The sequence below is a fragment of the Daphnia pulex genome, chromosome 4 (assembly GCF_021134715.1).
Source record: "Daphnia pulex isolate KAP4 chromosome 4, ASM2113471v1".
In the NCBI taxonomy this organism is placed as follows: Eukaryota; Metazoa; Arthropoda; class Branchiopoda; order Diplostraca; family Daphniidae; genus Daphnia; species Daphnia pulex.
Genome location: NC_060020.1, coordinates 6859303 through 6972930, shown reverse-complemented (window position 1 = coordinate 6972930; position 113628 = coordinate 6859303). Strand labels below are relative to the sequence as shown.

General features: G+C 41.4%; 13 protein-coding genes, 2 long non-coding RNA genes and 1 pseudogene across 19 annotated transcripts; 10 read left to right on the top strand and 6 right to left on the bottom strand.

Annotated features, from left to right (window-relative positions):
• Positions 1–1459: 1459 nt before the first annotated feature.
• LOC124192153 lies at positions 1460–6433 on the top strand. Its single transcript, XM_046585331.1, has 13 exons — positions 1460–1749; positions 2805–2878; positions 2947–3330; positions 3402–3569; positions 3635–3866; positions 3942–4025; positions 4106–4239; positions 5092–5228; positions 5303–5457; positions 5526–5604; positions 5674–5836; positions 5913–6165; positions 6237–6433. The coding sequence occupies exons 2-13, from the start codon at positions 2825–2827 to the stop codon at positions 6407–6409; spliced, it is 2016 nt and encodes a 671-aa protein (XP_046441287.1). The 5' UTR covers positions 1460–1749; positions 2805–2824; the 3' UTR covers positions 6410–6433.
• A 1680-nt stretch (positions 6434–8113) lies between these two features.
• LOC124192878 (prolyl endopeptidase-like) lies at positions 8114–11819 on the top strand. Its single transcript, XM_046586409.1, has 13 exons — positions 8114–8485; positions 8597–8820; positions 8882–9069; positions 9136–9361; positions 9432–9597; positions 9671–9871; positions 9949–10251; positions 10321–10389; positions 10471–10550; positions 10614–10826; positions 10905–11160; positions 11266–11334; positions 11473–11819. The coding sequence occupies exons 1-13, from the start codon at positions 8207–8209 to the stop codon at positions 11536–11538; spliced, it is 2340 nt and encodes a 779-aa protein (XP_046442365.1). The 5' UTR covers positions 8114–8206; the 3' UTR covers positions 11539–11819.
• A 3951-nt stretch (positions 11820–15770) lies between these two features.
• Positions 15771–33207, bottom strand: LOC124192877 (exostosin-1-like). 5 transcript variants are annotated; one of them, XM_046586407.1, is made up of 13 exons: positions 33149–33207; positions 32954–33090; positions 28725–28852; positions 27455–28278; positions 26842–27381; positions 19114–19207; positions 18815–18922; positions 17711–17830; positions 17235–17552; positions 16937–17061; positions 16650–16806; positions 16204–16457; positions 15771–16037 (listed from the first exon to the last, which is right to left on the bottom strand). In XM_046586407.1, the coding sequence occupies exons 4-13, from the start codon at positions 27811–27813 to the stop codon at positions 15857–15859; spliced, it is 2256 nt and encodes a 751-aa protein (XP_046442363.1). In that variant the 5' UTR covers positions 27814–28278; positions 28725–28852; positions 32954–33090; positions 33149–33207; the 3' UTR covers positions 15771–15856. The 5 variants fall into 5 exon arrangements, with proteins under 5 accessions (XP_046442363.1, XP_046442359.1, XP_046442364.1 ...); XM_046586403.1 differs by having other exon boundaries at positions 15771–16040; positions 33149–33200; XM_046586408.1 differs by lacking the exon at positions 28725–28852.
• A 51-nt stretch (positions 33208–33258) lies between these two features.
• Positions 33259–35305, bottom strand: LOC124192879 (cell growth-regulating nucleolar protein-like). The gene is made up of 4 exons (XM_046586410.1): positions 34940–35305; positions 34289–34870; positions 33918–34226; positions 33259–33859 (listed from the first exon to the last, which is right to left on the bottom strand). Exons 1-4 carry the CDS (start codon positions 35159–35161, stop codon positions 33320–33322), a joined length of 1653 nt encoding a protein of 550 aa, XP_046442366.1. The 5' UTR covers positions 35162–35305; the 3' UTR covers positions 33259–33319.
• Positions 35306–35485: 180 nt separating this feature from the next.
• On the bottom strand, positions 35486–37581 carry LOC124192880 (protein abrupt-like). Its single transcript, XM_046586411.1, has 6 exons — positions 37263–37581; positions 37024–37202; positions 36421–36961; positions 36178–36345; positions 35973–36114; positions 35486–35908 (listed from the first exon to the last, which is right to left on the bottom strand). Exons 2-6 carry the CDS (start codon positions 37186–37188, stop codon positions 35713–35715), a joined length of 1212 nt encoding a protein of 403 aa, XP_046442367.1. The 5' UTR covers positions 37189–37202; positions 37263–37581; the 3' UTR covers positions 35486–35712.
• A 1468-nt stretch (positions 37582–39049) lies between these two features.
• LOC124191950 lies at positions 39050–55321 on the top strand. The gene is made up of 7 exons (XM_046585007.1): positions 39050–39662; positions 43499–43630; positions 47338–47464; positions 53519–54413; positions 54504–54715; positions 54775–54904; positions 54960–55321. The coding sequence occupies exons 4-7, from the start codon at positions 53567–53569 to the stop codon at positions 55121–55123; spliced, it is 1353 nt and encodes a 450-aa protein (XP_046440963.1). The 5' UTR covers positions 39050–39662; positions 43499–43630; positions 47338–47464; positions 53519–53566; the 3' UTR covers positions 55124–55321.
• On the bottom strand, positions 47753–48438 carry LOC124191951 (complement C1q tumor necrosis factor-related protein 3-like). Its single transcript, XM_046585008.1, has 2 exons — positions 48279–48438; positions 47753–48221 (listed from the first exon to the last, which is right to left on the bottom strand). Exons 1-2 carry the CDS (start codon positions 48397–48399, stop codon positions 47788–47790), a joined length of 555 nt encoding a protein of 184 aa, XP_046440964.1. The 5' UTR covers positions 48400–48438; the 3' UTR covers positions 47753–47787.
• A 6-nt stretch (positions 55322–55327) lies between the features above and the next one.
• Positions 55328–61482, top strand: LOC124192542 (lysine-specific demethylase 3B-like). Its single transcript, XM_046585899.1, is given in 13 exon segments — positions 55328–55952; positions 56091–56597; positions 56734–56865; positions 56918–57408; positions 57487–57674; positions 57759–58143; positions 58243–58491; positions 58558–59358; positions 59429–59668; positions 59738–60032; positions 60124–60263; positions 60344–60520; positions 60605–61482. Coding segments are annotated over 13 exon segments (4239 nt in total). The 3' UTR covers positions 60614–61482.
• A 490-nt stretch (positions 61483–61972) lies between these two features.
• Positions 61973–62863, top strand: LOC124191952. The gene is made up of 3 exons (XR_006873518.1): positions 61973–62089; positions 62179–62363; positions 62434–62863. It is a non-coding gene; the product is annotated as an uncharacterized LOC124191952 (long non-coding RNA).
• A 3263-nt stretch (positions 62864–66126) lies between these two features.
• On the bottom strand, positions 66127–68361 carry LOC124191995. Its single transcript, XR_006873539.1, has 4 exons — positions 68185–68361; positions 67896–68119; positions 67432–67828; positions 66127–66660 (listed from the first exon to the last, which is right to left on the bottom strand). It is a non-coding gene; the product is annotated as an uncharacterized LOC124191995 (long non-coding RNA).
• A 4019-nt stretch (positions 68362–72380) lies between these two features.
• LOC124192541 lies at positions 72381–75013 on the top strand. The gene is made up of 6 exons (XM_046585898.1): positions 72381–72511; positions 72584–72735; positions 73104–73136; positions 73209–73294; positions 73380–74178; positions 74242–75013. Exons 1-5 carry the CDS (start codon positions 72381–72383, stop codon positions 74166–74168), a joined length of 1191 nt encoding a protein of 396 aa, XP_046441854.1. The 3' UTR covers positions 74169–74178; positions 74242–75013.
• Positions 75014–75704: 691 nt separating this feature from the next.
• Positions 75705–77071, bottom strand: LOC124192115 (annotated as a pseudogene).
• Positions 77072–81735: 4664 nt separating this feature from the next.
• LOC124192540 (neuroligin-4, X-linked-like) lies at positions 81736–83696 on the top strand. Its single transcript, XM_046585897.1, is given in 9 exon segments — positions 81736–81955; positions 82052–82242; positions 82319–82592; positions 82658–82670; positions 82672–82747; positions 82808–82949; positions 83015–83133; positions 83225–83348; positions 83417–83696. Coding segments are annotated over 7 exon segments (1008 nt in total). The 3' UTR covers positions 83107–83133; positions 83225–83348; positions 83417–83696.
• A 961-nt stretch (positions 83697–84657) lies between these two features.
• On the top strand, positions 84658–87533 carry LOC124192358 (acetylcholinesterase-like). The gene is made up of 5 exons (XM_046585591.1): positions 84658–84961; positions 85069–86190; positions 86257–86864; positions 86950–87125; positions 87235–87533. Exons 1-5 carry the CDS (start codon positions 84857–84859, stop codon positions 87279–87281), a joined length of 2058 nt encoding a protein of 685 aa, XP_046441547.1. The 5' UTR covers positions 84658–84856; the 3' UTR covers positions 87282–87533.
• Positions 87534–88035: 502 nt separating this feature from the next.
• On the top strand, positions 88036–91029 carry LOC124192061 (acetylcholinesterase-like). Its single transcript, XM_046585204.1, has 14 exons — positions 88036–88194; positions 88257–88354; positions 88440–88506; positions 88571–88635; positions 88702–88788; positions 88861–88945; positions 89013–89204; positions 89279–89469; positions 89543–89816; positions 89933–90048; positions 90120–90261; positions 90340–90457; positions 90536–90659; positions 90736–91029. The coding sequence occupies exons 1-14, from the start codon at positions 88080–88082 to the stop codon at positions 90850–90852; spliced, it is 1791 nt and encodes a 596-aa protein (XP_046441160.1). The 5' UTR covers positions 88036–88079; the 3' UTR covers positions 90853–91029.
• A 555-nt stretch (positions 91030–91584) lies between these two features.
• LOC124192060 (liver carboxylesterase 1-like) lies at positions 91585–94457 on the top strand. Its single transcript, XM_046585203.1, has 14 exons — positions 91585–91746; positions 91814–91911; positions 91976–92043; positions 92107–92167; positions 92228–92314; positions 92388–92472; positions 92542–92733; positions 92804–92994; positions 93062–93335; positions 93402–93517; positions 93588–93729; positions 93800–93917; positions 93992–94115; positions 94184–94457. Exons 1-14 carry the CDS (start codon positions 91632–91634, stop codon positions 94301–94303), a joined length of 1791 nt encoding a protein of 596 aa, XP_046441159.1. The 5' UTR covers positions 91585–91631; the 3' UTR covers positions 94304–94457.
• The last annotated feature ends 19171 nt before the right edge of the window (positions 94458–113628 follow it).

Genomic DNA, 113628 nt, shown 5'->3' with positions numbered 1-113628 from the left:
GTTGTTATTTGGACAGTGTGGGAAAAAGTTCGAATATCAACACACAATTTCCGCATTTATATTCGTAAAGTTTTCCAATGAATTTGCAGTTCACATTTTCGAATATAGGAAAGAGTGGAATATTCCAAGGGTAAGTATACATCGTCGGAGGAAATACTCAACCGTAGAGTCGAGGGGCAATTCTTGCATCATATACCTTTCTGTTTCTATTATAGACGCCTAGGAAAGTTGTTGCGACAATAGACAATAACTAATGTCTTCCCTTAGATTCGACTTTCGTTTTTTGGGGTGGGACGTGGAGCCCAACGGCCCAACTGACCCTTTCCATTATGCAGAGTAGAAAAACAAAAATATTGGGGCTCTTTTGAAATTCGTTTCGGTTTAAAAATCTCTTTTCTATTCGATTACATCCTGAGTGTCTCCGTGTTTCAAAGAATAGTTTATAACAAACTGCTGGGCCCGCGGTCGTCTAATATCTGAGGTGGTTATATCGTGATGAGAGTTTCCCTCTCATGTCTGCAGTTCTTTCACTCCCGGAGACAGAAAAATCCCAGACAAACGATTGTTTTGCTATGATGCTTCATCATCTTATTTTCTTTTTGGGAGAAGAGACAATACACTGATTTCCGACGGCCTTGGCCGGCACCGCATAACCTGTTGCGGTGGCGGCCAGAATAAAGAAGAAAAAGAGGAGATTATCAACTGGTCTTGAAAAATCGATCGATTGCCGCCGCGTGACAAATTCGTGTGAAATTGCAAAACATTTAGTTACTCGCACGGTCCAGCACTACACCCTTCCCGCAGGACCAAATTAATATCGCAATCAATTTTTAATTAATGTTTTAGTTGATTGTCAACTATACCTACCGGAATTTAAATTCAGAATTTTTTTGGATGGAGTCATTAACAGCAAGACTGTGAACTTTGATGATAGAGCTATTCTTTTGATGAAATAAACAAGGTTCATTGAATTCGAGCCTGCGGTCTAGAAGATACACCTTATACTATGCGTAAAGAATGCGTATTGTACATAGTACACCCTTGAGAAAAAGATATGTCATCTAATCCTAACAGCGCGAGTTCTACACATCCGGGAAATAAACAAACAACATGTCACCACCAAAAAATTCGATTCGATATACTTATAGGTGATCTCACTGATCCCCCCCTTGAACATGTTCCTGGAAAAATTTTAAGCCCCTGTTTGGCGTATTCATCAAGCAACGGTCTTGTCCTATGTTGGCTAAAATACCGCAATTCAAAAATATAGCTCGGCAAAATAATTTTAAAGTCCGGGATAAGAAAGATGAGATCATTTTGCATCGAGATGGAATGGCTGTCATTGGCTGGTCAAACTGACTTGATGTTAAAGAAGGTGGCAGCTGATGGAGAGAGGGAGGTTTTATGGGGCGGAGTCGCTCCAGGTAGAACATCGTTTCCCGTGAAATAACACGACGGCCGGGTTGAACCAGCGGCGGGGGCGAGCGGGCGCGCGCTCACGACATCCTTATAAAAGCTGGAGCAGAGCGGCTGAAAAATTTACTTTCGAGTGCGACTCAGTTGTGGCGAGAAAGTGAACAGACTCTTCCTCAATCTCAAGAGTTGCCAGTGTATCATTACTTAAATCCAACAACAGTGAAACTTCTACCAGACCATCGAGATCATCTCCAGTTGTTTCTTGTCGTCCTCCCATCGACAAGATAAACCTTAAGGATCAGTATCGACCGCAAATTTCCACAACCATCCAACGTAAGTTGAAATTTTCAAACGCATCGCAGGATGTATTTCCCTAGATTTTCCGAGGTCCGCAGCTCGTTTGTAGGAATATTATTTGTAAATTCATATTTAAATTCATTGCCGTATCTTCGTGGATTAAAATTGGATTTCAGTTAATTTTTTTATAATAATCCTAAAAGAGTTCATTTCCAAAGATAAAAGTGTATTTTTAGTTGACCTTTACCTTTGCGGTCTCCGGTCTCCCTCCTGAATGAAAACGAAACGCAAAGAGCGGATGCAAAGACCAGCAAAGACCGAGAGTGATTTCGTATACCCGGGAACCCTTTTCCCCCTTTCCCCCTTATTCATACGGACCAACGGACGTATGCGTGTTTGTATTTCCTGAAATCGCCAAATGGGGCCAGTTACGACCTAAGTCACTAGCCAACAGGTTAATAACAGGCTACCGGTGGACAATAGAGGGCGAGACATAGAAAGTGGTAGAAATGGATTGAAAGTTGACATGGGAAAAGTGAAAACAGGAGACCCCCGTCAACTTTTGGAGAAAAGGTCAAGAAAGACCTCCCATTTTCTTGTACAAAGACATTTCTATAATGAGATATATGATCTACGAGTTAAAAAGCAACACAGACAAGAACAGGAAGTTGCTGACGTCACTTATCTACAAACAGTAATAAAAGACAAAATCGTGTAATACCTCAAACTCCTCCTTCCTTTTTACTTTTGAAATTCATTGTCAAAAGAATTCTTCTTTACCGGACTTTATACATCTTTTCTCTTCGACAAGCCTTTGGGGGGTTTTAGCTTCATCCTCAAATTTAAAAAAATAAAAAAAATGTCTGATCTCCTTCTCTGTGCTGACCGTGAATAAAAATGCTCAGCGTGTCCAGCGCGTTACACCGTATAAATATAATACATAGACTTTATGCGATCGAAGAACAATAACAGGACAGTGATAAGCAGTTTTCCTACATTGCCATCGCGTTCGTTTCATCCTTTATTTTTATTTTATTTTAAAAATTCTTAAATAACTAAATTTTTTAGCAATTGACATTGACATTTTGCAGAAGTCGACGGTGGAAGGAAGATGGGCGCCATCGACAAGAAATGCATCTGGATATCACTGCTTTTCATCTTAATGGTAAAGTGAACTCATTTCACGTCTTTGATAGATATAGCGGTCGTCTAACGTTCATTTTCCGTATAAAGCCAGCGATTTTGGCATTAGAATTGGACGACAAATCCGTTCAGGAGGTCCATCCAATCTATATCGGCCAAGAAGACGCCATCAGACCACGGTTCATCATTACAGCCCGTGCGTTAGAAGAACCCATCGATCTGATTGAACACGAAACTGAAAGCGAACAAGATGCGACGGAACAGGCGACCGATGAAACCAATGAGACGGGAGAAACCGAAGAAGCGGTGACAGATGAGCGATTCCATAGCACCGAAAGCGGATTATTCACTTCAACATCGGCTCCTTCGTACTCAACCGAAATGGCCTCTACCGTTCCTAGTACCGAACAGAACATCGTAGCTCGGATTGGTGAAGCTGCCGACACTTCAGCTATTCTAATTGACACATCTTCGGTAAGGGATCTATAATTCGTTTCTACCATTCAGTTTTTAATCATATCGAGATTTTTTTTTCCCATTTAAAGTCTATTCACGAAGAAGTAATCAAGGAAGATGATGATCTAAACACTTCGTCGACCAACTTAGACGTCCATCACCGGAGAACAGACCCTGATGATGAAGGAGACCATCAGGTGCTATACGCTAAACTCAAGCATCCCATCAGACCTTCGCTAGGCAATTTTCCTGATCACGTATGTTTTGTTTTTTAGCTCAGAATAAATCTCTATTAGCATAAAGACAATTTTGTTTTGTGAAGACGGAAACATCGGTTGGCTCTATTTTCGGACGGCCATACAACGCTAGACCCTTCGGACTACCACCACGGCCCACTACAACCGATCAGGGTATCGGTCTCTTCCCAAGTTTTCCGCAACGACCAGTTCCTAATCCAGATGGTGAAATACCGTCTCCCGATCACTGGAACAAACCCAACCGATGGGAAAAAGAAAAAGCGGCCAATCAACGTTTCAACATGACTCGAGTTCTAAGTATATAGCAGCATTTTAACTTTATCCTTTTTTAATATTAGCTAGCTGACTTATTTTTATTAATTTCTTTGAAAGATATTGAAGCTGAGTGTCAGAATGACTACATGAAGATCAAACTGCGTTTTAACGGATCCTTCAGCGGCATCATCTACTCCACCGGTATTTTCACTTGAAAGAACATTTTTTTTTAAATATTTTACATCTTTCATGAACATTTATTTTCTCCGAAATAAAACTAGGGTTTGCTTACGATCCACTCTGCGTCTACGTCAACGGGACCGGTCGTGATTACTACGAATTCTACATCCAACTGAACCGTTGCGGTACACTGGGTGGCAACACGCACAATCTGGACAGCCGCAAACAACCGACGGTAAGCTTTTGAATTAAGTGGATTGGAACGACTGGGCCGATCAGTTCTCTGCTTCGACGTGGAAACAACAGGGTTGTCGTACACTCGTTGGGTGATATGTGCTGGTGTAGAATCTTTGGACGGTTTAGTCAAGTTCGAGTGCATAGAAAATGAGCAAAGAAAGAACGGAGAAAGAAAAAGGGAAAGAAACTTTTGACAAAAAGGGTAAGTTTTGCATTGAAGGGCAACTTGGCGTGACGCAATGTCAGAGCCTCTGCATGCATAGTCTCTTTACAGTATCGATAGGACAATAGATGGCAAGACTTGGGGGTTGTTGGCCGGCGAGGGACCGTTACGGGGGCGCACGCGGGCAGATCGCGGGAGAGAGATGACGGGCAGGATTGACAACAAGCCCCGAGTCCGATAAGCTAGTAGAGGCAGTGAGTTTAAGAACCTTGCGCTGGCTGCGTGACTCGATTTTTTTTTTTTTTTTTACTTTTTATTTTTTATTTTCTCTCTCTCTCTCGCTCCGCTTTATTTTGTCGTCACTATTCAACATTCAATGCCGACCGTGTATACATGATACGGTCCCTTTGTGTGATTCATTTCCCTCTCCGTCAAGCCTTTCTGCTGATATTGAATCGGCGATAGATAGAAAAGGAAATCATCCCAGGGTTGTCACCGCAGAAAAACAATTTGGTTAAATAAAACCCGAGAGTGTCATTGCTCCGAGCCTCCGATACCAAAGTTCACCAAGACAGCACAGACCCGGCAAATTCAAACCCGACCATCCTTGAAATTGGACTGACAGCGTTTCTAATTCGACTCTTGATTTCCTTCACTTTTCTCTAATTGTCGTATTGAAACAATTAGAAAAATTTCATGTGGAACACGCTGAGCATCCAGTATAGTGCGCTCATCGAGGAAGAATGGGACGAGCATTACAAGATGACTTGCGAATATGGCTACGATTACTGGAAAACGGTCACTTTTCCTTTTTTAGACGTGGGGTGAGTCGTTGTTTCGCTTTAATTCAATTGAAATATTGGCCATTTGAGAAGTGAACGATTTTTTTTCCCGACAGGGTGGCAACCGGTAATCCGATGACGTTCACGCTCACCCCGCCAGAAGCCCACATGGAAATCCGTTCCGGCTACGGTACAACAGGTGCACGAGTCACTGGACCGGTTCGCGTTGGTGATCCATTGACATTGGTCGTCTACATGCGTAGCCAATTTGGTAGGCTACTATGATGACATTTAATAATCTATAGAATAGGATTTATGGAACAACAATTGTCGCATTAGATGGATTTGATGTCATCGTTAGCAACTGCTTCGCTCACAACGGTGCTACTAAAAAGATCCAATTAATTGATGAGAACGGGTAAGATTTTTCGTACAAATTAATAAGCAAATGAACGACGACATAACAAACAATCGATTTAAATTATAGGTGTCCAATCAACGAAAAGCTCATAAGTCGATTCCGGGGGACATGGACGGATGCGGGACTATACGAAACTCAAGTCTTCGCCTACATGAAAGCTTTCCGGTTCACTGGAAGTCCAGCTCTGTACCTTGAGTGCGACATTCGAATGTGTCACGGACACTGCCCGGTAACATTCCAACGCTCTCTCGACTTCACGATTTCGTTTTTTCTTTATATCCTCACTTGTAATATCAATAATGCAGACTCAACCGTGCTACTGGAGGAACAGTCGCGAGCTAACAAAGCGTGACACGAATTCTGTCGCAAGAAGCGCTAAAGCCAACACGACCCTGTCCGAAAATCTCAGCTTGTTCCAGGCCCTGCAAGTCATCGCTGATGATGAGACGGCAGCTGATGAGTTATCCAATGATTTCACGGCTGATCAAAAGACGAGTCAGAGTGGATCTGATTCAGATCACATTTGCCTCAAACCTGTCGCCATCGGAGCTCTTGTTGGTAATGTTATCAAAACACTTGAGACGTTTTCATGGGTGCAAACAATTTTTATGATTCGAATAATGTTGCAGGTTTATCTGTCTTGATCTGCACGATCTTGAGTATCGTCTTGTGCATTCTGTGCGTGCGTTTGCGTCACCGCTCGCAGTCGGAAAGCTCCCTCTATCACCAGCACTACGGACCACCTCCATCTGTCGACAGTCAGTTTGGCAGCCACAAACATCGATCATCCAATTTTCAGTAGCTTCAAATCACATCAGCCCAACAAGGCATCAACCAACAAAAAAACAGCCATTTACATGATCCGCTTTTAAAAAAATTTGAACAATTTGACGCTTCTTTTTTGTTTTCGTTCGCGCGCGTTTTTTTAAACCCTTTTTTTTAAATAAGCGGATGGGTTAAATTGAACATAACGAACCGGTAATTTGTTAATTCGTGTGGGCTTTTTTTGGATTTCGTTTTCCAATGCGGTTTCTTGATTATAACGCGTTGATGGTAACAACTTTCTATAAAGGTTTAGTGGAGGGGAAAAGATCAGAAATAATCACATTGAATGAATGTTGGTGGGCGTCGCTATCATTTTTACATTTCTTGCATATTCTATATAACAAAATTTTGTTTTCAAGTATTTTAATTCATTCGCCTTGATGCATTGTCGTGATGACGATCAGCTGCGTGCAAATACACTGTGACTAACGTAAAAAAGATGGATTTTTTTGTCGAGTCATCTTTCTCATTTTATTATTGACAACGGACAGGTAGAAGCCGATCAAAAGTGCTTTCAAGTTCGTCGTAGGCACGGGTGCTCACGATGGACTCGAATGCCTTTTCATAAAAATTCTTTTGATCACTCTCCACCCCCCTACTGTTTTTCCTTCTGGTTCCAACTTATCTAATATCTGGATATAATATACCCTCCCAAGCCACCGAAGGGCGGCACGTCTTTCATTAGTTGGGGTGAACGGTGGCAAAAAAAGGTAATGTTTTCCCGAGAAATCGTACCGAATCAAAAGCCAAGGACAGGATGCTAAAACTCTGGAAAACAAAATTGTACAAAAGAATTAAGGAGAAATATTTGTGAGCTCTTTCGTTGTAAGCGTAATGTCATAATGCAGAGATGACTTTCGTCGGACATTTGCTTGAATATTAATCAGTTATTTTTAAGGGGATTCAACATCGGATAGGTGGCCACACAGATTTAAAATTCGGAAGAGTCGGTTGGTAACTTGAAAATTTCGTCAACCGAAGCGTCGTACGTAGAACAACGGTTTATTATTGCCCATACAATATGTTTGTTCGTTGTCAATGTTTGTCGTGACAAGGGAGACATGAAATCCAAATGGTCAATGAGAAATAAACCAACAGGACTTTTTAACATGAACGTGAATTCAACTTCCTGCATCCGTTGTTGCAATTGTTAAAGATTTTATAACTGTTATGCGACATAATCTTTCAATCTTGTTATTTTCGTCCTTTTCCTTACAGACACTGACGTCTGATCTAAACAACATAAGTAACTGTCAATGTCTCACAATATCGCAATTAAAAAAAACGATCAGTTCAGCCATTCTGGAAATAAATTATCTGGCTTTCGTTAAAATTTGAAAATGTTTGAAAGGCGTTAAAGTTACACCACGTAAGTAATTTAAACTCTGATATTTTATTCAAACATATGGAATAAGTTGTGTGAAAGCCCATAGAATGGTACTATCTATCCGTGCAAGAAATAATTGTTGAAGTTTCATCCAGACCACGAATTTTGCGTTTTTAAATTACATATATATTCAAGTATCTTTTGTGACCTTTTCAAAAATATACGAGTTCATTTTTTATAGCAAACTCCTAAAAGTAATATACTTCACGAAAAATCGAAAAAGAAATTACCGCGCGCCAATTCACTTTCTGACAGATGGATACACGATGCCAGATTTCAACAAACCGCCGTCAAAGGCTTTATACCAAAATAAGTGAAATACTATTTTTAGCTTACATCAAAAGTAGATAAATTTGTAGAGAATAAAGATTGGTTTCTTGTATAATTATGATAAATATTAGATTACTGTGGAGATCTATTTGTGGAGTCCCAGTAAGGCACTCTTTATCAACAGCACACAGCAGTCGATCTCTCTTTCTCTTCGTTCGAAATCGAAATCGCTTTCCTCGGCATCAAACAGATATCAATAGCCGCTTGGTCTTATTTCCTTCTGATTTCAAATCCAGATTAAGTGTTACTCAAATTCGTTTTTCAAGCACCATGTCGTCGTTTACGTATCCAATTGCTAAACGCACAGATTTTTCTGAAAACTTGCACGGAATTGCGGTAAAACGACCAAAAAGCTTATTCTTTCGATAGATGTCAGCTGGAATCTGTTTATTTGTTATTGTTCACTTACTCTAAGATGTCAATGTCTAATTTGAAATTTTTTACAAGGTTGAAGATCCCTACCGCTGGCTTGAAGACCCAGACTCTGCTGAAACACAGGAATTTGTTCGTCTTCAGAATGAGCTCACAACACCCTATATTCAGGGGAGTCCAGCTTTGTCCAGTATCAAAACAAGACTGACAGAGCTGTGGAATTTTCCCAAATATTCTTGCCCAACAAAAAAGGGGAATCATTACTTCTTTTATAAAAACTCTGGCCTCCAAAACCACAGGTAAGAATAATAGATGTAATTGACACATATTCAAAAATCTAATTCTTTATGAATTTGGTAGTGTTCTGTTTGTGCAAGACTCTTTAGAGTCGGAACCCAGGATCTTTTTGGATCCCAATACCTTATCAGATGATGGAACTGTATCTCTTTCAATGAAAAAATTTTCAGAAGATGGTGAAATCTTTGCGTATGGTCTTAGTCAGAGTGGCTCAGACTGGAACTCCATTCATTTCAAATGTGTCAAAACTGGTAAAACATTTTGTGACTTGTTATTGGTTCTCAATTCTAAAAGATATGTTGGCAAAACTTCCACAGGTGAAGATTTTCCTGAAGTTCTTGAAAAGATAAAATTTTCTTCAATATCATGGACCCATGATCACAAAGGAGTGTTCTACTCATGCTATCCTGAACAACAAGGAAAGACTGATGGTTCAGAAACCACATCTAATGAAAACCACAAGTTATTTTATCATCGGATTGGAACGCAACAAAGTGAAGATATTCTTGTTGTAGAATTTCCGGAAGAACCCAAATGGCGAATGTAAATTATATTTGCTTTTGTTTAATTTAGCTGAAATGTGATTTTAAAAGTGAAAGATATTACTTTGCAGTCAAGGAGGAGTTACCGACTGTGGACGTTATTTAATAGTAACAACCGGACGAGACTGCCAATACAACAACGTCTACTTTTGTGATCTCACTGCCTTGCCAAATCAAGCAATCAGCGGGAAACTCGAACTGACCACCGTAGTTGACAAGATGGAAGCGGATTACGAAGTATTATAGCCTCAAATATTTTTTTTATTCTTTTTGGGAACTACTTTATCGCATTTATTGTATATTTCTTTAGTATGTAACTAATACCGGTTCAGTGGTGGTTTTCCGTACCAACAAGGATGCCCCCAACTATCGATTGATTCAAATTGACTTCAATCAACCGGAACGTGAGCAATGGAAAACTCTGCTGGAAGCTGATCCCTCAGACGTTTTAGATTGGGTCGCTTGCATAAACAAAGATAAACTCATCGTCTGCTATATGCACGATGTCAAGGTTCGAAATGAGTATTGATCAATGAATTGAATTTTTGTTATTATCGTTTCTCTTTGATTGTCATTATTACGTTTCAGAATATTTTGCAATTGCGCGATTTGCAAAGTGGTAAACTATTGAAAACGTATGCTCTTGAAATGGGTACCGTGCGTGAGTTCTCTGGAAAAAACACTTCGTCCGAATTTTTCTTCCAATTTGGTTCGTTTTTAACTCCTGGCATCATTTATCGATGTGATATCGGAGAATCGGTGGAAGCCGAGCCAACCGTTTTCCGCCAAATTGAACTTAACGGATTCGATCCATCTCTTTTTGAGACTCAGCAAGTTTTTTATCCGTCCAAAGACGGCACACGCATCCCAATGTTCATCGTCAAGAAAAAGGTTATCGATTTTTGGTTTTGTTTTGTCTCGTTATCACGTATTAATTAAATTTGTCTCCCCCTTTTCCAGACTGTCGTCTTGGATGGGACTAATCCTTGTCTTATGTATGGATATGGCGGGTTCAACATCAGTCTTGAAGTACGTAAATAATAAATAAGGCAGAAACTCGCTTATTGATAACTGTATTAATGATAACCCTTTCGATGTTTCGTTGAATAGCCAGCCTTCAGTGTGACCCGAATCGTGTTCATGCAACATTTCAACGGCGTGTTCGCTGTTCCCAACATACGTGGAGGAGGGTGGGTTTATTTTTGTAATTTGTTTTTCCAAATTGGGGTTAAATTCATCTAAACAATTTACAGAGAGTATGGTGAAGCGTGGCACGATGGTGGGCGTCTATTCAACAAACAGAACTCATTTGATGACTTCCATTCGGCCGCTGAATATCTAATCGCCAATGGCTACACTTCCAGCTCAAAGTTAGCTATACAAGGTGCATCTAATGGTGGTTTGTTGATAGGAGCTTGCGTCAACCAACGTCCTGAGCTGTACGCCGCTGGCATTGCCCACGTCGGGTAACAAAGACTCATTATTCCAACTCACGAAACTTAATCCTATTTCTGGCTCTCGTTAATTTCTTCTTGTGCGTCCAGTGTAATGGACATGCTGCGGTTCCACAAGTTTACCGTGGGTTATTGTTGGGTGTCCGACTACGGCAGTCCCGAAGAGAAGGCGGCATTTGAGAATTTGTTGAAATTCTCACCGCTACATAACTTGAAAGTACCTGAAACTGGCCAATACCCGGCGATGCTGTTGCTCACGGCCGATCACGACGACCGTGTCGTGCCGTTGCACTCGCTTAAATATATGGCCCAGATGCATCACACGTTCAGGGACTGTCCAAAACAGGTACGGGGGTTCTTTCAAATGAGGTCTAACCACAATTTTACTAAACAAAGAAAAATAAAAAAATATTTGTTGTTTCTTCCATATGCCAATGTGATTGCCACACAGACCAACCCGCTCATGATACGCATCGAAACTAAAGCCGGTCATGGTGCCAACAAACCCACCTCGAAAATCGTAAGAACCTCCTTAAAAGGAGACGCAATTTCATTTCATTTGATTTCACGTTTTCTTTTTCTGCATAAGATAACAAGAACCTGATGCCGTTTGCTTTTTTTTTTTCTTCTTCCCTTACTTCTTTTTTCACTTGGACAGATTGACGAACACAGTGAGGTCTTTGCGTTTTTGGCTCGTGCCCTGAATCTGGAATTCCAATCGTGAAAATGCGAAGGCTGCAATCAATCCAACTCGTCGAACTCTCTCCTGTTAGGATCATCGACAGAAACGAACTTGGTTAGTTAAGTAGTAATTAATGAAACTAGAAAACACAACCACACAAAATTAAAATTCTTAATCCGTGCAATGTACAACAAACATTATCATTTTTTTTTTCTCTATCCCACACCATGATTCTAATTGGGGTCTTAACTCTAGACTCATAAGGTTTCAATAGCCGAAACGATTACTAAAGTGTCGATCAATACAGAAAATAATGCGCCTTATGTAATACCCTACTATTTAGATATGTTGGAGCATAAGATAAGTTTAAATTAAACGAAAACAAAAAAACCTGTAAGCATGTCGTATATTTACAATGTCACGTATCTGTTGAAGCGAGAGAAAAAGGAGGTTTCTCCCCAGGTGGTGACATCTTTCTCAGAAGGGGAAGCTTAGCAGATGTCTCGTCAATGCCGAAGCACATAATCTTCCATGTATAGAGAGGAACAGGTGAGAAAAGCCATTGTAGTCGTCGTGTCGTGTTTTTATGCTCTTGATTTCACATAGCCGGGAGAAGATAAACTTGAATTATTTGATGGCAATACAACAGAGCGAATAAAGATGGAAAAAAGATAAGGAATTAAACGGAGTAGAAATTCCACGGAGAACTCTCCGCGGAGAGAGATTTGGAAGAGAAGAAAGAAGGCAAACACGCTCATCCCAGAAATAGTTTCGTTTATTCTTTTTTAAACTTTTTACTTTCTGGTCTGGTCGTCTGTGTTTTTCCAATGTTTCTTATTATTTTTCTTTTCGCTCCATTTCAGCCCCCCGTGTGGCTGTGGCTTCTCGCTAGCTGGTTCTTTTCTCAGAGATTTAACAAGGAGGAAGTTTGGAGGGGAACGAACGAAGGCATGGGGCTGGTGATGACAGCGAAAGGATCCCAATATTATTCTGCCAGCAGAGAGCGGGGGCGGGTTTGCTGGGGCGGTGGGGTCTGCAAAACAGCAGGGGGGTTGATACAACGACGACTGGCCCCACATTACACCGACGAGCAAGTAAAGCTCTGTGCTAGCTGGCCAACAGCACAGTTCCTATTTAACAGCCAAAGTAAACAGGACACGCGAGACCGGGGTTATATTTATAACCCTATGCTCTCTTGCTGTAATAATCGTTTACATGGGCCTCGCTTTTTCTTCCACTCGTTTTTTCGCGTGTTCTCACGAGACTATCGTGCTGATTGGCATCCACAAGTGGCGCTACAACTCACCAAGATCTACTCCTCCCTCTCTCTCTCTCTCTCTCTCTCTCGGTCGCAGTGGGAGGGGGAGAAAGAGAGAACGGTTTTAACCTTATAATAAGCTCGCAATAACAACTCGTTCCGTTCGCCCGTTAATAAGGAAGCTTTGCCTGATTCACAGTTGATTGTAAAAACCCCCAACGTGCATAGCTCGTCAATCACGAGTGGGCCAGCTGGGGTTTACGTGCATAAGGCAGCCATCCGCCCACTCACCCGCAATTCTTTTTATTTTTTCCCAGAAAAATAGCACTAGTACAAAGAAAACGGGCGAAAAATCAGGCTGGCTAATTCCAATTCTTTTTTCTTTTCTTTTCTTTTTTTTCTCGCTTTCCTCTTCTACACACTAAGTTCCTTAACTAGATTATAGAAGATCGAAAAGAGAAGGATTTATTGGCGTGATAGGTGGAACTAGGCTTCGCAGACTCTACACTGGGAGAGGGTATTATCGTGAATTTATAGCAGCTTACTGGGCATAGCAGCTTTCTGTTTGACCTCTGGGCGATAAAGGCGTCGCAGGAATGAATCAATCTTCGTAAAATAAAAAAGGGCGAGGGCCGCTTCATCAATTAGTTGTTAACGACACACCGAATCCAATTAATTTATGTAATAAGAATGGTTTCGTCCGTGACCAATTGGATTTTCTTATCTAATCCCCTGCATCTCATTCAAGAGTCGTGGCGCGACCTCTTTTCCCTTATCTAGATTACTTGATTTCCCAGGGATCTTTAGTGCTGGCCATATCAAAAATTTCCACATTTGTGTTAAGACGTAATAGTGTGGCCGACAGGAAGGGGGCAGGTAATCAACAAGTTATTGCCGACTCTTAAATGATAACGATATATTCACCTCTCTATGTTGATTTCTGTTTCTATACTTTTTAAGCCGCCTCGGGGTTTTGTGTTTAATATACCGTGCAGCGACTCAAAGAAATTCCCCCCGCCGGCACCGTAGTCGACGAAGTTTTCAGGCTTTTTTCTCTCCTGCACGCTTCCCCCTCAATCGATAGGTTTCCGAACGCTGGAAGCGTGAAATCGCCGCGCCCCCCTCAGCTGGCGTGTTCGTTTTCTTATCTCGGGTCAGAGTCGTTTTTCCATCGCCTGCACATTTCACACTGTGGTTCAGGCAGTCACTAGACACCTGGCTGTGAAAAACGGAAAAAATCTCCACCCTTTTTCCTCTAGTGTATCAAGAAAAGCATACAACAAGAGAGGAGGGGGGGAGATATAGTTAGTTAAACCTGGAAAAAGAACAAAAAGGTAATATTATATAAGGCCTGGAACTGTGTTGGAATAGAGACTCTCCCTCCTCCTTGCTTCGTTTGTGAGCAGGAAGAAAGATGGAATGAAGTCGAGGTCATATATTAATGCCGGACCTAATGGAATAACAAACGGGGCGTGTGCTTAAGTCATCCGAAGCCGGGCGCCACGCTCGGCTTATACACAAACACAGAGGCGAGCCGTGGCGAAACGAAAAACACCAAAATAAAGGCAAAAAATAACAGAAAGAAAAAAGATACAAGAGAGAGAGAGAAGAGGAAAGTCTATGAAGTCGAGTGAGTTGATGGATGATAAAAGGGACGGCCCGGCCTAAGATATTATTCATTGACGCATTCGCTTGTGTCTTCGTGTCTAGAAACTTGTGCATCTGTCGTCTTTCTCAAACACTCACTTCACTTTACCTATACATGGAATACAAAAGCGATACACTACAATGCAGTAGGGCACTACAAAACGACTTGCCTTATTAAATTGCGTTGTTCAAAGTTGTTCTCCCAGCTCCTTCAAATGTTGCGCAAGTCGCTTTTCACATATTTCGACGACTTGAGAGGACTTGAGTCGACTTCACATACCGACGCAGCAGACGGACCTCTCTGGAATATCAATTATTGGAGAAAAGGCAATTAGAGTGAAGAATGCACAACAACAAAGGGCGATAGAGTACTGGTACCATAACGTAATATTTCAACGAAAGTTAGTTGCGCGATGGTCGCGGACTCACCACACATCGATTGGATTTCAAAGTTGAGACAGTCAGGGGCAGAAGACAAGGCACAAACTTTATTTTTTGGTTTTTCCTTTTTTTTCTCTCCTTTATTTGTTATTATTATTATTACACGAATATAATCAACATTATATAGTATGTACAAGCACACACGGGAAATCACACATATTAGTCGATGCTGTACACAAACGGAAGTGGAAAAAGGAGGCCGGAAGAAATGGGTAAAAAAGGAAAAAAGTCTACTGCACAGACGGGAGGGAAAAAAATGGCACCTCGGAACTATTTCAGTAAAGTTATATATCAAATTTGAAAAAAAAAAGAAACCTGGGGATCATCTTTTCATTATTAAGGAATTGATTTACATTTTATTGTTGTTTGGGAAGGTGGATGGGAAATCTAGCAGTTGGAAATTCGTGATATGCTATCAATTATTGAAAAAGAAACTGATCAAAATGTTGAAAAATAAGCAGATACACAAACAAAAAATAATTAATCACAGATGGTCCCTTTCAGGTCAAAAGAAAGTGTAAAAACAATCAAGTCGTTACACCTTTTTCCTCCCAATAGAATATATAGCTCTTTTCTCTTTTTTCCTCACTCTTGATTTGCAACAACAAAAATAGTTGATCATGTAATAGGATTGCACTTTTCATGTTTCATTATTCTAATATTAAAAAAAAAAATTATTTAAAAACGAAAATCACAAGATGATGGGAACGACAATATTCCAGCTACCATCCAAACATGATGTCCGATTGTAAATATTCTACTCACAAAAACTTAGGATATGGCACGTTCTTGGCTTGTATGTGTTTCTCTTCCTTTTCCCCTAAACAAACGAGAAGAGAAGAAGGGAGTATAAACGTCTTGAACACCTTTTCCTTTTTCTCTCCTCCGCCAACACGGAAACAGGATCGCGATTTTTTTTTCTTTTTTCTTTCCGGATTGTTGCTCGACATTTATTTTTTCTTATAAAAACAGCAACGGCAGTCGGGAAAATACGGAAGTGATTGCATTGTTTTTCTAGTTGTGAACCGATTCCATTTGACGGTATTTCTTGCGCAAGTTGGAGACGGGGTCCTTGAATAAGACGGGGTCAAAACGAACGGCGGAACGGATGAGCGGCATGTAGCCGAAAAGAGCCACAAAAGTGTTGAGGCACGTCTGGCGCTGGAGAAAGTGATCTGGATCGTTCCACGGCGATCTGCTGTAACCAGTGAAAATCCAATAAAAAAATATGCCTTTGTTCGGGTGTGCGTGGTGCGTCTACAACTACAACTACAACTACATGGGTTCCCAAGGCAAATAAAGCGCGACCCCAATGCACCGGCAACGAGAAAAACCAATTGTTAAGTGAATGCAAGACAGACCTGGCGACGGCGGATAAGTTGCTGTTCTTGTACTGCTTCCTCTGCGACACCTTTATGGGCGGTTGACGGGTCACGTGACTCACGAGGAAATTGATGAGAATGTCCTCGCAGTTGCGCGACTGATCGACCGTTTTGTGCAACAACGGACTCAGCCAATCAGTGTAGAGCGTGTGATAATAGCGATGATAAATGGCCGCTCCAGTCAGCACCATCGAATACTCGTTGGTCCACTTGGACGTGTATCCCCACTGAGCCTAGTCTCAGCAAGCAAAGAAAGAAAAAGAAAAAACACGGTCAAATGCATCCGATAACGGTAGGAGCAGCACACTAGGCGACGGGATATTGGGTTGGAATCGAATCGATTTAAAAATCAGAAACTAAGGGGGGGAGAGAAGGAAAAAGAAAATTGAAGCGAGGGAGGATTCGACAGTGAAAACTCAACTGACTTTGGTATCGTCCCAGTAGTGAGTTCGGGCGGGAAAGCCGACGATCCGCTCTGGAAAGTGACGCCAAACATGAAATGCGAAATCGATTTCATCCGTCGTCAGCGTCGCGTCCTCATCCAGCGAGAAGACGGCGTCTGTTTCGATCAGATCCAGAGGCCTGTTATAAACCATCCAGAAAATATCCAAAGGATTAGAACTTTGTTTGCTATTATTTTTCAAATTAAAAATTGATAAAAAGAAGGAAACGAGGAAACGACAATAAAGGGAAAGAGAAGAAGAGTCCGTACCGGAAACGTTCGCCGATATTCTGCTTCTGCTGCGGTACTACGATGTGGAGCGGGATCCCTCGCGTTAAGGACGGCCAACGAGCCGGGGGAGGTTTCGGAGCATCGCTCGCCCATACGACCACAATCTTAAATAGGCAAGTCATTAAGATGGCGTCAAAAACGGGAGAGAGGAAAAAAGAAAAGAAAAAACAAACAACAAAGCAAAAGGAAAACCATCAGTTATTAAAGCAGTTTCCCAGTTATTCTCTTTAATGGTTTGTTGACGTTTTTCGCTTCATTTTTCGAAATCCATCCTTACCCGGGCCACATGCTGGCTCCTGGAAACGACTCGGAGTAGGTGTAGTAGAGGGCCACTTGAAGTGGCCGGGACCAAGGGGCTTCCCGTCTGGTACTGGGAATAAATGACGGCTGTAAATTGGCTGGCATTCTTGTCCTTTTGGCCGCCGCCGGTGGCCAAGGCCGCACTGGCCGCCGCCGACGAAGACGACGACTGCTGGTTCCAAGGCAAACGAGACGGCGTGTCTGTGTAATCCGGCAGCGTTACCAATCCGCCCGGAAAGCTATTCCACACTCGGCCGTCCCTCCATAAATGCTGCTGTATTCTCTGCCTGACAATCTGCAAAATAAAAATAAAATACGACCCAAAAGTCAAATGATGAATAGGAAATGGACCATGAAAATGCGCTCGTCTGAACTGCCCGACTGGTCGTTACGCGTGCAGTCAACAGGGGTCGAGGTTAGAAGGGCGTGTCTAATGCAAAAGCACTACGCTACCTCGAGGGTGGTGAAGATAATCCGGTCGATGGAAGAGAAGTACATATGCCAGAGAAGTTGAGATTGTTGCCGCAAGGCCATCACTCGTTCGGCTTCGATGGATCTGACAATATCCGGCACCTGGGACCACAAAAACAAACAGACGGACCGCACAACGTCAGCCGTTATTATTATTACAAGTATACTAGTGGCGGGCGCTATGAAATGAACTACACTAGGGTGGGTGTGTGTGTGTGTGTGTCGCTACTGCAATATATTATGCATGTATATTTAAAACGAGGTGGAGACGACGACGGCGGCGACTACTATCGAAAATGGGCTGCTTCAGAGATTTTCGCCATTACGGCCGATGCACCCGTCGCTGCATTCAGGATCAATAGAAACGTTTTCGGTTCTTTGTTCAAAGTGCAGCTTAAATACAATTCCCACTCGGCCGCCAACCCCCCCAGCCCACTCGGCTGTTTAACAATGCGCCACTCTCTTCCCGACCGTTCTCTCCCTTATTCAAAGAAAAAAGTTGTTTCTCCCTTGTAAACGCCCATTTTCACGCTACATTTCGAAACAATTCCTATTCCGATTTTCAAAGTTAAATGCATTGTAAACAACAGCATTACGGTGCGGCGCGAGTAAACTTCGTTTCCAGACTCCCCATCTACACTCCCCGTGCGTTGTGTTTCGCCCGTGATCGATGAAAGAGTCGAGTTTACACAAGATCTTTTCTTCATATTTTTTTCCGGGGATTTTTATCAAAAGGAAAAACAAAAAGTGATTTAGAGAGGGAGGTTTCGGTCGCAGCTTTAACTCGAGCTACTCTCAAAAGGCAGCGAGTGAGAGTGACTGGACTTGACTGACAGCCGGCACTTAAACGCAACACACAGACACCGGCACAGAAAAGAAGAGACGCACGCACACGGCACAAGTGCCCAGATAATTGGGAAGCCCCCGTAGGCTGGGAGCAAGACACGGCTCACACACACACAGAAAGAGAGAACACAAAGCATCATTTGGCGTAGTAGATAACAGCATTGTTCTATTATTTGGTAAGCGAGAGGATCTCTTTCTAAGTCTATTATAACAAAAGCAAAAATCGATATAAAGAATAACCTGGAGGAGAAGCCGTTCATCCGCCCAAATGGCAGACGTTTTCCAGTCAATGATCTCGGAGAAGGGTATCACCCAGTTGTTTGAGAGTAGGACGGGAATACAGCCGGCCTATTTAGATAAAAAACGAGAACGAAAAATAAAATAAGAAAAAAGAAGAAAAGGTTTTTCTGTTTGAGTTTGAAAACAAGAAGAAAAAGAGTACAAGAAAGAGTATGTGTTTTTAGGGGGCTTCTATATGTGTGTTTAGTTGGAGAGTAGTTTGTCTCTTGTTTAAACACAATAAAGTTGGGCAGGCTTACTTGAAGGACTTCGATGAAACGGAAAGAGCCGAGCCGTCGTCCGCGTGGCACCAAGCAAAACGTCGAGTTGTGCAATAAGATTTCATAGTCGTATCTGCGAAGGGAGAAAAACAAAAATAAATATCAATAAGTGTTGCTGTCAAAATAAGCAAAAATCTGCCAGTTTCTCTCCAAATCAAGTTGTAGACACGGGCGACGCAATCGTGAGATTAGAAAAAAAAGAAGAAAATAAATAAATAAATAAATAAAAAGTTTTTGAAAGAATCCAAGCGGAAGAAGAAAATGGAGAGACTTCAAGCGGCAAATGACATGCGGGTCATCTCGTGATCCTCGCATATCTAGAAAATGGGCTCCATCCTTTTTGCTTCCAATCTCTTTTCCTTTACAGCTGGGAAGGTGGAAAGGAGGGTTTTGCTGGGTTGCGGCAAAAGCGGCGGAACGATCACGAGAGCGGGCGGAAATGACACACACACACACTCTTTTTCCAACCTCAAAGCGATTGAAATGTTAGCGATTCGTTTTGATTTCCCTTATTTATTTCGATCTCATAAAACCTACCGCTCCAAAAATCAAATCCGTTCTTTCTTTTGATACCTTTTAAAATTCCTCTCGACAGACAGGCAGAAACATACCGAACGAACATTTCGGCACGTTTCTTTTGTGCTGTGCAACTGTGTGTGTGTGTGTGTGTAGGATGAAGAGGAAAAGTTTCCTTGCTCAATCTCTCCTCTGCCGCCGTGAGGTGATCAAAGTATCAAGAGATCCTCTCTCTCTCTCTTTCTCCACTTTTCTGCCCCCTCACTCGCGACGCAACACTCGACAAGCATCGCATCGCATCCATTCCGATCCCGGCGATTGATACGGGAATCGAGCGAAAAGAAGGAGGGCAAAGAAACGGCGTGGCCGGGCGCACTGCAATCTCGAAGACGGCCCAGATCTATTGAATATATTGTACATCTACATAAAGAGAGGGACGAGACGCTGAAAAACGCTAAAATAAATAAATAAATAAATAAAAATAAGGAAGAAAAAAGAAAAAAGGAGAGCTTGTGCATTTTTATTGACGGCCTGGATCATTCCGTGTCAGTGAAACTCGACTGAGAATCTCTTGGACGCACGATGACGCATGAAAATCCTCGCGATGATTCAAAGGATAAAAAGAAAAGAGAGAGAAACCCCTTTCGATCCAACGCGCCCACCGTAGTGAACTCTACTGGAAATGATACGATTAATATTGGGTAGCGCACCGTATGCGAACACCCTGGAGCAAGTGGAGCACACGCCATCCAGTCCCTACTACTTTTTCTTCTTCTTCCTTTTGCTCTCCTTGTTTGTGTGTCTGTGTGAGCCGAGTTGGAGCAGCAGAGATGTGAGGCCTCCAAGTCAGTCAAGTCACACAGCCCAAAGGATGTTGCCAGGCAACGAGGGGGGTTTTCTTTAGCAACTCCGGTTCCTCGTCGTCGTCGTCGTCTCCATCTCCTTCTCTCTCTCTCTAAGATAATATTGACACGAATGTGAAACGAACGGCACGGCATCATCAAAGCGGATTCCTTCCCTCGTATCTACCAAACAGTTCAGATTGCTTTCTCTCCTTCTCTCCTCCTCCTACCAGCCCAATAATAAATCCCTGGCTTTTTCGTTTCCTCCTTTTTTCTAGCGGCGATCAAGGTAAACAATAGAATATGTGGACGTATATTGCAGAGACCCTCGCCAGTCAGCTCGCGTCACCGTATTATTATGTTTTTTAAAAAGTATATATATAGACTCTAAGAATTCTATACACAGTCAATAGCGGATGGAGGGAGGGGGGAAAGGAGGACCTTTTGGCGTGGGAGGCTTAGTGAGGAGACGGAAAAACTTCTCAGTTCAATTTTTCAGTTGTTCAAACTTTTTTTTATTATTTGACGAGACAGAGAGAGAGAGAAAAAAGTCGCCCCAAACCAATAAGTGGAAGACGGATGGTCAACACACACACGTCACGGGCTATACGTAACAGGACCGAAAAAGTCATTCATCTTTAACTTATTTTTAAAAGAGGGGAAACTTTCAACAGGGAAAGAGGACACGGCTCACCGACTCCAAAAGGGGAAAAAAAAGTTTCCAGGAAAGTCCTTTGGTCTCTTGTTTTTGTATCGGTCGATTACGAAACAAGGGAGCAAAGTAGTAGTGGTAGTAGTCCTCCTACTCGAAAAAGTAACCTACTACTTACAAGTATATAAAAGAGTGAGAGAGAGAAAAACGAGAGAAGTAACAAGCGCGACCCACCCAGCTGTCCGGGTCCATATAGTTCAAGTGTGTCCAGAAAAGGCGCCCGGAAAGAGTGGAAAGACGAGACGGTGAATGTATGTACATATTTGTGAATTATTCTGCCCAATTTCCTTGATGAGTCCTGAGCCAACACAAATGTTGCCGCGACGGCCCCCCTCCTATTCCTTTTGTTGCCCCACTGACAAAGAAGAAGGACGACGTCACGACGAGAAAACACTCCTTCATTAAGTCACACTACTACCATTATTAAAATATTTGTCGCGCTACTAAAAACGATGTTGCCGTTCGTCTCAACGGGCTCTCTCCTTCTGCCACTCGACTTCCATTTCTCTTTCATCTTGAATGATAAAATGAAAATAAAAAACTCTGCAATTCTATTTTGTTGTTGTTAAAAAAAAATGAGTACATTACAAAGACCCGAAGAGTGATGATGATGATGAAGAAAACGACGTAATTACAAACAAACGGACCCAAAAAAGGGAAAAATAAAATAAAAAGTACTTTTGGCTTTTCAACGGAAACTCTGACGATGATTTCCCTTTGCATATGCATATGCGTGATAATGACACCGGAGCTACTACTGACACGAGAGCCCATCATCATCATCATCGACCAGCTGGTGGTGCTGTATGGCATCGAGTAGAGCATCGGTTTGGACGCAGAACAGAAAAAGAAAACCTGGTGGCCAGGACCCAGGAAATCTCGATGTAATCCATCACCTCGCTCTGCAGAGGAGTAACACTCACAAAGAGATGCGCAGCGGATGAAAAATACAAAAAAAAAAAAAAAAGATAGGAAAAAAAAGTGAGATACCATAACCGGCTAATGTGTGTGTCATAGCAGACTCGGTCTTCCTCCGGTCCTACCCCCAGTCTATGACCAGATGTCTAAATATATCAGTAGACGAGACTTATCGCGCGGTGCAGAGCTATCAAACAAGCCAAAGAAATTCCTCATCGCTGGCCAATGGTGATGAAGTTACCGGCGGCAGGCAGCGACGGCGGGCCCAGCCATTTCCGTACACTATCTCAGTATTATTTCCGTATCAGCTGACACACGAGACAAGATATCAAGTTATTCTACATATCAGTTCTCCTCTCCGTCTCATCCGCATTGACCTCCTACGAGCGGTATGCAAATCGTGTTATGATTCAAAGTAAAAAAGAAAAGAAAAAAAAGGCCCCGTGACAATCAATCAGCTGAATGGAAGAACGAACAGGAGAGAAGAAGAAGAAGGGGGGCGTTCGAACTCGATTGAAGAAATGAATTGAATACCAAATGAACTGACTCCTACTCTTGGCCTTTGCTTCCTTCCAACTGATTTTCATTTTTCTCCTTTTGTTTGATTCCTCGAGGTTCTTTTGTTGACCTTTACGGCTGACTTTCTGTTTGACAAGCGCTCCCTGTGTCTTGTCTCTTCTTCCTCGAAACAAAAAATAGAAATAAAAACCTTTTCCTTTTCGACCTCATCATTTGGTGGGGGTTGACGGATCTCTGCCTCATTTACAAACCCCGGGATAGATGCACCATAAACCCGTCCACTTCTGATCCAGACTCTTTCATCATCCCAGTAAATAGAAGGGCAAGAAGGAAGAGACCAGAGATTTTTCTGTGCGTGTCTGCAAAGATGGAGATGGGGAGAAAATAAGAAGAGAAAAACTAGGCCCGGATGAGAGAGAAGGAAAGAAAGAAAAAAAAAAGAAAAACTTTTCCTTCTTCTTCTCTCATTTCTGCTTGCATGCTTCTCCTTCCGGCCGGCTGGAGAGAAAAAGAGAATGAGAGAGCGAGAGTGAGTCTGAAATGCACATCACATATGCGGCGATTGGGTAACTCAATCTCGTCGAGCCAGGGCGAGAGATGTACGTCGGAACAGATCAAAGGCAAGAAATTCATCACTAAACAGACAGAAACACAAGAAATAAAAGAAGAAGAAGCAAAGAGAGAGTGCGCCAAAAAAGAAAGAAATAGGTTCCCTGTCGTCGTATACAACATATCTTATTCAAATACGTCCGCCAAACTGTACTTAACACTAGATAAAACATTCAAAAGTCGATTGTATTACACTTGTCGCCATGCGGGTGTCGTCGTCTAAGGTCAAAATTAATTCTCCAGAGTCTCTTCATGTCGGTGGAGACGAGTCCCTTAATGAATTACGGCAATAAGATCCCAGTCGAATTCCACACGCCGAGTTAAACCTCCCTTATTACCCAGACGAAATGAATGTCACACACGCACGCAGACACAAGACTTTGTGTCGTGGGTGTTTGGGGCAATAATTTGAAGGAGCGACGGGAGCAAGAAGGAAAAACTAGTAAAAGTTGCATTCATCATCTTTTTCTCCCCTTTCAGAGTCTTGTACGTACTTGACGTGACCAAGATGATCTTTTACCCCATGGCCAAAGGGGAATTGAAACCATAAACATCTCACGGGCCATATTCCAATTCGACTTCATAAATTGCGCCGTTGGCTGTCCCCGAACATGGCGCCTTGTCCATTCGAATATTCGGGAGAATGAAAGACGAACGAGGAAAAAGGGGAGAGAGAGAGAGAGAGAGAAAGGCGTGAGATAAGGGATCGGGTGGGTGTGGTCCACCTTTTCCCTTTTTTTTCGATTCATAAGCTCGAAAAATATAGCGTACAAGGATAAAGAGACGGCTTACAATCGTGTCACAGCCATATACAGGCTCATATAAAGGAATATACTTGGAGCTGGAAAAAATGAGAAATAATTTTCTACCGAAAAAAACAAAATTTCCCTTTTTACGGAGTGGTACGGTAATCGGATTGAAGTGGGAGGGGATGATACTTCTACTATAGTATGTGTTGGCCGTCATGTAGGAATTTTTGATGAATTATCACAAAAGCAGAAAAGATGGCCTTAAAAATAAAAAAAGGGAAAAAATTCGGTACCCAGTCGGCTAAACTTGGCATGTTATTGATTTGAAAATTCCAGTGCGCTCCAAAAGAATTGACGTCACCTGTCTGGCAGTAGCTTATTTTTTTCTCTTTTCTTTTTTTCTTTTCATTTTCTCCCTCTGTGCTTGCCTTCAGAGAGAGAGAGAACTTTTAGACAACAGATTTCTAAACTTTGATCGATAGTTGGCTCCCACTTTCCAACACCGGATAGCTCTTTAACGGGACCGATTCAAAGGGCACGCGCTCCATTTGTCACGTACACGTCTACTCTGTATACATTCAACTGACTGCCGACCTACTACCGCACAAACGGCACTGCATATAACACGGTTAAAATGACATCGGGCTCGGTCGATCGACGTCGTTTGTTCTTTCATTACGGACCCGCTCGAGAGTGTCCAGGGGAGAAAGTGCTCGGCTCTGCGAGACTCTCGATTCGAATGAATCCTGACTGGCATCAAGTAGGACGTTTTGGGGCCCTTTGGAAGTCTCGGTTATCGAGTGGATTCGATCCACTCGCTCGACTGTCTCCACAAGTTTCAAGTTGGTTGTGTGTCGGTGGTAAGAAGGGGCCAATGTCCCATTTTGGGGGTCGGTCGGTCTCGTTACATGGAGAAATACAAGATGAAAATTTTAGATTTTTGTAGTCGGTTTGACCGAGGGTGAAAAGTGCGGCGAGGAAGAAAGAACCTCTCCAGGCAAAAAGCGAAGCAACTCTGGGCTGCTTGACACACACACACATACACACAAAAGGGGGAAATGAGCTAGAATGGATAGGACTGCCGTGTCAGCTTTGACTCCAAGCCAAAAAATTGTAAGGGGAGAGAAGAAAAGACGACAGCGATAAGACCCCTTCTTCTTTTCTCTCAACTTTCTTTCCCCACCAACAAAACACAGACCAGAAAGTCTTTTTCTTCTTCCTCATCTACCCTCCCCACTCTCTGCAAACACATAAATGTATATCAATCAGTGACGTTGCCTCATAACCTTCTCTCCCTCCACCGCGCCACACTGTCACGCATTTGCTCCGATCCTCTTTGCTCCACAAATAAGAAACATATATAACACAATTTATACTGGACGTAAAAATAGAGCGAGTACAGATTGTGACGGGGAAATAAAAGCGAGATTTAAAAAATAATAATAATAACAATAATAATAATAAAAGGCTCCTCCGCGAAAAGCTGCTTTAAAAAACGTTTATCCAGCTATAATAGTAATAATATATAGACTACTCTTGCTGCAGGGTCATACTATAGCAGTCGCCGGATTGGGAACACTCTTTGGAAATCATCAAATAGGAGAAATAAACATAAACCTGGCTAGGAGAAGGCTGCTGCAACAGCAGCAGCAGCCGTAGTATTAAGAAGCATTCAACTATGTGATCCAGCTCTCTAGGATTAGAGGGATGAATAGGGCAGAGAGAGAGCAAAATAAAAAAAGAAGGATACGCAGTATTTTCAATTTTGTGGAGCACAAAAAAGAATAATAACAAAAATTGCCATCTTTTTTTCTTCTTCTTCTCTCTTTTGAAATATTTTCTGGGTTTATGAACACACACAAACACATATCGATGAGAAAAGTATGTATCGACCGCCAGAAAGAGAGAGTAAAGAAATTCGGACACACTGCGGGGCGACAGTGCCCTATTTCTAAATAGATCTGGCCGATGCCAGATAAGTCGCCGTCGTCGGTTGGAACAACAACAACAACAGCAACCTCGACAAATGTATAGAAGATTTGTGGAAAATGAAAAAAAGTATGAAAAAGGGATAGTTAAAAGACCTCGCTAGATGCATCGACAAGGATTAAGTGCGTAGATATATATATATATATATTATAGATATCTTTATACGCTTTCGAGGACACAGCTGAAGCAACTCCGGTTCCTTGCCCGGAAGCATCAGCTAGCTCGATCAGATGTATCTAGTGACTACTGCTGCTGCTGACCAATCCAATTACGTTGCATCTAATGCTAGGATGGGAAACACAACATCTTGTTTTTGTTGCAAGCAAAATAACAAGAAATCAATATGAAACCTGAGGAAAGACTGGCTGTCTGCGGACTAGTAAACCTCTTACTCACACACAGATACACACAAGCCAGCAGATGCATGTGCGTAGTCTATCTCTGTATAAGAAGTACAACTCTCGAACACGTTACGACTAGTAGAGTACTTGAGATACCGGTGAAGAGGGCGGTGAAATGAGAATGGGACGCATAAAATGTCTGCATCACCGATAGACGGATGACTAAAGGTCAATTCTTGCCATGTCAACAAGTCGAGACAGAAAGATTCATTTCCTTTGCCTTTACCTTTCCACTCTCAGTGATTGCATAAAAGTCTGGACTCTGGACGAATTAACGAAAACAAAAAAAACGACCCCAGATACAAACCGACCTGAGAGAGAGAGAAACCATTGCCCGGGGCAGTGGCAACGAGTCGACGTAACGGATCAAGGGGGGTGATCAAAGATAAACACACACGCGCGCACACACACACACAGAGAAAGAGAGAAGAAAAAAAAACACCACTACATACCTGTCGTACTCGGCGTTATCCTCTTCGCAACGCTCGTCTTTAAGCTCTTTCCAACTTTTGCCGTGTTTACAGGTGGTCACCATGATGACATCTCGGCTGTTGTGAAGATGATAGAGCGAATTGCGAGTTTCCGAACCAATTCCGTAAACGTAGCGTTTGCCTTTGAAGGCCAGCAGGTAGGACTTTGATGCGGCGGGGATGTTCTCGGCGTAGATGGGTAGGATGTCGCCGCCTCGCTCCAAATGCTCCTTGTGAACCAACGGAAGGGATATGTCGAATGAAGGCCGATAATTCTGCACTGAAATGCTCGCCTTGGCCAGAATGGCCCGGCCAATGTCCATTCCTAGGTCTTCAGTGTAGTCGGGCCAGGTGCCCGAGTAGAAATTGAATATAATATGATTTTGCCCCCCATTCCAGTGAGGCAAACTGTTGAGCTTTGACTGCATCCCTCTGACATAGTCTGATGAGAGGCTGTCTCGGTCCAGTGTGTCCAGACCCAAAATGAACAGGCAAGCCTGACTAGCATCTGTGGTATGATACCTGCGCAAGTCAAACACAGACAAAATATCTCAATGAACATTATGAAATAGATAAGAGTCCATCGAAAAAGTACCTGGATTCAGTTATGACATTCAATATTTTCCTATAAGTTGAGCTCATTGCCACTGTTTCTTCCACAGGGTGAATATAGACTTTGAAACCGCTGACACACTTTGAGAAATCAAAACAAGTTTCCATTCGACACTGCTCTCTGACGGTGTTAGCCTTGGCTTCTTCTTGTCTCTGCTTGGGAGGAAGAGACCAGAACGCTCTGTGTTCCATCAGTTCTTCACTGTCCATGTAGCAATCCAGTGAAGGCCAGTGTCTTCCCCGATCAGGGAAAAGTCCTTTTAACCTGTAGCCTCCGAAATAGCATAATGCTAAGAAGGCACAGGAAAGGAAAAGGAGAATGTAGCGCTGTTTAGCCTGCATTTTCCTTATTCATCAGTCAGTCAGTGGGCTCCAAATACATAATAGGACACGTCGAAAACCTGAGCACCACATAAAAAACCACACACATTCCAACTCCTCCGGCTTTATAAGGCACGTATATATAATAAGGGTTTTCACGTTCGTGAGTCAACGAGTCGAGAGCCGCGTGAGATTCGACACGTCATGGTTCTCGTGCGGGAGTAGACTGAGCTCCAAAGACGTCTGCCCCAGAACTTTGAACGAAGTTATGCTCCCAAATCCCCAAAAAGTCGTAAAATGCTTGGGCTTGGTTGGGAGGAACGTTGTTGGGCTGCGCATCACATAGCAGACGAAGTCACAATGCGTGGACATCTAGCGGACGGATTCTTCATCAGTTGATCGGCACACATCCTCCCTGCCGATTTTTCCAAAATAGTATGTGCTGTGCATAGCTCAGGAGGAAAATGGACGGCGGGACTCGAGTTTCTAAAATTAAAGAAAAGATCTATGCGTGAATGGGTGTCTTCTAGCGAGACAAGCCGCGCACATAACTATACTACACACCATCGACTTCATCTTAAATTTGTTGAAAAGAGACAGCATGACCCTATTACGGCGTACAGACTGGAGCGCAATGGGGCGATAGACGTCCCCTTTCAAACATGAACTCGGAACACAATTTCCGTTGACTGACTGAATGTTTTTAAATATCTCAACACCCTCCTACTCCCTTGTCTCCAGGGGGTTAAAGAACGTAATTGGCATCGGCTCCTGGTGCATAGCTTAACAATTCCTTTTTCCCCTTTTATTTTATTTCTTTTATCATCGAAATTCCCCGACTGGATTTTCCAGATGCTACGAGAACGCTCAAAGGAGAAGAAGAAGAAGAAGAAGAAGAAGGAGATGGCAATTAGAGAGAATTACATAATCACCTCTGCGACCGATGCACGAAGCCATGGAATGATTTCAAGATGAAAGATTTCAAAGGGTCGGCATTATTTTCGGATACAAAGGATTTGGTTTTTATCGGACGCACACTCACGGATCCCATTGAAATTGCCTGTCAAAATGAATCAGATGAAATAATGTCAGACATGAATCAGACAGGAGTAAAAGGGGGACGTGCACGTCATCGGTATTAAACACTCGGCTTGAGCGCCGTCAGACTAATTTGCAATTTCAAAAGAGAAAGAGTCATCGAGTTTGCATTGAAACGATCGAATTATTCCCGGGGTTGCGAATGAAACTAAATTAGTTGCAGGATCAAACGTATTCAGCTGTTGAGACTCAATTTCAGGGCTCAAAGGGACAGGCTCAGAGCTAGAATGCTATAGATATATTGTACAGTGTTTCACACAGCTTGGCTTTCAGTCCGGTGCGTTTCACAGAGGCTGAGAAAGTACTGACAACGTGAGACGTATAATTAACCGACTGCCACTGTCTCTTTCAACAGCCGAACATCATCCAGTCATATCCTCCCGTTGGCACGCGCCAGAAAGCCAGCTGCTCGCTGTTTAGACAAAAAACAAAGGTCCTTTCGTTCTAGTCGTCGCGGTTTTGGTATTAGTGCTGCTCGGTTTATAACGCCCTGCAAGGCAGGAGATGACGTGAGGAGACATCATCTTTCGTCGCCCGTCTCCGTCTCCAATAAGGACATTTGAATACGTGTCAGCTCCATACAGGACCACACGCTGTGTGCGTATGCAGATGATTTCTCTGTCGCAACAAAAGAGAACGGAAACTATTCAAAAGACTGAATTCTAGATCAATCCGGTCTGGCTCGAAATAGAAAAGATTCCAATTTTATGAACCGTGAAAGGAAGGAGGTGAAAAGATAAGAAAACGAATAAAAGAGTCGCCGTTTTCATAACTATTGGTTAACCCAAAGGAAAAAAAATCTAAATCTTCTTTTCACATATGAAAAAAAAAACCTGACGGTTCGGCCTGCCTTCCTATTCATACTTCTTTATATGTCCACAATTCTACACTTGGTGTACGTACAAGGAGCGAACGAGCACGAAAGATAAACTCTGACGCGATACAGTGGGCCTGAAAAGCCCCGTAGTGATGGTGTTGTAACGCCATCTCAGCCTGTTTAGAAAATCTGATAATAAATCAAATATGCAAACAAATCGACGAAATGCAACAAACAACAATGCATCTTAATCCGTCTTCTACCTTCCCCTTTCTCCGCTCCACAGGAATGACGGCGCGTCATTCAAACCCGAAAGCCAAAGAAAAAAAAAGTTCCTATTTGATCCATTCCTTTTCATTCATGTGTGGACGACGTGAATGCTGTCGGTGAAAAACTCTTTGATTGGAAGCAGCGAACGCGCATCGACCAGGAAAAAAAAGTTTAATATTCAAAGACATCTAAGTTTCCCTGCCGTCCTTTTGAAAATGTCTTCCCCCTTTTTCTGATTTCCCTATATAGCAGGTGGTGGGTCACTCAAATGCACTAGAGAGAAACCTCGCCCAAAGACGACGCCGTTCGGCGCCTATCAGCGCAACAAACGCTGGCGTAGGAGGGAGAATAGGAGAGGATGATGGAGCTGCGTCATCGAACCTCGAGATGAGTTTGATGGTGACGGATCGATACAATCTCTAAACAAGAAGACGGGAAGAAAGGGGCGAATAAAAAGTAGAGGACAGCGAGACAGAATACAGAAAGGGTTTTTTTTCCGGCTCATAATGCAGCCTACAGATTGGTCGATGTCAATTCTCCCATGTACAACTCGGCAGATTTTTTTTGTTTTTGTCAAAGCCACAGTTTGTGGATGCCAAAGAAGCAATATTGTATAGTATACAGCAGCAGACAATGTGCTGATAGAACGTGCGTGAAAAGAAGGGAGGTACTGCGCAACGCCCAAGTGGACTGGACCTAGATAATCTGCTGACATCGACGGCAGTTGAGGAAGCAATTTTCGTCCCTCCTAACAGGGTCTAACCTTATAACAGTCTATTCATCGCTCGTGGGAACAAGACGATTAGGCTGATTGGAACGACGCATTAATCGAACATAGTGCTGCTCATCTTATATACTCAGCAGCTTGGATGCTTTCATTAGCATGCTCCCATCAGTTGACCTGGCGACACACATAGCCAATGGGTCGATTTCGATCCAATTATCCACCCAACCCCACCTTGCTAGCACGTGGCAACGATCTACTCTTCAAACGATTTCCGGCCCACAGACTCAAACCATCAAAAAAGAGGAAAATTTTCTAATACTACTTTCCTCGTGTTATCATTCTTTTCACGAACTCGATCTGTCATCCAGCAAGGAAGAGCAGCAGTAGCGAGAAAAGTCTCCAGAGTACGATAAATCAAGAGACACACAACTTCTTTCGCCCTATTAGATCACGGCATATACGGGTTGCTGGTTGCTACTCGGGTGGGTCGTCCTATCGCCTGTCCTGTTAGTCCGTAAAAGATGACCCGCTTCGATACCCTGTTGGGTCTGGTTATACGGACGCGCTCCAGAAAATCGCGTCACTCTCAAACTTCTTGACTCTCTCCTGTGTACGCGTGTCCACCCACCAGTCAGTATATATCCACTGCTGACAAGTACAAATTAGCTACTGCTGCTCCGCAGCAACCTTTGTCAAACTCCCATGTTACCAGCCCAACGTCAACTCGCATCTTTGAGAAGGAGATAGACCATCTATAACGATCGATCATGTATGCTCTTTTCATGCCAGCACCTAACAACAAACAAACAACAGAAAAACTTTTTGGCTGCCCGCTGCCCGCTCGGTTATTCGCCTCTATATAACTTTGTGCGTGTAGAACAGAGATCCCATCATCTCGTCATGGAATAGAAATAAACATAGCGAGACGCGATGATGCGTGGGCATCTCAGCGTCAGTAATCGGTAGCGGCGATCAGGGGAAACACATAAAGGAGGGCCTGTTATGTACAGAAAACTGACAAAAGAAGAGATGCAATCATTTAACGAACACGCGGACGGCCTACAAAAACTGCTATAAAAAAAAGGGTTGGATGAAAAGGAACCTCAGGGAGAAAGACGTCGGTGAAGTCACCAAGGGAGTGGCCAGTCAAACGTCAAATTTGGTCCGTGTGAGCGTTGGTTAAACTCGGCGACGACAGACCCATTTCCTTTGAAAGAATAGAGTGGTGAAAAGAAACGACCTGTTTAATCGTCTCACCCTGACCGTGTTTGCGTTTGGGAGTCACGTGGGACTGTTATTGCGACACGTTAGGGCAAGACCGAGTTGCTGCCGGGGAGAACGACGGTTGACATTAGCTCCCGCCGAAAATGGATTGGTGATCACTCTGAATGTCGCCCTGTCTCTAAATGAATCAATCTTCTTCGTGCTGTGTAGGCAGTAGTCACCAAGTGGCCACGAGTGCGGGGTGAAAGTGATTCATAGGATAATCAAATCCCGAAACCACGATTTTCGGATGACGCATACACGCATTACTGAAAAGCGAAGCTCATTAAATTGTAAAATGCCGCTCCCAATAGACCAGTCCCAGATATATGACCACCGATTACAACATAAAGCATCCCGAGTCCAGCGCTCTTGGAATCAAAAATCCACTTCTATGAATAGATGTCGTTAAACTACCCTAAACTAGTTTTGCGGAAGACTCGTCCGCCCTTTGGGGAGCTTTGCGATTTCACTTGAAACACGGAAAGTTTGCTACTGGACGGAAGTTGACGAAAAAAAGGGACAGAAAAGAAAAAGAGCAAATAGTCGGCGGAAATCTCTTTTCATCTTTATCTCATAAGCAAGTGGGAGTTGAGCGGTTTCGACCATGATCCTCAATGTGGCTAGAGTGGCATGCTCCATGTACCTATCACTCAAGAAAACGGATATAAAAAGAATCCCACAGGGAGAGAAATTGAATCTCTGATCGATAGCGTCCTCACAAGGGAGACTCGATGAACGAGACCGAGAAGATTTTTGGAGGACGCGTTCAGACTTATCGATCGCAAATAAAATGACCTTTTCAAATCTTCGTGTCCCTTTCAGACGTGAAAATGACGAAGTAGATTGAATTCTTAAACCGAACATCAGGAAGATGATGAAAGAAATGTCGCTATGGACAGCAAATCTTTGTTCTCGCATTCTAAATTAAATCTTTTGTGAACTATACGTAAATCTGCGTAGGGGAAAAAGTGATCACCACGTACCAGTAATAAAATTCGATGATCCCGACATTCTCCCATCCGAATAACGAATCAGAAACCACTCGCAGAAAGTTCTGTCCTGCTGACGAATCTTGTTTTCAGTTGAATATCGTGCAGTTTCGAGAAACTAGTTATGTCAGCTGAAATCGATCAAATAAATTTAAACAGATTTTAAGCAGCGATTTATCGTCATTTTACCTGAACGGATCCGGGAGATTAGCCTTAAAGCGTATTTTGCTACTGTCTTTCATCTTCACCTATTAAGTTAAGGGATTCATACTCTTAAAAATGAAATCAAATGTACACTCTTAAGTCTTAACAAGTCAATGACGTTTAATTGATTGTCAATCGCATCACCTGCATGGGAGTTTATGAAACAAGCTTAATTTTGTCTGCATCAATTTGAAATTTTGAATTTTTTGACAATTTCGATTGGCATTTACACCACAAATCCTCAACCGATGCATCACTTCCAGCATTTCCTACGCTTTTCAAATATTCAGCAACAACTTTTTTCTGGAATTTTTTCAACGACATCTCTTTGGCATCTTGTGCAAGTAATATCGTTTTGCCAATCGTTTTCCACTTGATTTTGGTTGGCTGTTGAGCTCCTTCGCAAACAATAGTAGTACCATCTACTGGGTCGCATGATTCGCCATCGCCAGATTTTGTTTCGACTTCTTCCTTCATTCTTTTCATGCCTGTTCCGTTGTCTGCTGGTTTCTCATTTTCAATACCATTTTTCCTTTTAGTTGCTTTTACTTTGTTAGCGGTGTTAGGGGGTTTTTTGTTAGCGAGAATCTTGGCTTTGCTTGCCCGTTGCTCTTCCAAGGCTTTTGAAATGAGGTCCCACAGCTGATCTGCTATTTTGGGGTTTACCTCCAAATCCAGTTTATTTTTCAAGAATTTCTGAAAAAACAAAAACAATGTTATATTTGTTAATAGTAATAACTGAAATAATCTTTACCTGGAATACAGATTTTTGTACCCCATTAAAAATCTTTGGGATTTCACCATTCTGAATTATTCTCTGAAATGCATCACTTGGCAATTCTTCACCATCATCAACTGCTTGTTGTTCAACCAAATTTTTAAACAAAGTTATCCATGCAGAATTCCTTTCATTCTGTATAGGTTTTGCTGTATATCCTTTAGACAAATATTTCTCATCCTTTTCTTTTATCTGTTGCTCTTGCCTGGCTTTTGAAATAAGAATTCGCAATTGTTCATCAATTTTAGGATTAACTTCATAACCAGGGATGTTGTTCAAAAAATTCTAATATTAAAAAGAAGTGGAATGTTATTAGATGAACAATTAATTTTCTAAATGTTAAATACCTCAAACTTTGCTTTTCGAATTTCCTCCCATTTTTTAACACTAGGAATATTTTTGGCATTACTTATTTTCTGAAGGGCACTTGTTAATTCTTCATTAGTATTTGTTTGAACCAGGTTTTTTATTATTGTAGCCCATTCAGTTTGCTTTCCTTGGCTATTGTTCTGAGATTTTGGAAGGATTGCAGGTTCAGCAGGAGCCTTCTTCATGGCAGCAGTAGCTTTTACTGAAGGTTTGACAGCAACAGCTTTTACTGCAGGTTTGACAACAGCGGCTTTTACTGCAGGTTTGACAGCAGAGGCTTTTACTGCAGGTTTGACAGCAGCGGCTTTTACTGCAGGTTTGACAGCAGCGGCTTTAACTGCAGGTTTCACAGCAGCGGCTTTTACTGCAGGTTTGACAGCAGCGGCTTTTACTGCAGGTTTGACAGCAGTGGCTTTTACTACAGTTTCAGCAGGAGTGACAATGTTATCTTTCTTTGATTTGGCTATAATTTTTTCTTTCAGGTCTTTAGAAACCAATTCCCACATTTGCTCATCTCGTACACAATCTCCTTTGTTTTTCATTACGTGTTTCATGAAGTTCTGGAATTATAAAAAGGCACAAAATTAACAAAATATGTTACATAGACTTTTAATAACTGCAACTCTTACCATAAACTTTGGTTTACTGATTTTATTCCATTTGATTGGGATTTCTTCAGCCTGACTTATTCTGTTAAGAGCACTTGTTAATTTTTCATTAGAGTTCTTTTCAATTAAATTTTGAACCATAGCGACCCATTCCTTTCTTTTCCCCTCGTAGGGTTTATACAGGACTTCTTTTTTTGATTGCTTGTCACTTGACACGCACGTCTGTTTTATCACTTTGGTCATTTTCGCATTTCAGAATAGAGAGCGATCACTCCAAAAAATAGAGTTGTTAAACTGGAATTGTTTTCAAATTGAACAACTTACACGTGCAACTCGGATTTCGGAAGACGTGCTTGTAGATAGCAGACTAAATTTCTCAACATTGCCAAATTGCTAAATGAGGGGCAGAGAGCGTCCACTAGTGGGCACCCGCACCGGTGCCCCAGTACCCAGTCCCGCTACCCACTTACGTCATTACGTTTACGTAGAGGTGATACTACTACGACCGCTACGACGGTACACCATAACATTTTTCGATTTAATATTTCGAACTCAAATAGACAAAACTAAATGAAAAGTTTTATTAGAAAGGGTGAGAGAAATACGCGGAATGATTTTACATCGTGAAAACGAGGCGTCACTGGTGACGAGTAAAGAGAGTTGTAATGTAGCTAAAACAAGAAAGGCTTTTGTTCTTAAATTCTGAATTTGAAAAACCCTTCTTAGATAGTAAAAAAAAAGAGATATTGAAAAAATAATATAGAAACTTTCGTATTACAGATTAACGTTCACTTTCACTCCGATTCTGAATGAGGGACAATGAGTGATCCAGCCTCATCTTCTTCTTCCAATTCAACTTTAGCAGTGTCAGGCAAAATGAGAGAACCTTCAGCCATTTCTTGCGCACTTTGCTGTTGACGCTGACGATGTAGTCTCCTGGTTTTTACTAGATATCGAGGCGTAACCAAAACTTCGGATATTCCAGTTGCTCTGTTTTAGGGAATAAGATCGAATTTGTATAATGTTGCAATTCAAATATTAGAATATCGCTTACTTGTCGACTTCTTCTTGGATTATTTGGGAAACGGGCGTAGATTCATTAATGGCTCGGCTGCGACAGTCTGCTACAAGTTTATAATTCTGAACAACATGCATGTCTCCATCGTGATCGTGTTGATTGAGAGCATGAAATTGACCTTCGAAATAGTATATTATTAATAAATCGTAGGACAAGACATGAACTTCTTCTAAATACATACCTTCGTGGCAGACTAATCGACCCGGACATTTTTCCTTGTAACAACATCTGTAATATTGCTTGCCATTAAAGTATCTACGTATTCGATATACGTAGCCTTCTTGAATGTCAGCAATAAGATTTGATCCTCTTCTACGACCTTCTATCGGTTGATATCTACCTTCAACGTCTTTATACACCGGAATCATAAAAACAATGTATTAAATCATTTTTCTAATTAAAGTGTTAATTATATTCATATTACCTGCAACAAACGGAATGTTTTCGTCCGACCTCAAATTTTCGTCGTGTTCTTCCTCCTCAACTTCTACTTCGGCTTCTGCTTCACCTGTTGGGTTTTCATCAGCCTCAACTTCTAACTCTAGGGTAAGGTATGCTGCTTGGATGGCATTAGGAGCGGATGGAGCTTCCATCATATTTTCTGTTCGCGATCTAATACTGGGACGTTGGGCAGATGAATTGTTCACTTCTCTTTTGGACAATTTGTTCATTTTGGGAGGTGTTGATGCGGCAACATCTCCCAAAGTTCTCTTTTGGTTTCCTTTTTGTGCTGTGAGTTTTGGGGGTGCAGATGTTTTCTTTGATGTCTGTGGCTCTTCCTCTCCATAGTTGACAAGTCCTGATATTTTTAATGCTCTTGCAGTCTGAAGAAACTTTTGTAGCTCTGTGTGATCTATATTCACACATCCCTTATAAATGTACTCTACAATCAGTTTCAAGAGAGAGTAGTTCACATTGTTGAGGAAAATAATTGCTTGTTTGTCAAAATGGTCTGCCAGTAACTCCTACGAAGTTTTGATAGTGTAATAATCATTAAATTGTATTATAATTTAAAGGTAGAATTTACCTTAAAGTAAGGACTACAAGCACAAAGAATTAATCTATGTGCCTTAATATGTCTTCCATCAGCAGCTAATGTGCAATCTGTTAGAGTATCATTCTGCCTGAGGCTCGAAAGAGCCTGGACAAGGAAGGCTGATTGATTTTTCCATTCTAAATTACAGGTCATCATCTTTTCAAAATTATCTGGTTAAAAATAAAGATTTTTTATTATGTATTTAAGAGTTGTAATAAATAAGTCATTACGTTTTTAGCACTGGAGAAAATTAGACGGCCTTGAAAAGACTTTTAGACTTTCAGGTTAGAGGACCAAAGAAGTTGTTCGACTTTCTAGGCGTTGTTTAGATCTGATGCTTCTTGAATGATACACGTAAAATTTGTAACTTTAAACACATCAGTCTTAATTGATGAATATTCGGAAGTTGTGAAACACTCGTAGAGACGAAAAGACTTTAAGTTCAGCAGAAAAAGGGAATTGGACGTTTTGGTCACAGATCTAGAAGTCTTAATGGCCGGCTGGAGAGGGCTTTGTGTAGCCCAAACCGCTAGGCACCGCCAGTTGCATCTGTCAAAAAGTAAAATCACAATTCGTTTGTTATTATTGTTTTGCTTGTTTACAAACAAATGTGATCCTTGCTGACAAATGAAATAAAAACAACGAATTGGTTATTTGTGCAATACCCGTATGCAACTAATTTTATAAATAATGTCATCCTAGTAAATCGAAAAATAGACAATTTTTATCCAAATATAACCGTGTATTTGCAATCTTATACCGTAGTGGACTTTTTGCTGGTAACATTGAGGTAGCGTTAGGCTAGGGCTAGCCTACGTCAGATGAAGATACGCATTCTAAATTCTCGGTCGAAATGCAGTCAGTTGATACTTGATTGGCTATAAAAGTTTAGCTGAAAGAAGTAAAGTTTTACCAGATATACCAGATGAATCGATCGTTCCGTGCTGCAAAAATTTTCAGCAAATTCTAAAGCGAAGGATAAACTACAATCTCTTCATTTAGAAAAAAACTTGTTTGCTTATCTGCACATGAGAAATCGTCCGCTTCCTTGGATGAATAGGGATGGGTTTCCTTACCCCAAAAATGTCCTGGAAAAAATGAAAACAAAAATTAAAGTTAGAGCGTATGGAATTAACGCATCCAACAAGCCGACTATACTATACCAGAATTTATACATAGATTATTTGGTAGAATCACCTCCTATAGAAGAATAATCAGGTAATAAACCGATTATTAAGGTAGGAATTACAACTTTTGATAAAAAACTTATTTCTTATGTCACCAATAAAGATTTGTATAAAATACTCCTGAAATAATTTAGACAAAATAGCCGAAGCAAGAGCGGTAAAAATGTCGGAGCTTTAGATGGCTCGGCGGTATGCTAACTAACTGGAAAACTATTGCTTCTAAATCTTTCACGTTTATTTTTAAAAATTTTGTCTCTACAATCTTTCCAATTATCTATAAGAGCATGACCTCTCATAGTTACACAATTAAATTTATCTTCAGCTTATTATCTTCAAGCTTTACCAAATCGCCATAAAGATTTAAAACCACTCTTCATAGTAATCTTTAGCAATTTGTTAAATTTTTTCTTAAATTTTATTAGTTGTTATTCAAATTTCGGAATCTACAAAAAGAATATTATTGCGTTTGGGATGGAAAGTGTTTTTACCTCTGACTTTATTTTGGGTGGGTAGTATTTTTTCTCCAAAACTTATTTCTCGCCCTATAGAGTTATCTGAAGCTGGTAAATAAATATGCTGAAGTAATAAAAGACGGTGATCACGTTATCTCAACCCATAATGTTTCAACAAAATTATTAGAAAAAATAACCGAACAGGAGATTTTTATTTGGCTCGCCCGATAACGTTGTGCTGTTGGATTCTCGAAGAAATCGTGCCCGAGGGAAGGAAAGGGAGGAAAGGAATGAAAAAAAGAGGGGACCAGACTTTCCTTTTCTGGTTGCCATTTTAACGGAGAAAAAACGGAGAGTGCTACCTACACCTATTGCTACCACGATGTATACTACCCCGTGGACGTGGTGCTACTGTGCTAGAGACCGGTCACACTGGTGTCTGCTGCGTCAGTGTGAGCCAGTCTTTTACAGAGAGAGGTCATGTCCAATGTCGCTCTGAAACTCCATTCGAAAATCATTTGTTACTGCGCCACCAAAGTGATTTTGTGTGTCTTGTGAGTGAGTGTAATAGAAGAGCGAGAGTTTGGTGTGTCTGTGTTCTGTAAAAAAAGAGACAAAACAACACACACACGGATTGGATGTTTGTTTCTCTCCATTTTGAAAAGACTTGTGTGTTTCGCGTGCCAGTGTGTTTCCATCTGACCAATGTGTTTGTGATTAGCCAACGACCATCTCAATCGTGAAACTGGATTAAAACTGTGAGCCGGATTATCCTTTTTCTATTAACATCTTCTTTCTTTGCTCACACCACGTGTCTGCTGTGTCTGTGTGTGGCTGGCGAGAAATACTTTTTTTTTTCCACCCCCGGAATCGTGAATTCAAATTCACGAAATTCAACTTGAAATCGTGGATTGGGAGTCGCCGAGGATCGGAAGACTCCACCTGTCCTCCTACCTGCTGTTGGCCCTTGTTTTCTTTAGTCTACCGACATGTAAGTGTTAACAATTTTCATTTTTCATTGGGAATTTTCAACTTTGTCGGGAAGTTTTTAGAAATCGCTGCCCACGTGGGCAGATTTCATACACTAGCGAGGGTAGCCAACATCCCGTGTGAGATATAAAATATTTAGTATGTTTTCTGTACTTTTGTATTCCCGTCCTTACCCACACTCTACTTAATTCACACGCCGGATGTCGACGAGTTAAAGACGCAAGAAAAAAAAGGCCGAAGGGGGAGTACACACTCACACACCCACCCCTTGTGCGTGTGAGAGTAATTTGGAGGGAGAGAAAAAACACCATCTGTTGGCGTATTTTTCCTGTAGGTGGCTTAATTTGACTTTGATCGAAAGTTTGGATGACGTCATCGACCGCATAAAATGTGGGGTTCACCACACGGAGCCTCTTGCGATGATAATCACGCGTGAACAAGCTAGACAAGAAAACAAAAAAGAAATTTCTTTATTTATTTGCTGATGAAATCGTCGATGCGATTGTCAGCTTTCTTCGTGATTGTTTTCCATCACGAGTAATGTTCCCTTTCTCTCCTTTGTTAATGTGTTGGCCAACAAACAATTCGGTCCCGAAATGGGTCAAATCTCGCCCCCTTCAACTTTTTGAAAAACAGGATCCTCCTATCTTTTTTCATTCCCTCACGATTTCAAACGAAAAGGAGGAGGAGGTAAAGATGATGGCTCGGCGGCGTCGATGACGTCCATTTTGTAGACCTGTGGGAGTGTGTGTGTGTGTGTAGCTCCGGTCGTGAATCGAAGGCGTGTAGAGAGAAAATAAGTCGATTGACTTTGTTTGTAATTCAATCAGCGCCGGTCGTTGCGGAGGTGGCCCCTTTTTGTGTGTATCCTCTTATCGTTTTCCTATCAATCAAAAACAAAACTAAACAACCAAAAAATAACGTAGAAAATAACAGGCCTGCCGGTTTCACCTAAAAAATATTTCGGGAAACCAAATCCGCCAAAAAGAAAGAAAAAACTCTTAACCGACTTAAACCCCATTTTTTAAATATTTATTTCAATTTGTTGTTTTGTTCCAACAAGTTTTGGAATTTCCATTTGTAAAAAAAACACACAAAAATGGATCCAATTTGTTGTTGTTGAGGGTAGGAGAAACAACTTCCTGGGGTACAAGTAAATAGCGACCAGTTATGGACGCCGGTCCCGCCATTTTGACGTTGAAATTAGGAGAAAAGAGCATTGAACGGGCTTCCGCCACCTGCCGAGAAAATAGTAATAATAATCAGATCAAAGCAAGTCAGGTGGAAACTCTAGGCAAGTGGGACCGACGATCCCGTACGTACTAACGTTGAGTCAGTCGTTTGTTTTATGTTTTATTTTTTTTTTTTCAGTCTTAGGTAGATGTTGTTGCTGTTGTTGTTGTTGTTGACTTGTCGTTGTAGTTTTGAAGGTTCCAAATTTAGAAGGAGAATGGTAGTTCCACACTTCCACCTGCTATTTTGCGCTGTTTCAAATGGGCGGAACAAACGGACCGGAATTTTGTGCTGCTATGATTATAGTCTGGTCGTATTTTTTTTTTTTTTTTTTTAATTGGGCCGTAAGAATGCTAACCCGACTGGCTTTTCTTATTATCGCATTATTTTCTCTTCTCATCGGGAATCAAATAAGCAGGAAACAATTTGACTTAATCCACTTTGCGCAAATGGATCCTTTTCATTGTTTGATGTTGGGTCATCATACAATGATGTCGACATGTTTTGTCTTTGTGGTGTGTTAACTGTTTTGTTACTGTGTAATAACGTACTGTTTAAAGCTTTAACAAGGTCCCTTCATTAGTGAATACGCAATCGGGGTGCTGATGGTGGTGGTGGTGGGGGGGGGGATTTTCACGGATAAAACCGGCGGAAGCAGGAAATTGGGCTTCTATGTTGTACCTTCAACACTTTACGTCCGGAATGCCCCCCGGAAAAATCTGCTTTCATTTTATTTCTTACTTTGAATTCAAAGTTGAAATCCAACGCTCATTGGCTACGACGTGCTTTACACACTCTGGTACAACATCCCCCACCATGAGTCTTTGTTTCTATTTTGCCCTTTTCTTCATGCGTTTTTACTCCACAAGAGAAGAAAGAGTAAATAGTCTAAAAACCGTGTGTTTGTGTGTGTGGCGGGAGGTGGGATAAACACGGTTCAAGGCCGGCCGTAACACCCACGTGATCAGCTGAGAGGAGCGACTACCACAAAAGGGGTTCCCATTTTGCCCATTGTTTTCCTTTTAGAAGAAAACGAGGTCAAACTTGGTCGATTTTTTTGAAAATTAACTTTTTTAAATGTAAGAATCATTTTTGACATTTCTCATCAGATTTTTTCGATTGCAAAACTTATATCCTGTAATTTTTTTTTTTTGTTCGTTACGGCTCATTTTGTTGGTTTTCACGGGCGTCTAGAGTGTAGAATGAGCTGACTTCTCGAATTTTCTTTTGTGAGCATTTGGTTAGAAAAATGTTATTTATTTTTCCCATTTTCGAGTTCAACGCTCCTGCTCGATGAGCGAAATATTTCTTCTTCTTCTTCTTTCGTACAAGTTCCTGGCTTTTGTTTCTTTTAAAAAAGTCTGAAAGAAGATGGTGGTGGTTTAAGAAGAGGTCGAACACGAGTCGGTCACGAATGTGAAACAACCCGGGAGCGGTTTCATCTTTAAAAAATAAATAAAAATAAAACGGGTTTTTCCCCTCTCGAAAACAACAATAACTTGCGTCCAAAATTTCGGTTGCTAGGCAGTTTGATGACAAGTTTGTTGATTATTTATTTATTTATTTAATCCATCCGCTTTGAATGGCACGTGCTGGAGCAGTTGTCGTCGTCGTCGTTCACCTGCTCTTGACGGTCGTTATATTTTCCTGCTGCTGCTGTGAAAAACATTCAGGCAGCCAAAGTGAAAAAAAAAAGAAACATTTTTTCAAAAAATCCAATCGATCGAATCGCGGCCAAACGGTTTCCCTCACGACCTCACGTGGTGCGCAAACAATAACAACAACAACAAAGCAAGGACGTTGTCTAATAATTATTTCCCCCCTTCTCCCCTTGGAATTCCGAGTATAAAACATCTATATTTTATGTAATGCCAAATGTACAAGTCGATTGAAGTCGGTTTTTGTTTCACGGTGCTCAGCCGAAAGGAACTTGTGAAGGTACTGGCTATTACACAACACGGGGGCATTTTAAAATCGTTTGAACGAGCCCCGGCTTTTTTCTCTCTTTCTTTCAACCCCCCCCCCCCCCCTCTCTCTTCTACCATTTAGAATAGGGGGGCTGGGTGTGGAAGTTTGGACGATTTAGTGGTGGAAACAGTTGTGTTGTTGGAACATTACCCATACTGAAATACATAAATATAAAGTAAATAGAATAAGAGAAAATTGAACTTTTTGGAGCTTAGAGAAACAGATTATTCATTTTTTTTTTTCTTTCTCTCTCTTCCTGTTTTGTTTATTTCGGTCTCGTCTTGTGTAATAGTATTCTCTTGGCACGATCAAGGTTAAACTTATTCGCCCTCCCTGTTTTTTTTCCCCTTGTTGTACAGTCGAAACTATTTGAAACGCGTGGCGTCCGGATGAGAAAATTCCTTGGCTGTTTATACACCCAAAGGAGCCGGTAGAGAAAAAGCTCTCTCCGCGTACGTCGTCCGTGTTGCCATGCTGTTTGCTTGAGTTGTGTGTGTGTCGTCTCTCAACATTCTCTCTCGTGAATCAAATTCAGTGGTATCTCTACACTGTATGAAAGAGGATTCAAGTCGTCACTTTTTTCTCACATCTCGGCCCAAATCTAATTATGGAAATTCTTTCCTTCTTCGTCGACAGAGTGAATCCTGAGCGAGGAATTTTTCTACCCCTTCGGACAGCCGCGTCACAGCAATTGACCGCCATTGGAAAAGTGACGAAAACGACACGACGAGAATCAACCCAGTTTTCCATTGTTTGCCTCCTTTCATGGTGAGTTATGAATATCTATTTTTTTTTTCTAGCGACTGGTATTTCCTGAACGAGTTTTTTTTTTACACCTATCCACGACGTTTTCTTTTTATCAAAAGTCACATTTTTCTTTTTCCTTTATTTTTTATTTGTAAATTCAACTTGCGGTTGATTACTACTAAGCGCACACCTCTTTCCTCCGGAGTTGGCGGCCGTGGTGTGGCCGTGATTGTATCGTGATTGTTTGTCCGTGTCTCGGTGGGTGGGTGGATTTTGCTTTTGTGCTGGTTATTCACTTGTGTGTGTGTGTGTGTTAGAGCCGGTTTTCATTAAAACTGATGTTTCTCTCTTTACACCAATGCCACGCCTAGATGAGCTAGTTTCGTCTGTTTATTGATTTGTTTTTACATGTTGTTCTGAAACCGAAACACGAGTCTGTTTTTGGTGTATCGCATTGCCACCGTTGCGTTTTTTGACTGGCTGGTTGGGTGGCTACTTTAATCTACGGAATCAAATAACGCGCGTAGAAGATGACGGAAGACTTTTCTTTTTTCCCGATTCCCGATTTTCACATGGAAATCGTTAACAGAACGATCACCCAGACGTGTCATTCAGTGGCTGCGGCCTAGGGGGAATTAACGAGCCCAGGGAGTTTGCGTGTTAATTTCCTCTGCCTCTTTTTATTTCCCTGTCACCCCATATCAACTTTGACATTCAAATGAGCCTGCTGCTATTACGATTTCATCATGATGATGAAAAGGAGTCCATTGCCTTTTTTTCTTCGTTAAAAAAATAAGGGAGGAAAGAGGGAGAAGCTGGGACCGGGTCTAGTAGGGGCGCTTGAAAACCTTCTTCTTCCCTGGTTATAAATAAGGTGAAAGAAAAAAAGAGAAAGGGCAAACGAGTCTATCCCGGAGGAGTCGCAGAGCGTAGCAGAAAGAAAAAAAAACGGGCACTCCTTTCTCTCTTTTTTTCGCTTGGAGAATTGTGCAGTGGAAAAGTTGTTTTCTCCAGTCGAGCATTTCTTTTTCGTTCGATTTTCTTATTTCTAGTCATGTCGACAACGTTCACGTCGTTTTCATTCGGCGAGCGTCTAATTGGCACATTCTCTTGATCACGGATCGACTCACTGCGACCAACCGGACCGACCAAAATCGACTAAATTCTTTCGTCTCCTTTTCATTTCATGCGCAGAAAAATATTTCCGCGTCAAATTGCGCTCAAGAGTTTTCTCTAACAAATTGCCGTTTCATGAAAATAAGAAGAAAAAGCAAAACGAGTTATTCGTTATCTTTTAGTAGCTCAGCTGTGTGAGGACGTGCGTGATGCCCATCAATTAGCTCCACGTTAGTTATTTGAAGGGCTTTTGTTATTGCCTCATATATCAAACATCTTCTTCATTTGTTATCTGCCTTCCTTTCTCTGTCTTCCGGTTGTCTCCCGTTTTTCTTTTCTTCATCGCCAATTCCTTCATTAGTGGCCAGAAGGTTTAAATTCTGTTTTTTCATCCGTCATCTTTTCTTTTGTCTGTCTGTTTGTCTGTGTGATGTCGTCGTCATTTTTTTTCTTTTGTTGACCGATGAGGGAGAAATATTATAACGATTACCAACCAACTGCTGATGAAAACCGCTCACGAAAAAAGGAATTAACACAAAAAAAGAATTTAGAATAAAAAAAGTCTAAAGGCACGTGATATTTCCGGTTCCTATCGACACTAATGAAGGAAGAGAAAAAAAAAAGAACTTCTACTTTTTGTCGTCGTCGTGTGCCACTGCTGGCGTGCAAACATTTTCTATCACACAAGTCTTAATAGGCACTGGCCTCCTTCCCATCTCAAGGGCGGCTAAGTTTAATTCTATTTTTTCGTTTAGTTTTTGTTTTTGGAATCTTGAATTCCAGCAGCAGCGCTAGTAGTTCCTTCTTCATTCGCCGTCTTTTGTGTGTCTTTGGTTGCTGGGCTTGTGCGTCGGAAGCCCAGCCACACTTCCGACACTTATATGACGGGCGCAGGCTGAGCCGCCGCCGCCGCCGCTGGCGGTCATGACTCGTATGCATGTCGTCTCCTTTCCATCAACTTGCACACACATCCGGAGCCCGTAGTTAAAAAAAACAAACAAAAAGAATACCAAAAAGGAGACCATGCTTTGATTGTAACCTTGCCCAGTTAATTAAAAATGTCCTTTTAAAAACAAAGAGAAAAGAAAAAGAAAGAAAAACCGCAAGGCATTTTCTCCTTTTTGACTAGCTGGAAATGGCACCACATGTCTCCGGATGGAGGCTGTGGATGAAGGGCGAAAAAGTGGGGAGGTGGGGGGGGGGGAGTGATTCCATCCCGGTTATGTTGACCATGTGTTTGCCACCACTCTTCATCTATGGCTATGTGTAGATAGCAGTTCGCCGACAACGAAGGAAGGCATCAGCGAGGAAGATGAGATGTTTCACACTGCTTCTTCTTATATTCCTGGTTTGTCTTTAGGAGCCCCCCACAAAGTCTTTTGATCTCTTTTCTCTTTTTGGGCTGTTACCATTCACTCACAAACTTGATGGTTCGAAAAAGAAGAAGAAGAGGGGGTGGGGCAAATAGGAGAACGAAATGTCAAGTTTCATGATGTAGTGCGGCTTGAAAGTGCTCGTCGTCCATATATCTAAGAGAAGGGATCGGCAGGATTCCTAGCGAGTTTTTTTTTTCCTTTTTTTCTCCTTGGGAAACGTCGTGGGACTGGTCGCATTCGAACCGATAGACTCATGAAGAAGAGAGGATACGTATTTATACACTGGATGTTTTGTGTTCACATGAAGGAGAAGATTGCTCTTTATGTTTCTCTGTTCTTATTTCATCTCGGATACCCTTTTTTTCTTCCTCTCAGCTGTCTCCCAGTAAATGTCCGCGCACTTTGAAGAGAGCTTAGACTCTCTTTCGTCTCTTCTCTTTTCTTATAACGAATAAGGAAAAAAAAAAGTGATATATAGTATAATACAACATACAAGGAGTGATGATTTGATCCCTAGCCTTAAGCTACTGCCATGTGTGGTGTGGTGTAGTGTGTGTGTGTGTGTGTGTGTATGTATAGATCGGATGCGCCAGATAGATGTTGTTTGTTGACAGGCAGTGCTGCTCTTCAACGTACGACATGGAGAGTAAAAACAACAACAATATAACCCAGAAACAAAAGAGTTTTTTGTTTATCCATCTTCCTTTTTTTCTATCTTGACATATAGAATACACACAGAAAAAAAAAATCTGCTCTAGATCCGTTGTGTGCGACGATATTGAGATGTTGTGTGCGTGCAAAAACTAACCAACTCAACGTGATTATAGTGGAACATATTATCGAACGCGAGGTTATTCTGTGATTCTGTGACCAGAACCCTCTTCAATTGATTTTCCGTTGCCAGCCTAATGAAGACGTGAATTAGTCATCAACTCACAATTTCAAACGTTCTTCCATAGTCCTTGTGGGACATGCTCCATTCCTTTCGTCCATGTAGGATTCATTCCATGTCGGTCATTAGATGTAGTGTAGTTAACGAGTATTAGATGGGCTAAAGTTTTAAATTATGCGCAGGATTGTGCTGTGAATCTGAAATCTGAATGAATTGAGATTTGCTTGAAATTGAATGACAGTTTGTGAAATTTCCCTGATAGTTCATTTTTGTTTAGCAGTTCTATTCCTCTCCACGTTTTTGTTATTTATTTTGCCATTTAACTAATTCTGTGATTTCTCTAGGTATCTCCTATTAGCCTGATATTCGAGCAACCCATCGCAACCGATCTTCCAGTTTCGACACTCGGATGACTTCAGTCGACCAGGTCTACCAGTCGTCTAGTCAACGCGCACCAACTGAGAACTTAAGGTAAGAACAAACACACAGTTTTCTTTCTTCTTTTCGTACTGTGTCTTTTCTCTTTTGTATAATTCCGTTAGATAACAAGCGCGAAAAATCGTTGAGCACATGACGTACGTAGGCCTAAATGTTTTCAAAAATGTTTTCAATTCATTCATTGTTTTATTCAAAATTTGCATTAAAAGTAAATTTTCAGTAAAGAAATTCCCACTCCTTAATGAATTAGCATCGAATGAATTATCTTCCATTTCCTCTTTTATTACCCCAGAAAAAAATTCATTTGCGGTGCGGGTCAGTTGTCAGTCGAAGATGTTTTTGCGCATGTTGGAGGATTACGAAATCGCAAAGTCGGCGAGTTGCTCCTCCAACATTAAGCCAGTGAAATGAGTGTAGTGGTTGCTGTCATCAGCTAAATAGTTTCCCTCAATCTGCACCCAGATTTGATCGCCTTTTTTCAAGTTCAGAACGGACTGGAAGGTCAATGACACAGACGAAGAACCGATGCCCGCGCTTCTCCAGAAGGAATTCCCGTTCAAATAAAATCGTAAATTTGTGTTATACCAAATCCCCGTGATTGAGAAGAAGTAAATTCCCGTTAGCGGGGCCGTGAATTTCCCTGATGTTATGTTCATGGTATTTCCCTCGTTTACCCGCGCGAATTCGAACGGAATTGGACTGTTAATTGTGCGGCTTGTCGTATTTCTCTGGACGTGGAAATAGACGGGCGCTGATTTAATATCGGCGTACCCGATCGTTTTTTGTTTGTCTGTAAATCAAAGGATTAGAGACCAATCAGTAACCAGTAAAAAAGAACAAGTCGTACCGTTTCGATTAGGATAAAAGTCGCAGTAAACCATTTCCATCTTCTTTTTCGATCCTTTTATAGAATAGAATCCGCTTAATTTATATCCCATTCGCTGCAGATCTGAACATGAGGTTGGCATTTTACCAATGTCGACTATTTCACTCGTTCTGTCTGTTGAAATCAAATTCATTCTTTCCCTATTCAAAGCGTGAACGACGAAGGGGCGCAATCACGCGGACAAATTGTGTCCCGCTCCGTTCCTTTTTTTCAATAGCCTTTCCATTCCACTTGAAATTCGTCGTCTCAACTGCAAAAAGAAAACTATTAAATTTATGGATCCTTTTCATTGTTTGATGTTGGGTCATCATACAATGATGTCAACATGTTTTGTCTTTGTGGTGTGTTAACTGTTTTGTTACTGTGTAATAACGTACTGTTTAAAGCTTTAACAAGGTCCCTTCATTAGTGAATACGCAATCGGGGTGCTGATGGTGGTGGTGGTGGTGGGGGGGGGGCGATTTTCACGGATAAAACCGGCGGAAGCAGGAAATGGGGCTTCTATGTTGTACCTTCAACACTTTACGTCCGGAATGCCCCCCGGAAAAATCTGCTTTCATTTTATTTCTTACTTTGAATTCAAAGTTGAAATCCAACGCTCATTGGCTACGACGTGCTTTACACACTGAAAGAGAATTTGATGGATATCACTATTATTATAAACTACTGCGAGCAGTTCCTTGTTTTCTCTGTATCTTATTATTCCGGTCTTGTGTGTGTGTTTGTATCGCCTTGTAAGATCCGATCCGTATATAGGAATATGATGTGTGTCTGTGTGTCGTAAATGTGAGCCTTTAGATCGGATAGAAATCGGATTCGACCACCACCGCTATCAATCGGATTGCATTGGAAATGGGGCGTCTAAGGAAAAGAAGAAGAAGAAGTTGATTTGTATCGCTGGCTAGCCTTACCCAATCTGCGTATAGATGAGGTCGTTGACGCCACGCTCTGCGTATCAACCGACAAAACTCGTAAAAAACTTATTTTCTTTTTTCTCTCTCTGTGTGTGTGAGTGTAATGATTCCCAATTTGATTCGCTTTTTCTTTTTTGGAAAGACATTTTGTCTCGTGTATGCACAAACACATAGCCAAAAAAAGCGTGTTTCACCTTAGCAGACGTCCAGTCGAGTACAGACGTAATAATCTGAAGGGGAAAAAAGAAAAAGATTGGATGATGTTCGTTCCAAAATATTTCCACATCACACAAAACTTTTCTCTTTTTGCCGTGTCCCGGAATGACAAACAGCTCCGTCCAATTTCTTTTTCCGCCTTCGGAACGCCTTTTTCTCTTTGGTGTCTTTCTTGGAAAATATACACAGACAATCAAACGGGCGCCGCCGCGTACCGATCACGCAGCAGCAGCATTCAATGCGAAAAAAGAAAAACAGGAATAAAAAGATAGACCTGAAAAAAAAAAGATGATTTCCCACCATTGTTTTCAATTTTGGAAGGAAACGAGTAGTCATTTTTTTCAGTATTTCTCTTTTTGCCATTGGGCCTCGTCGGTCGATAAAAAAATAAGAGAAACGGAATCAGGAAATCCACTTTACCCTCTTGTTTTTTCTTCCTTTCGTTTTGTTGTTGTCTTCGCGCTCTTCTTCTTGGTGGTTTCCTCGGAAAAACACTGTCTACACAATTTTTTTTTATTTTGTTATAAAGGAGAGACCACACAACAGCCGGAAGTTTGTGTGTACAGTGTGAGGGTTCCACCATCACTTCGGATTTTTTTTTTTTTTTTTTCTTTTTACACCATTTTCTTTTTCTTCTGATTATTCTATTGCGCGCGCCCTTGTTTCTCCACGTCAAATTGTTGTGTAATTATCGCAAGGATGTCGGCTTAGTGAACAGCGTGGGATTCCCAGATTCTTCTTCTTCTTTCTCTTGGGATGCCGCTCCCTTTTTCGTAATTCCGTTTTTCCTGTGCATTTCTTCATTGCACTTTACAGGTTCTTTTCTTTTTTTTTTTCTGTGTTAAGGACAACAATGACGTAAAATGGGGGGGGGACCTTCTTTTTCTTATCAATGATTGAAACATTCTCAATGGAGCAGAATGAATGCCAAAAATGGGGAGAAAAGAAAGGACCTTATTATTTGTCTTCTTCTTTTTGGCTTTGTCGCACTGAAACTTGGAGATTATTGTCCATTACCGATAATTACCCCCGCGACTCTCTTATCTTTTGGCAAAGGTATTTGAGAAGCAGGTCCATCAAAGGTCTTACCAAAATCCTTTTCGACTTTTTTATTTTAGGATTGTAATTTGAATTTGGAAAATTGGAGAAAGAGTGGTGCAGCAGACTTCAAAGAGTTTCTCTATGTACAACAATCGATCCTTGATTTTTCTATTTGTATGTGGGAATCATAAAAAAAGCGATGGGGGAATCACGCTGTCGGTCGGATAGTTCATGCAAAGATGCTAATGTAGTCGAGTTCTTCCAGCTGTTTGGCGGCGGCAAAGATGTCGTTTGACTTAGCTCTTCAAACAAAATGTGGAAAAAAGGCTGAGCCCAACTCTTGTGTTGGAACACAATAACCCCCCACATCTCTTTTTTCTTTGCTTTCTTCTGGTACATCCCCCGCCGTGAGTCTTTGTTTCTATTTTGCCCTTTTCTTCATGCGTTTTTACCCCACAAGAGAAGAAAGAGTAAAAACCTTGTGTGTGTGGGGGGGAGGGGGTGGGTTTTCCATGTTTTGTTGTTTGGAGGATTTTTCCGTTTCTTTTAATAGACGCATTCGACCGTCCACCACCCACAATCCAAAACCCAGTAGCGAGCGTATCCACCGTCCAAAAACTGGGATCGATGGAACCCAGGAAGAAGATAGAGACAGACTCTCTCTCAGTCTCTCTGAACATTTACACACACAAACATTTTATCTGTAAAACGTACTATCAGCCAAATTTTTGTTTAAAAGGGAGAAACACACAGAGGGAAATACTCAGACATTGGGTTGGAAATAACTCTGTAAGGATATACACTATGCATAAGACTGTATAACCACTGCGGGGTGACATAATCATTCCTACCGATCTCCAACCTCTTCTCTCTCTCCATTTTTCCCTTTTTCTTTATGTGTGGCTTTTTCTCTCTACTTCTTTTTTTGTTTTCTTTGCTTGTATGAGATCGGGTTGTGACTTTTTCTTGTTTTATTCAAACGTGTATAATACTCCGCAGTGCGGATGGTCCTGTTTGTATAATGGACAGACCCATCCATCCATTTGGTCCATCTCTATTTTATTTATTTTCCTCTTTTTCTCGGTGCGTGCCTGTATCGTTCGGTGGTGCCGTGTTATTTTATTTATTATTATAGGGTCGGGTCGTGAAGCTTTATTTTTATATGTAGAGAGAACGGACCAACATTCCGATCGTCTTCTTCTCCCTCCTTGATGTGCTGGATACCCTCGGTAACATTTCGCCGGCCCACTCTCTCTCTCTCTCTCTCTCTAAAAAGAAGATATAGTCGACATAGTTAATACTCCGGAATATATATAGAGAGCTGTCGTTGGATCGAATTATCCCGCCAACGTTCGCCTTCACGTTGGCAACGCTCTTCTTCTTTCTTTCTTTTTTAAGCTTTGAACTTTTCTTTTCCCTCTCTCCCCCCTTTTTCTACGTGCAGGGCGACGCTGCCTATTTGACTTGATGCAGCAATTTGATACTTTTTAAACAAACTCTTGTGTCTCTCTTTTGAGTCACGTTTTGAATCTCATTTTATCTTTTAAAAAAGAGAAAAATCAATCAATTTGCATTTGGGCGACTTGTTCGGTTCCCTTTCTCTCTTCACAGGCGGCGTGAAACACGGCAAGTGCACGTCACACGCCAAAACACTTTGTCGTAAGTGGAGAAGGTTTCTGGAGATTTGCGTGCAACTGATTCGACTCCGTTTTTCTCCCCCATTTTAAAACAAAATGGGGATTTACCGAACCGCATTGAAAGAGAGAGAAGGAACACGTAAATCCGGGAGCCGAGAATTCGATTTTTTTTTTGAAGGGGAAGCTTTTTGTTTACCAATTAAGAGATAAATACCGGAGTAGCGATAACATTCCTAATGCTTCTTCCTTTGCCCTCAATAAACTTTTAAAGAAGAAGAAAAAAAAGGAGACCTTCACTTTTGGAAATGTTTAAAATGCGGCGTTTGTTCACGTCCGTCAACGTCCCCCATCTGTTTCCCAGTGTTAGGAACGTCACCAATTGACTTAAGTCAAATTTTGACTTAAGTCATGACTTAAGTCAAATTTTGACGTATACGTCGACTGCGACTGAAATAAAATTTATGCGTGACTTTTACGTTGACGTTTGACGTGAAAAAAATTTGGAATCTTAAAAAAAGTCAAAATAAAAACGTCATCTGGCAATGTTGACGAACAATGCCGTGGATCGGAAGATTTTTTCGTCTGTAATTTTCGTAAAACTTACTCATCCGTGCTTTAAGGCACATTGGATAAAAGACAGAAGGAGCCAAGAAGAAGCCAAAATAAAACTCAGGCAGCTGATCCAGGACTCTACGTGTTCACCAGTTTTGGAAAAAAGCAAAACATCCTTAGCCGAAGAGTTTTTGCTGTTTGATGAAATTCAACCTTCAGGCAGACCGGATGACGAGGTAGACCGATTTTTAAAAGATCGCGACACCTCTATAGGAATGCTTGATAATTATCCACAGATTAAATCTTTGTTTGTAAAATATAATACTGTCATTCCAACTAGCGCTCCAGTAGAGCGTCTTTTTAGCTTAGCAGCATTAATTTTAACAATAAGAAGAAATAAGTTGTCCGATTCAATGTTGGAAATGTTAATATTTCTAAAAATTGCTTTAAACTTGTAAAAACCACCTGTCAAATAGCGTAAAAATACATGACTTATTTTGTGACTTAAGTCATGACGGTGACGTATTTTTTTTTGGCAGTTACGTTGACTTTTTTTTTTTGACTTTTGACGTTAGGTTTTCAAATGACGTATGACGTGCAAATTTTTTCTAAGTCACTGAAAACTCCGTGACGTTCCGAACACTGCTGTTTCCCAATTGGTGTACACAAACTTGATTTTCGTGTGTCTGTGTTTGATAAAAACTTGACGGACTGGGGGCCACCGAATGATTTGTTGACGTCAATTAAGACGAATCTTTTTTTTTATTTATTTTTATTATTTCGGTTGAGGGGGGGAAAACTGTATATTATTATTACCTGGTTCCTTTATTTTTGGTTATAGGTTTATCGTTTATGTTCCCGTAATTGCTGAACGATTTGGCACGTCACTATGGAAGATTACCACGTTGATCGAGCAGATGAGTCGGTGCAGCTCAGTTCTGTGAGGAATCGGGAATCTGAGGAATCGGGAACATCACTTTGCGACCTTGCGTTTATAGAGTCTGATTCTTCTGCTGATGAGTCAGTTGATCCAGCAGATGAGTCTGTTCAGTGTATTTTTGTGAAGAATCGGGAAGTGGATTTAAAAACATCATTTTGCAACCTTGAGTTTCTAGGGTCTGACCCTTTTTCGAACACTACAGCTCTAGATGATTCAGTTGTTAGCTCATCAAACGCTTCTAATGTGGCCGCGTGCAATACCATTTACGTCAGCTGCAACTCATCACGAACCAGTTCGATCGCCACAGTTGAAGTTGAAGAATACAGATATTCCGACACTAAAAAAGGAATCGAATTGGTCGAGTTGCGGTATCCCCCGCTTTTGAATAAGGATTATGTGGATTCTGATACAGATGTTGGCCTGCATGAAGCTGAGTGTAGTTATTCTGACAAAAGAAATTCTTGCAAAAGAAATTCTGTCGAATGGCGTGGAGATTCCATGGACTCTGAACTCTTTAACGAAGAATTAAAATCACGTGAAAATAAGAGTCCTGGACCCAAGCCAATTTACCTCCGGCATTTGCCTCGGTTGCCCATCAAAGCAAAAGAAGAACAACAACGAGAAGAACAACAAAAACAACCAGAAAAAGTGTATTCTAAAGAACTTCAGACATTATTGGATCACTATCCGGGGCTAATAGACGACAGAAAAACAGCTAAGGATTTAGATCGGGAGTTAGTTGAATATTTCAACAGTCTTGGCCCGGATACACCATTGAGAGCAAGATTGAGAGAGGGTAATAAACCAAAATTACCAACTTATTTTGAAAAATTTAATTCTGAGATGTTTTTTTTTCCCCTCTATTTTGGGTGACTCGACACAATAGGTCATGCGAAAAAATCTTGTAATTATCTTCTGCTAGACCCGAGAGACACTCGTAACATACCTTTAAACGAATCCCAGGACGAAAAGAAATTGTTCGAGCGTTTTCTATGCGGTATATTCTACATCGGTAAAGGAACAGATACCAGGCGGAACAAACATCTTCATGAGGCATTTCATAAATTTCGGTCTCTGCCACAGTCACAACCATCACAAGTATAAAGCTCGATGCAAATCTACTTAGAATATTGAATAACATGATTGCTTAAATTTAGGCGAGCAAAAAAGAGGAGCGGATCTTAGACATCTGGAGGAATGGATTCGGAGTTGTTTCAATTCCCGTCTTTCATAACACTTTGGCAGAAGAGGCCCTCTGTCGCGAAGCCGCAATGATAGAAGCGATAGGTAAAAGTTGATTTAATTCATTAAAGATATTTCTATACATTCTCTTCATTTTTAGGTCTTAGCACCATCACGAATATAACGAAGGGAATTTTCTATGGAAGTTGTTGTAAGTTGTGGACGGATTCAAGAAAACAACGCTGGGGAAGCCTTCTGCTTTATAGAGCTTTCCACATCTTTCTCCACGAAGGAGAGAGACAAATCCGTCCAGGTGATTTATAGCAGCCTCTACCCAGTTCTGCAGTACGTACGTACGTACAACAACAAAGAATAAGATTTTCCGAAGTAGTCTCTCGTCTAATAGTTACATGCCTCCACCCTCCGTTCCTCCTTTCTTCCGTCCCTCCGTACTTTTCCTGCAGTACGTACGTACGTACAACAACAACAGTATAAGATTCTCCGAAGTATTCTCCTGTATATAGTTACATGCCTCCACCCTCCGTTTCTCCTTCTCGGTCTCCAGCAGCGGCGGCAGCAGCAGCTGCCGCGGCTGCTCACGTTCCTCCCTATCTTGCTATGAGGTATAGCCCGGCTCCTCAAACGGCACCTGCTCCTTGCACCTCTCCATCGGCCATTCAAAAGAAGACAAGCCCGTCACCGCTTCAGCAGCAGCAGAACATGGGCTCTGGAAGTGCAGCAGCTCTTTATGGTCGGCAAGGACTTGCTGGAGTCCAAGTGGTCGGATCGGCTGGAATCTCTAGTGGAACATCAGTTCAGTGCCGGCCAGACCAAACGATTCCTCTTTCACTCATAACTCCAAGCAAATCAAGTCAACCGGAATCGGCACCTCCCCCGGCGCACACTGCCCGGAATACGGACCGAGATCGTGAGAGAGAGATGCGAGAACGTGGAAGAGATGTTCGGATTTACCCACACAACACCTTTTCACCACTGGCTCATCAACTTCCTCCTCCCCAACCTCTATTGAACACTGGCGCAAGCAATCGAGGTGGCCCTGGGCCGCCTATGCCTCAGCAACAACCACTCGATTTGGGAACTTATAGAGAGGACTCTCCAATTCCGCTGATTTCCTCTGCCCGCCTATCGACTGGTGAAGCCCAATCGAAGAAGACACGGCCGGAACCACAGCAGCAACAACAGCAACAACACCACCATCATCAACAGCAGCAGCAGCAGGCACAACCTCCGCAGCAGATTTCCATGCCGGCTTACCCCAATCTTGGGCCAGTTGATTTCCCTTTAGCGCCATTGATGAGCGTGGCTGCATTAGTTAACGCTGGATACTCTACGAGTGCCACGGCTCAAGTAAAACCACCCAGTAATCCGGCCAGTGCGTTTTCAATGGGCTTGGCAACTCCGCGCCATCCATCAGATACACCACCCCTCTTGATGTCTTCAGTACCTGTAACTTGTAATCCAATCGATCGGCCGGTAGAAATTTCCAGTCGCCCATTGGTTATAAAGAGCGAGCCCGGTGTTGAAGTTACCCCACCACCTGTGGAACAAGATCGAGTCACTGCCGTAAGCCGATCCCCTCCAGTGGTTGCAGCACCTGTCGTCGTCGTCAAACAGGAAGAAGTCAAAGTCAAACAAGAGCCAATTCCGACAACACAATCCAATAACAGCACGTGGAGTAACCCCGGAAGTAGTAGTAATGCCACGTCCAGCAGTAGCAGCAGCGGCGCCAAACCAGCAGTGCACAAGTTAAAGAAGGCTTGGATTCAACGACACACGGGTATGTTTTTTTTTTATTATCTGTCGCGTGTGGGATTTGTTATCTTTTTTGATTTTTTTTTGTTGTTGGTGCGTGTCGTAAAAAAAAACAACGTCAACTGATAAAATGGTTTTATTTGTTTTTTTATAATGCTTAGGTGGTGACGAGGTTGTTGTGAAACCAACTTTCAACAGCGTTGATATAAAACCGGAGCCAGTGGACCGGAGTAGCCCAGGCCCGCTGAAAATGGCCCGGAAAGCAACTTCTTCCGTCAAGAGCGAGATCAACGGTTAGGGTTCGCCGCAAAACGCAACAGATGAGAGCGAGTCTCTGGGATTGAGAGGAGGATCCGGAGCAGGCAAACAGAAGCCACGAGCAACTGCTGCGGCTACCAAAGATAAGCGAGCCAAAACGGTTGCAGCAGCGGCCGCCACCGTATCTGCCACTCCAGCCTCATCGACAGGAGGTAGCAGTTCAGAGGGGGAGGCCTCGGAATCGGAAAACGACGTTAATAACGGCGGAGGAGGTCGCACGAAAAAGGGCGGAGCCGTGGCTGCACTCAAGGAGAGTTGCGGCAAGTCTGGTGCCGGTGGTGCAGGTCGCGGCTCTTTGGCTGGACGGCAGAGAAACAGTGATAGCAGCAGCAGCAGCAAAGAGGGCCAACCAGTCCGCAAAGGCCGGGCAGGAGGAGGAGTTTCAGGATCTACTGGCGCCGCCGTCGCCCCAGGAAATTCATCGCCGTCTGGGCCCAACGCCAAGCCAGGGTCGGCGCAATCCTTTTAACAAACCCCCCGTTCCCGTGCTGAAAAAGAGCGGCGAAAGTTTTCTTCAGGTAAGTCGTACTACATCCGTCCATCCGTCTTGATATGATAACTATCGTCATATCTCGCATTTCTTTTCGTGTTCACAGGATGCTCCCTGTTGGGAAGTCGCGCCCCGTTAGGCCAAGTGCCGCGAATGCCGTCTCACTCCTCATCAACGACGCAGGAACGAACAGCAAAGCAATGCCAACATCTTTTGCCGCTTCTACGCTTTCCGGCGGCTACGATACACCAAGTCGGGCCAGTTGGCCATCGCTGGCTTTTCCGATCCGTTAAAGTATGTTTTGTTTTCCTTTCTTTCTTTCTTCTTTTGTTTTTCAAATCGTTCCGATAAATCAATGTCTTTGGCTTATTTTTCTAGGGATGCATCTGAAGATGACTTGAGACTATGGCTGCCTTAGCCGGAAAAGTCTGTCCAAGAGCTGGATGTTGACATGTCGCTCTTCCTCCTCTCCCACGTTGGCGACCAGTTTTGCTGGATGGTTCAAACGGAAAAAGAAGCAAAGGCCGAGGCGCTGGCAGCTGAGGCGGAGGATGGTGACACAGTTCAACAACAAATAGCCTGGAAACGAGTTGTCCAGGAAGTGCGTGAAATGTGCGACGTATGTGAGACGACTCTCTTCAATTTCCACTGGGCGTGCGGAAAATGCGGCTATGTAGTGTGCATCGATTGCTACAAAACGCGGAAGGCTGCCAAATCCCCATCCAATGGAAGCGGAAGTGGCAACAAGGATGACGAAAAAGAGGTAGGGAATATTTTTACTTTTTTCTTTCTCTCTCTCCTAGTCTTGCTTTATATCAATGAGGATGCCAAAATTCCAAACAATCTTTCATCATTTCCCCAGGAAAAGGATAAAGAGCGTGATCTTCACGGGTGGTTGTTTTGTACTAGTCGATCGGGACACGACCCAGACAAGTTGATGCCGACCCAAATCATAGCAGGCAAGGCTCTGGAGTGCATGGAACGACTGGTGCATTCTTACCGGAAGCAGTGGAATATAGCCGAGTTTTGTGATTGCCCCGAAGGCAAGAAATCTGTCGAAACCACCGAGTCAAACGGCTCTGTCAACAACGGGTCCAATGGCATCTGCAAGGTTTGTCCGTCATTGTCTTTCATGGTGAGGTTCTTTCATACTAATTTTTCATTAATTTCCTTGCAGAGTTTGAACGCCGGATCTTCTAAAACCGACGGAATGTCAAACGGTGACGCCGATGGTAAAGGTGGCGTCGATTCTGAATCTGTGAAACCTGTCAATGGAAATCCAGCTCAGTCGGACTCAAAGAACGGGGGCAACCAAACCGGTTCGTCACTGTTGAACGTGTTGGCTGACGTGGCTTTAACCAAAGAAAAGAAGCCGGGCAAGTCAAAGAACGGGTACGGTGGTGCTGCTGTAAAAGGTGAGGCTGTTGATGGAGCAGCAACAGCAATTGGGTCCGATGGTGAATCCGATTTGCCCAGCGACGAAGAGGAAGGTGGCGAACACTTTTCAACGCTTAGAGAACTGCTCATCCGCCCGGCACCCAAGACCAGCTCTGGCAAGAATTCTGAACAAAACACGGGCCCTGTCGCTAAACGGCAACGCATGGAAACGCTTGAAGATGTCATTTCTTGCGTCATTGAACGAGGAGTCGATCGTGAACCCAGTCCCGAGGCTTCCAACTCCGTAAATGCTGCCGCTGGGTCTTCGCCCAACGCTTCCACTGCCGCCGTTGCTGCCGCTCCAGGCAAATACTCTAATGGGGAGCCTGAAGAGGTTGCAGTTGACGTTGAATTAGTGCACTTTAAGCGTCGTGGAGACGCATTCAAGACGGTACTGAGTCGTGGAATGCTTCCACCTCGCATCATGGTTCTTTCGGAATCATTGAAAGCTCATCCAGACATCCCACATTCGTGGCTCTGTACGGGGAAGTTGCTGAGATTGCATGACCCCGGAAATCCCAACAATTACAAACTCTTCCAGGTGGGTTTGATGGGTTCCGTTTTTCTCTTCGTTTCCAAGTGCTAATCTCTCAATCGTTATATAATAATAGGACTCTTGGAAACGAGGGCAGCCTGTCGTAGTTTCTGGAGTGACCCAGCTTATGGATCAATCCATCTGGCATCCGGATTCCTTTCTCAAAGACTTTGGGGACATCAAGAACGACCTCATTAACTGTATGACAGGCATCACTGTCCCCAATCAACCCATGAGGAAGTTTTGGGAAGGTTTCGAGCGTCTCACAAAGAGACTCAAAGACGAGAAGGGTCAACCGATGCTCCTTAAATTAAAGGTACTTCATTCATGGGAAGAGAAAGTGTGTGATTATATTGATCGCTAATTTGCCTTTTCGTATATGTAGGATTGGCCTCCTGGTGATGATTTCGCCGAGTTGTTGCCAACTCGATTCAGTGACTTGATGAAAGCCCTCCCACTGGCCGAATACACCCATCGCAATGGACGTTTGAATTTGGCTGGCCGATTGCCCGAATGCTTCGTGCGGCCGGATCTCGGCCCCAAAATGTACAATGCTTACGGCTCGGCTTTACTATGCTCCAAAGGGACGACCAATCTTCACCTTGACGTCTCGGACGCGGCCAACGTCATGGTCTATGTTGGATTACCCAAGGAAGCCAACAGCGAAGAGCATATCAAGGGTAATGGTTTTGAAATCCTCTCCTGCATTCTTTCCTTTTGAAAAAAGAAAAACCATTTCATCATTTCTCTTGTCATTGTTTGTCATTGCAGAGGCTTTTAAGGCAGTCGAAGAGTCGGGATGCGATTTCCTTACTCGAACGAGAGTTGAAACCGGTGGGGAAATACCCGGCGCCCTGTGGCACATTTATCAAGCCAGAGATGCGGACCGCATTCGGGATTTCTTGAACAAGGTATTTTTTTCGAGGGGAAAAAAGTTGAATTTGAATTACGGCAGTTTCTTATTCAATTTTCGTTTTTTTGTGCGTCGCAGGTTGCTCTGGAACGAGGAGAACGGCTCGAGCCTCATCACGATCCTATTCACGACCAGAGCTGGTACCTCAACGGAGAACTTAGGAAACGATTGTATAAGGAATATGGAGTGGCTGGCTACGCTATTCTTCAGTGTTTGGGTGACACAGTTTTCATCCCCGCGGGAGCGCCTCATCAGGTACGAATGCCGAGAAATGAAGTGTGTTATCGTACAAAACATTAATTCTTATGTCGATTACTTTTGGGTGCGAAACCTTCACAGTTGTATTAAAGTGGCGGGGGATTTCGTCTCTCCCGAGACGGTGGCTCACTGTTTCCAGCTGACGGCCCAGGAGTTCCGCCACCTCTCTGATTCCCATACCAATCACGAGGATAAGCTTCAGATTAAAAACATCATCTACCACGCGATGAAGGATTCTATAGCGGCGCTAGCCCACGCTAAGAACGTAACATTCGTGGAGCTTTTGAAAATCTATGAATCCTTTGCTACCGGCAGTCCGGCACTGATTCGAACAATTAGTCCCAAACTGTCATCGTGCCCAAATTCAATGTAGTTTATTGATTTGAAAGGAGAGAAAAATAGGCTGCTATTACTATTTTACAGCCGTTATTAAAGTGAGGCTAACTATCGGAAGAGATCTTAACACGGGATATGGGCTGCACAGTGTGCAATCTTGTTACGTTGAAGGTATGTGTGCCTTGGGAGAATGAAATAGAATAGCATTGATCTCAAGTTCGGTGGGACTTCTATCTTATCTTTTTGATTTTTCTTTTTCTTTATCGACTTTTTCCCTCCTTTTGTTTTTGTACATGTAATTCAACAAGATTTTCACGGCTTCGCCGTGATGATATCAAATGTGAAACATTGGAAAACGTTTCCCGTCCTGTTCTTTTTGTCCAGTTCGATCCCACCAAAATTCAACGAGGCAGTTGTAAATATTGTAGATATTTATGCATACTTTGGTCTCGAAGTGGACAGTTTTGATTGTATCTTGGTCTGTGTTCTCAATGAACCTGTGTTTTCTCGACTTTTCTGAATTGTTTTAGATGGATGTGTCATTCATGTTTGTAAAACCCGTGCGGATGGAACAGGCTTGTTGGTTTTGTAATTACAATACAATATCGCTTAAGAACATGGAATTGATACTGTTCCCCATTATTCACATTTGTTTGATACTTGACGCAGTCTTCATGTTCAAATCTTTCTAAATACAAAATATGTCGGACTGTCGGAATGACTGGGGATCTGGGCCGGGTATTTTACTAATCTGGTACTTTCTTGCTTTAATTTTCTTTTTCCCTAAGGGTTTTGGGTCATCGTTTTCTGACCAACGAGCCATCGGGTAAAAAGCGGGTCAGAAAAATATGCCATCCATCACAATCCGATTGTAACAACCCATTTTTTATTATTCAAGATTTACAGGTTGCAAATTGCTTTTCTTATTTTTTGACAGATTATTAATGGGCATTCTATTGCGATCCACCCGTTTAACGTCTCATTTTTTTGACCGACTATTCGTAATCGGCCCATCCGGACATCGTATCAGTCCGGCAATCCTTATCGCTCGCTTGTCGTACTCGTCGATTCCTCGCCATTTCCTCGGTGAGTTTGTTCGATCGATTTCTGCGAGTTGACAACGCAGTCCAAGATAGCTAACCAGTTGTTGTTATGAAATGGATGCTGTTGAAGCTACCAAGAAATTCGTAAGTTCAAAGTGCGATTGGAATATTTTCCAGTAGTTATTCGGTAATATTTGACAGCATTTAAAGATCCTACAATTTCTATTACGGAAGATTTCAAGCCCTTTTCTGTTTTCTCTGTTTAACTTCTCACAGGCTTCAACCAGTGACCCAGTTACTAAAATCGAGCAGGAACTTGTTCTTCAGGCGAAATCAAAGGCTGATTTGGCAGTTAACGAAATGCAGAAAATGGCTATAGAGTCAGGCATCCTGTTTTGAGACTCGCTGGTCTTTCAGGAGCAGCTGCAGTAATATTGGGAGCATATGGTGCACTGCACACGGTATAAAGACTTCCCTTAGTTTAAGTTGTACAATGTTTCAACTTCAATTATTATCCTCTGTTTTTGACAGCTTTCTTGAAAAAGGAAGATGTCACCAATGAATTCAAGCAGGTCTTCGAAACTGCCAACAATAAGTATCATTTTCTACATTCAATTGCTTTATTGGGTGTTCCACTGTGCCGCAGACCTCAACTGGTAATAATATGTTTTTTTCTCTTAATAAGATATTAGATTTATTTGTTAAATAATCTTGTTAAGTTTTTCATATTCTTGGAAAAGTAACTGAATTGAGCACACCAATTATTTATCTTTTTTCGCTTCACAAGACTGGTACCCTCCTGATTCTAGGAACCTTGATTTTTTCTGGCACATGCTACTACTATGCCTTAACTGAAGAACGCTGGATTCTCATGTACACGCCATACGGAGGGTTCTTACTTATTTTTGGTTGGCTTTCTATGGCTCTGTAATAATGCATTACATTATAACTTCTATCATTATATAGTGATGCCACACAAAAACAAATTTTTAAATAGATGTGGTTGGGTGGTATTATACATTTTAAAAACTGTTGTAAGACTGTTTTGGTTATGAATTTATATTGTCATTTATTTTTTCAGCATTTCAGGGTTTCAGGATTTATTTGATGGATTTTTCTGTCAACTAGGAATAATACTATAAGCCCTAGTTTATTATCTATCATAATAGCAAGTGTAAAAAAAATTGGAAACAGTGACCGCGAGTATTTTTTTGCGTTTGCGGAGTTTAACAGGGGTTCCTGAATTCACAAGGTTAAGTGAAAAAATGCAATAATTTGTTTAAAAACACTATTTTACTAGATTCTTGTCAAAACATTTTTCTATTGACAAGAGGACAGGTAACAAGATTTAGAATGGAACGTGATCGAAACGTGATTTTGAATTGTCTGGATTAAATGCGGATCAATTATTATTTGTGGCCTTATCAAAGAGAGTGTCAGTGGTAGACAACCGAGTAACCGACTCTTTTAGTTTCCTGTTTAAGAAACTTTAAATAGAGATTTCATTTTTTTTAAGATCTGGTATTATAACACGTTTTGAACACGAAGTGAACCATGTCGTGCAATAATCATAGAAATTTACTGGGCTTTTAAATATAATTTATTATTACTCTTTTTGTTCAAGAGCACTATGGTTGAACCAAAAGAAGAAATGTAAATGTTCTTCTCTGCTCTCATCGCTTTCACTATCTTAATGCATGTTGATTAATTAACCTTTTTTTTGTTATTTTTCACCTTCATCATCCAAAAAACTGCGACGCTTACACTTATTTTACGTAAAGGTACATTACAACTACAACGTGAGTATATTGTTGTAATGTTGTTACACATGCGTTATTTAGTTTGTCGTGTCCACCAACTCCTGATCTTTAAACTGGGATTTGCACAGGATGTGCACTTGTAAACTTGTAATGTTGTTACGTTCGTTATTCAATGTATCGTTTCCGTCAACTGCTGATTTTGAAACTTGGAGGTTCACCTACCCTATATTTTATAAAAGTCGTAAGTACTGATAAAACCTAGACGACCAGTTGGTAGGTAGGACGTTGACGTCACGACGCCCAGGTCGACCACGGCACCACGCAAGGTGAAGAAAACCTGGTAAAAAAAACTTACAACTTCATTCGTGTTGCTAATAGCAACTCGATCTATTGATAGTTGTTGACAAGCAGTGGCGCAGTATTATTGTAATGTGTTTGAATCTTAGATATGGTTGCAGAGGAATATTTTCAAAAAAAGTCCTTCGAGCGGTTCGAAATGTAAGATTCATTCATTCACCGAAGAAACGAGTCAAATGATAGAAGAAGAAAGTGTCAATTGGTAAAAAGTGAGTTTAAAGCCATAAGCATTATGTTATTCATTTTGATATTGTTGTAGACCCATCCCCAGTAACGTCAACCTGCAGAAGAAAACGCCAGTTTGCATTTAACAATCGAAAGTCACGGAGATTATTACATAAAACGTGCCATGCAGTGGTGTGGAGGTTGGGTGAGAACGAGACGTGTTAGAAAACCATTTGGTATTCATTTTGATATTGGTTTTTGTAGACCCATCCCCAGCAACGTCCAACTGCAGAAGGAAAGGCCAATTTGCATTTTCTTCACGCTCGAAGGTCACGGAGATCATTACGTACTGCGACGGGGTAAAGGTTGGGTGCGAACGGGACGTTTTTCACCATTATAAAGTAGGTACAATTGCCGCAAGGCTCGAGTTGAGAGGTAAGGGTGAGAAAAAGTCGTATTAAAGGAGAGAGAAAAGGCCACATAAATCAGTCGAGTGAGCATCTCCGACGCGGCAACAATTGTAGGCGCATCAATTGTTACCAGCTGCCGTCTTCATCGTGTTATTAGTAATTATGGGTAAATATTATGTGTAATTCGAGTCTAGAATCAATTTTATCTTGTTTTAATTGTTGAAATGATCAGTTGTATTCGAAAATTAATTTTCAATTCGTTTATTGTATAGTTAATGATGGCGTTGTGTTGCTGTCGGGTGTTCATCGTTGATGTTCACCACGAGAGAAAACCTTATTAAAGGAGAGAGAAAAGGTGATAGAAATCCGTAGAGTGAACGTCTCTGACATGGCCACAACTTCATCGTACTAATTGTCACCAACTACCTTCTTCATCTTATCAGTTGGCAATCATGGGTAAATGTTCTGTTAAATGATTTTTGTATCAATTTTAACTAGTTTTTCTTTTTGTTAATATGCCTCGTATTATTGAATAATGTCTAGTAAACTATCCCGTTGTGGTTGTTGTGTCGTTGATGGCTGGGTCGGCGGCTGGTGTACCGATGTCTCCTGCGCATGGCGGATACCAAACCGCAACGCCGCCGCCTTACTGCACGAAAAACATACGCAACAACCGGATACTACACCACCAAGGTCCTAGAGTAGTACACCACGACTTAAGATGTCCTGAACTACTACACCGAAGCCCAAAAAAATAATTCTGCCCCGAATTACACCACCAAGGCAGCGGCCTTTTATACCGAGGCTCCCAGGAACTATACCAAAGAGGCCGCATATTTCCGCATATTTCACGACTCACGCTGCCCTCAGCTGCTATACTGAAGCTCCCAATTACTACTCTACCAAGGCACCTGAGTATTATATAATTACTTACGCTGATCCGACCTGCTACACCGAACATCAGAAGTATTCTACTGCCCCGAGTTACTACACCACTAAGGCACCTGGATATTACATCACAACCTACGCTTCTCCAGTGTACTACAGGGAGGTTCCTAAATACTAGAGCCGAAATTTCTGTCTTGTTTAAATTTCTCGGGCATGTCAAAATAGTAACTTGTCACTTGCAATTATTGTTTATCACTTAAAATGAGGAAATAAATTTTATTAATGGTAACCATCTTCTACGAGTTCTTAACACTTCCAAATCTATTGACATTGTGACGTGTTATAATTTTTGTTGGATATATCTTATTTCATGTCTCAGGCTTTTGCTTTGCATTCGGACATATTCTGATACTTGGACGAATTTCATTTTCAGATAAAGTTAGTAAGTTAATAATTCTGTATCTGCAACATAAATTGGCGTAACCAAGATGTTCATGGCAGAACCTGGCAGAACGTTCGGTTCCTCATAGAAGTTTATTGGAAGAGTCTGGAGCTGATCAGGTACTTGCCTAAATTTTATGTAAAACTTCAAAGTTGTAAGATATGTAAAAGTGTTAAACATAAAAGACACAGCTAACAAAAACTTTAAAGGAATTGCTTTATTGTCCCACCTCCACCCACAATTCCACCACATTTTACAGTCACATAAATACATACATACACTTAAGTTAACCCGTTGGCTGCCACGCCATACAACCTGTAGGTTGTATGGCGCTCTCTACTACTCGCGCCACGTCTGAAGGATCCATGACCAAAGTGGGACTTGCCATTGCTGACAAGTCCGGGGTGACACGGTGACAGGAGAAGATGGAATGCACAACCTCTAGAATCCATCACCGTATCGACAAGGGGTAAGTCCCTATGGTGCATTGCCTAACAGGCGCCTTGCGGCGAATTTTGGGCTGATGCGACTTTCAGACCCCGCGGAAAGTAAACCACGAGACCGAACAGCGCGGCCCGTGCTACAGAGCTAACATGGTGGAACAAAGGCGTGGCAACCAACGGGTTAACTAACACAATACATATTACCAACAACAAATGATGATCCGCGCTGACATTTTTGAAATACCGGCGACCTTTTGGTGTCGGTCTTCTCAACGTCTCCTCTGCATATAAACCTGAAAAACAAAACAATTTCTTATTAAATGACATGGCAATTAAAGTTACACATTGGTACAAGGATCAGATTTTTTGCTCTAAACTTAAACAGCACACTAATATTTGATTAAAATCTGGCTGGCACTATCGAGAAATGTAAGCAGAACAAAGTTGACTTGCTAGATTCATGCAAATTTTCCGGAACTATACCGTAAGTAAGCGATAGCGACTTAACTATTGAGCTCCCGTCAAAATAAGAGAGATATTCGTGATCTCCATGAAATTTGGGGTCGATACGGTGTGATTTAAACGAAATCCAAAATTTGGGCAAAATCGAGAATTTCCCTGCAGGAAAATTCTTGGAACCGGAAGTACGCGTATGTACAAAAAAAAACATGAACTTTACTAAAAATTTGATGAGGATCACGAATATGTGGTTCTTTTGTGCGCAGAGTGAATATTTACTGAACTACTGACTGAAATGAGAAAACCAGAAGTAGAAAATAAAAACACATCATGAAAAATCTAACAAGTGAGCTTTGTTGGTGGAATAGTTATCGTCAGTTTTCAATAAAAAATTTTCACACAACAGCTGCCGATAAATGTTTAAAGAGATTTGAAAGCTGAAAATGATCGAAAAGCTATCTAGCGTTAAAAAGAAACGTTCGTCTTAAGTAACACACTAACACTTTTTTTACGCGCAAGAATTTGGAATTATTACAAAGACAGAGAGTTTAACGCAAATAGATTACTAGTAGATAATCTAAGAAAATAAGTCAATTGTCCGGTACCTGGCCATAATCCCTTGGTGAGCGACTGCAGGTGTGTCACAGCAACTGAAGTGATCCAACTCGCCAGTGAAGCAAGAAAAGTTGACGTGTAGCAGCATAAGAAGCGCTGAAGCAGTGAAGCTGTATGAGCGTACGTCTTGAAGATAAGGATGGAGCAGAACGTTGCTGGAAGTCCCTCTTCTGTCAAAGATAAAATCCAGCATTGACTCAAGGATGTCCATGGGGATCTTGCGTGCTCTGTAAAAAAAAATTGTGTTACATTGATGAAAATATAAAAATTAAAAAAGCATATCAATCTTTATCTTTTCTAAGAAGCACACTTCATGATGAAAACCCGTAATAATTGAATTACAGCTACAAACTGCATTACTCCATCGGTGGGATAAATTTCCTGATGCTAAAGAAAGTGTTATGAAGTATTGCAGTAGCATTAGGTTAGACAGATAGGTGATATTGATGCTTACCTTTATTATATGGGTGATGATTTAGTAAAGGCATTTGACGTAGTTTGGTTGGTGGGGTAACAGTAATGGGAAAATACCTTATTTTGAACATTTTTATTCCACTATATGTGTGCTTCAAACATGAGTTTTAGGCTTTTGACAGCATGAGGATCTAATGGATGGAAAGTGGCTGAGCACTAAAAGTCAAACTTGTTGGGATGACTGACAGCTAATTAGCTGTGCATCTAAAATTTGAAGAAATAAGTTGGTATAATATGAAAATAAGGAAACTAGGTCAAGATGAACCTACATAAGATATGAAGTTCAATTTGGTATTTGAAATCACAGGAATATAAGTATAATTAGTAACAAATTTTTGTTTCGCCCATTTCGTCTCGTTTCATAACATGGGGACGTAAACAACAAGAACGACAGTGGCGACATCTAGTAATGAGTTGTGAATCTTGTGTTAGTTGCACAATCACAGTAGCATGACATTAACCATGGACTACTAAAGCTAGAGGACGGGTCACTTCGTCAAATCCTATGTCGGCTACCATTTTTTTTTTGTTACTTTAATGAATCGAGCTTCAAAAAGAGCTACAGTCTATTAAATTATCCCTATGCGGTAAATATTTAATTTCGGTGATATTTTAATTAGAAATTGACGTAGGTGTTCGTTAGTTGTCGCCGCCTAGCGGTGATTGTTGGTTTACCACTCTATGATTCTCTGGTTTTGTTTTGGTTTGGTTTGATTAGGTGCGTCTGCTATCTGTGATTCTCTGGTGATTCTCTGGATTCTGTTTGTTTCTAAAAACCATAGTTTAGAATTCTTAGCGCTAGGTGGAGACAACCAACGAACACCTCTCCCGTCCCCTCAAAATTTAACCGCAAATATCTTTTAATTTAATATCTTCACAAGAAAGGTGCTTCAAATGGAGACTTAGAATAGCTTTTAAAATCTCTATCGATTGACTCTTCTTAAAAAAATATGATTAAAAATCCACCCGACAAGCTATAACACGGCGGGATAGGACGTGAGTCCCGTCCTCTAGCTTTAGTAGTCCATGGGAGTAGCTTATTCTTATTGCCAAGAGATTCAGTTTGATTTTTTCCTAGAGTCACCAACATCTCCAACATCATTTCATTTCTCTTCATCTCAAACATCTAGAGTTATAGTTGTCAATGTAAGTGTTTTTTTCCAATGCAAGCGTTTTGACTACAAGCTGACACAAAAGTTTTTCATCAACTTCTGTGAGCGTGATTGGCAAGTGCTGGTAACATAGGATAGTGCTTACTGAAATTTCGCCTTATTAAGGAAATGCTGTTGGGCATATGTACTTGTCCCCGCGGTTAGCGACTCGCCGACTACTAGGCGGGGCGTTTCATTTGCGGCTCTCACGACGATGCCCTTTTTGTACTCTTCCATGTTTTGTGTTTTACACGGAATGTTTTTTTATGTCAACTATTATAGAAAATTTTTTTTCGTGCGATTATAACCATTTCCTCTCAATTGTACCTTTTTTATGAAACAAGTGAATCTAACCGTGTGTCACGACTGTGTGTCTGTGTGTGCATTCGTGTGTGTTGTTGTGTGTTCTGTGAAACAGAAAAGAGAGTCTATAGCATAGAGACCATCGTCAGTGACCATACGGATCAAATAACTTTGGTACGTTTATGGGTCACGCGGCTACATCCGCCCAGTGAGTCCGAAAGCAGGAGCAGCAACACCAACGGCTTATACGTCACAACCGTGGCGTTTATGTATGTGTGCCGTGTGTTGGACAGCAGCTGACTCCACTGGAAATCCATATCAAGACTCTCTCTCTCCTTTCCCGTCATTTTTGGTTGAAGGTAAGATCCGCTTTTATAATCACCTGGCTATAGGGCTCTTCGGGATCTGTTTTATTTAGCCGTTTTATCTGGCAAAGCAGCATGGCTCTAGACTTGTTTGAGGGAAGAACGGGGAGAAGAGGGAGAATGGGACGAGTGGGAGGGAGGAGGGCGTACGAAAAAAAAGGGGACCCACGTTTCCTCTTCTCCCCCATTCGTCCCATTCTCCCTCTTCTCCCCGTTCTTCCCTCAAACAAGTCTAGAGCCATGCTGCTTTGCCAGATAAAACGGCTAAATAAAACAGATCCCGAAGAGCCCCATAAGATCTATCGGGACCCACACACACCCAGTCCCAGATGAAAAACTTTCATTGCGTCTCAACCGACAGGAAATTCGATAGCACATTTTTGTTTGTTGCAAGTTTCATAATATTTAAAAGAAAAAAATTGCTGATTGTGTGTGTGTGTGGCCCAATCAACCGTCTATTTTTTGTCAAGTGGCATTTTGTTTGTTTTCGGGTAGAGACCCTGGGCCACAAACGATCGACTCCTGATAACTCTGCAGCCTTGATATCATTTGAAAACCGCCGTTCGTGTCAGCCTGTTTTTGTTGTTTGGGGGTCAGAGTGGGGAAAAGAGTTCCATTTTCTGTTGAATTTTTACTTTGACGTCCACCGATTGCTGGCTGGATCCATCCTGACTCGACCACCTTATTTTGACGTGTCGCTGCATTTCCCTTTGTTTTCCCCCCTTCATTTTTATGTGGAGTCGTACACACGACATGATAGTTTACATTTCGCGTGAAGCTCGGGCCATTGCCGTGAATTAACAACCTGGAAAGTAGAGAATATTGGGTCCCATAGAAAAACCTTAAAAACATTGTCATTTTCCTATTTTCGGGAATTTTTATTTTTATCAATGTGGGAAAAAAGTGAATGGTGACGTCAATTCGTGATTAAACAACAAATAAAGATAAAAGTCACGGAGGTTAGAAGAATTTTCGCTTGGCTGTGACTTTTTTAAAAAGAAGTGTGTGTTGTGTTTCTTACTAATTCGTTTCGTGTACTCGTCGCTCGCGGGATTCCCATTCAAAAGAATTCTCTTGAGAGAAAGGGAGGGCTTGTCTTTTTTGTATTTCACTATCGCAGATTCCTTTTGTGCGCATTTTATCCATTTGTTCAAGCTCGTCTCTCCAATTCAAACCCCTAATGAATCCATCGGGAATTACAGACATTCCGCCGCCGAGGAACGCGGGATGAAAATTAAAAAAAAAATTTCAATCGCAAAACCTACACACGGTGAAAGTTGCGCTAATAACAATAGAAACCGGAGAAAGTCGATGAATTATTTCTTTATCTTTTTCTTTTTTTATCCGTTACGCTGTTTTCGTTTCGCTCTTGATGACATTATTTCTTTTTGGTTACCCGTTTCTTGTTGGTTGTCGCGCTCAGTTTTCCCGTATCGTCCCCTAACCGCCTATCGTGATGACGAACAGTGATGTGGACGACGACGACAGCGACAGATCCCACCTCTCCTACGAGAGCGAAGAGGGGACCAAACTCACGGATCAAAAGAGAGATGGCGACGAAAAATCAAAGAAGAAAGAATGCCTCGCTCAGGTGCAACTACAACGCCATGGCCGTCATGGCCATCAAGAGTAGCACCGAAAAACGCTTGTCTACCTACGCTATCTACGAGTACATTTTGAAGAATTTTCCGCAGTACCAGGACTACAAGCATGGATGGAAAAGAAGCCTCCGCCAAATGTTAAATAAACACAAGTACTTTGTGAAGGTGCCACGCAGAAAGGGCAACAAGGACGATTGCAATTACTGGATACTCAATCAGTTTAGCCCAAAAAAAACCTCCCCTCTGCCTCAGCCACTTAGTGCTTGTTCATTAGTGTTTTCAAACATGTCTGAAAAAATCATGAACTTATTAAGCAAAAATGCTGTGAGAAAAAATGATATAACGCAACCAAATGTTTATGCCAATTTTTTCAGCCAAAAAGAAAAGGCAAAATCAGAAACAAAAAAAGAAGAACCTGTTGCCAAAGATAGAGGAAAATTTTTAGAAATTCTCCGTCAAAACTTGTCATCATCATCTGAAGCGGCTTTGAAATATTGCGGTAAGATGTCATTGGGTCAAGTCAATATAACGAAAAATCTCTAATTATTTCTATTGTTGTTTTAAATCCTAGATAAACGAAAACTACATTTTAAAGATGTTTTAAAGCAAGAGGTGAAGGAAAGAACAAATGCCACTGGTTGTTCGTGCTGCGGGGTGTATGGGAATGTAGCTTTTCATTGCGTGAAAGGGTACAACAACAAGTATACTACATGCAGCGATTTATGGACATCTATATACTCGCTTCTTGCTGAAACACTGAAAGGTTCAGATTCAACGCTGCTACAAAGTGAATCGCTAAAAAGTGTATGTAGTGAAATTCGCTGGCTGGTATCTCCGATTCACGGATTGATGCACATCGCACAATCGATGGTGTTAACACGTCGTTCTCCGTTGTTGGTGCATACTGGACCAAAGTGTGATAGATGTTTGCGCTGCTGTGATAAAATTACTGATGCAGGAAAACAACTTTGTCTTCCATGCTATAAAACCAAATGCTTTCAAAGTAATTTGGCATATGTCCCCCCCCAAATATGTTCTGCCACAAATGACTGAAGACGATCCCAAGAGAAAGCCAGTCACGTGGGCATTTTATTGTGCTAGATCCTCGTGGGGTTGTTACGCTATAGAAGAAGATCACTTCAGAACATTAAAAGAAGCGTTTACAAATAGCGTGAGGTTAGTTACTGGAATTGTTTTCTTTGTTATTTATTAAAACCTACATTAATTTACTTATTCCTTTTTTTGCAGAAATTATGGGCCATTCGGTCAAACAAACCGTGTTGGTTATCCCTTGAAGGTCAAGCATGGTGGGGTATTTGTTGCAACAGCAAGTGCTATATCTATCATTTCATCCAGATTTTTCCGACCACCGAATTCAAAAGACAATTGGTTGCCAATGGGTATTTTGTCGGAAATGTTAATTTTAAAGTACCGTCCGATGGACATAATTGTTTTGATTATGTCTCAACCTGCCTGTTTAACAATTTCACCACAACATTTGGTGAGTTTCTTTTCATGTTTCTACTCTGGCAAATGGAAATAATGTCGAGGTGTAATTTTGTTTCATAACAATTTATTTATTATTTAGAAAACTTTCTTGGAAGACGTATATCGCCGCGGTATTCCTAAAGATTCGTTGTATTTCTTTTACTATGGCTTGGAATCCACGCAGAATTGCACATCACCTAACCATGAGACGGTGGTACTGGCTGCAGACATTCTTGAAGCAATTGAGCAAAACCTAACTCCGTACGGCAAACTTCGTAAGGCCACTTAGCTGTCCTGTACGCCGCTATCAAAGGTAATTTTGAGTATTCCAAAAATACATAAATGTTTTTTTTTCCATATTTCATTCAAAACAATTATTTATTAGGTTGCTCACAACGCTACGGTAGGCCACCACAAGGAAGAACAAGGTTAGTGGGGGGTACAAGACCCAATTCACAGACGATTATACAGGTAATAAACAATTTCTAAGGAATATACTTTATCATTTGATTGATTCATAGTAATTCTTCATGATTTTTTTTTTCATGTATCGCAGGATAACGTGCAAAAATTTTTTTCCAACAAAAAATGTAGCGCTAAAGACTGTGGTACAGATGTTGCAGAAAAATTTGCCTTAGAATGTGGCGACTGTCTGGCGTGGTTTCACGGTGATTGCGTTGCCATGACAACATCTATAGCAGCACAGATGGACTCAAATGCATTGCAATTCATTTGCGATACCTGTTTGCAAGAACGAGAAGAGATGACACCTTGTCAGACTCGATTTGCGTCGCCGCATTCCAATTGGAACGTATTGGACAATGACTCTAACCAACAAAGTAGGGCTATAAGTAGTAAGAAGAAACGAGATGCTTTAAATGATGAGCCCAAAGCCGGTCCAAGTGTCGCAAAGTTCGCCAAAATGTCGCCAAAATTGCAAGAAGGAAAACAAGTAATTGCTTCCTCGCCGAGTTCCAATTGGAGTATTTCTGACAATGACTCTGGACTAGAAAATCTGGCTGTGAGTAGTCACAAGAAAAGACAGACTTTTACCATTGAACCAAAAAATTCCTTTTGTTTGGAAAAGATCATGGAAAAGTACCAAAATAAGCAAGACGGAAAACAACAGATAGCGTCCTCGCCAAGTGCCAATTGGAACATATCAGACAATGACTCTGACTATGAAAAACTGGCTATGAGGAAGCCAATGAAAAGACGATCAAAAACAAATGAGCCAACACCTGGTCCAAGTGTTCAAAAAAACTCAAAAATGTCGCGAATTGAATCAGAAGAAACGCAAAAAAGTTCGTTGAAGAACAATAAGATGCGGCTTCACAGGAAATAGATGACAATTGGTAATCTTGAAGTAATTAATATTGTTATTTATTATTCTTAATTATTTATATTTGCTTGCCTAGTGTAACACAGCTTACCAGGACTCTCATTCAGTGTTTCAGCGAAATTTAAAGAAAATCTGTTCCAGATTCAGGAGTCTGATCTGATGTGAATTTTCCAAAAACAGCCGCGTTAATTCCACTTCAAAAGACCACTACATGCCCACCTCCTCTGTGCCTTCCTTAACAAGGCTTTTTTCATCTCGCCAATTATCAGAAAGAAAGTTCATCCAAGAAGTTCATCCACTTGTCATCCAGTCAACATCCAGGAATTCATCCCCCTAGGTTTAACCGGGAAGTTGCTCTGCCACAATACAAAAAATCAGTTCCATCTGATAGCAGATCCTCTTCTTCAAATGACCAACTAAAAGTTTCCATATCTGTATATGACTTCCACAACTTAATAATTTTTGATTTCGCTCAAACGCAGACATCATCAGAATTGTCTTTTTTCAAGATTGTCTTTTCAACATCGGGCCGTCTATCTATCTTGCTATTTCTACCTCGCCCCACCATAAAGCTAATCAATAAATTATAAATGTCAAGGAAACCGAATGTTATAGTGAGCTATCTAGCACGGTTTTTTTTGTAGGTTTCCATCTTTTTGAAGTTTTAGTCGATCCAAATGGGCGAAAGTAAAGTGACGGGTTATTGAAGCAGTTGGGATATTTTAGCTGTGCGGTAAAGGTGTAGACGGTGACTTTTGAAAAAAGTAACATTTGTATGAATAACTACGGTTTGAAAGGAGTTGGACTAGTTTTTTTTTTACTTAGGGGAGACTGGAGTAAAATGGGACACCGGGTCAAAAGGGACAGTGGGGGGAAAAATAGTAGATGTTAATAAAACTTTAAAAATTTTTAGTATGTTATGTAAATCTGTATAATCTACTTCGGCATGAAATTTTGTTGATTTTTGTCAATAACTGCATGAGTTATTGACAAAACTAAAAAAACGGTTTTTATTTATAAATTTTTGTCTCCGCCATTTTATGTTTATAGAAACAAATAAACGGTAATGGCATGTAAATTTAATATTGAAATGAAGCTGATTCATTTCTTGATCGTTTAAAACAAAAATTAGAATTTTAGACCAATTTGTTTAGACGGTATGAACTTTTAAAAAAAAGAGTCATAATCGGGTTGTTTGGGACAGCCGTTTTTGCCTAAAATGGGACAGTTACGGACCAATCAGCGTACAGCATTTTTAAGAGGCTCGATTTCCTGACCTAGCAACGCAGGATGTCCTACAGCTCCATAAGGGTTTTTGTATATATAAGAAAAAAGGTTCATTAACACAATAATTTAATTGAAACGTTTATAAACTCAAAGAGTCTATGCAGTGGAACACTTTTTCAATTTTTTTCAATTTTATTAATGAATTTTAAGGCGAAAACGGAGGACGTCCCTTACCACCCACCCCAGTGTCCTCACTTACCCCAAAAAATAGGCTCCTCCCATAAATCTGAGTAAACTTTAAAGATCTTTTATGGGGAAATGGTTTATTATAAAATTATAAAAAAAATATGGGGGGTACATTACAATAAAGAATACATAAAAAAAAAATTTAACGAAATTAAAGAATTAGTTGGGGAGATATAGGGGCAAACGAAAACCGTCCCGTTTTACTCCAGTCTCCCCTACCCATCTTGTTTTTCAAACCGTCCTTTTAAACCGTCACCATTTTTATCTACCATAGCCTTTGCATCAGTGGGTGCAGCAAGACTCTTTGAATTTTTACCCATTCAATGCAACTCACAAGAATTTGCAGTTGGGAAAAAAAACAAGAAGGAAGTTAACTGTGAAAAATATTTGGAGTTTAATTTGCTGTTAGCCATGAGAAAGAAAATACACTAGAAATCCAACTTTCCCCAATTTTGTGGCTGTTTTGGGATTAGCAGTGAGAGATTGAACACATACAAGGCACTCATTGATTTTGGTTTGGAGATCACTTAGATCATGAATGAATGAATAACAAAGGACATTTGCAGCACTGCTTACATTGGGGGATTTTATGTCCAAGCCAAAGCTGATGTTCTCAAATTGAATAGGGTTTCCTGGATTCTTGGTCTTCAAGGCCTCTTTCAATGCATCTAGACTTAACTTTTCTAGGATTACATTGCAAATTCCTTCTAATGTCGTTAGATGATCTGGATGTCTTGGAACTTGAAGAAGGTTAGCCAATTCAACAATTGAAATCTTCACTTTCAACTGCATCATAATGTAAAGAATTATCAACAATGATTTAAAAAATATTGAAATAAAAAGCTCTTATTACAATCCAAGTTTTCAAGTGGATTTGATTGCTGAGAAGTTTGTTGCTGAAACTTAGGCCTTGAAGTGTAGCTTTCAGGTTTCTCATTAAACTCAAATTGCACTGCCAGCACAAGAAGCCAGTCTACAATTCCCGGCCTAGATCCATTGGCAAAAGGGCAATCCGGATCCTTCAATTATGGTTCAAAAGCTTGGTTCCACTGTTTAGCAGTTGTATTCCTTAGAGATTCCCTATATCTTCATTCTTGTAGCAGCGTACTTTTTGATCTTCCAGCCAAGCATTAGTGCTCAGAAACTGCTTCTCGTCTAAGAATAAAGAAACAGTTGGCTCAAAAATCTCATATAAATCCAATAACACACTTATAATGTAATACCTGCAGTATTCAAGGTATCGGGATTAGGAAAACCCTATGCTTGTAATTTTTGCTTGAACATTTTTAACGCAATACTTTGAGTGAATAATGGTTCCCACAGATGAGCAAAAGAAGTGTAATGAAAAAAAATAAGTAAAGATATTGTTTGTGTCCTCTCTGGAAAGTCTGAATTAGTAATAAACAGGAGTGGAAGGAACAACCGACAGCGAATGACGAATTGACGAGGGTGTTACTAGAATGCGCGTGCGCGTTGCTCGGACACTAAAATGCGCGGAATTTGTCTTGCGCGCAAAAAACTAAAATGCGCGTCTCAAACGCTGGAATTTTTGTGCGGAAACGCACTAATATGCGCGCATCGCAGGGGGAAAATGCACGCCTAGACACTAAAATGCGCGCTGGTCGAAGAAAATATGCGCGAAACCATACTGAAATGCGCGCAAGACCCAAACTTGCACATATTAATCCAGAGCGCAGCCATCGCTTATGCGCGCAATCAAACAGGAGATTGCACATTTTAAACGTGCGCGCAGCCATACAGAATGCGCGCAAGGCCCAAACTTGCACATATTAATCCAGCGCGCAGCCATAGCATATAGCCTACTAAAATGCGTGATTAGCCAAGAAAATTTTGAGCGTGTGCGCCAATCAAACAGAAAATGCTCGCGAAACCCAAACTTTCCCATTCTGAACGTTGCAGCAGCAAATAATAACGAATACTTGATAGATAATAATAACATGGGAGAAACCAATTCAGAATATGCGTGTCCAAACAGTCACAAGTTTATGTGGTGTAATCATGTTTAGATTTAATCAGAATCGTTAAACACATTTCACGCAGCGCCATTTACTATAATCGTATTAATTATAATCACCAAAAAAAAGGAGATATTACTTCGCACTAAAGAATTCACGAACATTTGAATTCATTGAACCCATGTAAACACTAAGGGCATGAAGAATATCGTAAATATTCAAAAGTAAAATTTAAATTCCTGTTTCAGTTATGAAATTCTATACTAATTAGACACAAGAATAACTTTGGATAGTTACTATGATCAAATAATAATACACAATTTCACCACAAGAAAAAATTCATGCAAGTCGTAGGGGAGACTGGAGTAAAACGGGACGGTTTTCGTTTACCCCCTATATCTCCCCAACTAATTCTTTAATTTCGTTAAAATTTTTTTTTTATGTATTCTTTATTGTAATGTACCCCCCATATTTTTTTTATAATTTTATAATAAACCATTTCTCCATAAAAGACCTTTAAAGTTTACTCAGATTTATGGGAGGAGCCTATTTTTGGGGGTAAGTGAGGACACTGGGGTGGGTGGTAAGGGACGTCCTCCGTTTTCGCCTTAAAATTCATTAATAAAATTGAAAAAAATTGAAAAAGTGTTCCACTGCATAGACTCTTTGAGTTTATAAATGTTTCAATTAAATTATTGTGTTAATGAACCTTTTTTCTTATATATACAAAAACCCTTATATGGAGCTGTAGGACATCCTGCGTTGCTAGGTCAGGAAATCGAGCCTCTTAAAAATGCTGTACGCTGATTGGTCCGTAACTGTCCCATTTTAGGCAAAAACGGCTGTCCCAAACAACCCGATTATGACTCTTTTTTTTAAAAGTTCATACCGTCTAAACAAATTGGTCTAAAATTCTAATTTTTGTTTTAAACGATCAAGTAATGAATCAGCTTCATTTCAATATTAAATTTACATGCCATTACCGTTTATTTGTTTCTATAAACATAAAATGGCGGAGACAAAAATTTATAAATAAAAACCGTTTTTTTAGTTTTGTCAATAACTCATGCAGTTATTGACAAAAAATCAACAAAATGTCATGCCGAAGTAGATTATACAGATTTACATAACATACTAAAAATTTTTAAAGTTTTATTAACATCTACTATTTTTCCCCCCACTGTCCCTTTTGACCCGGTGTCCCATTTTACTCCAGTCTCCCCTACCAACAAATGTAAATACAACATTAATAATTTGAATTAATTTCATTGGGCCTTGGCCTCCTTCTAAGCCTCGAACAAGTAAAGAACTCCACCTTGTGATTTCACTAAATGTTCAGAAATGGGTTCCAGAATATAAATTTTGCTTAAATATGTTTTTGCTGACCAAGTGGAATGAGCCATATTGCACGGACCAAAATTCACACAGCAACTGAAGTTATGAGGGAGTCAACAGTCAAGGCAGTTCATCTCGAGCAATGTCGATGAAGACGAAGTTAGGTTAAGACGAGGAAATAAAAAACGAAAAAGGAACAGCTAGATGAGACTCTCAAAAATGGGAGGAAAGGGGTAGGGTAAGAAAAAGGAGTATGGGATGGTATATTAGTAAACGTACCTGCTATTCGAACATGAAGACGAAGATGAGAAAGTTCTAGAAGATTACAAACACAATTGTGCAGTGCAAGCTATTAAAGAAGAGAATCATCGGCTTTATTTGCATTTGCGACACGCAGGTTTAAAATGTGCAAGTTTGAGCCACGCCATCATTCAGTATGGTTACGCGCACGTTTAAAAGTGCATTTTGGGTTTCGCGCGCAATTTCCGTTTTCATCAGTGTTGGCTGCGCACACGTTTAAAATGTTCAATTTCCTGTTTGATTGCGCGCAACAGCGATGGCGGCGCGCAGGTTTGAAATGCACAAGTTTAGGTCTTGCGCGCATCTCAGTATGGGTGCACACATATTTTCTTCGACCAGCGCGCATTTTAGTGTCTAGGCGCGCATTTTCCCCCTGCGATGCGTGCATATTAGTGCGTTTCCGCGCAAAAATTCCAGAGTTTGAGACGCGCATTTTTGTTTTTTACGCGCAAGACAAATTCCGCGAATTTTAGTGTCCGCGCTACGCGCAACGCGCATTCTAGTAACACCCAATTGACGATGGTACAGATAATCTGTTTCGTCTGCTTATTTTTACGAGATGTGCTGTTGTGGCAATACCGAATTTATTATAACTCAACTTTCAGATCTTCAAAAATTGTAATATCGAATTTCGGACCAGTTGCAGATGGGCATAGAACTACATAAAATGTCAATGAAATTATTGAATCAAAAACATTTTCAGAACAGTCTATTATATTTGAGAGATGAAACAAACAAACCAAGATAATACATCTCTGGGAGTCTTGGACTCGAAAGAGCATACAACTTTTTAAAATCACACCAATCGGACTTAAAGATAAAAAGAAGAGGGACAGAATTTTTGAGATGCAGAAAAAAGGTAATACTGTTGTTGTAATGTTGATCGAAGTATAATAACAATCACAGCATTCGTTAAATATTTGTTTTTGCAATAATCGCTAGTTTATTCCAAGGAGAGAGCATACAACCCAAGCGATCGACAGCAGCATTTGCAAGTTCTTGTCGATGTTCTGAATGTGTGATTTGGACGAGTTCAAATGCGCACTATATATTATACTAAAAGAGAAAAAGTTCAAGTATAGGCTTAAGACAAACTACAGTGAAGGCAAACGAACTCATGTGAAGGCTAAAGAACTCAACAGTAGGCTACACAGCTCAAGAGTAGGCTTAGGAAATTAAGTAAAAGCAGGACACCAGGGAAGGCCAAACAATTAACCCAAGGCTTGACAACCAAGAGAAAGGCAAACGCACCAACGGGAAAGAAGGAAAAGATATTTAAAAAAAATTTTCAACAGTTATATACCAATTAAATTATTAAAATTCTACCGTACATTCAAAAGCGATAGATAAACAAAATTACAATGCATGTCTCGCTTAAAGCATTTAACTACTTAAAGCATTTTACTAAGCAAGCCATTTACGCATGGCGCATGATGTCGTGATGGTTGTAGGGGAGACCGGGGCGAAATGGAACAGGGGGTTAAGTTGAACAGAGGGCTTTTATAGTGAAAAACTCGTTAAAATTTTTTTATTTCTTTAGGGTATATGGGAAATTGTATTTTTTAACCTGGGGTTAAATTTTGTTGGAGTAGTTGAAATAATTGTTAAGTTATTATCGAAGAAGTAAAATCACTGGTTTGGATGATTAGGATAACTGTTTAATTTTTCTAGTTTCTAAGCGTGGTTTTTCAATTAAAACTAAAGTAAGATAGCCATTTTAAAGATTTTTCTTTTTTCTATTTTATGGCGTAAAAAAAAATAATTGCTCACTTGTACACCGAGAAAATGTTACTTTTTATGTAACAACTTTTACGGGGTTAAAGTGAACACATTTTTTGGGCATTGAAAATTTGGACAAAAAAAATTTTGACGCATTGAAATTTAAGCCCTCCTTCTTTCTCGAACATAAGGGGCGGGACAGTGTCAAAAACAAATGACTAGCGGAAATAGGCGGGGTTAAGTAAGAATAACCAGAAAACAGCAAAAAAAAATTGAAGAAAAAATAGTCCCACTTTTAAACAATGATTACTCAAGAATAATTTCCTTTTTTTTTAACAAAAATAGTAATAATCTTGAAGATTAATGAATGTTCTATTTTTCTATAGATTTTTCAATAGATTTTATTGACCCGTTGCTGAGAAAAATGGCGTTCTATTTTACCCCGGGGTTTGTTCCATTTTACCCCGTCTTTTTTCGGTCGAGTTCAGACCGAGTAAAAAAAAAGCTTACTTATGTTTCTTTGATATCTCGTTTATTTTTCACTTTCAACATGCAAAAAAAAATAAGTGGGTAGCCAAGATGTAGCTTAACAATATAGAACAAACAGAAATTTTAAAATGCATCTAGTTTGTCAGAAATCATAACAAAGACGGCAGACAAAAAAAGTTGTTCCATTTCGCCCCGGTCTCCCCTAATACAATATCGCCTGGGTCCCCTTGGTATGTTAAACCGGAGAGGTTTATGATAATGATCATCGCAATTAAACCATGATTAATTTTGGTTTTATTGCGCCAGGATTCCTTTCACTAGACACGGAAGAAATTCCAGGAAATGCCGGCATGGCTGATCAGGTCGAAGCGTTGCGTTGGGTCCAGAAATTCATCAAATATTTTGGTGGAGACAAGGACAAAGTCACTATCGTTGGAGAAAGTGCCGGTGCAGCCAGTGTGGGTTTCCTACTTCTTGCTCCCCAATCAAAAGAAGAAGGTTAGTGCAGATTAGTTACTCTGTGAAATTAGATAAGGAGTAAGCTATATCCGCTTCAAATATCTTGTTGGTATTTTATTCATTTTTTGAGTCTAGGCCTTTTTAGGAACGCCATTGCCGAATCTGGCTCAATGCTTGCTGATTGGGCTGTAGACCGTAATTCAACTAAACACGGATATGTAATAGCTGAATTGGCTGGATGTCCACTTGAGCCATATGCCGACTTGTTGCACTGTCTGCGAAGCGTTGACGTCAAAACCCTACGCGACGCTCAATATTATTTCTCTGTCTATATACTAATTTGTCATCGTAATTTTGCTGAATGATACTTACAACAACAATTTTATTTAAATCTTTTTTTAGACTAACGACACTTTAAACGGCGGGTTGGGTTTTGGAGGACAATCTCCTATAATTCAGACCACCGGAAAAGTTCGTTATTTGACAGACGAGCCAAGAAAGTTGATCGAAAGTGGGAATTACCACACGGAAGCTCATTTAATGTTTGGCGCTAATGAAGGTGAAGGTATCATGGCTTTAGACATGACGCTGAACTTGTACATCCGACCGAACGATCTTGAAAATGATACGAATTTTTGGAAATATGACGCCGTGAGAGTTGTTATGGGAGCTTTGGGTAATCAGAGATTCTCTTCGCCATCCACTTGTTGTACAATACGACTCTCTCATAACTTATTTCAGGTATCCGCGATGACCACCAAATATCTCGGATATGCAGTTGATTCTTGTCAGATAGGAAATTTCACCGTCATGATTCCAGGACTAGTTGATGTATAGGGTACATTGAATTTTCGAAAGGCCTCGATTTTTTAATTCGTTGATTTTACGTAGATTGCAGGTACCTTGTTCTTGAAAGCCGGGGGTTGGCAAACTGTATTGCTGCATACCAAATATAATCCTCACGCTTATTGGTACTCGTTTGACTTTCTCGGTAAAGTTAGCTTGATTGGAGCCGATGAAATCCTTCCCCGTGGTATGTGGTCGAACGACATTAGAAACTAGAGTTGACGAATATTGTTACGATTTTATCATATGCAGGTGTGATGCACGCTGAAGAAATCATGTACCTATTCACCATGCCCATTCCTCACAACGAAACCGAAAAAGAGCTTGGTAAAAAAAATGATTGAAGTGTGGACCACTTTCGCCACTTATGGGTAAATTTACAATACTTTGTCTTAATATTAAAGTAAACTTTGATAAATACCCTTATAACGTTGACAATTCACGCATTCGGGGATCCTATAGCGAGCCGACGCCTGCTGGAGTGCCTATGAGAGAAGGTATTCCGCATTGGCCTCCATACACCCATGAGAAGAAAGAATTTATGGCAATCAATAAATATTGGAGCGTTAAAAACGACTACACTTTGGTAATTTCTCAAAAAAAAAATAGATATTGTCATCAGTTGATTAATATCGGCAAATATTGATAATATAGTATTACACGGTAACGGTGGACAAGGCGGGACCGAGAATTGTTAGTCCATAAACCAAGCAAGAATGTGCAAGCGCATATTGGGAATCCAAGAAAAAAACGTCACAACACCAAAGCTTGAAGTGCTAACAACCAACATGTACAACCAAACATTAAGTGCGCGAATACTAGATTTCTATCCGCTGTCTGCTTTCACCCTGATATCTGAATGATTCAACTTATTATCTGTAGATTTGATACGATACGATTTTAAAGAGATGCCAATAAATGTAGTCAATTACCGGACTATCTTCGTCTGCATCTGTGCCAGTATTATGCCACCAACCACGATTGCGTCATCCCTAATAACTGATTTTTAGTTGAACCGAGCCGGATACATATTTCTGCACACGAATCAGAGAAAATAGAATAGGAATCAAATTAATGTTTTTAGCGATCATGTCAACAGCTAATTTTGAAGAAAAGAACAATTAACTTAAATAAGGGCCGGTTGATTTGCTAAAGTGATGATACAATTGATGACAGCGTTCTGCCATCTGAAACATTTCGGTTACTTTTCTCTCACGCTTTTCAGCAGCAATGGAAGAAATGAGAAAGCTATATCTGTCAATCATTACTCACTTATTTGCGTGTTCCAGAGTATTTGCAGCAGTTACAGTCGAAGCAGTACGTTATGCGCATTCATTTCTTTCACACACCGTAGCAATTCTTCTTTCTCGACTAACAATTGGACGTCTCGGGCAATGCATTTCGCTCCTTTTGGCAAGTCGTGACGACTCTTTGTCAAAAGAGGAAAGAATAGAATTGAGAAAAGAAAAATGATAAACGTTGCTTTCGTTTTTTTTTTTTTTCATTTTTTTGTACATTGTCGTACCTTTGTTTGTTTACCTGTGGTTTTTGTACCTCCTAAATTAAGACAACAATGAAATCAATAGGAATTTCCGTATCCCGTAAAAGAGCATGTGAACACTGACAGGAAGGACTTGAATACCTTGGAGAGATGAACGTACGTTGCACAACAAATCAATGCAATAATTGCAATACGGTTCAAGCAATTTTTTTTTCCACATCATGCACATCACCATCAATTCTTTTCAAGACCCTCAGCAGCAATGCACTTGCAGCACAATACGGTACTTATATACTGCATGAAGGATTCTAACACCAGCCCGTTGCCCGCCTGTTATAGAGGTATGTATAAAACGCTAACGCACCGATCGATCACTGTGTCTGTATCCAGGTGCCTTACCAGTCACCAGTTGCAGATTCTTACCTTCTTCCATTCTGATCTGCAGACATCTATTTTTCATCGACTTTTTCATTTTTTAAATTTTACTATTTAGTTTTAACCAAATACAATTGCGCACTATAACAGTTACAGTTAGGGAGAAAAACAACAAACGTGCAAGACTTTTGTCACTTTCGTAGCTTTTGCTTGCATGTATGGCAACAATTCACCGAATCAGTATATTGACGCATCGACAATTGGCATTTCTGCTTATTTCAATTAATATAACTGTTAATTCGTCCGACGCAGCAATGGCAAAGGTAAGAAATTTGAATTCTCACAACTGAAAATGTGTTCTTCCTTTTTTTTTACTTTTGAATTTTAAAAGTTATTAAAATTGATTTATTTTTTAATTCGCTCAATTAAGCTTCCCGCTTGTTTGCTGCCGTTGGCGTTGACTGTCTTTATCAGTTGCTGGGCTAAAGCAGAACCTGCTGCTGGACCTCATGCGTACATCCCGGATCAAGCCGGATCATTTTACGCTCCTGCCGCACAGTCCGAATCCCAACAAATTTATGTCCCAGTCACTGTTCCACCATATGCTCCAGGACAGACTTATGATGCCGAACCTTCATCTGCTCCTCAGCCATCCTCATACAGTCCTGCTATTAGTGTTCCAGAAAACCAGACAAGTGGAACAGACTCGTCGGCTGAAGATCCTTCGCTGATAGTCACCACGTTATCGGGTCGGGTTCGCGGACTGACAGCCACTGCAGCCACTGGTAAGCAGGTGGATGTCTGGAACAGCATTCCGTTCGGCAAGCCGCCGTTGGGCGAACTTCGCTTCCGTCATCCGCTGCCGATGGACCCGTGGGACGGTATCCTGGACACTCGAAGCAAGCCCAACTCATGTTGGCAAACGATAGACGACTTCTACGGCAACTTCACCGGCTCTACTATGTGGAACGCCAATACGGAACGAAGCGAGGACTGCCTCTACCTTAGCGTGACGGTTCCCCGGCCGAGGCCCAAGAACACCGCTGTCATGGTCTGGATATTTGGAGGAGGTTTTGTCGGCGGAACGTCAACGCTCGACGTTTATGACCCAAAGATTCTCGTCTCCGAGGAGAACATCATCTACGTGGCGCTTCAGTACCGGTTGGGTTCGCTAGGATTTCTGAACTTGGACCAGCCGGGCGCACCGGGCAACATGGGCATGCTGGATCAGGTGATGGCGCTCAAGTGGATTCATTCCAACATTGCTTTCTTCGGAGGTAATCCGAACAATATCACGTTGTTCGGTCAGTCGGCTGGAGCGGCCAGTGCCTCCATGCATCTGCTGTCGCCACTTAGTAGGAACCTATTCAGTCAAGCTATTATGCAAAGTGGTTCGGCCACTGCTCCATGGGCTGTCGGCGACAAGGAGCAGACAATCGCCGGCGGATTGAAACTCGCCAAGGCCGTCGGTTGCCCGTACAGCCGGACCAATCTCAGCATTACGCTGGATTGTTTGAAGACCATCAACGCTTCAACACTGATCAACAGCGAGGTGAAATTAATAATCAAATTCAATTAATTTAGTTGCTGGACCATAATCGTTTTGAAAATCATTTAGGAATTTCCATTGGTCACCCTGGATTTCTCATTCGTGCCAATCGTAGACGGCGTGTTCCTGACTGAGCCGCCGCAACGATCCCTGGCGACTGGCAACTTTAAAAAGTGTAACATTATAATGGGCAGCAACAAGGAAGAGGGCTACTTCTTTATGTTTTACTCCCTGAGCCAACTGTTTCCCCGACAGGAGAATGTCACCATTAATCGACAACAGTTCTTGCAGTCGGTTCAGAATATGAATCCTTTCTCCAGCAGCATTGACCGACAGGCCATCATCTTCGAATACACCGACTGGTCGGATCCGGACGATCCTAATCGCAATCGTGACGCTCTTGACAAGATGGTCGGCGACAGTCAGTTAACGTGCAACGTGAACGAGTTCGCTCAATACTATGCAGAAACAAAAGGCAGTAGCAATAACGTCTACATGTATTACTACATCCATCGCTCTTCAACCCATTTGTGGCCGGCCTGGACAGGCGTCCTCCACTCTGACGAGATTAATTTCGTCTTCGGAGAACCACTCGATCCAGCCAAGGGCTATTTACCTCATGAGATCGCACTCAGCAAAAGAATTATGCGCTATTGGGCTAACTTTGCTCGAAACGGGTATTGATTTTTTGCACTTTAGGCTTCCACCATGAATCAGCTATAAAATTTTCAATTGATTTTGTTTTCATTTATCAATGAGTAGGGATCCTAGTAAAAATATAGACGGGTCCTGGACGCAAGACTACTGGCCGGTTCACACACCTTACGCACGAGAGTATCTCACACTTGTTGCTAATTATTCTTGGGTGGATCGTGGACCTCGATTAAGGCAGTGTGCCTTCTGGAAGGAGTACCTACCCAGTCTCCAAACGGCAACAGGTAAGACAACGCAATCTCTCGTCGAACACGAAATAATTGAGCTTTACCCCGACAGTTTATTTTATGGGCGATAACATCGTAGCATAACAATCTTTTGCTTGTTTCACAGCCTCCTGTTCTCGTTTTGAGCAGCAGCTTCCGCAAGTCACAGGATGACATAAAGAAAAACTATTCGCTTTCGACAACAAACAAACATAATACTACTTCTAAGCTACTGTCGTTTTCTGATTCTGATCTTTTCTTCTGATACTGAGCCTGAATGGACCTAACTAAAAAATGTGGGATCCACCTTATTCCTTTGAAAATAACATGTGAGCAATCGTATTCATGGATTCGTCAACTTTGCTTATTCAGTACGGTATGTTCCTATAAGATTAAGAATAATACAATGCTTATTCAAGTGCGCAAGTACCAGTTTTCTATTTTGCTATCTGCTTTCATGAAGGCATCAAATAGTTAAGCGCGTATCTTGTCGATTTGGTACGTGTTAAGTAGTCCAAGAGCCCGTGCTCAAAAATATCAAAATCTTTTACGAGAAGGTTTTGATAGTTTAATCAATTCGTCCCAACTCTGAACAGACTAGATCTTTGTAAAAAAAACCACAAAACCTGCAATTTGTCCGAAATACAGACGAAAACCCAGTCCCAATAACACCCCCCCCCCCCCCGGAACCCTCTTGTAAGCCAATAATTCTCCTTTCACTTTCAGACAGTACAGGTCCTAACCTTCCTTGTGCGATAACGACACGTACTTGAATCGGCGACGATAAATACTTAGGGTCTTGATGAAAACACAAAAAGTTTGGTGATATCTTTTATTTATTCATTTATCAAACAGACTAAAAAAGTAAAAATAAACAAACAGACTTTTGTCGATTGCGACTGGAACCATCAAAATGTAGATGCTACGAAAAAAGACAAGAGACTACGAAGGATTTCGAACTGGTAAGCAGACATGAAATTAGCAGTGTTATTCGCTTTGGCTGCAGCTTATTTTGCTGCACCATGTTACTCCGAGCCCTTTATCATGGAACTTCCTGGCTACGCAAAAGCCGTTATGGGTGGTTATGGTAAATTTTCCATACCATAATTTAGGTATTTTAAATCTTCGTAACATGGACATTTTTAACAGGAAACCTTAGTACATCTTGGTACGAGCCCCGACGTCCATTCTACTCCTTTCGCTATTTCCACTATGCGGCAAAACCCACTTACGAGACTCGTTTTCTGGTACTACGGTGGACTACGGAGATATTCGAAAATAGGTTTAATTATCCATTTAACTAATCCAGTTTTACTTAATATGATTAATTAGCCACCGGTGCCCTCTAACTATCCTTACCCCGACGACGAGATCTACAATTCAATCGATTTGCCACCAGGTAAATTTTATTACAATCGAATTAAAGGAGAATTTACATCATCATTACATCTAAAATTCAACAGGATGTGCACAAGGAAACGACAAAGCATTAGAAGATTGTCTCATTCTTAGCGTGTACACACCGTATGTAAGTAATCTACTGGATAAGTGTTACAGTATGTTCGAACGACTTAATAATTAAGAAAATTCAAAGTTCCCGGGCAACGCTTCCGATACTTCTACCACCTTCGAAAATTTGCTTCCCGTTATGGTTTGGATCCACGGTGGTACTTTCGTTAGTGTAAGTTAATTTACAAAAATTTTGTCATCAAAGTAAATTCAACTGTAGCCTAATGAGAGACTTTCACAATAGGGACAAAGTATTCTTTACGAGCCAAACACTTTTATGGCCCATGACGTCGTCGTTGTTGTAATTCAATACCGACTTGGCGCTCTTGGTATGATAATTCACATTTTTTTTTTCTATTAAGTGCGTAACTATTTACGTGCATTTTATTGCGGCAGGATACTTGACTTTAGACACGGAAGAAATTCCCGGAAATGCTGGCATGGCTGATCAGGTCGAAGCGTTGCGTTGGATCCAGAAATTCATTAAATATTTTGGTGGGAATAAAGACAATGTAACTGTTGTTGGAGAAAGTGCCGGCGCAGCTAGTGTTGGCTTCCTTCTCTTGTGTCCTCAAGCACGAGAGGAACGTAAGTACACAACCGAAACTAGACATAACACATAACACAGTGTTAAACCATATTTCTCTCGCTTCAAAATGTAGGGCTCTTTCACAACGCCATTGCCGAGTCCGGATCAATGTTAACTGAATGGGCTCTTGATCGCAATACAACTAAACATGGATATCGAATTGCTGAACTGGCCGGATGCCCACTTGAACCTTACGCCGACTTATTGCACTGCTTGCGAAGCATTGATCAACTAGCTTTGCGCAACGCCCAAAAAGCATTCTCGGTCAGATATATTATTTTACTTTTGGTGTCTTGTAGGAAATGTGTTGAATTGATCGAATTTCTAATGGCTTTAGAAAGAAGACCAAAAAAATGGAAATATGGGATTTGGAGGCCAATCACCAATAATGCAGACTGCTGGAAAAGTGCGTTACTTAACAGAAGAACCAAAAACTTTGATTGAAAGGGGCGAATACATGACAGATGTAAATATTTTGTTCGGTGCTAATGAGGGCGAAGGCATTATGGCTTTTGATATCATTTATCGTGGGTACATCAAACCAAATAATCTTTTTTACAATGAGACCTTCTGGAAATACGATAGTGTCAGAGCTGTCCTAGGCGCACTAGGTTTGTTTCTTAAAATATATATAGTCTACCATTTCTATAGTTTACAAAAATTAATTATATTCATCAATAATATTCTGGTTCACTCATCAAATAAATGGAATCGTTTCTTATTTTAGGTATTCGCGATGATACTAGCGCTTTGTCGGATGCACTAACCACAAAGTATCTTGGATACGCCGTTGACTCTTGTCAAATGGGAAATTTGACTGTCATGCTTCCTGGTTTAATTGATGTGAGTTCTAATTTAAGGATTTCTCCGCCACAAATTTAAAACTTATAGACATGCAACACATTTTACAATAGATAGCTGGTACCCTGTTCCTGAAAGCGGGTGGTTGGCAAACTGTATTGCGCCATACCAAGTACAATCCTCACGCTTACTGGTACTCGTTTGACTTTCTCAGTAAAGTCAGTATTATTGGAGCAAGTGATTTTCTTCCTCGCGGTAAGGTTACGACAAATCTTTGACTATAAAATCATTTTTAAAACATTTTTTTTTTTTCGATTGGTTGGAAATTTTCAGGTGTGATGCACGCTGACGAGATCATGTATCTGTTTACTATGCCCATCCCGCACAACGAAACGGAAAAAGAATTGGCCAAAAAAATGATTGAGATATGGACGACGTTTGCCACATACGGGCAAGTGCAACTACCAATGCTGTGTATCCTAAATATCGTTATCTGTTTTTTTTTCTTATATTTTACATTATTGTTCAGGGAGCCGACGCCAGACGGAGTAACAATGAGAGAAGGTATTCCAAAATGGCCTGCATACACCCACGAGAAGAAAGAATTCATGGCAATCAATAAATATTGGAGTGTCAAAAACGACTACTCTTTGGTACTCACTTCACACGTTCGACAATGACATACTGGTTATTCTTATTTAGTAATATTTTTAATTTCTTTTAAAACAGTATTACACGATTACGGTGGATAAGGCGGCACCGAGGGCTATTAATCCCGACACTGCCGGAGAATGTGCAAGTGCATATTGGGCATCCAAAAATGAAATACGTCGTCGTCACGGCTAAGGTATCCATTGCTAAAACACATGGTGTGTTATGAATATGATGACTGCAAAATTATGCATATTAAAGCAACATTAATGATTCATAAAAATTTAACCAGTTATCATTCTTGTGCGTTTTCCATGGCTTGTAAGTCTAAATAAATAAAATTATATCTTAGGTTAGAATTTGAAAATGTGAGCAGCGCACTAGGTTTTTTTAGTTATTACGTCTCGTTCTGGGCTTTACCCATGGTGCACTTTTACGTTCATGATAAAACACGAGACGATTTGTTTAATAAGATAACAGCCTGTTGTATCACACTGCAGAGAAAAGTAACAACAAATACATTTTCAGGATATCATACTGAAATATTTTCTTGCGCTTGTTATGTTTGTTATTGAAATTGAGCTTAATATCAGCTTATGTAACATGTTAAAACTATTCACTCGTTGTTCGTTATATTGATGTGGACAATTATATTTATATATGCGGGTGGTTTTCAATTAATTCGAGGTACGTATAAAAAAACAGTTTCTTTGCCAAACGAAAGATAATTCTCCTTTCAGACGGTACAGGTCCTAACCTTCCTTGCGCGATAACGACACGTGAATCGGCGACGATAAATACTTAGGGTCTTGATGAAAACACAAAAAGTTTGATGATATCTTTTATTTATTCACTTGTCAAACAGACTCAAAATAGACAAACAGACTTCTGTCGATAACGACTAGAACCATCAAAATGTAGATGCTTCGAAAGAAGGTACGGGACTACGAAGGATTTCGTACTGGTAAGCAGACATGAAATTCGCGGCCTTGTGTGTTTTGGCTGTAGCCTACTTTGCTGCACCATGTTACTCCGAACCCTTCATCATGGAACTGCCTGGCTATGCAAAGGCTGTTATGGGTGGCTATGGTGAGTTTTGCATAAATTTATAGCTTGATTAGCAACGACCAACTTCGTTTCATGGTAATTCGCGCAGGAAACCTTAGCACGTCCTGGTACGAACCCCGGAAACCATTTTATTCTTTCCGTTATTTCCATTACGCCGCCAAGCCCACTTATGAGACTCGATTCCAGGTACTATAATTTGCACTAAGCCATAAAATAGATTTTAAAGTCGTAAAGAATTTATTCTGTATAGCCTCCAATCCCTTCAAATTATCCTTATCCGGATGATGAAATCTACAACTCAATCGATTTGCCACCAGGGTATGTTAACTAAAACTTTATTTTATACTGAACCATTTAAAATTTTGATGACGTATGTTATAGATGTGCCCAAAGCAGCCAAGGATTAGAAGATTGTCTTATCCTCAGTGTTTACACGCCTAACGTAAGTTAATGCTTTAACAGATGCTTTACACAGATCCAACTTCTTATGTTTTACGTTTAGTTTCCAGGAAATGCTTCTGACCCTACAACTACTTTTGACAACTTGTTACCCGTCATGGTTTGGATCCACGGTGGTTCCTTCTCATACGTAAGAATATCATGCAATCAAAACCAGCGGATTGACGACACCACAGTTGATTTATTTATTTTCGAATTAATAGGGTCAAAGTATCATTTATGAACCAAACACCTTCATGGCACATGATGTCGTTATGGTTGTTATTCAATATCGTCTTGGTCCTCTTGGTAAAATATTTGGACATTTATTAATGAAACCATCATGTTGTATAACGGTACCATAAATTGGCGAAACAGGATACCTGTCGCTGGACACGGAAGAAATTCCCGGAAATGCTGGCATGGCTGATCAAGTTGAGGCATTGCGTTGGGTCCAGAAATTCATCAAATATTTTGGTGGAGACAAAGACAAAGTCACTATCGTTGGAGAAAGTGCCGGAGCAGCCAGTGTGGGCTTCCTACTTCTTGCTCCTCAATCAAAAGAAGAAAGTAAATAAAGACAAATCCTAGAATCAAATTGGAAAAAATGTAATGGATAATATTCTTATACGTCACTTAGAACTGTTTAGATACGCAATTGCTGAATCTGGGTCTATGCTGACTGATTGGGCTCTCGATCGCAATGCCACTAAACACGGATATCGAATTGCCGAACTGGCCGGATGCCCACTTGCACCCTACGCCGACTTGTTGCACTGTTTGCGAAGCATTGACCCAGTAGCTTTGCGCAGAGCACAGGGTGATTATTCGGTTGGTTTTACCTTTGAAAATATATACGATTATTTGGCAATTTGTATTATTTAAAAATTAATTGTAGAATGAAGACGAAAGAAATGGCGGATTGGGTTTCGGAGGTTCCTCTCCCGTCATTCAGGTCGCCGGAAAAGATCGTTACCTAACAGATGAACCAAGGAAGCTGATCGAAAGTGGCAATTACCATACGGAAGCTCACATCATGTTTGGCGCTAATGAAGGCGAAGGCATTATGGCTTTCGACATGATGTTGGATGGATACATTAAAGCAAACGGCTTGCTAGAAGACACCGACTTTTTCAAATTTGACGTTGTCAGAATCATTCTCGGCGCATTAAGTAACGGAATTTTCTCTCATGGAACCATGTAATTCAAATACCTATTAATTGCATTTTCTATTTCAGATGTTCGTGATGACACCAGCGCACTGTCAGATGCTATGACTGCCAAGTATCTTGGATACGCCGTTGATTCGTGCCAAATGGGAAATTACACCGCTATGATTAACGGTTTGATTGATGTAGGTCCACATATTTATTGTTCAAAGCAGAGAAGGGAAATTTTAGATAGGTTTCCACATTTGATATTAGATTTGTGGTGCCCTTTTTTTGAAAGCCGGTGGATGGCAAACCGTAATGCTTCACACCAAGTATAATCCCCACGCTTATTGGTACTCGTTTGACTTTTTCGGTAAAGTCAGCTTGATTGGTGCCGACGAAACTCTTCCCCGAGGTATAATATAATAATAATTTACCTCGTTTTTTCTTTAATTCGCATTATTTTTTTACCTTTCAATTTTTAGGTGTGATGCACGCTGACGAAATTATGTACCTGTTCACCATGCCGATTCCTCACAACGAAACGGAAATCGAGTTTTCAAAAAAAATGATCGAAGTGTGGACTACATTCGCCACATACGGGTAAGTTCCAGCGCTTATCCAACAATTAATTATGTATATAGAACCTTAGAATAATAAGGAATGTGACCCAATAGGGAACCTACACCTGAGGGAGTGACTATGAGAGAAGGCATTCCGAACTGGCCGGCATACACCAATGAGAAGAAAGAATTCATGGCAATCAATAAATATTGGGCTGTCAAGCACGACTACTCATTGGTAATTATACTCAATAGCGGGACAACGCAATCGTTCAACTTTTAATCATTATGTGCTTTCTTTGGTAGTATTACACGATTACGGTGGACAAGGCGGGTCCGAGAACTGTCAGCCCAGAAACCGCGGAAGAATGTGCAAGCACCTATTGGAAATCCAAGAGAGAGAGACGCAATAAGATGAAGAATTGAGTTATCTGACGCAAAAACACGGCCGCAAAATATCTGCAACAAATTCTTTTCACAAGAGAAATATATGTTGCATATGCCAGACGAATTCCTATTACAATTTTATTATCCATGGTGATACAGCCTATTTCAAAATAAACGAAATTAAAAGTGAAAATGGAGTGCCCTGTAATATTTCCTAATTTGGTTATGGTCAATGTTCCGTTCATTTGCTAAATTTGGATGGTTTATTATGTACTTATTCAAAGTCCTTAATCAGAGACTCACACCATATTCCCCTCTTATCATTTTTAGTCCCGTGACTGAGACCAAATAAGTTGTTATTCATCGATAAGTGACGTCAATGGATGGCCATAAACGGACGCTGGATCTCGTGGCCATGAACGCTAGACAATAACATTGGTCTGTTTTCAAATCGATAATCCACTTCTGATAATCTTGTCACTGTTATTTCAATGATAACACTCTTAATCAACCTTTACTTGTTTGTTGAAGCTTTCCAATCCATGTCAGTCAAATGGGAATCAACATTAAACTATAACGCCCCATTTCCTCATCTGTCCCGTCGTTTTACATAAGAGACGAAAACAAAAAACAGTCTAGACAACGTTTCGGAAGAGTGCCGGAGACAAATTCAGATCTAACCACTGATATGGAGCTGTCAAAAAAGCGAGATCACCGTGTTTTTTTAGATCGGACCGATAGATATTATATTACACATACACCAATCCCATTGTTTACTTATTGGTTTGCCTTTTCGTTCTGCCACTGCAGGCTCGGGGGGTTTGCGATAGGATTTTGACGTTATCGAGAGGGACTTGTTTTCTCTCTTGACATGTGGAACAAATCGGCAACCTATATTTTATTTTGTTTTTTTAACTGAGACTTTTATTACAAACAGTATAGTCACTTCTGGGTGATGGTAAAATAGATACAGGAACAGAACACGCGCGCGTCGGTTGGAAATGCCTGCGATTCTCCGCGATACAGACGAAGGCGCCCATACGTCAAACTATATAACAACGACGAGAAAGTCGGCGGAGTACGTGACGAATGTAGCTCTAGTTTTGGAGTCCCTGAAAAGAATAAAAAAACGCCAATTCCTCGAAAATGGCCGAGAGCGTCGTATCAAAACAACACCAGAGACAAGAAACCTAACCCAAAACAAGGGCAAACTATTCCGTGAAAACGCCTCGAGATCGGACACATCAGAGAAAATCGGGTTTAACTTTAGAGACACACGTCCATGACGGATGAAGCCGTTTTGGATGTGTGCGTATATATAGGCTATATAGAAGCGTAATAGTTGACGTCAGGCGAACTATTTTCCATATAGTTTCTCCCTTCAAAAGAGGACGGAACAAATAAAGGCGAATATGACCAATAAAATTTTTAAAAAACCTTTGTCACTGCTGTTTCGATCCGACGTCACGATGCTTACGCACTCACGGGGGAAACGACAGTTAAACTATACGGCAATAAACGAAATAATATAAGCGACTCCGCGCGCTACAATGTTAGAAGAAAAAAAAAGCCAAGCGCCAACCGTTTACGACGAAAGGAATTCCGAGAGTCTAATTTTGTTTTTTCTTCTTCAAATTTCGCCGTCGAAGAAGAAAGTGTGTGTATGTGAAAACAAGGGAAGCTTCAAATCGTTCGGGACAATCTTTGTTGCCTTTTTTTTCTTAAATAAAAAAAGAAAAACGAAATATTAAAATAACGCGCGGGTATTTTTCGAATGTGTTTGACTGCACCGCGCGCGTTTTTCACGTCCCAGCGTAAACGAAAGTCATTGCCGGCAAGAGAAAAAGAAAACAGCGCCATCAACCACTGAGCTTCATTATGCACTGTGAAACGATGCCGATCGTTAACGCACATTCGTTAACGTTTGCATCGGTCAGCCAAAAAAGAAGAAGAAAAAAATAAACCTTTTGGCGCTATTCTCACAAGAGTGGACTAATGCGGACCGGTATAGGTATTATACAGTCGTATAATGTAATACTCGGAGAAAGAGAGAGATGGGGCGATTGTGTATTTGTTCACATACTTTCTTGCATTAGACGAATATATAGGAAGAAGCTCCGTCTACTCGCTCCAAGCGAAAAGAGAAAACGCCAACAAACATCCGAAAGAATTCAAGAAATATTTGAGAAGCCGGTGGGTCTTCTTTCTAGCTAGTACATCCACCTGTTGTGCGTCGCCGAGACTAAAATGAACAAGTTGCGAGTGATGTCGTATTTTTTTCTTTTCTTCTTCATAAAAAGCGAATCAATTGCCGTTTGAGAAGTCGTGATTTATAAAGGAAAAGGGAGCAGCAGACACCTGCCCGTCTGGTCATTGAAACGGTCTGAATTAATGTGCCCATCATTCAAAATTGACTGAAAGAGATATTCCATGAATGGTGGGGCGGGCGAGATGTTATTGCAGACCGCCACGTTATTTTCGTGCTACAGCCGGGGCGGACCAGAAGTGACACGCGAATTTGACACGATTCTTTCCCCCCCCCCCCCTCGCTCCAACGTATTATACACACACCCATCGATCGCCGAAGAATAAAGGACTTTTTTTTTTCAACTAAAAAGAGATGAAGCACGTCAAACATTTGATAAGTTACATGCCGGCGCGAAATCACCTGGCGGCTATATGTGCACCGGCTTTCGCGGGCGTGACGTACGCGCTTTCCGCGTTCCGCGATTACGGCAGTCAGCCACGCTCGAATCAGGTCATATCGTTGGCGTCTCTTTTTCATTTGCACATTCCTCTCGTTATTATTTATTTGGGGAGTGGGTGAGGGGGGGGGGAAGGAATTAATTTGTTTGTGGGGTTCATCAGGTTCTCGATTTTTTTCGGTTGTGGTTTAGTGGGGGGTAAATGAGTAAGGAAATATGAAACTGAGAATTTCCATGTGATGGCGTTGGATTTCCCCCTCTACCCTCTTATAGTATATTTATCGCTGGATGGATGGAATGGAGGAGATCGGACTTTTGTTTTCTCTTTCCGATTCGTTCGCCCACGTCTGCGCGCTCGGTCGGCACGTGCAGCACCGAACGCACGAACTAGGAAGCCCAATAGAATCCCGATGGGGTACGAGCAGCAAGAGGGGAGGGGTTGAGTGGGCGTGTAGAGCTCAAATGTTGTGCGGCTTGGCAGTTTTCACTGTCACGATTCTTCTCTTATGTCGTCACGGAGACCTGTCCGCATGTTTAAAAAAAAAAGAAGAAAAAGAAAGAGAGTCGAGGGAAAAATAGCCGGTGGGATCGGTGTGCCGCTCCCCACTGATCCATATCACGACAGCAGCACGGAGGTAAAATTACTTTTTTTTTTTTTTGTTAAATTCTCCTGCACCTTTGAAATCGTGTTTTCCCGACCCCGTCTATAAGTACGTATATAACAAATGCTGCGGCTATTTCCTATTAGTTGCAGCGTCCCTCACGAAATTGAGTTTTTTTTTTTCCAGCCGGCTGGGTAGACCAACAGGTGCCAGCCTCATCAGCTTTTGAGCTCCAGGAGAATAAGAAAAAAAAAGTTGTTTCGAAGAATTAGGAGAAAAGAGTAGACCTCGTTGTTTGTTCCTGTTCTGCTCTCTGAGCGTCATTCAAACTACTATACACATGAAGAAGACACGTACGCGTCTTCTGTCATTGTCAACTTACAACAACTGACATCTGTCCCTATACTACCGTCACGGAAAGTCGAATTTCAAGAATCAAATTCATGTTTCAAATGCAAGAGAAATTATTCAACAACTTGAACGTCTGGCGGACTCATCTAGTTGAATCATAGACCTGCGCTCATGTTCGTCCCTCAAGTTATTGATGACAAGTTGATTGATCGTGGCTCCGATGTTGACAATTCAAGTTGAGCGAGGACAGCAAAGACATGATGGGAGGATATAAGGAAGTCATGGGAATATATCTTCTCGGGTCAGGTTCACTTTTTTTTTTACCCCATCAAAACGAAATCCAATTATGACGTCATTCGAGTCTCGCCCCTATTTGGTGTGATGTGTCTGGTCATTGGTCTTATGGGTCAGATCCCTATATTATTTCGAAGAGCATCCGAGTACGGCGTGTGTGTCATATTGACGTTGGAGTTTCTGGTTGCAAGACAAAATAAAAAATACAAGAAAAAAAAGGGCAAAGAAATGGGTGGAGGGGAAATATATAAGGATGATGATACAGCTGAATAATAAGGTAACAGGCAACAGAGCGGCACTTTATATCCTTGGCATGCTCAACACCGAGGAGACGAAGGACGACGTGGATCAAAAGAAGAAAAAAAAGGGAGACGAGCGGCAGGTATGCAAGTGGCCCACCATTGATGGTGGTAGGTAGTAGTATACCCCGTGTGTGTGTAGTGAAAATGTAGGTCAAGCTCTTGTGCTGGCCGGAGAGCCTCCTGTCTGGGCTGTGTGTGAGCGCATCGAGCCAAGCCACTGAGACCGGCCAGGCAGCCGGTGGAATTTGATCGTTTTTTTTTCTTTCGCCCCTTTTATTTGTATTTTCAGTTTTCTTTTCGAGGCCATTTTGTGTACACCATAGTTGATAGCTGTGGAACTCTGGCTCGCCATACGACCGGGAGGCGTCTTATAATATATAAGCCTCGTCATCATTTATACCCAAGAGCGAAAAATAAAGAAAAAGAAAAATGAAGCAAAAGGAGAATCTCTCTCTCTCCGGCTTGGGAGAGACTTATATACGCACGCCATAACAGTCAAGGCGCAGAGAACAATTGAACAACAACCTAGAAAACATCCGCCCTATTTATTTATGCTGACCGTCTGCGACTTTCGATTTCCAGTCGAAATTTTTCTGTCGATAAGAAAGCCCCAACTATCTATTATCTCCGTTCCGAAAAGAAAAGAAAAAAAAGAGACTTTTGTCGTCAAATGTCTGAGCTGCGATGCTCGTCTGTTATTATTACGATGGCATGGAAATGTGCCGGAAAAAAGGAATCACAAGACTATGATGTGGCTTCCGCTTCGATTTCTTTGCCGGTCGGCGTTTTTGCCACTAAATGCACTGCTACTCGGATACCCACCCACACACACACCGCCCCGCGACACATATAAAGTCTATAATGTAATGGATGTGTGGCGGGGCGGCAACGACAACTACGGGACTCGGCGGAGGGAAATTCGAAAGAAAAATCCGGAACGGCTCCCGGAATGTTATTTTCGTCTTCTTCGTCTTCCACCGCAACTGTCAGCACGTATAACCGCGGAAGAAACGAAAGGTGTTAATCTTGTTTCCCTCCTTTTTTCCCCCTTCTCGCCGATGTGTTACGGAGCCAAATTCAAAAGACATTGTATTTACAATGCCACGATATAGTCAGGAATGTGCGCTAGCGCTGCTCACACACATACACACACACACGTCACTGTATACGGTATGTGTATAGAAGGCAGTAGTGTCTAGTAGTAGTAGTACAAGAGTCAGCAATAGTGCTGGCAGAATGTGTATAATCATCATAAAGCCAACCTCAGGAGAGAGAAATTCTTAACCGAGACCCGGAAAAGAGCTTTCTATATTCTCAAATCGGTATAGCCTGTGGCCGGGCGTCATCGGGCGCTCCAAACTCGCAAGTTTAGAGACGGAGATTTTCTCCTGTTTAATTATGCACGTGAATCGCTCGCGCGCGCGCGCACCTTTCAAAGAGTGAGAGAGAGAGAAAAAAATAACGCTGGCGGACTTCCTTATCAAGAAGAGCCACTCCCATCAACTATTGTATAACGAATCTCTCACAGTATATATGTGTGTGCACAAGGGTGGCGAGGGGTAATCTCACACATTTGTTTTTTTCTTGTTTTCCTTTTTGGCGCATTTTATTTTGTTTTTCCTATGGCCCAGCAGCTGCCAGCGAGCGCACACAATACATAGTTGTGTCGGACGTTAATGACCAGCCTCGTAACGCAGCCCCTCCCTTTCCGGAACTCTGATCAATTCAAGTGAGAACTCGACCGATACAATATACCCACACTGCGTGACTCGATTGCTGTCATTATTTTGTTTGAGAAAAGGAAATCGCTACGTGATGTTCTGTCTGGGGGGAGAAAAGGGGAAGAAAACATACAGGCTGGAAGGCGAAGAATGTCATCGGGAAATGTTTGACTGGAATGGGAGAGAAATGAAAACGATCGTGAATACCAAATGAGGCCGCTGCTGCTGGCTTGACGGGCGACGCACAGCGCACGGCCAGCAGGGGAAAAGACGATCAAGAGAGAAAGGGACGACACGACAGTTGCATTGCATCGCTACGCTACGGGAGGGCGACTCATCTCTCTCAAGTCGCCGGGAGTAGTTTTTTCTTCTCTTTTTTATTGTGTTTTATTTTTATGCATTTTTATGCATTGTCTCTACCCCACCAAAAAAAAAATCTACGAGCAAACAATTCCATCCGACAGCACACAAAGTCACGGCAAGCGGTTGATGATCCATAAACTTGTAGCGGAGGGGAACCGCCCGGCCCCGGGTCCGTACAAAAGAGTTTCCGTCCCTTATGAGCCATTGCCAAAAAAAAAGCAGCAATTTTTGTTTTAACATTAAACGTCGTGTACTACATAATAACACAGGGTAACAAATTGCCATCGATTTCGTTTGTCCCCTTTCCGTTTGTTTTTTCCCAAATGAATGAAATTTGTTAAAAGAATTCGAACTATTATCCAGTAATCGGCGTTGAAGATAATTCTTTGAAGTTTAATTCCAAGACTGAACTAAAGACTGAAGATACTAATGCTGCAAGGGCAGCACTGTACGTGCTACACTGGAAACAATAAGGGAATAAGGAAAAGAACATTCCGCAGGGGGATGAAAGATTGGGTCTAAGTATGTATGTGAGCCGGGTGATTAGACGGTAACAACTGAAATTGTACGTCGACAACTTTCCCTCCCGTCGAGAGCCGCGGCCCGAGTCTGGCCGGCCGGCCGGCTCTAATAGTCATCACTCGAGATGTATGATGCGGCTATTACCGTGCGGACAAGGAAGTGGTCGGTCGGCGAGAGCTAATACACCTCATTTCTTTCTTTCACATATTTCAACCTTGATCGTCTGTTACGTCGATGAGGGCGGCTCCTACAATTTGACACAGTGTAGAAAATCAATGCCCTCTCGTACGGACGGGCGGACGACAGCCGGCCATCGGAGAGACTGGCGATGAGTAATGCGAGAGATTGAAGTCGAGGTTTTGACGAGACTCAATTATCTTTTTTTTATTTATTTCTTTTTTTAAGGAATGTTTTTGGCTTATCACAAGGGTGAAAAAGATCAAGTGCAAGTAACTGGCGGGAGGGTTCTACATGGGAGCGACACGAGTTTGACTTTTTAAGGTCTCGAATAACAAACGCCGCGATATAAGAAACTGGTTTCGCTTCTTCTTCTTCTTCTTCTTCTCAATATCATGTGTAACAAAAGTCCCATGATGAACCGGAGAGTTTTGTTTTGTTGTTTTTTTTTCTTCTTCTTCCTCTACCGGGGGGTTGGATGTGGGTCAGTGGAGTGACCGTTTTCGTTCGCCTATCTCTTTTCTCTTTCTTCTTCTTTCTTTCGTTCTTTCTTTCTTTCTTCTTCTCCTTTTCTTTCCCGTTTCGCGTTCCGCGTTCAAAAAACGTTAAGGGGCGTCTCTCGGCCGCTCTCGGCTCGATGGTTATTTCGAGTTGGCCAACGTCAGTTAGCGACTGTAAATAGTGTACACATCCATATAGTGGCATGCTGTATATAGAAGTTTGTATAGGCATTGGTTTTTTTTTTTACAGGTTGTTCCCTTAAAAAAAAAGACAGCGCAAAACTATAAGAAATTCTTAATAATCTCTCCGGTTATTTTATTTTATTTTATTTCTGCCGACATTCTTGGCAAAATAGGAAAGAAAAAAAAAGTCGAGCCCCACTAACCGGAATGGGGGTCACGCCTGGTTGGGACGATGACAGTAGGTCGGGCCCGCAAAGGCCGCATAGTGGACCATTACGAATAAGGTGTTGGCGGTTTCCAAATCCAATCAAAGGCAAAAGTATCGTAAAATAAAAAAAGCCAAAGTATCAGATGCCCCAAAATGGTCCCAGCGCACTTTCCTTGCCTTATAACTCGTCTTATTGTCTCTGATACTTTTTGAGCGCAATATATGCTGGTATATACGACAGCTAGCGCCCCTGTTATTCTCTAATGATTTGATTTTCTATGTCGCCAAAATAAAATTTCGCGGAAGCGAATCATTTGTTGTTTTGTTTTGAAGCGGATTATATTATTGCGAAACCTGCAAATCATTGCGGCAATCTCAAATGTCCTCGTTTTTCCTTATCGAAATTGCTGTCTCTCCACTACCGGATCGATTGTTCCTTCGTGTCTGCCAATTTTTTGTTCTTTGCTTTAATGGTTTGATATCCCCGCCTCACCTCTTCGGTCCGAGTGCGATTACCTCATCTGATTCCATTTCATTGTACTGGCCAGTAGAAATAAAAAGGAAAAAAGAATTTCCTTCTACCTTATTTATCTACTTCTCTCTCATTTTCTTTTCTGCTCTTTTTTTTTTTCTTTTTCTTTCTATACTTGTATACGTTATATACATGTTCTCTTTGCATCATTTGAGTAGATTGCGTATCGTCCGCTGCGGGGAAGGAAAATCCAATTGAGGTCGCAATCGGCGCGAATCCACTTGCACTGGGGGTCGATTTGTGTTTGAATTTTTCGTTTGCTGTTGGTCGTTTTCTTTCTTTTCTCCCGGATTTCGAGATAGCACACGCTCTTCTTTTTATGGATCGAGCCCAATCGAAAGCGTCCTCTAAGAAGAAAGTCGTCTTCCAACCAAACGACCTCAGACTCGACCCGGGACCCAGGACAAGTTTGGAGCTCGCAGCCCAGCCAATTGACATGGACATCACTATCCCATCAACAGTCCACCAGTCCCCGTCCATTGCGTAAGAGTAAAACGACTCGAACAAATGGTGAAAAAAGGAGAAGGAAAGAAACTCTAATGTCGCAAAACTCAAAGAATATTTAAACAAAACACAAGAGGGGTCTTCTCTTTCTCGTTCTATTCACCGTTGGATGGCACGGATGGGAAACCGGACCGCTAGCTGCGTGTGTCCTCCTGCTGTCCATCACTGGACGGCCCAGGTCGCCCATGGTCATGTGCGTCCTGTTGTGGCCTCTTGGCCAAGCAACGAACGAAAAAACAAAATACAAATCCATCTCTAACCTACATACTATACAGCCAAGGAGTCGTAGTGTGCGCCCAGCTTGTGATCCGAATCGAAATGGAACGCACCCAACACCATCAGCGCCGAGTCATTCATTTCCCCACCTTTCTCAGTTAGGAGTTATATATAAACATGTACAGTGTATGAACGGAACGTTACGCGGTTAGCAGTTGCATATACGGAGGAACCCCCCTCAAAAAAAAAGAAAGAAAGAAAGAAAAATATATGAGCAGCGCACGCGAGGTGTTGAAGAATGAAAACGCCTCGGTCACGTTATTATTTGCATTTTATTTGGCTCTTTTATTTTTATTTTTTCTTCTCTGGCTTCTCGGAGCCAGTTGCCAAAAGGAGATAACAATTAAGGTGCGGTTCGTGTATGTTATTTCAATGTTGGTCGGATTGTTTTGATTTAGATCCAGAAAAATGATTCATTTCATTTCTGGTTATTTCGTTGGCTCTTGTTTATAATTGATCGGACTCTCTGCGACAGCGCCGACGTCACCCAGCAGCTGAAGGCGCGAACTCACTTCCTGTCGATGTGATTGAGACGACAAACGCGTAGTGTTGGTGGTAAATGCGATGGCAGATCAGCCATCCTTCTTATCATGTCTGGGTCATTTCTCATATCCTCATCGCGTCTCTCCTCATTCGTTTTCTGCGCCGCAGTCACGATACACACACAGCGGTGCTGATGCGCGTCCCAGTAGGACGACGTAAGAAGAAGAAGAAGAAGATGCGATTCACCTGTTGCATATGGATGTCCCACTATAATATGCAAATGGACGACGATGAACCCAAACGCGCAAGAGCGGAAAATAAAATAAAAAAAAGGCCAACAATCTTTTGAGGAGGTGAATCGAGGAGGAGAGAGCGTTTTCTCCAGCAGCCCTATCCCAAATACCCGAGACAACAACCAGGTCAAAGGGAGAAGAAGAAGAAGAAGAAGAAGAAGAGGAGAGACTTCTCTCGTATATATGTACAGGAGAGAGAAGAGAGATGAGCTGCTTATTTTCTCCGAAACGTTAGCATCTTTCCCCTGTTTATCTCGTCTCTCCAGTCAGTTCTCCACAGCAGTCGCAACAACAACACAAACCCACTATATATACACTACGGGTACTATAGACTATACTATACACACCGGGACGGAGCAAAGTAGTCCCGACTCTCCATGATGAGTGTATTATTTTCTTTGACTTGTTTACAAGCCCCCACCGAAAAAATAACAAAACAAAACAAAAAACAAGATGCGCAAGCCCAGCGGGGATGATCGTGGTTGCCTGGTGAATCTCTATTAAACGTTTCTGGTACATCCGAAGAAGAGGAAGAAGAAGAAGAATCTCGTAAAAATAAAGCACTTTAAAAAAAAACGTATAAAACGCACGGCCGTTTTTTCCATCAGGCCCAGCTGCATGCGCTTTTGCCTATCCGCACTTTCTTCTATGCTTTTTCCACTTTCTCTCTCATCACGGGTGCCATCAGGCGAGCGAATCGGCCATAAATCTCGTCCCATCAGTCATCATCTTCAGATCCTCAAATCAACTCCCCACTCCTTTCTTCTTTCGACCTTTGATTCTTAACTGTGGTCGCGTGTGAAGATGATAAAAACCTTAAATTATTCTATAACCCCACAGCAAAGTTATTCCACTCGTTAAAAAAGAAAAGAAAAATGTTTTCCTACAAAAAAAAAAAAAAATTGTTCGTGCTGAATTTTTTTTACATTTTCGCCGGTGTCTATATATACAATTTTCTATCGGTTCCGGCTACTGGAGAGGATGTTTACATTATATAGTCGTAGTCAGAGTGTCGTATCTTTTTTTTTTTTTTAAGCAGAGACACCTGTTGAAGGGCTTGGCTCGGAGGACTCCGGGGAAAGACCCCCCTCTTTCTTTCTCAACAGCTTCAATAGCGCACCGTAATATAGACACAGGTGTGTGGTTATTATGCAGCACACTTAGACGTCTTCCAGTGGTGAGCAACAGCTCTTTACAAAAGAAATGAAACAATAGGAAAAAAATAAGAGACAACTTGTCTGCTGTTTATTTAAAATTTTATCCCCGGAGCTAAGCGGAAACTGTAACGCACAGTCTATTTATAGAACACAACAACCGTAGATGTAAAGTGAAGTTATTAAAAAAGAAGGGCAGGTGTAGCAGTAGAGTGCACTCATATTATTATAATGAGTCCTATGCCAGTTAACCGCGCCGCTCGTCTTGTATTGTTGCATAAGGTGGCCACAGCCTTTCTCTTTCTCCGAAATGGCAGATATACTTGCGATATGATTTCCGGTCGTCAATCATCGTTCTTTACTATTAATGTTTGTTGTTTGTTGTTGTTATTTGTTACCCTCCACAAAACCATCGAGAAGGTAAAAAAAAAAAAATGAAATGAGTAAAACGCAGGCAAAAACAAATAACAACATCGGCCGCGGCGCGCGACGCCGCCCGTATTTAGAGAAAACCGCAACGGGCCGTATAGCGAAAGAAGTCGGCCCAATGGCCCAATCTCGTTGAGTTGGGCCTGTGGCCGGTTGGTCGCAGCGCCACTTTCATTTCTTGCCTTTTTCATTCCATAGTAATACCGGAAAGGGAATGAAAATTTGGCTATATCCCACGCCATTGGCTCTCAACTGGTGCGATGTGTAATTGTTGGAAATTGCTCTCAATCACGCTCTTCCCATTTGGGAACTCTATGTGTAGTGCAACGGCGGAGAGCATATAAGGCCAGTCTCAGACAATAAGAGAATAAATAGCCTTAGAACTCGTATAACCTTTTTTCCCGTGTGTGAATGTTATTTGGGAGCGTTTGTCGGGCGGCGCGCGCGGAGAAAGTGAGAGAGACGACTCTCATTAGCTATTCTCGCCACAAGCTCAAGTTAAGGACGTTTGCTGTTGTTGTTGTTGTTGTTGATTTTTCTCCTTTTTTTCCACCCCAAATAAAGAATGAAAGAAAGAAAGAGAAAGAGAGAAAGAAACAAAAAAGACATCCAAACGTAGAGAATGTCTCCGCTATACAGGTTAAGGAGTCGTGGAACATGGGCTCCTATTGGCTCCCAGAGAATGAAAAATGCACCAAGGAGAGGTTAGACAAACAAACACACACACACACTCACATCTCACATGTGAAAAATAAAATAAAATAAAATAAAAAGGAATATTGAAAGACTTATAGGGAACCGCTCCAGTGGTTTTTCTTATACGCGATGGAACTCGGAATGAGACAGAAATCAGAAAGAGAGAGAGAAGTGGAGAGAGAGAGAGAGAGAGAGGAGCAACAGGTTTCCCATGATGAGACGCGACGATGGAGGACACAACACGAACGAAGAAAAGAACCCGGCAACTTTCTCCTAGTGGGTTTTTTCTTTTAAATAGTCCCTTTTTTTCTTATAGATGCTCTTCACCTGTTGTAAAGAACATGGCCATCACTGATGGCCGCGGCCTCAAATGAGCTGCTGGCATTGACTTGACGGCCACATTCTTCATCGATTTTTTTGTTGACATTTTTTCTTCAAATTATTCAGCCACTTTTCCCCCCGATTAATGCGTATATTACTGTAATCTGGGGATTATGTAATAGGAGAAATTTTGTAATGTTATTTGAGAAAAAAAAAAGATAAACAAACAAATTTCTGGGTTGTTGTGTGTCCCAAAATCGGACTGGATATATTCACGTGCCATAGGTAAAAATGAGAAAAACAAGTAGAAGAAGCATGTCGCTTTCTGTTACGATCTGGGTTCGGTGTGTGCATTCTTCTAGCTCTCTTCTTCGGCCCTGGAGCAGAACAAGAACAACAGGAAGCAAAATGCTGTCGTGTATATTTGTAATAATTCAATGAACGGATAAGAAAGGAGAGACACGTTAAAACAATGTATAAATTTTGCGCCAAGTTCTTTTCCTTTTCCCTTTTTTCTTTCACACATCAATTGAATTGAAAAAAAAACTAGAGTACATTTTAGCCCTAGTGAATCTACAAAAGGACTTCAGGAGATGTGGAGAGCGTGTTATCCCGACGATCCGCGCTTGTCTATGGACCTTGGCAGCGTGAGAAAGCGATTTGTTTCGGGACTAAGGGAAAACCGCTAGCCTGAATCTAATTACAGCCGATGATTCTTTAGCTTGTGGCTTCTTTTTTTTTTCTTTTCTTTCATTTCTTCTGTTGTTCCGTGTGTTCATGAATGTGTGTTGTTTTTCTCATTTGGTTACCAGAATATAAAGAAAAAGAAGCCGGTCAAAGCGTTGCTGATGGGGGTCAACAGATCGAACCCGAGCATCCATCATCGCCGGACGGAGAATTACAGTTGCCGGTACATACGGAAGAGTGGCCCGGCACACCAGGAGCGATATTACAACAGCACATAACACTGTACGTTAACCTGGCTGTCCGGTGTGTGTGTGTGTGTGTGTGTGTGCCAGCCCAGTATACAAGTCAATAAATAACAGGTGGCATGGAAAACGAGCTGTACCCGCGGTAAATATTAACGATCGATACATCATCCGACGAATAAGTACTTCTCATGCTACTATACAGCAGTGCGCTATAGCCGAGCAGCTACTATATAGAATCTCGCTGGCTGGCTTTTTTCTTCTTCTAAATTTGACCATCGCCGCAATGGTCGTTTGAAAGATGCTTCTACATTCATCAAAAAACGGGTGAGACAGGGAGGGAAACGGAATTATTTATTTATTATATCTCGGCTCTTTCTCTTTTCTTTCCCTCGTTTTTTTTTTTCTTTCTTATTTTCTTATTTTCTTTGCTATTTATCTATCCTGTAACTGTCAACCGCCAGATTCTTATGACCCTTCTTCTCCGGCAGAGAGAGCGAAAGATGACAGCGCCAGCACCGAAGGAAGGAAAGACTAAGTTAGAGCGAACCATTTAAAGGGGAAAATGATCCTAACTTTCTCTCATCAACTAAAAGCTCGCGCTGGCCTATACGAGCCTCCGGGTCAAACACGGACGATGTAGAGATGCGCGTACACCGTGTGTAGGTATAGACACCAGGCGAGAGGGAAAGAAGAGAGAGAGAGGCATAGGCATGTAACATGCACAGCCAGCAGAGAACCCATTCATTCATTCTTCAAACCCAAAAGACCTTTAGGGGGAGAACGAATTCATGGAAACCGAATCCCATTTTATCTTGAGAGAATGTCTCTCTTTGATTCTCACAGTCGCAAGGAGGGCATCGTTATTTAAAAGAAATGACATCGTCAAAAGATATCAACAAGAAAAAATCAAAGCAAATTTTTATTCCCTCCCAAAAGTTGTCCGATTTTGTTTTTTTTATTTTGCTGTCCATTTGGAGAGATGGGCCCACCTGGTGGAAATGTGATGTTGCGCCTGCTGTTTCGCCAGCTCAAAAGCCATCGATCCGATTCGACGGATGAAGTCATCATCAATTTGCTCGTTTATTTTTATTTTTCTTTCTCTTCACTTTTCTTCCGGGCTTCTTTTGAATCATCGCACCTGTTCTCTTTTCAAAGGTTCTTTTTTTTTCTTCTTCTTCTCTTTAAGTTTTAAACTGCGCGGAGAAAATGTTTGGCTATATAGCGTCATGTGGAACTCTCACTCGTTAACACGCGAGTCAAGTGAAACAATTTCTGGAAAAGAAAAAAAAAGTGAACAAACAAACCATCCATCCGTCTTGAATGGTGGCTCGTTAAGTTGCCAACTGAATCGGGTCATTTCTTTTTCATTTTTTCGACAAAATACTACGTCTTTAATATAATAAGGGAATCAGAGGAATGAAAGAAAGCCCATTTGAGACCTTGCGGGAAAAACAAAATGGGAACCATTAAGAGAATAACTTTTTCATGGTGCGGCGATTTTCCTTTTTTCTTCTTCTTTATTATTTCTTCGTTTTCATTTATTTATTTATTTATTTTTTTGGCGTCCTTTCTCTCTTTTGGAACAAAGTCGGAAACATCTTGTATGGGCCGTAACATGCAAACGCCCTCACGCCCAGCAGTGTCCGCTTAATAAGAGGACAGACAGACAGACGGAGAAAAGAAGCACACGCAGACATAGTATACGTACGCATGTGCTGGAGATATTCTTGAATGTGCTGAGAGAGCTTTACTCTATTCTTTACGATAGCTTTTAGTCGTCTCTTGGTCAGCTAGCAGTCCCTTTTCTATTTTCTCTCGTCTCTCCTTTTTAAAAGTAACTGAGCGGTATTTATGCCGTGACATGTCATTTTTATATGTACATATGCTTATTTCGTTTGTCTTGTTATGTGTTTGTTCTGCGGCGGACATACTGGCCCCTCTCTATATAGAAACAAACGGTGCCATCGCAGTCTGTTCATCTTTTGCCTCCTTCACACTATCAAACGAGGTGGATATATAGCTCTCCATCACGCACAGGAAAAAAGTCCGCCACTGACGTTGACACGAGAGACTCCTGTCCGAGATGAGAATTAGAGAAAAAAAAGGAAATGTTTTGATAAGAGAATTATTATAAGAATTTCTTTATATACAGTGGATTGCTGTCGGGAAAAAAAGGACATGGGCAGACAGACTGGCAGACAGACATAAAAGAAGCCCCAGCTATAGCATAAATGGCAAGCTCTTGATTGCGTCATCGGATGATGATGATGCACTATCTAGTCAACCGGTAGACCGAGGTGAACCGACAATTAGCCTAACCCTCGTATCATAATGATCGTGTGGCGCTCGTTGGGCGCAGAAAGGGGGAAAATGTTCCACACAGAGAAACTGCCGGATGACTTGGCTGCCTCGCATACAACAGTGTAGTATAATACACGATAATACACGCGCGTATTACAAACGACAGTCGAGACTCGTGAAAAACTCCTTCCGTGCGTGACTAGAAGCGATTTTTCAATCGCCTTTTTTTTCTTCTTCTTCTTCTCTTTTTTCTTCTTTTGTTTTTCATTAATAATTTCTTATTCCTTTTGTGAAGAATAGGGAAATAGGGAAAGACAATACGTCCTCCCATTGACTGGCGACTACTCATTCTCTCTTCATCTTCATTCCACTCTATTAGCTCCTATACGTGTCTCATTGTCTTCAACAAAGTCGAAGAAAGAAAAAAAGCAACAGTTCATAGACGAGAGGTTCGAAAGAGAGCAAGAGTTCTCAGCAGGTGTATATAGGGGCTATAGGTCTCGAGACTTCCGTTGTTGACCCCATGCACCAAGGGCTGACTTGCTGCTGTAGACTATGAAATATATCGAGAGGAGTTTTGCCGCTTGGGGCAACTCTCATTCATCAGGCAAGCTAATTATGTAGCCAAGTGACATGAGCTCTCTATATATAGCCTAGACGACGAGCTGTTAGATATACAGTATAGTCCTTTGACTGTGAAGAAATGAAATCAGCTGCCTTTCTCTTTCTCTTGTTCCATTCCGACAACGATCTCCGCCCGCGTTCTTTTTTCTCCAGAAACATTCGGAAAACAGTGGAACACATAATATAGGCTATACACTATATAGGAAAATGTATGTAGACAGCCCGGCCGATCTCACGGGAGAAAAGGCAATCTTGAAGGAGAGAGTGAAATAATAAAAAAATGCGGGATAGGCCATTCGATCTTCTTATCTTTTTCTCCCCTTTTGGGAACAAATGAAATACGCACCGTATTTTATATGGCCTATTCTGTCTCCCATCTATTCAGTCAGGCCCGGCTTATATATGTATGTGTGTGCTCTTGTCCGTCGGCCGTCTGGCGTACGTGTGCCTTTCCTTGATATAGTCACGGCGTGATGAATTTTTGGTCTAACCCCCCCGACGTTGGTGGTAAAGTTGAGGAAGAAGAAAAGGCAGCTATATAGGCTTTTGACTTTTTTTTTTGATTGCATCAGGAATAGCCAATCAGCCCGAGGTGGAATGACGGGGGGAAAAAAGAGAAAGAAGAATAGGAAGAATAGGAAGAAGGTTAAAAGGGTTCGGAGAGCGCGGACGACGACGAGTCAGGTGTTTTCTCCTTCATTTTCTCGTATACCTTTCATTCCTCCACTTCTTCGTCTTCCTCCCCCTATACACACAGACATTCCAACGAGGAGAAAGTGTTGTGTGTACGTGCCTTCCCTTTTGCCATCTCTCTCTCTCTCTCTCTCTCTCTCTCGTAATATGGTCGGCCGTCCATCCGTCCGGCGGGCCCTGGCTGGAATGATCGAAATCAGTAATTCAGTGGGATTATATAGTATACGTGTGTAGCATTTATTCTTCTATTTCTCTCACATGTATGTTGTGTATACACATCTAGCAGCGCCCGGCCGCGTTCTCTCTCTCTATATATATATTATCCCTATTCTCATTCCACCCTCCGCGTTTATTCATACGCATCCTCACAAGCTCGCGGCGGGTAGATAATAGTTCCAGACACACACTAGATTCCAAAACGCCATCGAAGAATACGAGTCCAAGTCGGGGAGGAGTTTTTTTTCTTTCTTTTCTTTTCTTTTCCTTGTTGAAGACCTGTGAGAAAAGAGAGAGACTAGAGAGAGTCATGTTGAATCAAAATGCCAAGTTTTTTCTTTCTTTTTTTTTACCTTTTCTTTTGCCGTCATTTTGTATTTAAATATAGTAGCGTAGTAGGATACTTCCAGTTTCATTCTTTTGACTTTTTCTTTCTTTTCTCCCAAGCATGTTGCGCATTAATAAACCTCTCTAGCTCTACCGTGGTATTTATTTCCACCTTTATTTCGCCTCTTCGTGATACCTCGGTCATCTTTTTATCTTCTTTCAGGGCTGTCTCGATCGTTTTCTTTCTTTTCTTGTTTCTCTGGCACACACAAATCGACACGCAGAGATCATTTTTTTTTTTTTTTTTTCATCTTCTCTCTTTTTTTTTTACACCGGCCGGCACGACAAGTATCGGTCGGACTGTGTAGTCTTGGTGTCTATATGATCTTTTGAATACCCTAATGGACCCAACAAACCCTCACTTGACGGTCATCTACTCCCTTAATATGTACAACGAGACTAACCCTGAATGTATCCTAAAATTAAGTAGCCATTTGAAATGAACATGACCATGTAGATGCAGGAAATCCAGCAACCCAGAAAAAAGTGAAAATAGGTAGGCAGGTACCGCTGTGTAGTATTAGTGTGGCAGTGGAGCAGCACAGGGGGAGGTTTAAAAAATAAAGGAGATGGAAGGAGAAAAAGGAAAAGAACCTGAGTCAGTGACAAAAATCATATTTGTCGTCTATGTCTAACAAAAGAGCGTCGAATGCGATCATCTTGCATGGCTGCGGATCCACTCACCGAGTGCAGTCGAATAACCTTCCCGAACAGGACCGAGAGGACCTTAACTGTTAAGGCGCATATCGGACGCGAGTGGATACAAAAAGCTTGTCAAACGAACTCGTATTAGTAAAGCAATTCTCACTAATGCCTGATAATTATATGAAACGATTTCAACTTGATGGCACAACACTAAACGACGAACGAAAGGGATTCACACGTCACCTACTAGTCGCGCAATATAGTCTACAAAATTCAGACTAGATATATTCAAAATAAAATCATTTAAAATTGTTGACCGGTTCTAATGCCAAAAATAACGACTCCCAGCACCTACACCCAAATCTAAGGTTATCACGGAATACCAAAATCTTGAAGGCGGACGTCGCCCAGTGGCCTTTATTTATCCTGCACCCTTCCGAGAGCTTACACAGCGGCGACAGCGCCATCTTATGGAATAGTTGGTGTGTGGCCGGTTACGAAAAATAGAATCCCTTTTTGGAAAATAATTGAAATGGCCAATACTTAAACTCGAATTAAATATTTAAAAAAATATTTAAAAATGTTTTTCGGCGGTGAACTAAATGCGAAAAATAATTATAAAGCCATTGAAGTAAACAACAACTGATGAAATGTCCAATTAATTTTTTAAAAGTATATATATACCTGGGAAAATGTGTTTGCGAACTGCAGTTGGTAGGAGGAAGCTATATATAGGAGCTAGTGTCTCATAACTCTCGAGTTAATTATCAGTTATCACAACAATGAGCAGTGCTAACGAAATCAATCCAAAAATGGAAGAAGAAACAAACAGCAAAGACAGCAACAACCAACCAGAAGATCAGCATGAAACCATCAAAGGGATTGCTTACATCTGCATGATTGAACTGGTAATCATCATCGTCTGTTTTGCTCTTGGCATTATCTTAGGA

Coding starts and splice junctions, on each gene's coding strand:
- LOC124192153 (XM_046585331.1), top strand. CDS start 2,825: ATGGGCGCCATCGACAAGAAATGCATCTGGATATCACTGCTTTTCATC. Junction 2,879..2,946: donor CACTGCTTTTCATCTTAATG/GTAAAGTGAACT, acceptor TTCCGTATAAAG/CCAGCGATTTTGGCATTAGA. Junction 5,229..5,302: donor TTTCCTTTTTTAGACGTGGG/GTGAGTCGTTGT, acceptor TTTTCCCGACAG/GGTGGCAACCGGTAATCCGA.
- LOC124192878 (XM_046586409.1), top strand. CDS start 8,207: ATGATAAATATTAGATTACTGTGGAGATCTATTTGTGGAGTCCCAGTA. Junction 9,070..9,135: donor TTTCAAATGTGTCAAAACTG/GTAAAACATTTT, acceptor AAACTTCCACAG/GTGAAGATTTTCCTGAAGTT. Junction 11,335..11,472: donor ACAAACCCACCTCGAAAATC/GTAAGAACCTCC, acceptor TCACTTGGACAG/ATTGACGAACACAGTGAGGT.
- LOC124192877 (XM_046586403.1), bottom strand. CDS start 27,813: ATGCAGGCTAAACAGCGCTACATTCTCCTTTTCCTTTCCTGTGCCTTC. Junction 19,208..26,841: donor GATAACGCCGAGTACGACAG/GTATGTAGTGGT, acceptor CTCCCTTCGCAG/ATACGACTATGAAATCTTAT. Junction 17,062..17,234: donor GGAGCCAGCATGTGGCCCGG/GTAAGGATGGAT, acceptor TGCCTATTTAAG/ATTGTGGTCGTATGGGCGAG.
- LOC124192879 (XM_046586410.1), bottom strand. CDS start 35,161: ATGACCAAAGTGATAAAACAGACGTGCGTGTCAAGTGACAAGCAATCA. Junction 34,871..34,939: donor TCAGTAAACCAAAGTTTATG/GTAAGAGTTGCA, acceptor TTATAATTCCAG/AACTTCATGAAACACGTAAT. Junction 33,860..33,917: donor TACAAAAATCTGTATTCCAG/GTAAAGATTATT, acceptor TTGTTTTTTCAG/AAATTCTTGAAAAATAAACT.
- LOC124192880 (XM_046586411.1), bottom strand. CDS start 37,188: ATGATGACCTGTAATTTAGAATGGAAAAATCAATCAGCCTTCCTTGTC. Junction 36,115..36,177: donor TCGATTAGTCTGCCACGAAG/GTATGTATTTAG, acceptor ACTATTTCGAAG/GTCAATTTCATGCTCTCAAT. Junction 35,909..35,972: donor ATCCAAGAAGAAGTCGACAA/GTAAGCGATATT, acceptor TCCCTAAAACAG/AGCAACTGGAATATCCGAAG.
- LOC124191951 (XM_046585008.1), bottom strand. CDS start 48,399: ATGCCAACCTCATGTTCAGATCTGCAGCGAATGGGATATAAATTAAGC. Junction 48,222..48,278: donor CTTTTATCCTAATCGAAACG/GTACGACTTGTT, acceptor TTTGATTTACAG/ACAAACAAAAAACGATCGGG.
- LOC124191950 (XM_046585007.1), top strand. CDS start 53,567: ATGGAAGATTACCACGTTGATCGAGCAGATGAGTCGGTGCAGCTCAGT. Junction 54,414..54,503: donor GAGAGCAAGATTGAGAGAGG/GTAATAAACCAA, acceptor TCGACACAATAG/GTCATGCGAAAAAATCTTGT. Junction 54,716..54,774: donor CACAGTCACAACCATCACAA/GTATAAAGCTCG, acceptor GCTTAAATTTAG/GCGAGCAAAAAAGAGGAGCG.
- LOC124192541 (XM_046585898.1), top strand. CDS start 72,381: ATGACTGAAGACGATCCCAAGAGAAAGCCAGTCACGTGGGCATTTTAT. Junction 72,736..73,103: donor AGACAATTGGTTGCCAATGG/GTATTTTGTCGG, acceptor AAACTTCGTAAG/GCCACTTAGCTGTCCTGTAC. Junction 73,295..73,379: donor ATTCACAGACGATTATACAG/GTAATAAACAAT, acceptor CATGTATCGCAG/GATAACGTGCAAAAATTTTT.
- LOC124192358 (XM_046585591.1), top strand. CDS start 84,857: ATGGCAACAATTCACCGAATCAGTATATTGACGCATCGACAATTGGCA. Junction 86,191..86,256: donor CAACACTGATCAACAGCGAG/GTGAAATTAATA, acceptor AAAATCATTTAG/GAATTTCCATTGGTCACCCT. Junction 87,126..87,234: donor CAGTCTCCAAACGGCAACAG/GTAAGACAACGC, acceptor CTTGTTTCACAG/CCTCCTGTTCTCGTTTTGAG.
- LOC124192061 (XM_046585204.1), top strand. CDS start 88,080: ATGAAATTAGCAGTGTTATTCGCTTTGGCTGCAGCTTATTTTGCTGCA. Junction 88,507..88,570: donor TTCAATCGATTTGCCACCAG/GTAAATTTTATT, acceptor AAAATTCAACAG/GATGTGCACAAGGAAACGAC. Junction 88,946..89,012: donor ATACCGACTTGGCGCTCTTG/GTATGATAATTC, acceptor TTATTGCGGCAG/GATACTTGACTTTAGACACG.
- LOC124192060 (XM_046585203.1), top strand. CDS start 91,632: ATGAAATTCGCGGCCTTGTGTGTTTTGGCTGTAGCCTACTTTGCTGCA. Junction 92,473..92,541: donor ATATCGTCTTGGTCCTCTTG/GTAAAATATTTG, acceptor TTGGCGAAACAG/GATACCTGTCGCTGGACACG. Junction 93,518..93,587: donor TGATTAACGGTTTGATTGAT/GTAGGTCCACAT, acceptor ATTTGATATTAG/ATTTGTGGTGCCCTTTTTTT.